Source organism: Chelonoidis abingdonii, chromosome 3 (assembly GCF_003597395.2).
Source record: "Chelonoidis abingdonii isolate Lonesome George chromosome 3, CheloAbing_2.0, whole genome shotgun sequence".
In the NCBI taxonomy this organism is placed as follows: domain Eukaryota; kingdom Metazoa; phylum Chordata; order Testudines; family Testudinidae; genus Chelonoidis; species Chelonoidis abingdonii.
This window is the reverse complement of record NC_133771.1, coordinates 164317461-164461639: the sequence shown is the minus strand read 5'-3', so window position 1 is coordinate 164461639 and position 144179 is coordinate 164317461. Positions and strand designations below refer to the sequence as shown.

General features: G+C 46.2%; 1 protein-coding gene across 5 annotated transcripts; it reads left to right on the top strand.

Annotated features, from left to right (window-relative positions):
• The first annotated feature begins 28808 nt into the window (after nucleotides 1–28808).
• STUM (stum, mechanosensory transduction mediator homolog) lies at nucleotides 28809–114325 on the top strand. Of its 5 annotated transcripts, none has more exons than XM_075064292.1 (3): nucleotides 28809–29297; nucleotides 95946–96125; nucleotides 114239–114325. In XM_075064292.1, exons 1-3 carry the CDS (start codon nucleotides 29099–29101, stop codon nucleotides 114277–114279), a joined length of 420 nt encoding a protein of 139 aa, XP_074920393.1. In that variant the 5' UTR covers nucleotides 28809–29098; the 3' UTR covers nucleotides 114280–114325. The 5 variants fall into 5 exon arrangements, with proteins under 5 accessions (XP_074920393.1, XP_074920391.1, XP_074920394.1 ...); XM_075064290.1 differs by having other exon boundaries at nucleotides 95946–96134; nucleotides 114239–114314; XM_075064293.1 differs by lacking the exon at nucleotides 114239–114325 and adding an exon at nucleotides 114077–114159.
• Nucleotides 114326–144179: the final 29854 nt, after the last annotated feature.

Below are 144179 nucleotides of genomic sequence, written 5' to 3'. Positions count from 1 at the left end.
GGGGGGGGGGGTGGAGGAAGAGACAGGGGATGGTCATATACTAACTTTGGTCCTAAGATAAACATCAGCATGTTGAATAAGAAATCTGATAGCAAGAGAGGGAGAGCTCAGATTTAGGAGAGAGTTTAAGGCTCAAGTCCGAATCAAAGCTAAGGTTTGGGTTTGACGGTGCCAAATGATGTGAGCAAGAATTGAACCCAACCCTCTGAAATTCAAAAAGGAATTGGCTTCAAGGTTCTGGTTTTGGCTCTCCTAACACTTTACATACCATTACTTCTAATGGGAGCACCAGTCACTGAGTCTAGTGAGGTATTACAAGACAACGAGAGAACTTTTCTTCTATTCTACATGTTAATGTGGCAGGAGAAGAAAAAGCTTTGATAACATGGAGAGGAATAAGACCTTCCATTATGAAGATGCTTTAATTCATTGTCAGCCCGGCTGTTGTGAAATAGACGCTCCTCAGCCGCACAGTGCTGCTTTTGTGCCATCATCATTCATAATGTTTCATAATGGCTTAACACAATGCCTTACCAGCTATAAAGATTCACATGGCACATATCCAGAGGCAAGAACATGCTGATTTATTCCAGTTAGAGGAAAGAGGTTAAGCAGAACCTTTTAACTCACATCTCTCATCTGTTTTTTTTCTCCTCAATTTACCTTCGAGATTTCTGTGCTTTGTAAACAGGTGAAGGGGAAAAACAATCTACTTGTTAGACAGAACATTTAACTATGTTACAATTTCTTAGAAAACAGATAATAGATATTGGAAGTGGCTGAAGGTGCTCTGCAAACACGAGCCTCAGTCCATTTTCTAGCAGCCATGTTGGCATCACAAAAGTCACAACTGTAGTAGGAACACTTCACACCTAGGGTGATGGCTGCTACAGAAACTGAGGCACACAGAGATGAAATTATCTGCTCTGGGTCCCACAAGTAACCAGTAAAAAAGCTGGATCAGGCTCAGTTCATTAGAACATGTTCTAGATTGGGATTATGGCACATAGGCAGGACAGTATATGGAGGAAGCTTGCATGGCCATTGCCCATCCTGTACCTGTTCTGTGGTTAAACAGGGGGCTTGTATCACTAGGGCTGTTTATCTGCCAACTTTCACCAGCACTAAATTCACTAAAAATAGTTAATTAAACAAACTCAGAGCACACTAATCAGAGTACAAGGTGCATGATCTCAGCTGGGCCAAGCTCTGTGTTTCTGGGGCCACTTAAAGACAGCAGGTGACTGCAGTGGCTTTTATATTCATTAATGATCTCTACCTATGGTGAAAGTCTCAGTTTGAAGCAATAGGAAAGGATGGGAATCTTTCCCATAGAGAGGCAACCAGTATATTGCACACATGTATTTCCTCAAGAAAGCCTATGATTCCTTTTCTAAAATGCATCCCACAGCTACTAAAATAATTTGTCACTGTGGGATTAAGAAAAACATCTTTTGTAACTGCCTTCAGACTTTTCCCCTGGGACTCTGTTCGCGAGTTAAAGGCTCTTGCGTATGTTAACTTTTCCCTTTCCCTTACTCTCTTTCATGCTTCCTTATCTCACAATGAGGAGTTGTACGCAGTCAGTAGTCAGAGTTGCTGCTAAAAGAGAGAAACCCTGTCCATCATGGTTCCTTCTCCCTCTGCCACCCTCCTAGCCAAATTCCTGGCACTTGTACTTCCAGATCTCACTTGGTTGAGCAGATTATGCGGTTCTGGCATCATCAAATCCAAATTTTAGCTCTGAATCAAACTTTATTCAAAGTCTAATTCAGATATGGATACAAGTGCAGCCATCTTGACAGGGGAAAAGATAGCTCAGTGGTTTGAGCACTGGCCTGCTAAACCCAGGGTTGTGAGTTCTCTCCTTGAGGGGGCCACTTAGGGAGCTGGGGCAAAATCAGTACATGGCCCTGCTAGTGAAGGCAGGGGGCTGGACTCAATGACCTTTCAGGGTCCCTTCTAGTTCTAGGAGATAGGTACATCTCCATTATTCATTCACTGCCTTATGGCTGTTCACTTAGATTGTAAATTCTGTAGGGCAGAGATCTTGTTTTATTCTTGTAGCTAGAGTGCCTGGCACTGTGGCACTACACAAGTAAATAAATAAAGAGAGACAGGAAGAACCAGTAAATGTGGGGGTTTATTTTTCAGTCTAAGGGTGTGTCTACACTGTAATCAGAGGTGTGATTACAGCTTGTTTAGACATATCTGCAGTAGATTTAATCTAGCTAGCATTGCTACAGATTGCAGTGAAGACGCAGTGGCGCTGTAGGAGCCCACCTAGAACTCCAGGTATGTGCTCATGTTCCTAACCCACCCTCACATCTGTGCCCCCATGTCTTGGTTACTATTTTTTGCAGTGCTAGCTTGATTAAAACTAGTGCTGGTATGTCTACCTGAGCTGCAATTACACCTCTGATTGCAATGTAGACAAAGCTTAAATATGTTCCCTATCACACCAGGGGCTGAAGCCCCATGGTTAGGATCATTTAAAAGGGAACTGAACAAATTTCTGAATAATATACTGTAGGCAGGGCTGTCCTTAGGCATAGGCAACATAGGCAGCTGCGTAGGGCACCTGAAAATTTGGGGCACCACTGGGTCTTAATGTCCAACTCTCTTTTCCTATCCCTGTTCTGACACTTCCTGCAAGGCTCCCACAGATGGCTGCTCAGTCCTGCGAGTCTTCCTTGGAGGGAATCTGTAGTTAAAAGTAAAAAACTCCAGCTGGCCAGAACCTATTACGCACAACATTGAAATCGTTAAGAGACTTCAAGGGGGTATAAAGCCATTTAACAGGCATTTGCCAACCCAGGTACTATACTTGACAGGTTTCAGGTGGTGTCCTGTTACGTCTGTACCAGCAAAAACAAGGACGAGTCCTTGTGGCGCCTCAGCAGACTAACAAAATATTTGGGTTAAGTTTTGTGGGCTAGAACTCATTTTATCCAGCGGTCCACGAAAGCTTATGCCCAAATAACTTTGTTATACTGTCAGTTTCTGACTTTACTGACAAAACAGTTGTGCATTAATGTAATTTATCCTAAAAAGAACATGTCAGTCTACAGACATTAGTTAAATAATTTCATTAGTGAGCGGGGGGGGTGGGGACAGGGGGGATGTAATTAAAAAATCACATTTCTAAAAATGCTTCATAAAGTTGTTAGATGCACAATTCATCTTAGCCTTAAATGCCTGGATCTTCAGCATACAGTTTTTTAAAATAAATCTTCAAAGAACCTTGATCTAAAATACACATTTTAATTACTCTAGTTAAAAAAAAGTGCTTCCAAGTCTTCTGCTCCTTTCTGTCACCCTCACTACCTCTCCCCTACTCCCCACTGAGGAGCTTAAAGGGACAACAGTCCTCTCCCTTCCAGATAGGAAACTCTTTGTCCAGCTTTCTTTACTTCTGGTATCCATGAACTAGGGTTTAAAAGACCTCCAGCAAAATCAGTACTTAGTAAGGACATAAATCCTCGTTATAATAAACTTTAGCAACATATTTTTTTAAAGTTGGTGAAATTTCATAGCCATGTCTCTTGTTATGGAGATCACACAAAGTAAATTACTGTTCCCTTTTTCTAAAAGCAATGAACATTGTTATGAACACACTAAACCTCTCTGATTAATTTAAAATGTCTTTGTTTCAGTGAGTTAAATATGTAGTAATCTGGAATGCTGGCTTAAGGTTTGAGTACATTTAAAATATAAATTCAGCTTAGAAATACTGATTAAGAAAATGTAAAACAGAGAAGAGCTGCATCATGTATTCCATTAAATGTAATGTTGTATTCAGCAGGACAGCTGACTCACCCTTACTACGAAGTTTTTGCAAGTAAATCTCTGACAAACTTCAGGGCATATCAAAAAACCTGTGACTGACATTTTTTATTCCCAAATTTTAGTGCTTTTAATTAGGTATTTTCTTCATGTCCATTCTGCATGAGAGAGAGGGTATGGGAGTCTCTGCGGGGAACTGTGACTCTCCGCCACCATGAGGCAGGCCGGGCATCTCATTATCCTTTGCTGTCTTGTCCCTCCTCCCCCTCCCCCACCAGGCTGTGAGCTTGGGCTGCCATCCAGCATAGGGGCACCAGTTTAATAATACTGCGTAGGGCCCCATAAATCCTAAAGACGGCCCTGACTGTAGGAAACAATCCTGTCTTGGCAAAAGGATGGATCGATGTGACTGTAATGGAATGTTAAGCTGTATTATACCATTCAGCCACTAGGTGGCATTAGGTATAAAATACCTTATCTAAGCTAACAGCCATAAGAGGGAGAGCATTAAAGGATCTTATAGAGAACACATCTGGTCAGGGGCGGCTCTAGGCATTTTGCCGCCCCAAGCATGGCAGGCAGGCTGCGTTCGGCGGAGTGCCAGCTGGAGGTCCGCTGGTCCCACGGCTTCAGCGGATCTCCCGCAGCCGTGCCTGCGGGAGGTCCATAAACCGCGGGACCAGCGGACCTCCAGCAGGCATGCCGCCAAAGGCACCCTGCCTGCTGCCCCCGCGGTGCCGGCAGAGCACCCCCCATGGCATGCCTCACCAAGCACACGCTTGGCATGCTCGAGCCTGGAGCCGCCCTTGCACCTGGTGTGTATCTCTCTGAGAAGTATGCTCTGTAGTTAGTCCATATCTGATACAGAAGCTTGACCTGCTAGTAGCAGCCCTGTAACCTACCGTGTACAACATGATAGCAACTTATAAGGTCTTTTCCATCTTTGACTTCAGTGAGTCTGTGATTCGGAGACACAATTGGTTGGAAATGGGACGAGATGCTGGGCGTGCAGATGTAAAAGCCATTTAAAAAAAAAACCACCTACCTCTCTTCCCCCATAAAAATGGATGCCTATGAACAAATACTAGCAAATTATCCCACAGGGATTGAGTAAGGGCTATACTGTCCGAGATCATTTCAGACACTGAGGAAGGCTTTCCTTGCAAGAAACAGAGCTGTTCAGAATATTTCTGATAAAAGATTTGCTGTTGTTGAAAAATAGGATATCAGCAAAATGATTTTTTTGTGAAGAATCAATCTTCAATGAAAATCAGGTTTTTGTTGAAAACCTCCAACTTTTCCCCCTCCCTTATGAAAACCCAAATTGTGTATGTGTGAGAATCCCTACCTGTCCAGCTCCAATGATAAGCCTTGGCACGTGATGACCACTACAATAGTGGGAATGTCACATGGGGAATATTGGTGACCATGTCTGAGTAATTCTCCCTTTTGTGGGAAATCAGCAGAGCCAGAACAGACAAAGGATCTTGGCACAAAACTAGCAGGCCTGGCATGGGCCAAGTATAACATTCATAAAAGTATACCTGGAAAGCAGAGCCTAGAATCTGTTTGTTAGAAGTCCCTGTGATTTGTAGAGGGATGGAATAAGTGATCTATTACTGTGCTGTAGATTTTATTTCAGCCCCATCCCTTTGAGTGGATCAACCCTTCAGGCCTCATATCCATTCCTTTCCACTTCCCTCACCAATTCCATTACACACAGAGGAGTTTAGTCCCACCAAGACCTTGCTGAAATCTTCACCTAGGCTGGTAGGATATAACCAGCTGGTTGAAACCAGATGGACAATAAATCTGTAGGGACAGAGAGGACTTGGGCATGATCTCAGGAAGGGCCAAGGATTATAAAAGAGAAACACAGAGAAAAGGAAATTGCCAGACCTGAGTACAAGTCCTAGAGAATGAGTGAGGCAAATAGCTTGAAGGGCAAGATCAAATGAGTCTAAAATGTGCCCAGAGCATTCTGTGAAGTAACAGAAGTTGCATGAAAGCAGATACTGATGTACTGCAAGTAAGCAGAAGTGAAATAGATTGGAATGCTGATTCTAATAGTAGCTCATCTTAATCCTCAAGAAAGAAAGTGGAGGAATGTGTCAGTGGATATTATGAGATGCAAATTGCAAAGGAAGAATATTACTGTTTCTGCATAAAAGAAGACCCTGGATGTATTTGCAATTCAAACCATGGTTGCATGTCATCTTATTTGTTTTCACAATTTTCTTTTTAAAGAAAAAGATGATTTATTTCATTCACACAACAAGAAAACATCCTTCAAAACAGGTTTAATAATTAAAAAAACACTGGCATCTGTCAGGCTGTGGTTCATTATGCACAGAATACCGCATTTTGGTCATTTGTCACACACTGCTGGCATCATGCACTGGCAGGTTTTAAAGGTCAGAAATATGCCTGAAAGTTAGGGCTGGTCTACACTGAAAACTTATATCAGCATGTCTAAGTCTCTCAGGAATGTGAAAAATCCTCACCTCTGATAAACATAGTTGTGCTAGGTTGATGGATTAACCACAGTGACAGGAGGAACCCCTCCTGTTGCTATGGTGAGTGTCTACACACTTAAAAAGGTACAGCAGCACAGCTGCTGCAATTAAGGTTGCCAACCCTCCAAGATTGTCCTGGAATCTCCAGGAATTAAAGATAAATTAGGGTTTACGTGATGAAACCTCCAGGAATATGTTCAACCAAAATTGGCAACCCTATGCACTGTGGCCTAAAACTCTGTGAGTAAAATAGAGCACCTATGCTGATTTTGCCTTTCCAGGGAGTGGATAAGGGGAACAGACCAAAATGAATTGCTCCACAGATGACAATAATACACTAGAACTGAATCATGGCTGTGCTTTAAAAATGCAGGCCATGTCAGCAATACAACTAGCCCTGCCATGAACTGGCTGAGACGACAAGCAGCCAGAAGAAGTGGGGAGATAATATAATGAATGCACAGGCAACAAATGCTATAAAATAAATACCAGTCTGAGTGAACAGCCCCATCTTACCTTCACAGGGCCTGATCCTAGGAGCTGAGGGAGCTCAGTGCCTCATAGGATTCGGCCCACATAAAGCCTTTTATCCCAGAGCTCTTCATGGATACATGCGGCATCGCTGAAGTGAAGCCACATCTGTGGTGAAGGGCAGGATCCAAACAGCATGTCATATGGCACAACAAGAGGGGTGTTGGTAGGATGCGGGGAATGGAGGAAGGAGCATTTTTGGTCACAGACACAGCAGTACTCTTACAGGAGGTAGTGAATGTCCCCACAGAACCTCAGGTCTTGAAGTCTTGGTGGACAGACATGAAATTGCCTGAGAATCTTTCCAACCTATAGGGGCTTGTCTACACTGGCAATTTATGGTGCTGCAATTTTCTCACTCAGGGGTGTGAACCTCCCCGATCACAGCAAGTTTCAGCATTGTAAAGCACCAGTGTAGACAGTACTCCCAGTGCTGGTAGCTACGCCCTTCGTGGAGGTGGTTTTTTTAGAGTACTGAGAGAGTTCTCTCCCAGCGCTCTGCTGCGACCCCACAAGCCACATTAAAGTGCTGCCAGTGTAGATTAGCCCCTAGATGCATTAAGGACTAAATCTACCATGCTGGAATTTGTATCACAGGAAGACTAGTTATTGCAAAACTAGAAACCACTAGCCCACCTCTCCACTTTTCATGTGGCAGCAGGTAATCTGGGCCTATGGGAAGTGTCACAGTTCAAGACAAAAGGTCCTTTGGCACCTTATAGACCAACAGACGTATTGAAGTATAAGCTTTTGTGGATGAATATGCGTCTGACGAAGTGGGTATTCACCCATGAAAGCTTATGCTCCAATACGTCTGTTAGTCTACAAAGTGCCACAGGACTCTGTCGCTTTTTACAGATCCAGACTAACACGGCTACCCCTCTGATACAGTTCAAGACAACTGCATTTGTATTCTCCCTCTGTAAGGCATTCACTTTTAGGCTTCTGGGTCCAAGCCATAACCTCTCTTGGTTGACCCACATCTCTCTCCCTCCTGACCAGGGTTTCTCCAGGCTGCCCCATACATTGTGAATTCCCCAGTACACCAGACTGCCTAGGCAACCAGCACCTACACTTTGCTTTCTCCTCAGAGTCTATAAACAACGTAATTCCACAGTTAAGTTACCACACAGCTCTTTCTACGCAAGCACATATATTTAAGGTGAAAGCATTACAGAAAAAACATATTAAAAAAAATAAAATCTACACACATGATAAAAAGCTTACCAGAGGTCATCTCAATTCCAGCCTCAGGCTCTGGTAGGTGTTGGTCTTTCCAACCTTTTCCCTAAATATTGGGGGCCTCCTGTTGACAGAAGGTTCTGTCTGTTGGCTGCATCAGAAAGAAGGCCTTGAGTCCATTTAAACTCCAGCTACTTATCCAAAAGTCCTTTTTTCTGTCAGTTGGTCTCTAGTGAATCCAGCCTGAACCAGTGTATGTGAGCCTCTCCAGATGGGAGTAGTTCTCTGGAGGTGTTACAACCTGAGTGAATTTGCCTAATCACCTCCCACTGTTCTTGGTTCCTGGAGGGCTATGGTCACCATACCCCCGGTAATTACATACTACCCCTGGCCCACAATGATACGTAAACTTACCACAGTAAGAACTCCCAAAGATATTGCAGGAAATTGCCATATCTGTCATATGAGGTACTGCAGAAAACATGAAGGGCAGAAGAGGACTGCAAGAAAGACAAAGAAACTGAACATGATTGGAAGGATTATGAGAGAAGCAAGGGTGGAAACTAACCAAAAGAATGAGCAAACAAACAATCTAAATGAAGGAGAAAGGTTCCAGTTACAAAGAGAAAAAGAGTTCATTTGAGGAGATGGGCCCCCAGGAAGGTAAATGGATTAATTATAATATACAAAGAAGAAGCAGACTACTTAGTAAAAAATCATTTGCCTTGTGTTTACAAGGAGGTATGGAGGCCATGCCAAAAACAGCTATACTTTTTCTAAGGGAACAGCAGAAATACTGTCAGTAGTTGAGCTCATGCCAGAAGTAGTGATCAAGAAATTTAGAATGCCACAAAGCTGACACAACATCAGGGCCAGGTGGAATACATTTCAGAAAATCAAGCAATTAACTAAAAAATTACAGCAGATGGTTAAGCAAAGGAACACTGGAGACCAGAAAGACCAAAGTTCACCCAATCCTAACCCTGACAATTGTATATCCCACTTGATCGGAGTAATGACTCTGATCAATGTTTCAGAGGAAGGTAAAACTCTCAATGTTCCTGGCAATACATCTCAGGAAAAACTCTTGACTAAATCTGGTAGTTAGCTGAAACCTGTGCATGTGAGCTAGTCATCATAAAAAAAAAATGAAGAAGAAAAAGAAAGCATCCAATCTCATGTATACTCTGTGGGAACACTGGTATCTGCTGTCCACAATATTGCCTGTTACCTCTTGAAGCCTTGTAAGATGGTTTCTGATGTTATCACAGTGGCAAGAGCAGTTTAAAAACTCCCAAAGGAAACAAGGGAGAAGAGAAGTTAATGGGCTGGAGAGAAGTTAGTGTTATGCCTAGATTTATGAAGGGATCTAAGAAAGAACCAGAAAGCCACAGCTTGACTTCCACAATGAGGGGGCAGATTCATAGAAGAGGCAAGTAAGCACCCCCTCAGGAATTTATGACTTCATTAAGGATAATGAATAGATGGAGAATTATACCTAACAAATCTGATGACAATGGATTTTCCAATTTAATTGGACTTTAGGGAAGCTTTTTCAAACTCACATAGTCTAATATAAAAGGGTATGCCATAAGATAAGCCTGGCAGGAGTCTGAGTATTGCTCAACAGGCTGACAAATGGGTTTGGATATGGGAGAAGGGGAATTGTGAGGATCATAAGTTTAGGGTGAGATTGAGGCTGTCTGTCTCTGGCAGTCAGCTTGAGCAGGGCAGCACGGCCCTTACAAACAGGTCATTGGTGGGAGTTGCAGGAAGAATTCCAGCTGGCTTAGGCTGGATGCCAGTGGGGCAGAGCGAAAGTGTAAGCTGGAGTGAGTGCTTCCATGGTACGAAGTCCAGCACAGATTTCCTGTGAAGAGTCCAGTTCCACATCTCCTCTCACAGCCCACAGGAGATGCTTTTTAGCACAGGAAAAGCCGCTTTGGGCTTGGTTATTTGTTTTAAAAGGGCCAGTGTGCAGTGGTTATAGAGTTCCTGTGCCCCCACAGTTACCAGAGAGGGCCAGGATCTGTTGCAAGCTGAGAGGTTAATAAATGGGGGAACTTCCTGGTTAGGGAATTCTCCAGTTGCTGCTGAAAGCATCACCCTTTGTGTTTGTGTCCTCATGCTACACAGGGAGTAAAGAAGGAGTAAGGGAAAGAAAAGAGACCCCCAGACTACAAGACTGGTGAGTGAGTGGACAAAGCGGAAAATCTGGGAGGAGACCTGTGAAAGCAGCAGCAGGAAGGAGGCGCACAGCCCTGTTTTAGTGCAGCAATGGAGACCACAGTGCAAACAGCTCTGTTAGAGAAGTCTGGTTTTGGCAGTTCAGGCAGCTGAGCGATTCTGGATGGCTTTTGATTTAGCAGCAAATGCACAAGATTAGCGGATAAATGCCCTGATATTTGCAGCTGCTGCTGCTGCTGCTGCTATCATATGTGCCCTACCCCTCACTGATGAGGAAAAGAAAGAATTCTCCAAAGTGAAAGAGACTGCTAATGCCCATTTCATAGTCAGACAGAACACTGTACATAAAAGGGCCAAATTTAATAGGGGATTCCAGGAACAAGAGGAAACAGCTAAGACTTTTATTACTGCAGTTCATAGTCTTGCTGAACATTGCAAATATGAAATGTTAAAAGAAGAACTAATAAGAGACAGGTTAGTTGTTGGTATAAGAGAATTTATTTGTCTAGCTTCAGTTAGACCAGATCTCACCCTAGCAAAAGTAAGAATGCAAGACACCATAAAGAAACAACTGTGCAACTTGCATGCTTGCAGCTTAGGGGAGACCACCTGAAACAATACTGACACAGTGGCAAAGAGAGAAAACACAGTCAAACCAAAAAAACAGTCAGACCAAATTTACAACATGCTAACACTGCACAACTAGAGAGTGGGAGACCAAAGAACCTGAGTTGGAGAGAAGCTTGGAAAAGCTGTGGAAGATGCGGCAAGACACTAAGACACCAAGACAAGCAAAAGAGGCAGAATGTAGGAGATGGCACAAAATCGGACATTTTGCAATAGCATGCCGGTCACTAAGAGCAGTGGAAACACCCCAAGAGGGAGTGTTATCACCTGATGACAATGAGTGCATATTTCTAGGGACTATATCCTCCATAGACCAGAGGCATGGATCTAAATGGTAGGAACCTTAAATTAAAAATTGATACAGGGGCAACAGTAGCTGAAATAGTAAAAAAAGTTTCTAATGGAGTGTTAGACTTGCTCTGGCAGATGTGACCATGTTGCCCTCTACTAACTGGAGGCTGAGCATACAAATCTTACTACCACACCCAATTGACACGCTCCTTTAGCTCAAGGGGGAAAAGGTTCCTGAGTTTTATCCAGACTGAAAACCATCAAGTCCATTGGGCCACAGCACATGAGGCTGTGAAATCATTCCACACATTGCACTATCAGTGACCTGTAGAAGCCACCTTTCAGGCAAGAGCCTTCATCCTTCCTTGGTATCTCTACTAAATGTGCCCATAGAGGTGCCAGTCAAGATGGCTTTATTTGTCATGTGGAGTCCCTGTCCCTAGGAACAGAGATCCAGCAACCTATGTCACCGACATCATTAAAGGGCCGTTGGGCTAGATCCCAGCCAGTAACAGACAATACAGTGAAAAGACTCCATATCCCAGTATGAATCACTTGAGACATCCAGCCCCCCTTGCAGTGTTTAATATTTAGATTTAAGAGTATCCTTGCTGGTAGTACATAATTCTGCAGGATCTACCCTGCTGCTTTGAACACCGTAGAGCATATTCTATCATTATGGATTACAACAGCAGGGACTGAACTGAGACGTTTTAGCTCTTCTGTCTGTGGGTGAAATATGTTTGTAAGTGTTTGCCCTTTTTTTTTTTTAAGATTAGAAAGACATACCAGCAGGTTTCCCAAACTCATCCATTGCTCCTTACTGACAGGGATGAGATGGCTCAGAAGATTGCTAATGCACTACAGGTACTTTTATTGCTGGGCAGCCAGGTGAAATCCAGCCCAGGTTGTTTGTGTTTAAATGTTGTCACCATTTGAGGTCTGATCAGCACCTTATATAAAACTAGCTCGTGGTCTCAGTCCAACAGGCCTTACAAACCTGGAGGCAGTCTCAGCAGAGAGACAGGATTGATTCCTGGTTAACAAATATCCCCCTCATTCCTTAGACCAGTCCCTCCAGATTAGGGGTGGAGCGGCATAAGAGAAGCGGGTGCTGCGGCAGTTCCTGCGATGATAAATAGAGGACTTCAGTCCCCCTACCAGGCATTCAGACTGGCAGCTTCCACCCGCATTACGCATTCACATCTACAGACAAATCAGCCTCTGACTGAATTGTGGTTCAAGCTCAAAAGGAGGGCAGCACATTCTTTTTTCAATTTCCCAGCTTTCTGAGAGGTCTGCTATACAAAACATAACATCTAATCTTGTCTGGAACACGGTATATTGAGCAATAAAAAAGTAATTTGTAAGCAGTAAGAAATTTGGACTGAAACAGTTTCATTTAATGCAGGGTATCAAGGCTCTCTAAGAACGTACCTCACAGCTAGACCTTGGTTCTGTTACTATCCAGCCACCAGGGCTGGATTTAGGAGCAGGCAACACAGATGGCCACCTAGGGTGCCAGGCTTGGAGGGCGCCAAGCTCAGGGTGCTGTTTTTGTTGTTAACGGCAAAAGGAAAAATAGAATGTTTGAAGTAAAATGTTTGAGGTATTCTGTGTATGGATTCATTTTTCACTAACCTCCGAGAATATTCTGGACCTTTGTAGACCTTTCTCTGACTCTGTGCTTCAGATCGTGAAGGCAAAGGTGAGAAAAGCGACCTTTTGAATTAAAGAACTAGTGTTAACGTTCTAAGGCTGTCACCTACTGTAACACTATTTAAACTGGGCCACCCAATGTTGGTGCTCGGTTCAATTTCTTGATGTTATTACATGTCAGTTATTTTTAAATTTAAGAAGTTTCTATAAGCTTAGAGGAAACAATTTTTTACTTGATTAGGTATGACATGAATCAATACTGATTTACAGATCCTAGCATCCAAATTTATTGTCTGATATGACAGGAATAAATCATGTATGCAAATCATGCATCAAAGGCATTAAATGGACTACAAATGCAATAAAAATAAGATATTCAAAAGTTTAAGAAATGGGCAGGGGGCCACCGAAGACACTCCTCAATTGGGGTGTCATTTGGTCTAGGGCTGGCCCTGCAAGCCACAACCTGTAGCTTGGCTCCTTCAGATGTGATCCTGAGAGAAATGGCGCATAGTGTAATTCTGAAAGGTTTCCATCTCACTTCCTAGTCACATCTGCAACCAGGTAGCCAGCAGCTCCTAGTACAAAGACCTTCTTCAGTGGATCACCCTAAATCTACAGAACAGTATTAACAAAACAGTTCAGGACTAGCTCTTGTGAAGAAGTGGATGGCTGAGGGAATTGGTAATGGGACATACAGCCATTTATTTATAAGACACCTGCTTGATTTCAGCCTAAGGAGGTAGCAATTAATAGTTGTGAACCTGTGATGCCATTTTGGTGTCCAACGTGAAATGAGTTTGGGATCTCAGTTTAGTTTGTAGTGGACAGGTGCTTATGTCACAACTGTCAATAGTTGGTTCTCTCACTGGCAAAGAGGCTAAGAATGTAATGGACGAAAGGACTAAATTCCCTTTTCTCCTCTCCACAGCATGGTTACAATACATTGGAAGGGCAAGATGGGGAAGCCTAAACTGGAGTTGCCTCTGTTGTACCTATTCTGTGGATAAATAAGAGTGTCCAGGGTTTCTTCAACCTCACCCCTTTGACCAGCGTTAAATTCCAGCTTTAAAAACAAAACATGATTCTTCAGTCTTGCTACTGCACTATCGCATCTATTCTGTCCTCCCTGGGCGCACACAGTTCCTAGTATGGCTAACGGGGGTTATACATGTTCACTGGGTGAAATTCACCCATGTGCAGAGGACCAGAACAAGATCTGTGCACCACTTAGGTCCCACTTCAGCCTATCAAAAGGGTTTAAGTGACGAACAGGGCCTTGTACTGGCCCTCAGCCCAAGGATGAGTTTCACCCACAGAGAGTACAGAAGAGGCTCAAGACAGAGAAATAAAGCAGCTGTAAAGTGAGAACATGATCGTTTCTAAGGCTTTGTCTTGACTAGGATTTACAACACACCTTTAATCCTTGTCAAAGCAAGTCCTAAAGGTTTGTACACAAAGCTAAGCAGGTGAAGATTTACTTTTGATACTTGCATAGATATATTCTACCAAATATCTCACTTTGTTTTGTAGTGATGACAGCCTAAAAATACTATTAAAATAAGAATTATGCAATTATTATTATTTGTAGTAGTGAAATAATGGTAGATGGTCCCAACGGAGACTGAGCCCCACTGTGCCAAGCACAATACACATGCACAGTACGAGACAATCCCTGGCCTACATAAAGAATTTGCAATCTATGCAGGCAGACAAAAGGTGAGGGGAGAGCAGCAGGACAGAGACATGAAGGGACTTGCCCATGGTGTCACAGTCGTAGAGTGGCTGAGATGGAGTTCCAGCAGGCCAGCATCCTACCCACAAGACCAATCTGCCTATAGACTATTATTTATAGACAGAGTTGATAGTACCACCTGTTATTAAGGTTGTCTGACACATCCCATTATAAGACCCTGTTTTCAGGTGCTCATAACTTTGCCAAACTCTATCTGTTCTGGCTGAAATTTTATGTCAGGTGTCTTCTTCACACTGAGGTTTTTGGAAAATTTCAGCCAGAACAGATCAGCTGTTTCCAAGGACAAGGCTAGGGAAAATGATGATGTGTTGCCATGTTAAAAAATTCTGGTGACCTATTCTTTAAGAAGCTCTAGTGTCACCCCATGTTTTGGGGTGGAACTTGCAATTTTGTGGGGGTGAGGGTGGCCTTTGTGTCAGTGTCATGTGTTTTGCTATCCTTTTGAAAATCTGCCCAAATTTGGCCAAGGTATAAACCTCTGAAAAATTGCAGTACACACATGCTCAGTAGAGATTAGTTAGAGCTTCACAGCTTAATCCCCTGGAGATTCCATCATCAATGGGCGTGCTCCAGCCTGGGTCTGAGCAGGACTTTTCTTTGTACTTGCAGCTCTGGGCTGCTATGAGCTGTGCCAGGTCCAGGCACCTGAAATGCAAGAAGGGAGACGGTCTCTCATGTGCCCTTAAAGCTCATCCTTCTTGGGCCAGGCTGTGTGTAGGAGGAAGCTGCCTGAATCAAATGCAGAGAGGACAAGAGCCAGGCATGGGAGGAAAAATAGCCTGGGACAAGAAGCCAGGGAGGTGGGCCAGAGACTGAACTAGAGGCTGATAGGAAGGAGAGAGGAAAATTGACTGGGGGTTGAGGTTAGGGGAGCCTGGGACTGGCTGGAAAGGGAGAGTAGGAACCAAGGGGTGGTGGGAAAGAAGTTGGGAAAGCAGCAAGACAGATTTGATGGGCAGCTCCTGTAAGAAACAAATGGTTTAGAGAAAGAGAGTCTCAGGACACTTCCAAATATAGCAGCCGCTTTTCCCAAAGAAAAACCCCAACCAAACTATGGTATAAAAAGAACTAAATGATCTAGGAAACAAAGAATTAAATCATATAGCCCCTAGTACCCTGTTATTTTTCATATTTCCAGGTAAATGAATACTTGAGAGGACCTGATAATAGGGTCTGTGATCTCAGAAGGATTCATATCAGCCTTGGCAGAAAGGAGAAGATTGCTTAAAGCAAGTGGCATGAAAAGAGAATACAGGAATGTCAGCTGAGGGGCAAAATGGTTTGTGAAGTGCTCTAATAGGAACACTTCCCTGAATAGTGCAGGAAATTAGAGGGGAGAAGAGGTGGTTAGGGGCAGGGAAGAGGGTGAAAGGGCCTTTCCAACACTGTCAAGGAGAATCTCTAAATCACTCCCTCTACACTCCACTGTCATCCAAGCATCAGATGGCAAAAGTCCTAATGAGGGATGAAGATGTCCAAGGCTACTGGAAAATAAGCAAGTGGCACTGAGAATGACCCGTACTTCAACAGAACCCAGTGATCAGCTGTGCAGACAAGAATCTTTGTGCAAGGCAGTGGCAGCTGCATGTGTCACATACAAAAATCTTTAATCCCAGTGATATTTCCCATGAGCTCTTGAAAGAAGCCAGACATTCTGTGTGATATAGTGATAGTTACACAGGAACTGAGAAGAGATCTGGGTAGGGTGAAATTGCAGACTTTTGTAGCTGGAGTAGAAATGGACCCAACCTGCCGGGTCGCTGAACCTGAGCTTAGAGTAGTTTAGAACTGGATCAAAAGCGGCACTGAATTTTTTTTGACTCAGGCTCATCTCTAATAAAAAGCTGCCTGAAAAGGGAGAACAAAAGGAGTAGAGAACCAGGGTCTTAATCCTGTGGGCAGAGACCGTGCTGGTGTCAGATGGCTCACACTGATAGCATTGTCACAAGCAGTTCTAGTAACAATAGCAGTGAAGCCGCAGCTGCACAGATGGTGGTACAGGCTCGCCCCAGGGAGCTACCCGGGACTCTGGGTACTACTTGAGTAGCTAACCCATGCTGCTGCCTGGCTACCACAGCTTTACTGCTATTGTTCCTCTCAGCTAGCTTTGATTTAGCTAGATCAAAGCTGTTCTGGATCTATCTATACGTGCTGCAATCACATCTCCCAACTGCAGTGTGGACATACCCTTAAAGGCGGCTGCTTGGCAAGCAGGAGCGATGAGTAGACAACATAGGTAAAGATAGGTATCCAGTGCAGGTTATTCTCTCTATTCTGAGTGATTCTTCTCCCTGACACTTATGTAGGTTTCATTAGCTAACTTAACCTCTTTGTTAGTTTGAAACAGTGACAGGTAAATTCTAGAGGGGATCTGTTTGAACATTTAGAGATCAGGCTAAATGCACTAAATCAGTCATTTAGAGTAGCACAGGTTGAAAACAAGTCTCTGAGTATCGCAGTAACCTGAACTTCTGATTCATGAGTAAGTCAGAAAAGCTTTTGAACTAGAGACAGCCTGGGATTTAAGCACTTCTGGACTGTGCATGAGGGAACCAGAATCTGAACCCTGATCTGCACCTGTATTTTACAAAGGGACTCTTAACCTTTTACTAAACCAAAACCCTAGGTCTGAACAGCTCTGGTCTGGGGAGTTTAAAATCTCGAACCTCATCCAAATGTTCTGGCTTGCGCTCATCTCTCATCTCTCATCTCAAACTCTAAACCTCTTGACCTTTAGCTATCACTTAATATGAAGGTGTTCTTCATCTAAAGAATCCTTGACATGTGTAAAATTCTTATAGGAGATGAACTGCCTAAGGCTGGTACTAGAATCTCTGCAAAGTGAAGAAAGGCAGGATGGGCCTGGGAAACCATCACTAGTTCACCTCACATGTTTATAGGATGCAATGTCATTTGGGCAATTAGTTGGGGAATTAGGGTGGCGATTACTGGGATGCTTGTCACTGTGGGTTCATCTTTCAAGGCAAGTGTAGATCACCCCCAATAACTCCAGGGGGGAGCCACAGAGGTTTGTGCTGGGAGAGATTGCTGAGCACTGTCCCTACACATGAACTATTATCTGCATAGTGCTCCACTGTGACACCTGACCTGCCAGCTAGAATAGCATCTCTGATTCTCCATCTGTGGTGCCAAGGTCAGTAGAGACTGAATTCCCTAGCTGTCCTCTCCCATTCACTGCGTGAGGAGTTTTGCTTTGTCTCCCTTGCTCGCTGGGCTTCTGGTCCACATAAGGGGACATAAGAGCCCACAGAGCCTGACAAACAGATGAAGAGGGGATTTGCCACAACCAGAAGCTGTTGTGGGTAAGAGGGAGCAGTGGATACCCAGAGATGGCAGGACCTGTCACAGGTACAGAGGACAGCCAGATGCATAAATGCCGGAGGACCCAATTAAACTTAGGGCCTGCCTTGTGACAACAGCCTAGAACTTCCTTTAACTGCTTAGATATGTGCAGAAAGTGAAGGTGAAGTGATGATTCAAAATAGTACACCTGAGGATTTACCTGGCTGAGAACAGACAGGGGAAATCTGAAGTTTAGTGACACTCGCACCATTCACTCTTAGAACAGAGCTGAACACATCCACAAATGCCACTATTAAATCACATAGGCCAGCTGGAACTGAGGCGGAAACCAGTGTTTTCTGTCATAATGATAGAGACAAACCATGTGACACAAGAGTAGGTTACAAATACAGGGCCAAATCCTGGCTCCACTTGAAACCAATGGAGGTTTTGCTGATAACTTTGGGGAGACCAAGATTTGGTCCAAAAGGCCCAGTTCTGCCAGAAGTTTTTTAGGTACAACTCCCATTGATGTTTATAACACGGACTCCAGGATTTGCCCCTGTATTGAAGTCAGTGGATCAACTCCTATTCTCGGTTGAACCAATGTGAGCTCATGGACATCTGTGGAAAGGCTCTAGTCTTACAATGGGGTGACTGGGTGAGATTCACCCCTGTGCAGACAGCTCACATAAGGCCTAGGCGCCATTTAAGTCAAGTTAACATAGAGTTAAAGTGGTGCTTAGGCCTGAGGCTGGTTCTCTGAACAGGAGTGAATTTCACCCCCAGGAGGCAGGTTTTGGCATAAGGAGAGTTACACTTGTGTAACTCAGGGCAAATTGGGGGCCCTAATCTTAGTTTCTCTGTTGAACAGCCTAATTATCTGACAATACTGTAATGTTTGCGTACTATGAATATAATCCCCTCCGTTGTTGTAATTAATTGACTTTTTATATTAGGAGCAAACTGGACTCCTGGTGCCAAATTCTGCCCTCAGCCACACTGATGTAAATCCAGAGAAACTATTCAAATCCATGGATTCAAATCCAGCAACTCTGGATTTTTGGCAGTGTAATTGAGGGCAGAATGGGGCTGTGGCTGTTTTCCTGGCCGCAGGGGTTTGTTAGTGAGCAGTAACTCTGCTGGGTCCCTTAGTGTCCCTGTTAGTAACATTCTTCTTTTGATTTGTCTTTGGGCCTATTTTTGTATCTCTCCCTTAAAATGTTTGTATAATATGTGAGACTGCTGTGGAAAGAATTCAAGCTCTGTGATGTGGGGGTGTGTATTTTAAAGGGACAGTGCCCTGTTCACTCCAGATTTGCTAAGCAGTTCCTGGTATTAGGACTTGAAACTTGCCTTGACTTAAAAGGCAAAGACAAACTGCGCTACTTTCACTATTAATAATAGTGTAACATCCAGAGCCTTTCATTCTCAAGGATCCCAAAATGCTTCACTGACTACATAGGTACATCTGAACTAGAGCAATTGCTGAGGTGGAAGGCAGCACAGAACACACTGCATGAGGGCGGAAAGGAAAACATTTGGCCAAAAACAATAGGGCAAACACCTGCACTTCAGCTATTAGATCTTTAAAGTCCATCCTGGGCTGAAAGGACCATTTTTTCAATTGAGGTCTCACTGAAAAGGCCCATGCTGTACAATGTATGGGGTTTGGTTTATCTAGCTCAGTGATTCTCAAACTTTTGTACTGGTGACCCCTTTCACATAGCAAGCCTCTGAGTGCGACCCCCCCTTACATATATTAAAAAGTGTTTTTAATTAATAACACCATTATAAATGCTGGAGGCAAAGCGGGGTTTGGGGTGGAGGCTGAAAGCTCTCGACCCCCCATGTAATAACCTTGTGACCCCCTGAGAGGTCCCGACCCCCAGTTTAAGAACCCCTGATCTATCTTCCTTTCTGAGTCTCAAAAGGTTGGGAAAAAGGGAAAAAGCCCAGTTGTCTGAGTAGTGCAAAGCCCTGTAGAAATTCTAGACTCATCATTGCTCCTTGAGAGTCAGGTAATGACTGTAACAATGAATGCCTTCTCCTGCCTTCACTTACCTAGGACACTACAGGCTGCAATAATCTACATGTCAGATGCCTCAAGACATGATTAACGCACATTCCTTGGGTTGTTGATCAAGGTCAACCACAAGCTTCAGCTTGCCACTGGAACGAATGGGACTAGCCACAAAAAGCTCACTGCAATGCCCTGCGCCCTGTGCTGCCTCCCTGTCTACCAGCAGGTCCAGTTCAAATCTTAATCCTTAAAACACTTAATGGACTCAGACCAAGCTACCTTAGGGATTGTTTTTCCATTCAAACCCCTTTGAGACTGCTGTGCTCATCAGAGACACAGAAACAAAGGTATGGTTACAGCTGCAAGTCTCCACATGCTTACGCCCAACATCTCCCTCCCCTGCCCTGCTGCCAACACATACCCCATCCACACATAAAGCCCTCAGACATGTGCCTGTATGTCCTCAGAACATGCGCATGCTGGCTCGTCTCAGAGTAGAGGTACAAGCCTGTGACCCCCTCTAGTGCGTGTCTCCACCCGCTCACTTTGCAGTAGGCCCTACAACTACAGAAGCCTTGTCTCTGGCTCCTGTTGGTCTCATCTCGGGCACAGCACCACTACCAACCCGGCCTTTAACAACTGTCTGCCCTTCAAAAACAGAAGTCACGAAGATCACGGAGAACAGGTATCTGAAGAATGATGCTTGGACTGCTAAGCCATGCCCTCTAGTATAGCTACAATTCTGACCTTCATTTTTGATTGTGTGCCTTCTACAGCACTGCTGTCGTAGAGCTGGGGAGGGCTTAGGGAAGATGTAGTCACAGTCAAGTACAGATCAAGAGATCTACACTGATACAGGGATGTTTGTGCTGCAATGTACAATGGGAGTAATAGTGTAATCTGGGGGCCCGTTTGAAACACGGGCCTATTTCCATCTCCAGTCTGTTTGTGATTACAGTGTAATGATTTTGTGCGTAACGAAACCAAATCTGAGTGCAGTTTCCATGCTGAGAAGATAAAGTGAGTCTTTTATTTATTATTAATTTGAACAAATCTTATAATAAAATGTTTGGTGATTAAAAATCCCACCATTTGTCTGAGTAAGAATGTTCACCCCATTACCCTGGCCAAATTCCAGCTCCAATCATTACACTCTTCTTCGATTCCTGCTGTAGTTTTTCAACTGAATAGTGTGTCCTTCCTCATTTTAAACCCTTCAAGGCAGGGATCTTTTTTCCTAAACATCCATAAAGCACCTACACACTGGTGCTACATGAATAAATAATCTGTTGTATAGTGTTGCTGGGTGCTACTGAAGAAATGATCCGTTCCACTTCAGAAGTGGCTGCATTTCAATGGTGGATAACGTAATTCCTACGGAATCCTTACCGACCTCAAAGGAATATTATGAAATTTAATTAATTTCTGTGTGTAAAGCACTTCAAGACTCTTCAAGGAAATGTTCCATAGAAGCACAAACACATTATTAATAAAATATTTTTAAATTGATCTCTGCTCCTGTTGTTGTATTTTGTCCAGTCACTTTCATGAAACACAATGGCTTACTATTTGCCTATTTTTAGCCTACATAATGTAAACTCACCCTCCCACAAATACCAGAACTGTTAGCAGTTTATCACCTGGTTGAGAAGGTAGAGAATGATACTACAGTATTATTATTAATTACTATTATTATTGATTGAGTTCCAAGAATGCACTTAGCCTAGTATACAACCTAGCTAGACAATCTTCTTGGCCTCAGGATCTTAAAGTGTAAATGTAATCGTATTGCCCAGACATTGGAGAGATGGATAGATTCAAAATCATTTCCTTTAGATCCTTCTAAAAAACAGGTGCATACCTGAGATAGCCTTCTAATCTAGAGCATTTAAAGTCCTGGGGGGGTGTCAAACTCTACTGTGATATGAATAAATAATGTCACCATAATATTCTAGATGCCTAAAGAACGTCAATTACTGTAGTCCACAAAAATGTCGAGATTATCTACTTAATCAAAAGAAATTAGATAAATCTGTAGCTCAAATACACTTCCCGAAGCAAGAGCTAACAAACGTGGTTATAATTTCAGAGTTTACATTGGATGTCTATATTTTGAGGGATTGTTGCCCAAGTATTTGAAAAATAACACCCAAACTTGAAATATACACAGTTATCAGAAAATACACTGTAGGGAACAAACCTGCCCTGCCAATGGGATTACTTAGATTACCTGACAGTCTTCTCCATACCCATTTCTGTGATCCTGATCATATTGTTAAACTGTGTTTACATTAGATGGGATTCCAATTACACATACAAACCACTTAAACTTTGCTGTCATGGTTAAAATTCTTAAGCGCCCTTAAGCTAAATGCAGCTTTGAACCATATAGTGGCACACAGGTTATTCTCTACTGATCATTGCCATAGAAATATAAAATGCGTGTCACGCTTACTCTTTGTACTGTGATTAATGCTGCTGATATTTCCCATGACTTCTTCACTCAAGACTATCTGCAATGATCAGCATTATCATCACTTCCAACAGAAGATACCTTCAAGTTCTATTACCATTTCATCCATCAGAGTGCATACTGAATGGTAATCACCAGTTGTACAACAGGATATTACACCTTATGCTAATGATACAAACTAAGATATGTTTTCAACTCTGTTCCAAACCCAGATTAACTTCTAAGGGGCATATATTTGTTTTTTTCTTTACATTTTCAGAACCACTTTTTTTCTCTAAAGCAACATTTTGCGGGCTTTAACTTTCAACACCAGCTGCACCCTCAAGAACAGCTTTTTTTCTAACATAAAAAGCTATCAGTTTTTGTTATTTTTGTGGTTTTGTGCTGTTTTGCAATGGGTTTTCCCCTCAAAATGATTAAATAAATACCTTTCTGCCCTGCCTTTCTCTTATCCTCATTTGCCAGATGTGCAGTGTCTGAGAGACCGTCTATGTACGTGCAGCATATATGTGAGATTGGGGGAGAGCAGGTGTGACAATGGGCCCGCTTTTCTCGCCAACAGCCATTTCACACCAATGTGGCTCTATTGATTTCACTGGAATTACTCTTGGTTTATGCTAGTAGAAGCTCTCTCGCTCTCTCTCTCTGTGCATATGAGATAGTGAGTTGTATAAGTGTAAGGGTATGTCTACACTACAACCGCATGGCTAGGGTAGTGCAGCTGTGCTGCTGTAGCACCATAGCATAGATGCTTCCTGCACTGAAGAGGGGTTTCCACCAATACACCTCATCCACCTCTCTGAGAGGTGGTAGCTAGGTTGATGGAAGATTTCTTCTATGGACCTAGCCACATCTGGGGATGGTGGTAGTGTAGGTTAGGTTTTCACAGCCCTGAGCAACATAGCTAGGTGGATCTAATTTTTAAGTGTAGACCAGGCCAAAGAGAGCCACATGTAGGTAATGTCAGTGTGTGGATGTCTGTGAGTGTAGCTGGACATGCAGAAGGCTATGCAGATGGGTTTTAGAGAATGTGTGTGTGAGACTGTGAACATGTGGAGACTAATATTTTAAAATATGCCCCTTTTTCCTAGTTAACATGCCCATTTGACTCCCATCAGTGTTGACCAGGATCAACTAACCTGTTTTAACTAATATGATTTTAAACAGTAATTTGTATCAAGCCTACAAAGGGCAAGTCATCTCTGAAAATATGAGCTGGTCCTGCTCAACCGTGGGGTGTGAGCCTAGGCATGTCTACACAGGCAATGCCATATAACTACATCACTTTGGTTTTACCACTCTAAGGCCTTGTCTACACTGGCAAGTTTCCACCCTGTAAAGTAGCTTTGAGCGCTGTAACTCCAGAGGTTTACACACTGCCAAGACACTTAGTGCGCAGAAACTGTGCAGTTGCAGCGCTGTAAAAATACCACCCTGATGAGAAGTGTACAGCTTTCTGCGCTAGGGCTAAAGTGCTGCGGTGTCAGTGTGGACACCCTGGTCCATTACAGCACTACAATTGGCCTCTGGAAGGTGTCCCACAATGCCTGTTCTTGCCTCTTTGGTCATCGGTTTGAACTCTACTGCCCTGCCCTCAGGTGACCAACCATGAGCCCCAGCTCCCTTAAATTCCTTGGGAATTTTGAAAGTCCCCTTTCTGTTTGCTGGCTGATGCATGCAGTGGTCTCAGCACATCTTTCCAAATGACCATGCCTGCTCCATGCACCAGGCAATCCCCTGCTTGAAGCAATGCCAAAATGCTGGACCTCAACAGCATTTGGGAAGAGGCGGTTGTCCAGTCCCAGCTGCGCTCCAGCCGTAGGAATTATTATACCCACAGACAGATTGTACGACACATGATAGAAAGGGGCCATGACCAGGACACATTGAAGTGCAGGATCAGAATGAAGGAGCTGCAGAACACCTACCACAAGGCGCGGAAGGCAAACCGCCGCTCCGGTGCTGCGCCATGAGCTGCTGGTTCTGTAAGGAGTTGGACGCAATACTCGATGGCAACTCTACCTCCACTGCGAAGGCCACTGTGGATACTTTGGCAGCTCGTGTGCCAGTCGAGAGTGGACTGAGCCAAGAGGAGGAAATCTTGGACAAGGATGTAGAAGGGGAGGGGGACCCAGAGGCAGAGGACAGCTCGGAGGTCAGAGATGCATGCAGCCAGGAGCTCTTTTCTACCCTGGAGGAAGCTAGCTAGTTACAGCTGTCGGAGATTGGCAAAGCACAAACAGGAGAGAAGGCCCCTGGCTTTGATTTTAGGGATCGCTGAAGGAAGTTCTTCAGGGCTGGAGGGTTGCAGAAAGCTGGCTTGTGTCTGTATGATGCACGTACTACCACATACCTAGTCTGAGTGGCGGAACAGGGTATTGATTGACTCCCTCACTTCCTGGGAATCTGCCTCAGAGATCTCCAGGAAATTCTTCTGGAGATACTGGGCAATCCGTTGCCACAGGTTCTTTGACAGAGCTGCTTTGTTTCTTACCTCATTAAGGGTAACTTTCCCACCCCACTCTGCTGTAACTGGAGTCGGGGAAGAGGGGACCATTCCTGCACACAGGTGTGCTGCATAAGGACCAGGGCAGAAACTGCAGTCTTGGAGAAGACCCTCCTTTGATTCCCTGCTCACCCTCAGCAGCGAGATATCTTCCATAATGAACATAGCCCATGGAAAACATGGGGATAATAATGATTATAAGCCCCCCCTACAGTACTGGGTCTCCCCAAGAGCCATGTGCCCAGTGTACAGTATGATCCTGGAACACTGATTTCCCCTGCCCCTGCGGTTACTCACCATTTGGGGGGTCTTGTGGTTCATGTGTGCTTGCCTAGGGTCAGCCAGTTAGTGACAGGTGTGTGAATAGTGACTGTGTTTTAAATCACTGAATCAGCGGTCAGCATGTTGCAAACAATACTGCTTCTATAAAATGTTGCAATTTGGCTTCACAGATATGACTTGAGAGCCCAGCCTTCCTCTTTGTTATCGCTGGCTGAACGGCTGCGCAGAATTAGGAAGTGGCCACAAAAAACTAAAGAGGACTTTCTGCATGATGTCATGATGCACTCTGCTGCTGAGAAACAGGAATTAAAGGAGTGGCGGGACAGCGAGAAGAGGGACCAAAAGGAAAATGCAGTGCACCAGAACGAAGCCACGGAGCGGCTCTTAAATGTTATGGAGTGCTAAGCGGACACATTCCAGGCGCTTCTAGCACTGCAAACTGAGCAGCTCCACACCCGCCCTCCCCTGCAGCCACTCTTGCGAAACTCTTTCCCATGCGCCCCCTCAGACACTGCCAACATACTGCTATCAACTTACTGTCTCCAGTCTGTACCCACTGCATTCCACTCCTGCCCCGTCACAGTCCAGCCCTGTGGACTCCCAGTACCCACTGCACTCAACATCTGTCCCTGTGCAGTTTGGCCTTGCTGAACACCCACTGCACTGTACTCCATAGGACAAAGTTGCATATGATACCTGGACATACACAAATCTTTAACTGTACTGGGACCCAACCTCCTCCTGGGACCCTCCCTTCTCTGATCCCCCACAGTGCTGATTTGTTTTGTTGTTGTTGTTTTTTGGTCTCTCTGCTTCGGTTGTTGTTTTTTAATAAAATAATTGCTTTGATTTGAAAGCAATCTTTATTCTACTAATTGAAAGCAAACAGAGCCCGGCAAAGCAACAGGCAATTTTCTTAAACCTTCACAGTGCATTGTTTGCACCAATCACAATCACCTCCTAGCATTATAAGCACTGCACTCCCAAGCATAGCAACAAATATTGGTGGCTTTCAGCTTCAAATTGCTGCCTCAAGGCATCCCTGATCCTTATGGCTCTGCACTGCTCCCCTCTAATAGCCCTGGTCTATGGCAGTTCAAATTCAGCATCCAGCCACTGAGCCTCAGTGGTGCAGCCCTGAGTGAAGCTTTCACCCTTCCCTTCACAAATATTATGGAGCGCGAGGCATGTGGGCTATAAGCATAGACATATTGTCATCAGCCAGATCCAGCTTCCCATAGAGGCAGCACCAGTGGGCCTTTAAATGGCCAAAAGCACACTCAACAGTCATTCTGCACTTGCTCAGCCTGTTGTTGAACTGCTCCTTGCTGCTGTCAAGGTTCCCCATGTATGGTTGCATAAGACACAGCATTAAGGAGTAGCAGCACCATGATGTGTATTTTGACTTCCCCTACGGTGATCTTCTGGTCCAGGAAGAAAGTCCCAGCTTGCAGCTTTCTGAACAGGCCAGTGTTACAAGAGATGAGTGCATCATGTACCTTTCCGGACCAGCCTGCATTAATATCCGTGAAACGCCCATGGTGATCCACAAGCACCTGAAGAACCATAGAGAAATACCCCTTCTGATTAATGTACTCAGTGGCTAGCTGGTCTGGTACCAGAATTAGAACATGCATGCCATCTATCACCCCTCGGCAGTTAGGGAAACCCATTTGTACAAAGCCATCCACCATGTGACGCATGTTGCCCAGAGTCACAGTCTTTTGGAGCAGGCTGCGATTAATGGCCCTGCACACTTCCGTCAACATGAGTCCTACCATCAGCTTTCCCACTGTGAACTGGACTGATTGGTAGCAGTCTGGAGTAATCAGCTTCCACAGTGCAATCACCATGTGCTTCTCCAATGACAGGGCAGCTCTCATTCTCGTGTCCTTGCACTGCATGGCTGGGGCAAGCTCATCACACAGTCATAGGCACCTACTCCGTGGGTTCTCCAGGGCTGGAGCACCCAAGGGGAAAAATTGGTGGGTTCCTCCCCACTCCACCCCATCACCCCAGCTCACCTCTGCTCTGCCTCCTCCCCGTAGCACACCACGTCCCCGCTTCTCCCCCGAGCTCCCAGTGCTTGCTGCCGTGAAACAGCTGTTTCGCAGTGGCAAGCGCTGGGAAGGAGGGGGAATGCAGCATGCCCTGGGAAGAGGCAGGGCCAGGGCGGGGATTTGGGGAAGGAGTCCAATAGGGGCAGAGAGGGGGCGGAGTTATGGTGGGGACTTTATGGAAGTGGTTGGAATGGGGATGGGGCAAGGGTAAGGGGGCAGGGCAGGAGTGAGGGGGTGGGGCAGGGATGGAGTCGGAGCAGGGCCGGGGCGAGCACCCACCGGCACCAGGAAAAGTTGGCGCCTATGCACACAGTCCCATGAATATGGCTTTCCTCATCTGAAAGTTTTGCAGACATTGCTCGTCATCCCAGACATGCATGACGATGCGATCCCACCACTCAGTGCTTGTTTCCTGAGCCCAAAAGCGGAGTTCCACTGTGGTCAGCACCTTTGTAAATGCCAAAAGCAATCTCGTGTTGCAGCTACTACGCATGGTGAGATCAGTGTCAAACTCCTCTTGCCTTTGTAGCTTAAGGAATAACTCCACTGCCACTCCTGATGTGTGAGAGCGAGCAGCATACTGGTCAATGGTTCGGGATCCATTCCTGCAGACCGAAGAGGCAGAGTGCGCAGTGCACAAACCATTGAAAGATGGCGCCAAATGCAGACAGAAGCACAGAGATTGCTTGGATGCGAAGCAATGCATCACGGGTCATTGGGACTGGACCCAGGATGCCCCGTGACCCACTCCACCTTCCCACAACTCTTAGCAGCAGAAGAGGAAGAGATGATCTGTGGGATAGCTACCCAGAGTGCACCTCTCTGAATACCGCTGCAAGTGCCGTAACTGTGAACACGCTATTGTGTAGGCAGCTCACAGTGTGAATACACTACAATGGTTTCCCTTCAGCGCTCTCTGAGCAGAGATGTAACTGCTGGCGAGATAACTCTGCCAGTGTAGACATACCCTAAATCCCTATGCAGGCCTCTATTTCAGAATCAGAGTGCCGTTTCCAGTTTAGTTAATACATTTTAAACATGACCATCTATCCTAGTCTAGAGAGAGAGAAATTGAGAAGTGAGATTAGATGTAGGTGTGTGGAAAAGTGTGTGTGTGAGAGACAATGTGTGTGAGGGGGAGTGTGCGTGAGAGAGAGAGTGCATGTTGGGGAGAGCGTGAGGGAGACTGTGTGTATGAGGAAGTGTGTGTGTTGGGGGAGTGTGTGAGGGAGACTGTGTGTGTGTGAGAGAGTGCGTGTGTAGGGGAGTGTGTGAGGGAGACAACTGTGAGAGTGAGAGTGTGTGTGTGTGTTGGGACAGTGTGTGTGAGCATGTGTGTTGGAGGACTGTATGTGAGAGACTGCGTGTGTGAGAGAGAGTGTGTTGGTGGAGTGTGCGTGTGAGCAACTCTGTGTGTGTGAGAGAGAAGGTGCATGTGTGTGTGAGAGAGGGAGTGTGTTGGTGAAGTGTGTGTGTGAGTGACTGTGTGTGTGTGTGAGAGAGAGAGGTGTGTGTGTGTGTGAGAGAGAGAGGGAGTGTGTTGGTGAAGTGTGTGTGTGAGTGACTGTGTGTGTGTGTGTGAGAGAGAGGTGTGTGTGTGTGTGAGAGAGAGAGGGAGTGTGTTGGTGGAGTGTGTGTGTGTGATTGTGTATGTGTGTGTGAGAGGGAAGGTGGGTGAGAGAGAGAGAGGGTGTGTGGGGGGAGACTGTGTGTGCCTGAGTGAGTGTGGCAGCGCACTGTCACTTTAAGCCGAGCACTCAGGAGCCGGAGCGCTTGTTCAGCACAGCAGCAGCGGCAGCTCCCGCTCCTGAGCCAGACGCACCAGCACAGACAGGCTCCCTGTGCCCCCAACCCAGCTCAGCCGAGACCCGCTCCGGCGCGGCTGCCTCTAGCAGCGGGCGAGCTCCGCGCCAGCCATGGATCCGCTTCCCAAGGAAGGGGAGCCTGCCCCGGCGGCGGCGGGGGCCGGGGAGCCCAGCAGGGGCACTGCCTCCTCCAGCGGGGTGGTGGTGCAAGTCCGGGAGAAGAAGGGACCCCTGCGCGCTGCCATCCCCTACATGCCGTTCCCCGTGGCGGTCATCTGCTTGTTCCTCAACACCTTCGTGCCAGGGCTGGGTAAGGAGCCCCCGAGCTGCCCGGCCGGGGGTGGGGGGTGGGGGGTCACTGCAAGGGCGCTTCTGTGCTTGCAAACCAAGCGTGGCGGGGAGAGACCTCAGGGCTCCTGTGTGCACAGGTGGCACCGTATAGATCTGTCCGGTAGGGGAGCGGGTCTGTCCCGGGCACGGCGGGGTTACGGTATGTAACGGGGGTTACGGTGTGTGGCATGGAGGGGTTCCCTTCCCGGCTCCAAGGGCTCCGGGGTGAGGCCAGGGGATTTGCTGTCAGTGTTATTGCTACTGTAGCGAACCACCTTCCCTTCTAAGCAGGCAATAGCCAGGCTCCGTCCTTGGTTGCCCCCAAGCCTCGGCTCCAGTTTGCTCCCTGCTGCTTGCAGATTTTGCAAGCGGTTCGTTAACCGCACGGTGGGTGCTGAGAGTGGCGTGGCGATGGGGCGATCCCAGCGGAAGGGGTGGTGGTGACGGGCTGGAGGACTGGACCGTACCCCCCCTCCTCAGCCTACATGCTGCTACCGCTACTTTCCTAGGACAGCATGGGAGGGGGGAGGCTGCTAACAACTTTTCCTAGCCCGATCTAACAGAGGAATGAGGAATAGTGCCCCGCCCTCCCTCCTCCTGGGGCAGGCGCTGCCCTCGCTCGGTAACCCCAGTCTGATTTCGCTGAGATCAGATCAGGGCGGCTGATGCCAGGAGGTGACGGGCGAGGCCGCCCCTCTTTAGTCACTTCACACGGCTTCCCCTCTCCAGCTGGCCACCTCTTCGCCCGAAGCAGTGCGGGAGATCGCCCCAGGCTGGGCTGGGGATGGGGCTACTCCGGGCACCTAGTAGCGTGTGTTAATTTGGTAGGGGGTAGGAGTTGTCTAGACCTCCTGGCTCTTAGTGAGGCGCCTGCCTCTCCCTCTTTCTGGGACCCCGCGAAGATCTGCACCTTCGCTGCCCCTGGTGTGTTCCGCCCTTCGGATTGTGCAGCGCTGTAAACCTCTGGCGAGAGAGAGAGGCAGGTCTGGGGCTGAATCCTCGCCCCGCCGCTTGGTCGCGCAATACCCGGCGTCCCTCCGGGATGTGGCAGACAGGGCCCTGCTGAGCGTAGGGAAGGACCAGCTGGCTCCAGAGATGCCAGGCGCCCGCCCTCGATTCCACCCATGCACCAGCGTCTGTGCGGCAGCGATGGCACAAGGTGGTGGGTGTTCGGCGCTGCAAAGGCATTTTGCAGGGGGTGGTGTGCAGTAGGGAAAGACCTAAAAGCACGGAGAATCAAGGAGGTGGGGGAGCCTGAGCTGTGCCCTGGGCTGCTGAGCTCGAAGGGCCTAAATCTCTTCCCCTGGCTTCAAAGGGCTTTGGATCAGGCACCCTGGAGTTTTCACCAACCTGCTGTGCTTTGTAGAGGAAGTGTTTATAGATCAGTCTCCTGAGGTCACTACTTTTGCCCGCAGAAAGTTCTTCTTAAGGGTGTAGAACTAAATATCAATATTTTGTTCTACATTGGGGGCTGGGGACAGCATCAGGGAACCCCCTCCAGCCTTCAGCTCTGGCTGAAATCTTGTCTCCACTGAAGTCAGTTGCAAGACTGCCCTTGTCTTCAATGGGATCAGGATTTCACCTTCTGTTCCTAGTTAGGGAATGTATTTATCCTCTTCTCCTTTCTCTGTACTCTTGTCTGCTTTGCATTGTTCTAAATAATGACACACACAAGCCAGTGGCTTCCCCCATCCTTTTTAAGAAGTGGCACAAAAATGAACTGTTGCTTTTTTTAATACTCAGAACTGTCTTCTGAAAAATCAGTTTGTTTGAACAAGTGACATTCAGCTGTGTCTCACTTCCTGCAGCTCTGATCACAGAGACAGCCTAGACACAGGAAACAGGCGAATGTCATTTTACTCACAGCAGAATTTTCCACCTGCTAGAATGAAAGCATATTTTTTCTTCATCTGTTAAAACAGGAATTAATAGCATCCACTGTACTACATCTTATATTTCATTTATTTTAAAAAAAATAATGATGGAAATGCCAAAATATGAATGTTTACAGAAGCCAGGAAATGATGCCAAGACTGAGATGGCGTCCTTCTGGTTCTCCCTACCCTGTGCTCACTCTGTGGGGTTTACAGCTGAAGCTGCGGCTGCACAGAGACCCAGCAATCCAGTAATTATTCTTATCATAAAGCTCTCAGGAATGTCTACCCCTTTGGACCAGTTAGCGTGCCCTTTAGGCAGGGATTTTCCACAGACTGTTTGGAAGCTGTGCAGTCTAGTGGTTAGAGCAGAGGACTGGCACTAGGACTCCTGGGTTCTAATATCCTAGCTCGGATAGTGACTACACTAAGTGACCATGGTCAAGCCACTGAGGTCAACATTTCTGGAAACTTCCATTAATTTTGTTGGCCTCCATTTTTAGGTGCTCTCTTTGAGGCGCACTGAAATGCAATAGGCACCAATCAATGATGTCCAATGGATATCTTTGAATATCAGACGTCTGATTACTCTAGTAGTAGGACAGTCCCCAGCTGAGACTGCTCTTGAAAATGTTAGCTTTAACCCTAGTTTCCTCATTGGTACAATGGGGATATGTGCCTACTGCAGTGCAGAGCCATATAGATGCCTGAGCCTTAGCAGTACAAGGATTCAAGGAATGCAAGGCCAAAGCACAGTTTAACAACAACAAAAAGCAAACAAAAATTAGGAACAACCGGTACATCAGAACTCCCATTCTGGGCTGTAGAATCCTTACTACCGTTCCTGCTGGTCTTTCCTTCATCAGAGCCTTCTCTCTGGAGATTATTTTATATCCTAGAAAGACTTCCCACCTTGCCCTGCTCTGAAAGGGATAGCACCTTGCCACACCTATTTTGCAGGTGTGTTTGTATGGTTTAATGCATGGATAATGACTGAGTTCCTGTGATGAAGGTAGTTACGTAAGTGCAACGCCATATACAAACTAATGTCTTTACAATGTACGCAATGTTTTAAAAAATCCAGGGATCTATTTCAAAGGAAAATATTAATTTTTTTAAAAGTTTTGTTATATAATTATGACACTGGGGTACATGCTTCCATATTACACCCTTCAGGTATGTTATGTTAGTGTTCCTTGTACTCAGCCCCCCTAGAACATAGATGAATGGACCATGTACAAATACTCCAGTTGAGTGCCTCAGTATCTTTATCACGTGACCCTTTATCATGTAGAGTTTTCTCCATGTCCCCCCCGCAATATTTTGAAAACCAAAGTTTTTTTCTATCTTTCTATCCAGGGCCGGTGCAACCATTTAGGCAAACTAGGTGGCCACCTAGGGCGCCTAGTGGTTGGGGGCGCCTAAAAGTCCCCTCAGGCAAGGAGGTGGAGTGGAGGTGAGCTGCGGGGGGGGGCGTGCGGGGAGGGCTACCCGCAGTAATGGGGGGGGCACATAGGGGAACAGCTCCTCACCCCAGCTTACCTCCACTCTGCCTCCTCCGCTGAACATGCAGCCCAGCTCTAAGTCTCCTCCAATCAGCGCCGCAAGCCTGGGCGGGGAGGAGGATTAGAGCAGTGCCGGCGTGCTCAGTGGAGGAGGCGGAGCCGAGGTGAGCTGGGGTGGGCTACCCAGGCAGGGTTAGCTGCTGTGGGGGGACAGGGGGAGTCTCCCTGGGTGAGGTTAGTTGCTGTGGGGGGATGGGAGGGAGAGGGGTTAGCTGTCGCGGTAGCGGGATAGCTGCTGCAATGAGGCTTTCTGGGTGGGGGGCTGAGTTAGCTGCTGGGGGGGCGGGGTTAGCTGGGTGGGAGGTGCAAGGTGGAAGTTTCGCCTAGGGTGCGAAACTTCCTTGCACCTGCCCTGTTTCCATCACAGGAGAAAATACCCCCCTACACACACCCCTTTGTAGAATTATAAGAATATCTGGCAAAGGAGAGGCGGTCAGTACCCTTTCCCCTCTTTATCTGACATTATTTGGGGACTATTACAAGCTACTCAGAACCCTAAAAATTGCCTCATCATTTTCCCTGAGCCACCATGGGAGGCCATAGGGGAGCTGTCTTTATGGATCTCTTACATTCTTTGTACAGGGTTTTCTCCCTGACCAAACTCTGCAGAAAGCCCTCTGTAGTTCATCAGTGCCATTCTCTGCAGAAGATATTCCCTCCCTTCTAAGGCCTGAGGCTTCTACCTTCACAATACTTCCAGTCTTTGCCAGGCTGGGAGCTTTAGGCTTGGACTTAGATCTCCGCATCTGTGCATATTGTATTACCATCAGATCACTAGCCCAACCCAAAGTCCTTTTTTCTTAAGATCCCTAGATTATTCAGACCCCTCTTCACATTGATTTCAATGGGACTTTGTGGCTGGACCACTTTCCACTCTGATTTTCAGTTGTAAAAGCAATAGCAAAGAAAAAATACCAGCCTTCTATGTCTGTGCATGGAGTTCTGAGAAGGGGTTGACTCACTGCTAGTGACTTCTTCTGGCTAGGCTTGGCATAGCAGCTGTCTCCTCATCAGGTACCTTCTGTGGACAGTTGCTCCTGGCCTGTGAATCTGTCTCTTCCTGTGAATTGGTCCTTCACCCAGGTCACTTCAAAGTCTCTCCCATTCGAGGGTAATCAGTGAACAAAAACAAGGAATTGAGTTCACAGGTAAAAGGGATTGATTCCCTCCCAATGTCCATTAGCATCTGGCCCTCCCTTTTCTGAGGAGGCAACACCAGTCAACTGTCAGCTGGGGAGCACCTGCCATCAGTCAGCCCTCTCTTCAGTAGCTGAGCATTGAGGATTTGCTCTCCTCCTTGGTCTGCCATCAGCTGAGCTGGGGCTTTTCCTCTGAAGTGTCTCCCTTCATTCCCGTTGTTTGTCACAGCTGCAGCAGATTGGAACCACCTGAGCCCTCTTTAGCTCATTAAGCCCACGTTGTGCTGTGTGGGGTTTGTATAGCCCATCGCAGGTTCCTGTTGACTTTGGTCAGAATAATACATTTGCATCTGAGGCAGGATTTTGGCTCTAAATTTGACTTATTAAAACACAGTCTGTCCTGTGATGAAGCTGGTAATATCCTACACATTTCAATGGCAATTTACCCGGGGGGCATAAGGTTACTATAACAGCCAATATGAATGTAACTCTTGACTGTCCTGGCCAAATCCTGGTAATATGTCTCAGGCTACACATGATGTGAAGCCGTAGGTGCCTAAATGCTGCAAGGGACATCCAGTACAAGAGATCTCACCATCTCATCCCAATATAACATCCTAAGCCATCGCTACCTTCTGTTGCGTGTTTGTTACTGCTTCCTCTTTAAGTGTTTCCTCACTACTAGTGTTGCCATTTTGTCTCTTGCCCAGGTACTCATCAGACTTAGGGCCAGCCACCTCCTTTATCCCTCAAGCCATATATCTTGTGTGCATGGTGCATTTCCAATCATGTGTGCTTGCTTCATGGTGGGCTTCCATTTGGGATGCTGGCTTATTGAGTATGCAATCTTAATATCTTCCCGTTGTTATCCAACAGACCTTGCACTTTGGTCCCATTGATCCACGTGGAGACTGTTGTTTTGGTGGGTCCTTTTGTCCATCAGGGGGCATTCTCTTCAGATGTGTCCCAGTAGCCCACATGAGAAACCCTGTAGTGCTTGAGCCTATTGTCTCATCTGGCTGGCTTCACTTCAGGCTGGGTTAGTTTCTTAGTCCCAGATTGTTCCTTCCCCCTAGTTCAGGGGGTTCCCCTGAGGCCATAAAGTTTTCTCATCAACTGCACGGTCTCTGATAGAGACCCTGGGTGGTATCTCAGTATCAACCAGGGGGGCAATATTTGTATGAACTGTTCAACCAGTTCTGACTCAGCCACTTGGGCTGCAGCCTGCTCATCTGGCCATAACCATCAGCAAGAACTTTCCTTCTGTTTTTGGGCCAACTCCCGCCCCTGCCCACCCCCACCCCGGGCTCCCATTTGCATCCAGAAGTGGCAGCAGTGCATTTCTTTTCAGCTATTGAGAAAGTTCAGGATAGCAGCCAAAGCCTGTGTCAAACCCTCAGTAGGCTGCCTAGGCTGGCCCAGTCAGGTAGGGGCCCAGCACAAGGGCTCAATGTTCTGAAGGCCATTGGGAGGCCACTGCCACTCACTCAGAAATGGTCCAGAAAGCCTCAGGGAGTCGCCAGGTCCCATCTTAGTCAGCTTCATTGGTACTGGTGGGAGCACAGGTCCCAGGCTGCCACCCTGGCTGCCAGACTCCAGCTGCCCTGACAGGCTGCAGCCCTGTCAGTAGTTGTAGCAAGTTTGGTTGCAGATCCTTCTGCTGGTTGCCATCTCACCTAGCAGTTGCTGCTGTTGGGTTGTCTGAAGCTGTTATTGAGTGGCCCACTGTTGTACCAGTTGATGCAGAAACTGCCGTGGCTGCCTGTTGTCGCTGGTTCTCCGTCAGCCATTTGCATCCCTGCTCTGGATCAGTGCTGCTTGGATTATCTGTCTCTTCTGTGCATGGGTTTCCCAGCTCCCGCTAATTGACTCTTGTGTCAGGGTTGGGAAGCGTTCGCCTGCATTCACTGCCATTTATAGCAGGCTATGCCTCTCTACTGCCCCCTTGGGGAGAGAGTGGGCACTGCGCCTGTCAGATCTCTTTTGCCAGAGATTGGGGGACGAGGGGGAAGAAGCGGGGAGTTAAAGTTGTCCACACCAAAAGTCAGTGTGATTCCTCAGGCCACAAAAAGCAGAGTCCTAGGCCCATGGGAAGCCAATGAAAAGAAAAGAATCAGCTCTTCTCCTTTCTGAGAGGGCCAGGGCCGCCCAGGCTCATGAGCTGTTTTGCTGGTTAGCATCCCCTGCTTCCAGGGGCCATGGAGCTCTGAGTTACAGTCCCACTCCCCGCAGGGTGTCACACTATGCTGACATCCTCTTCTTTAAGGACCTGCCCATTTCCAGGCTTGACAAGTCTGCCAGGTGCGCTGGGTTGAGGCTGATTATGGGCAGAGGAGCTCTTTAACCCTTTCATGACTGGGCTAGGGATGTGCCCCACCACAACACATACTAAACCAAACTTGATTACCTTAGATTGTGAAATCTGAGAATTTTTAAACATCTAATTTACTTTTCACTGTTAATGCTAGTTGCTCCGTTTTGGGCAATGAAAATAGGTTAGTCACTTCCACTTGCTTTGCCATAACTTCGGGCCAAATATGACCTGCACGAGTCCCTTTATATCATCACATTGTATGCTGGCCTGGCAGAACACGGGGTACTTACCTTCCTACACTGCTTGGATGCATCTGCGATATTTAGACATAAAAGCTTGTGGAGGTGCTGGGTCAGAATTTTCAATCTGCCTTAGCTGCATCTCTCCTTGCTCTGCTTTTCTGACAATACAAGGCACAATCAGAGAAATAATGGTGGTGTCACAAGTTCAGGTCAGAAAAGGGGAAGATACAGGCTGAGAGAAAGAAAAGGGAGAGCCAGAGTCCAGGCACAAGACTGAGCATCAGAAGATCTGGCTTCTGTTCCTGGCTCAGCTTCTGAGTGACCTTGGACAAGTCACGTCTCATCCCCATGCCTCAGTTTCCCCATCTGTAAGTGGGGGTAATGAAACTACTCTGCTATGTAAAGTGCTTTGAGATCTACTGATGAAAAATATTATCTAAGAACTAGGCATTATTTCTAGCTCTGTTACAGGCACTTTGAAGTCTATGGGAGTTAGCTGTATCCTGCAGTAAGAACTTCAAGAAGAGAGGCTGTTTTTAAGCCTCAGTACTAAATCCTTCTCTGGCCAGCCCTGAGAGTGGCAGTCAGAGGAGCCAGAGATGGTCCTTAGGGGCATCTTCTGCTCCACAGATCCTGTAGATGCTAGAACTAGGGATGCAGAGAGAGCTGCTGCACTCTCTGGCTTGAAGTGGTTTCCGTCATATACATGGTTTACAGTTTGGTTCAATGGCTCTCAGCACCCCCACTATACAAGTTGTTCCAGCACCCCTGACAGATCCTGCTGGATTTCACAGTGCGAGCCACCAGCTAGCATGTGCTGCAGATGGCAGCTGAGATGAGGGGCTGGCCATACCCCTTTGCTGGCAGATTATGTTCCCTTGGAGCTGCCATGTGCCAGCCAGCGTGGGAGTGGATATGGCTCTCTAGCATTCCCCCTGAGCCAATACACTGAAGTCATGCCCCCCTCCCTACACATTTCTCCTCCACTAACGCACATGGTGCTGTGGGGGATGTTGGAGGAAATATGAAAAGTGAGTGAAATGATCTGAAAGTGAGAGAGATTCTCTGGTATGAAAACCCCCTTTCAGAAGGGGATGGACGTTTGGACCATGTCCTGTATTGTTCAGACTTGGCGGTTTTAAAGAGAGCATCTTTGTGCATTAACTGAAGGAAATAGCTTAAAATAATGTGAGGACAAGATGGGGGAGCCACCACCAGGTAACCCCTGAAGATCCAAGTTGAAGGATGTGTGGTCCCTGGCCTCCCACAGGTATGCAGAGAGGCAGGGAATGATTCTCATCCCACTGAATGTTTTTCTTTAGTGCTGTGCAATTCTTGTTTATCCTGAATGTTTCCATTCTTGATCACAACTCTTCTCTTCTTCTCCATCTGTTTATTCAGTTTACAGTCTCCTTGTTGAAGTGTAAGGGCCGGATCCTTAGCTGGTATAAATTCGTGTAGTACCATTGACTTGAATGGAGCTACATCTATTTATTCAAATGGACGATCTGCCTAAGGGCTCTAATTACAATTCTGTGACAGAGGGCCTCGTTGAGTTCTCTATGCAAAACATCACCTGCAACAGTCAGAAGAATGAAATCTGCATGATGATATCAATATCCTATTTATTTCTGCTGTCATATTAATTAAATGGCTGTCTCAAGACAAAGTCTCCTCCCTTTGTTGCCAATACTAGGTTGACCAGAGAGCAAGTATGAAAAATTAGGACCAAGGGTGGGGTGGGGTTACTAGGTTCCTATATAAGACAAAGCCCCTAATATTGAGATGTTTGGTCACCCCATTACCAACAGCACCTCAGTTTATTAAATCAAAGAATTTTAAAACTGTCTCATTGTCACATCTAGTATCTGGCAAATAATACAAAAAGAAAAAAGGACTTTTCCAACCTCTGTGCACTAAACCCAGGAATTCATTGTGGTATTTTTTATTTTTTGTCCACAAATGTGGAAATGAGTGATTTTGTTTGGTTTGTTTGCAAGCAAGTTTGTGGAAAGCAAACACCTGTGCACATTTGGGTTCATGTGAAGGTTCACAGTGGAGCTCTCAGTACAGAACTCTGGCTGAATTTGCACTGTCAAAACAGAAGACGACCTGTAATTCGTCATTGGTGCCCCAGTGGTGGAAGCTGTAGTATAGCTGGAGCTCAGGGTTAGGTAACACAGTGACAGTAGTAAGAACACCTGAGTCTCGTATACACTACAGCTTCCACCATTGCAGGTCCCAGTTTTGCCAGTGTAGAGAAGGCCTTTGATTTCTCTCCTGTTTACAAAAGTTTCAGTCAAATCAGAAAGAATACCATGTGTCTAAGGGCTTGTCTACACTTACTGGGGGATTGATGAGCGGCAATTGATGCATCGGTGGTTGATTCAGTGAGTCTAGTGAAGACCTGCTAAATCGACCACAGATCGCTCTCCCGGCAACTCCTGTACTCCACTGGATTGAGATGCATAAGGGAAGTCGACGGAGAGCATCTCCAGTGTCGGCTCCAGGCACCAGCGCTCCAAGCGCATGCCTGGGGCAGCAAGCCGTGGGGGGCACCCTGCCAGTCCCTGCGAGGGTCCAGTAAGGCTGCCTTCAGCGGCTTGCCTGTGGGAAGTCCGCCGGTCCCGTGGATTCGGTGGCAATTCAGCGACGGGTACACTGAAGCCGCGGGACCGGCAGACCGCGCACAGGCAAGCCGCCGAAGCCGTGGGACTGGGGACCTCCCACAGGCAAGCCGCCAAAGGCAGCCTGTTTGCCGTGCTTAGAGCGGCATAAAAGCTAGAGCTGCCTCTGAGCATCTCCTGTCGACATCGTGTAGTGTGGACCCTGCGGTAAGTAGATCTAAGCTACATTGACTTGAGTTACGCTATTCATGTAACTCAAATTGCATAGCTGAGATTGATTGTTCCCTGTTGTGTAGACAAAACCTTAGGTTTCTGACTGCAAATAATAACTGGTCGAAGATTTGGTCAAATGGGTCTGGAATATGTTCGTAGTGTGAAGAGTTTGGATGATGTGGAATAACAAGCAAACTCATAAAATCAATGTCTGTTCAGATAATTTGTGTACAGAAGAAAGAGCAACATTCATCCAATAAATGATTTGTTACAGAGTCCTTCTGGCTCCAGCCATGTCTCAGGTCAGAAAGGGCTGAAGTTTTAGATGTGCTGTGCACTAGATGGAATTCACCTCTCCTTGATAGCCACCTCCATCCATCTCTCCCCATGTCTAAGGAACATCTCAAAACTGTTTTCCACCCCATTGTTGTATTTCATTGTGGCCACTGCTGACCCAATACTTATTACCTTCCTCTTCTCCACTTTTTATGCACTGGACCCCTTTAGTTGGGTTTATCTGTTTGGCTTTAAGAGAGTATGAATTTATTGTTACAATACTCCAAGCATTTGAACAAGGACAGGCATGGCTGTGCTTTATAAATACAATTCTCAGCTCTCTGGGACAGGGACATGGCGGTCTATGTATGCTGCCTAGCTGAAGGAAGTCCTGATCCTGATTGGGATCATGTAACAGGGTGAGACTCACCACCACAGTGCCTCCTGCTAGCCGTGCTGGAAATTAGCTCTTGGTTGCTGGTGTGCCTTCCTCTAGTGATGTCTCACTGCCATCACTTCTGCTACACCTCTAAGACACACATCGTCCCCCGGCATCCTCTTCTGGGCACAGCCCTCCAGCTGTGCCTCGCTCTCTCCCTGTTCCAGGGGAAACTAGCTGTCTCTAGTTCATCCACTTGCCGCTGTGGCCTACTGCAGCCTTCAGTCAAGCCCCTCACCTCAAGGGGTAAACTATAGTCTGAATACTGGCCACCCCCTCTGTGGCAAGTGGGGGGAAAAGAGGAGGGCTGGGCCATTGACCCAGGGCTGCCCACATGCTGCCACTCCACTAACTCCCACCACCTATTTCCTGGGCCTCTTCCCCATAGCCCTAGCATCTTCACAGCCCTTTGTACCAGGGGCCTCAGTCTGGCAGTCCTCAGACTGAAGCTCCCTACTGCTCCCCTGACCAACACAGCTCTATCTAAGGTACACCTCTAAGGCAACCAGCCCTTCTCCTTTGCACACCAGAGACAAACTCGCTTTGCTCTGCTGAGCAGCCCTTCTTATATGTCCCTCCCTGGCCCTGATTGGCTGCTCCAACAAGCCTTCTTCTGATTGGCTCTCTACAAGCCCTCCTCCCATTGGTTGGGTTTTGTGCTGCCTCCTTGAAGGCTGCTTTAACCTTCCATTTGCCTGTGTGGGGTGGTTGCCGAGCACAGGGGACTACCACAATACAAATAATAATATTTGTATTTATGTTGTTTGTTTATTTTTTCACTTCATTCAACTTAACCAGTGAAAGTAGTCTGGTCAGTTTTATTCTTGATTTTAGTGACTCTGTAGTCAGTTTCATTTTCAGGCTGTCATGCACTAGCCCAGTGCCACAGTATTTGGGGTGCAGCCACTCCAGGCCAGATTTACACCTGGGGCACCCCAAGTGCAAGGGTTCGGACCACCTTCAGTGGCTCACAGCCCCGCCCTCCCCCACTGCTTATGCCGGCCGGGAGCTGCGAGGTGCCCCCACTGCCCACGATGGCTTGGAGCACCCCTGCACAGCCCCACTACAACTTCTCAGTGGCTTCCACAGATCTCCTACTGGCCAGAGCCACCCGCAACCCCCCAAACACTGCCCAGCACCCCCCTCTTACTGCCCAGACCCCCGCCACAAAGCCCTCCAGAGACCCACTCTCCCAAACCCTGTCCCTCTGCCACACTCACGAGCCCCACTGGGAGGTGGTGACTCTGTCCACTGGACTGAGTGAGGAGCACTCCAGCATGGCTGCGTGGGGCTGTCTCCCCCTCAGCCAGCCCTGGCCCTGCCCCCGATGGAACCAAGAGTAGCAAAATTTGAATGTTTAGGCGCCCCTTGAATGCCAGCGCCTCTTGGCATGTGCCTACTGTGTCTAATGGTCAGTCTGGCCCTGCAGCCACTGAAGGGCCAGGTTAAATCCAAACAACCCCTCCTCCTATTTTCAACAAAATGGGAAAAGACAAAAACAAGTGAATAAAAGCACGTCTGTTCTCTGCTGTTGTCTATACAATGTCATAGGTGTACATTGCACTTAACAAACAACCAAGAAGACAGAGTTCGCTGAGCATCTCTTGCAATCCAATTCATTCCCTAATGTAATTTAGACAGATACTTTAGGAAGATTAAAGGTGAAGGTGGGAGCAGACAGCAGGAAGAGATTGGTGATATATGACTACATGAATAAAGTGAATTTAAAGGACGCTATTCCAGTCACAAGGTATGATATGAAGGAAAGCACAAAGTCAAGTGTGGGAGGAGAAAGGAGCATGCAGGAGAGAGGACTGGACCTGAGGGAGCTTCATCAGTGGCGTAGCCAGGTTCTAAATGCAGGGGCAGCAAACATAAAAAAGGCGCCCCCCCCTTGGCTCCTCCTCTGGTCACGCCCCCCTTGACTCCTCCAGTGCCCCCCACCCCGCTGGCTCCTCCGGCCACGCCATGTCCCCCCCACCCTTGGTTCCTCTGGCCATGCTGCAGCCATGCTGCGCCCATTCTCGGATGGGCTCGGTCCAGGAGGTAGCTAGGCCAACCTGTTTCAAACCTACCCCAGGCCTTGCTCTTGAGCATTACCACTCGGCCTGCTATCTGCTCCTCACCGCATGCTATGCTGTGCTCAACTCGCAGCTCCAGCAGCACTACCACGGCTGGCTAACATATATTATTCACTGTAATTCTCCTCCCTGTTGGCCAGGTTAGCCCCTGTGTTTCCCTCATTCAGACTGGGGGCTCTCTGCGGCAGGACACCTTGGTGAGGGCCCTGCATAACCTCCCGTCCGGTATTCATCGCACAGTGCAGGCAGGTGAAGCGTGAATGGGTCACGGTAGATGTAGCCCGGTGGCAGGAACGCGGGACAGGTCCCCCTGCAAAGCGCACCACGAGCTGACAACAGACGCATCTCCCAGTCCCTGCCATTATTCGCCACTCTCCGATGGGCTCTCCCGGGGTGCCACCGACCCCTCCACACGTTCACAGGCGGGGCTCAGCCTGCTTCATGCCCGGGAAGCGCCCTTCAGCCTGAGGCGCTCCGAACTGTGCAGGCCTGACTGAGTCCCCCTCCACTCACTTTAAATGCTGCGCCACAGCCTCTAACGGCCTGACACGTGCTGCCGCTGCCACCTCGCCTTCCTCCACCCGGCTGCCGTGTTGTAAGAGGTATGGGTTGGCCCCAACTGTGCCTGAGCTCCGGATGGTGTCACCATGTTCCCCTTCCCCTGCTGTACATGCACCTCAGTGTCCCCACTGCCGCCTTCCCTCCCAACTCGTGTGCCACCGCGAGTCCTCTGAGCCTCTCCTCTGTCCCTGCGCAGTGAAGCTGAAGTGCTTCCACTGGACAGGACGGGATGGGACGGGAGGGTAGTGGCCCGATCAGGATCAAACCAGCATGGGGCAGCCACAGTGATGGAGGAGAGAAGGTGCCGGAGCCAGTAGGAAGGTTGGGAGGGAGGGGACCTTAGAGCAGCCCCCTAGGGAAAGGAGCAGATCCCCACCCTCCAGTGCAGGAGCCCTGCTCTGGTACTGAGGCCAGGCCCCCTGCGGGCAGTGCTGCTCAGGGGGCACTTTGCACCCCACCGCCCAGAGAGCTGGAGCAGCAGCACCTGTGCCTGGGCAGTGGCAGCACGTCCTCCCGTCCCTCACTTTCTCTTCCGCACTCTGAGTTGGACACCCTGCTGCAGCCCCTCCACGCTGCGAAGCCGCTGGCACTCTGCCTAGTGCCGGAATGTTGTGGGCTGCCACCACAGCAGCTTCCCCCCTCCCGCTGCCAAGCTGGGCCGTGCCACGCGGGGACCCAGAGCTCCGGCAGTTGCCTGCCAGACACACCACTCATTGGCTCGCCTACTGCTGACCTCACCGGAATCGCTCACGCCCACCGCCGGCCTCGCCTAGGGATTCTTTATTATAGGGGTGCCTGCTGGCGCCATGGTAAACCCTAACTAAGGCGCTGCTTTTGAAAAATGCGTTGAGAGGAAGCGGCTGCTTCCTCTGCACCCCGCTAACTATGCTGCTGGTCAGTCAGTCTGTAAATAAACCAACTCCCCTCGCTGACGTAGCTAGGCTGGCAAAATACCCCATGCAGACGCAGCTGGGCCAACAGAAGAGTGCTTCGAATAGCCAATGTCATTTGGGAAGGTGGTGTTACTATGCCAACAAGGAGTTTTTCTTTTGGCATAAGTTGTGTCTACATTAGGGGCTTCTGTGCTATAGCTGTACTGGCATATCTATACCAGGAAAGGCCCTGTAGTATAGGCAAAGCCTGAGATCTGTACAGTTAAAGTGGTACAAACCTCTTAGTGTGGACTAGATATAAGGTGCTTTTTTACTGCTTTAGCTATTCTTATATAGGAGGGGAATAAGCTATACCAGTATAAGGAATCTTTACACTGCTATAACTGCATCCACACTAGGGGTTATAGCAGTACAACTATTTCAGTAAAAAGAAATCACACTTAACTAAAATAGTTATACTGGTACAAAATCTGTCTGTAGACCAGGACAAACACCTATGGAAATGCTAATTTAGACATATCATGAAGATTTGTAGAGTCCAAGGCCAGAAGGGACCCTTGTGATCAGCTTCTCTGACCTCCTGTACATCATGGGCCATAGAACTTCCCCAAAAGAATTCCTAGAATAGAGCTTTTAGAAAAACATCCCATCTTGGTTTAAAAATTGCCAGTGATAGAGTCCATCATGACCCTTCGGAAGTTGTTCCCATGATTAATTACTCTTACTATTAAAAAATATGCACCTTATTTCCGGTCTTAATTTGTCTAGCTTCATTTTCCAGCTGTTGAATCATGTTATACCTTTCTCTGCTAGACTGAAGAGTCCGTTATCAAATATTTTTTCTCCATATAGGTACTTACAGACTGTAACCAAGTCACCCCTTTCTCTTTGGTAAGCTAAATAGATTGAGCTCCTTGAGTCTATAACTATAAGGCATGTTTTCTAATCCTCTAATTATTCTCATGACTTTTCTCTGAACCCTCTCCAATTTATCAACATCCCTCTGAATTACGGACACCAGACCTGGACACAATATTCCAGTAGCAGTTGCTCCAGTGCCAATTACAGAAGTAAAATAACCTCTCTACTGCTATTCAGGATGCTCCTGTTTATGCATCCAAGGATTACATTAGCTCTTTTGGCCAAAGTGTCACACTGGGAGTTCATATTCAGCTGATTATCCACCACAACCCTCAAATCTTTTTCAGAGTCACTGCTTCCCAGGATAGAGTCCCCCATCCATTAAAGTATGGCCTATGTTCTTGGTTTCTAGATGTGTACATTTATATTTATCTGTATTAAAATGCATATTGTTTGCTTGCGCTCAGCTTCCCAAGCAGTCCAAATTGTGCTGTATCAGTGACTTGTTCATTATTTACCACTCCCCCCAATCTTTGTGTCATTTGCAAATTTTATCAGTGATGATTTAATGTTTTCTTCCAGGCCATTGATAAAAATGTTAAATAGCATAGGGCCAAGAACCGATTCCTACGGGACCCCACTGGAAATACACCTGCACGATGATGATTTCCCATTTACAATTACATTTTGAGAGCTATCAGTCAGTCAGCTTTTAACCTATTTAATGTGTGCCATGTTAATTGTATATGTTCTAGTTTTTTAATCAAAATGTGCAGTACCAAGTCAAATGTCTTACAGAAGTCTAAGTGTATTACATCAACACTATTACCTTTATCAACTAAACTTGTAATCTCATCAAAAAGACATCAAGTTAATTTCACAGGATTTATTTTCTATAAACCCATGTTGATTGGCATTAATTTTACTCCCCTACTTTAATTCTTCATAAATCAAATCTCAAATCAGCCACTCCATTATCTTGCCTAGGATTAATGTCAGATTGACAGGTCTATAAATACTTGGGTCATCCCATTTACCCTTTTTAAATATTGGCACAACCTTCAGTTTCTTCCACTCTTATGGAACTTCCTCAGTGTTCTAAGATTTATTGAAAATCAGCATTAACAGTGCAGCAAATTCCTCAGACTGCTCTTTTAAAACTCTTGGGTACAAGTTATGTGACCTGCTGATTTAAAATGTCTGATTTTAGTAGCTTCTGTTTACATACTCCTGAGATACTAATGGAATGGAAAGAATGCATCATTGAATGATATCATCATCTTTTCCTCCAAATACAGAACAGAGATATTTATTGAATGTGTCTTCTTTTTCTGCATTATTATTGATATTTCTACCATTTCCATCACGTAATGGACCAATACCAGTGCTAGGATTCTTTCTGTTCCTAATATACTTTTAAAAAAAGTTTCTCCAAAGCCACAAATATTTGTTATTTACTCTAGGCTGAGCTTTTAGCAAACCACAAACATTATGTATGTCTATGCTGGAGTTCCTAGTAGGGTAATTAACACAAGTTCATTGGCAAGCAATAAGCTTGGGTTACACCATGACCAAATGTCTAGCAAAGGCAACGCCTAAATGGCCAAATTGATTTTACTGAAAATTTATAAAAGAAAACAAATCTAAACAAACAAAGTATTGTTTTGCTGTAACCCTGGAGCCAAGTACATTTTCAGAACAGTGTTATAACCCCCTGAGAAACTGGGTTTTTAAATGGAGATTCACAAAGTCATAGAGACACCAGGATTAAACACTGTTATAAATGTACCAGTTTAAAAAACAGAATAATCTCACTGAGTATGAATCATAATATTATTTGTGTGACAATATTTTACCTGGTGAGAAACTAATAACCCCTAAAGTGTTCTGAATAATGATCACCCTAAAACTGAGCTCTGCTTTTCTAATTAAAAAACAAAACAAAACGATCCACCAATATCAGCAGGCAAAATCTCCAGTTTAGATGATTTCTTTATTGTGTAGCTAGGAAAACATTTTTTTAAATCTGTTTTTAAATATATTCATAGAAGAATGGATTTTGGATTTCATAATGGGTTTTGTTAATTTGCTATTTTTAAAATACTGGTGAGACCTTTGCTGTTGCCATGACAATTTCATTTCCATAAACATGATTGTGTGTGTGAGTGCATATTCAACATTTTAGTTAGTATGCAGTATTGGAAAAAGTAGGTGGCAACTTGGCACGAGAACATAGGAATTTACCTTTCCAAATCACACCAGTGGCCCCTCTAGTCCAGTGTCCGGTCACTGACAGTTTCCAGTACCAGATGCTTCAGAGTAAGATGCAAATAACCCTGTAATGGACAATTACATAGCTTGCCGAATAAGGGATGTTCTTTCCTATGACTGGTTAATTTGGGTGCTGGAATCATGAGGGTTTAGATCTCCGTGTCTAATGTAACGGTAGAAATTTGCATTATCCATGTAACTGACTAGCCCTTTTCTGAATCTCAAGTAAAGGCTGAAAAATTGATTCTAAAAATCCCAGTTACAAATTCTGTCAGAAAGCAAAAATGGACCCCAAATGGTTGCATACCTACAAAGCAGTCAGAAGAACGGCACCTGTGAACTACTGACTACCCTCAACTCCCATTGCCTTATAATCCTCTCTGTGGCTTCTGTCATGGCTTTGGGATAGGACATGGAATCATAGGACTGGAAGAGACCTCAAGAGGTCATTAAGTACTGTCCCCTGCATGGTGGAGCCAGTGGTGTAATGATTATGAGACTCCATTGGCCACCTAGTCATGTGTCTGTGAGGGAAGCCTATAGTATTCCAAGTTTCCCCATGCCATGCCTGGGTAGGTTACAACTCTCTCTGAAGCCCTGTGTAGTGCAAGCCCTGATACTGGTCTCATTTATGCCAGATTTCTTCTCCAGTTATTTAATGTGAATGATGGCTCATTGGCTTTGCTGTAGGAAGACTACTCAGTGAAGTAAGGATTTTCAGGATGGGGCTTTACATTAGCTCTCACATTCCAAACAAGTCTGAAAACACCGCCAGTTCCGCCCATATAAATGGCAATGATTGTATATGTTTTTATTATGTGTATTTGGAATAAATGGAGTGAAGGCATTTCTGAGCTCTGAGTTTGACAAACAAACTATGATTAATGTCTGAGGAGGTAAAAGGGGATTGAGAGAGAGATATTCAGAGTAACTAATATTTTGCTCTCGGTATTGGAAAGACATCAGTTTTTTTTCTCCTGCTGACAGTTCTTTATGGTTACAGAGGCTATTGCTTGTGTGACTGAAAGGGACAAGAAGCCTCTAGGAGACATTTGTGTCGTAGAAAAGAGCAACCAGATAGCGGGGTCCATGGATAGTGACTGGTGTGAGCACAATCCCTTTTCCTTGTTTTTATTTTAAAACATTAAGTGATAGTGATCATTTGCTTACCTAATTTGGCTGTCAATTACATCCAGATGTCCCACTGAAGCCAATGGGATGGCATGGATGTAACTGAGCAGAATGTGTCCCATTGACTCTTAGGGTATGTCTGTCCTACAAGCGCTACAGTGACATAGCTGTAGTTAGACACTCACTACACAGACAGAAGGGTTTTTCTGTCGCTGAAGTAAGTCCACCTCTGACGTTTTGGGATCACCCAGACCAGTAAGAGGTTCTGTCACCACTTGCCCTGTGACCTTGGGTTCCTTCATGCTGTGGTTCAGAGCCCTGACACCAGTAGCCTGCCCACAAGTACAAGGTCTCACCCTGGCTTCCACCAACCCAGTTACTCCTTGCAGGGTGACCCCATCAGCACTTCCAGTCCCAAGTCTCTCCAAATCCATCTACCCCGAGCTCTTAACTACCAGACACTCAGACTTTTCTCCTCTGGTTCATCACCCCCAAAGATGTAAAACCAGTCACCCAGACACCACTTCCTTTGGCACACTCAGTCCACAGTTTGCACAGGAGAGACCTGCTTGGGGTAAAAAATAAACAAAAACGTATTTAAATAGAAGGGTATATCTACACTACGGGATTATTCCGATTTTACATAAACCGGTTTTTTAAAACAGATTGTATAAAGTCGAGTGCACTCGGCCACACTAAGCACATTAATTCGGTGGTGTGCGTCCAGGTACTGAGGCTAGCATCAATTTCCAGAGTGTTGTATTGTGGGTAGCTATCCCATAGTTCCCGCGGTCTCCCCCGCCCATTGGAATTCTGGGTTGAGATCACAATGCATGATGGATCAAAAACAGTGTCGCGGGTGATTCTGGGTAAATGTCGTCACTCAATACTTCCTCCATGAAAGCAACGGCAGACAATCATTTCGTGCCCTTTTTTTTTTGGATTGCCCTAGCATGGTAACCATGGAGTCTGTTTAGCCTTTTTTCACTGTCACTGTATGTGTACTGGATGCTGCTGACAGATGCGGTACTGCAGTGCTACACAGCAGCATTCATTTGCCTTTGCAAGGTAGCAGAGACAGTTACCAGCTCTATTGCACCATCTGCTGCTTTGGAAATTGGCGATGATGATTACCAGTCATATTGTACATCTTGCTGCTTTGGGGTGCTCTGGACTGCCGCACTGAGCGGTGAGCGCGGGATAGGGGACAAATCGGAAGTATTTATTGTTTTGTCTAAAAGTCAGTCCTGCTAGATTGGGCTTGATAGGCCAGAGAGCACAGTCGCTCGGGTCGTCCCGATGATTATTGCGAATGATGGCTGCATGCCATTCTAGGGGGGCGCCCTGCAACATCTACCCGTTGCTTCCTCCCACCACTAATGGGATACGTGGTGGTTACCCCATTTGTGTGATGAAGTATAAGAATGCGGGAAGAAAGAAAACGGACTGGTATTCAGTAGTCTTAATGAGGGGGCGCCTCCAGCTGCTTATGATTTCAGGCGACATCTCCATTACTCAATTAATGGTTGGGGGGGGGAGGAGCAAGCTGCCCACTGCTATAGTGAGGCCAGAATCTCCATTACAATAGGTGGAGGTGGGAGAGGAGCAAGCTCCGTGCTATGATAGTCCAGAATCTCCTTAGACATGGAAGGCGGGGCTGGGGAGAGGAGCTGAGCCTCCTAGCTGCTATGATGAGGACGTACCGCCCATATGCACCCATCTGCCAGGACTGCGATCTCAGGACACAAGCTTCACAGACGGTTGATCGAGGAGTCACTCCCTTTTTGCCAGCAGGCCCGGCGACCTCAAGAGGCCAGCCCAGAGATCATGAGGTGTGACTGAGGAGGCGTCAGTCATTTTGTACATACCGTGTGCCCTAAGGGGGAGGGAGGAGAGGAGAGGATGCTGCTGTTTCGCTTGCAGCACCCCGTTCTACCAGCGATCAGTGACATATGTAATGCATTGAAAGAGGCAGAACAATATTTCCCTTTTCTTTGCGGGGGGGGGGGGACTACTATTGTGAACTTATTCCCTGAACCACTGACACAGTTTTGGCTATCCTTCAGGCTGGGAAGGCTCAGCAGAATGCATTACTTTTCAGAGACTGCAGGAACTGTGGTAGCTCGAGTCCTCAGTCTCCCTTCTCCTCATGAGCATCCATTTGTTCTTTGCTTTCCGTTACGCTTGTCACACGCATGTGTGTTGGTCCCTGCTGGGGCCTCTGTCTTCATAGCTGGAGATTTTTTCACATGTTGGCATTGCGTCTTCTGGAAGCCCTGATAGACAGATTTGTCCCTTACAGTGATCGATCAGTTCTCCCACACGTCATGCTGAGCTCTTTTTGGATTTGGGCTGCATGGCCACCGTACTATCGCTCTCCACGCTGGGCAGCAGGAATGAAATTCCAAGTTTTGGAGGCTTTCTCTGTTACCTGCCCGTGCATCGATTCAGTTGATTTCCAGAGCGGTCAATGGTGCACTGTGGGTACTGCCGAGGTCATACGTAATGCGGCCACACTACCCTAATTGACATGCAATACCGATTTCAGCGCTACTCCCCCATCGGGAGGAGTACAGGATCGGGTTAAGAGGCCTTTATATCGATTTAAGGCTTCGTTGTGTGCGGTGCGGGTTTATCGGTTTTCATTGCGTTAATCAGTAAACACGTAGGTGTAGACCGGCCGAAAAACACAGATTTAGATGAATAAGAGACCAAGCAACATATACAAGCTACATAGAAATCAGTAAAGATGCAGCCTGAGGTTTGCATTTCAATTAGTCGCTTCCCTTTTCTAATACAGTACCTATTGCTGCGGACCAGGTTTCCCAATGCCCCTGCCATAGTAGGGACCTAGTTCAAAGCAGCACCTGCCAGTCACTGTCCTAAGGGTAAGTTACTACTACAATTGACGTAGTTACATCTTACAGCTACTGCAGTAATTGGTCACTTTTGTATGTCAGACTACACTCCTTGTGGTGACGGCGGTGCGTCCTCCCCAAGTGCTCACACCAATTAACTGTCAGTGTGGGCATTGTGGAATGGCTTTGAAAGGCAGACAGTCATGTAAGCACCACGTGTCTATCTAGTGACTCTGCGTTGATTCCTACTTAAGCAAACGGCTACACCTCTCACGGAGGTGGGTTATTAATCGGTTAGTGAGGAGTTACATCGGTGAGAGCTACATTTAGTGTAGACACTCAGAGTAAGGTCGACATAAGTGTCGCTTTACATAGACCTAACTCTATGCGTAGACCAGGCTCAGTTCTAAATGAGACCTCATTTCAGTTCTTTTTAAGGATTTTTCCTTTCTCCCGCCCTCCCTTTTCAGACTACATGAGTTCATGGCTTATTCGACGGGGAATTCCAGTAGTTCAGTGTTTTTCCATTACTTCACGTGGTCACCATATTTTTCCTGGGCTGGCGTGTATATGCTGGAGATGGTTGCGGCGGCATAATGCTCCTGCCCAGCTGGTGAGATGGTAGCTGAGATGCTGAGCACAATATGAGCACAGTTTTATATACCACAATAGTAGATTTCATGCATAATTGTCTACTGCGTATGACCATCAAGTTCAGAACTTACAAACTTCAGAAATTACTTATAAATTCTTATTAGACATAATACTTCCTTGCATCAGTTGGTTTAATTGCTTATTGGAGGGTGGCGCGCGTGTTTAACCTGCTGTTTCCCTCAGTGAGTCTGGACATCTTGTCACACCACTCTCTGAGAGGCGGGTAGCTAGATCACAGAAGATTGTTGTCAACTAGCTGATCTACAGAAGGTGTAGGTCGGCCTAATACATCTCCCAAAGGTGTGACTTTTTTATCCCCAGCAATGTGCTAGGTCAACCTAAGTTTTGGGGTAGACCAGGCCTTAGTGAGTGGACATTTCGACGCGTGAACTGATGTTAGACAAACTTCAGGTACTCTGAAGTGGCTCATCTTCGTACACCTTAGGGTAGCTCCTCAGCGCGTGCAAATGAGCGAGGCCCATTGAACAGTGGCTTTTACGTCCTCTTTGCACTGCTGTAAGTAGCGTTCAAAGTGCGGGCAGAGAGCAAGCCTTTGTGTGATGAGAGGAAGGGTTCTCGTGGGTGTGTCCACACGAAACAAACACGCGGCCTGGCTTGAGCTCAGGTTGTGGGGCTTGAAGCTGCAGTGTAGTCGTTTGGGCTGGGCTAGAGCCTGGGTCTAGACCCTGTGCGGTGGACTGAGAGAGTTCCCTTGTGCTATACATGTAATGGAGTGGCTGCTTTACCCGGGATGCTCCCCATGAGTCCCCTCATGCACAATATTTTAATCCTGAACTTGTCACTTGCTCTTTTATACATTGGCATCCGGTTGAGGAGGTGACAGGCATTTTCCTTATTCTAATTGACTAGGCTTATCAGTCCCTTGCACCTGTGCAGTTACACCAGGTAAAGTGGGGTTAGAGGCTCTTTCAGAACTGGCAGTTCTCACCACGAGAGCCGCTGGTGGGTGCAAAAGTTCAGGGTAAAACTGATTCAGCCTTAGGACTGGATTCTGGCACTTCTGCTCACTTGGGTCTGACTTCTTTCTCCACTGGTGAGATCCGGGATAGCTTCACTGATTATGGGTTACACCATTGTAAAAATAGAGAGAGAATCAGGCCACAGAGTTGTACTTCATGAGCAGCCCATGGAATAAATGGCTTTGCTCATATGATTAATCTACTACCGTGAGAAGGTTGCAGGATGGGGCCCAGATGGCCACTAACATTACGAGTAGAGTAGCCTGGTTATTTGCACTAAGTATGGCACGTCACTCGAGATTATTGGTGTTTGCCAATGAGCAACACCCGATTAAAATCCCAGCATTATGCTCACAAGTGTACTGTTCTTGGGAGAAACAGTTTAATTTTAATTATTATTGGTGCTTCACTGTGTCTAGTCATGTTTCGTGTATAGTTTGTAAAAATAATGAAGTCTTTAAGGCAGACTTTATTCAGTGGACTGCTATGAAATTTTGCTAAGAGTGGCAGAGACTGGCATATACTGTGGTTGAGTGTAGCAGGCAAGATGTCAGCAAGTGTTTGGTGTATTTATTTTTGTTACGGTAGAATTAAGGCCCCAACCAGAGCGAGGCTCTCATGTTGTCAGGATGCTGTACCAACACTGTACTGAAAGACATCCCTGGATCCAAACTGGCTTACATCATAATGAACAGACGACAACGTTGACTTTCTGCTTAATCCATCACGGATCCATTGAGATTACCGGTTGCTGTTCATTCCTCTGGGGATCTGCATTGGCCATGTCAGAGAAGGCTTAGGGCTAGATGGGCCTTTGGTCTGACCCGTCTATAGGCGTATTGTTTGCGTTATGAGTTTACTCTCTTCAAAGGAGCTGTTCATGCCTTCCTCTATCCCCCCCTACATACCTTCTGATGAGATCCAACATCTCTTCTTGGGTTGGCCTTTCTTTTTCTTTCAGTCTGATCTTTTGACTCTTACTCTTTAGTTGTCAAGACTGCGCTTACATGGCTTTTACAGGTGCTTTCTCTGAGCCTGCTCCTCATTCTTTCATTTATGGTGGTATTTTCGAGTGCCCTAACATCACATTCTCCATGTCTTGCTTACCGCCACTCATACATCTTACCGTACGCATTCTCGTGGAACAGTCTTTGCTTATGTTTCCTCTTTGTTGGTCAACTCATGCACCGATCCATATAAATGGTGGCCACTGCTTTGACTTTCCTTTTTATCACTGGTATTTTTCCTGTACACACCACTTCACTTCATCTCTCTCTTCTCTCATTTGAGCCAGGCATTAGTCTTCTTTAGCTCTAATTTTGTCGCATTTCCCAGATTCTGGAATTAGATACTTTTCACAAAGCTTAGTGGTGTGCCATAGTCTAGGCACGCTACTTGGTGTGGCTAGGCCTCCCATGGCTCTCTATATTTCACACATAGCTGGAATGAGAGCTGACGGTGTGGAGATGTCACACCCTTGGTGGGGATGAGTTCTCAGGAGGTATGTTACTGCAGACGTGGAGTGATTTTGCTTGGGAAGATGTAATGTGCAGCTCTGCTTGAGTTCATGTGCTCAATACGCAGCATGGCCGCAGTGCATGCAGGTGGTGGTTTGGGCTGTCACCCAATATGTCCTAGGATCTCAACGAGTTGTCCATGGGCATATCGTGAGCTCGCAGCCGGCCACTGTGGCACCCTATTATATTTAGCATGCTAGTTTGAGCACAGTTAGCACATGTCTGTGTATCCGGGCTGACGCTACCTTAGGTGTGTCTACACCAGGAGTCAGGAGGAGTGATGCAGCAAGTGTAGACATAGCTGAGCTAGCTTTGATCTATCTAGATCAAGCCTTGTAAAATAAAATCTATAATAAAACAACACAATACTTAAGTTGAAAGACAAATATTTTTGTGTTGTCTGTTTAACGCAGATTTAAGGCAAGTTGGACTTGTTTTTAGCCAGTGCTCATCATAGCACGCGAGCCTGTTCATGTTGCGTGAAAAGTGCCCACTAGAAATGCAGTATAAGGACTAGAAACAGCCAAATTTGGGCAATGTTTCTGAACATGTAGGGCATTTCATCATTAGTTACAAAAGCACTGGGCAGTGGTCAGGTATCTGTAAGATTCTGATCCGCAAATAGACATGGGAAGAACTTGCTTTCACCAGACTTTGCTTAAAGGGAAGAATGGTGGAAGTTTTTTAAAAAGATAAGTTCGTTTTTCGCTGTTCTCTCTTCTCCCTTCCACAGTGACTCCTATTTACGTCGGGCTGTTAAGAGTCACTACACTGGATCAACCATAGTCCAGTCTGTCGTGTCATGCCAGTGGTAGATGCGTTAAGGAGGTACAGAAACCTGTAGTAGGATGACAGTTGTACATACCAGCAGGCCTGTGCAACCATTAGGCCACCTGGCGGTCCCTAGGGAGTCGGATTTGGGGGCACTTTTCTTCAGCAGTGACGCGGTGGGCCGACCTTTGGCGCCCGGTCGCCGCTGGCATTCACGGCAGAGGGAGCTGGGGCAGGGAGCGCGGGAGGGCCACTGCGCAGTAATGGCGCGGCGGCGGGTGGCTGCAGGGGAACTCCCGCCCCAGCTTACCGCCGCAAGCCTGGGAGCGGGGAAGTGAAGGCCTGGTGTACTTGGGAGAGGATGCGGCGTGAGCTGCTTCATGTAGTGTGCTGCGGCACCGATCAGACTTAGGTGCCGCAGCCTGGAGGCAGGAGAGTGAAGCGAACAGTGTGCTCGGGGTGCTTGTGCACACGCGGGTTGAGCTGCGGGCGGGGGGTGCCTCCGGGCAAAGATGGTGAGCTGCCCCGGGTGGTGTGGGCGCAAGGTGGGGTTTCGCCTAGGGTGCGAACATCTTGCCCGGCCCTGATACACGCCCTGGTGGAATTTCTTTTACGTAGGTATTTTGGTTCTTATGCACTGAACCTGGTTCATATGTATCGTTAGATTCAGTCAAATGCGTGACCTGTTCTATGTTATTATAACATACACTAATATTGTGTAATACGTTAAATGCCATTGCTTTTCTATCTTATTGGTTCCACTCTTGTTCTATAATTAGAGAAGAAAATTGGACTGCATTCTAGAGTGTTATTAATTTAGTATGTCTAACCTTTCATATTTTTATTCTTCTACTAAACACCATCATAATCTTTTATAATCTGTCCATAGGGCATCTAGTCTGAAGAGTCCTTCTTGTTTCTACCCTCATTGTCTCCTCCGGACCAAGTTTGGTTTCTGTCCCTTGTGGAGATGGGGTGACAATACAACGTATTGCAGAGGAGGCGCATGATTTCGATAACACTTCTAACTCTCTTCTTCTATTTTACAATGCAGTAGATCTTGTTAGCCTTATATGGCAGGAGGAGTGTTTCCCCTCAAGAGACATGTTAGCCAGAGACAACAAGGGAGAAGAGACATCGCGCAGTGAGGAGAGAAAGGGTCACAAGGATGGACAGGGAATGTGCAGGAAAGCTAGGGAGTGGTGTGGGTCAAGAGCTTGCAGGACTTTTCCCCTGCTGATGTGTTTTATGACAGTTGGCGTGCTGGATTCAACAGCGCAGCAGTCGCAATTGCTGCTTAGCAGGTAGCCGAAGTACTGGCGGTCCTTCGAAACACAAATACGTTGTTTGCTAGTAGATTGGGGTCAGACTCAAGACTGCCTGTGTGAGTTGTATTAGAACGTGCAACTCCAGGTTGGATGGGGCGGACTTGCATAAAGGAGTGTGCTGTGCAAGGAGGGCTTTGTTGTGGAAGCATTGTCTGTTCTTGAATATGGGTCTTTCAGGAAGGTTGTTGGATGATTGGCTAATCCTTCAATAACGACTAGCCATGTCTTGTGGGTGTGGAGTTATCTCTCTGGAGCGCTACTCCCCCCATCGGGGAGGAGTACAGAAATCGGTTTTAAGAGCCCTTTATATCGATATAAAAGGCTTCGTTGTGTGGACAGGTGCAGGGTTAAATCGGTTTAATGCTGCTAAATTCAGTATAAACACGTAGTGTAGACCAGGCCGAAAAAACACAGATTTAAAGATGAAATAATGAGACAAAGCAAACATATACAAGCTACATAGAAAATCAGTAAAAAGATGCAGCCTGAGGCTTTGCATTTTCAAATTAGATACCTTCCCTTTTCTAATACAAGTTACCTATTGCCTCGGACCAGTTTCCCAACATGCCCCCTGCCATAGAAGGGACCTAAAGTTTCACAGACAGCACCTGCCCAGTCACTGTCCCTAAGGGTAAGTCTACACTACACAATTGACGTAAGTTACATCTTACAGCTACTGCAGTAATTGAGTCACTTTTGTATGTCCAGACTACACTCCTTGTGTGAACGGTGTGCGTCCTCCCCACAAGTGCTCACACCAAATTAAACTGTCAGTGTGGGGCATTGTGGAATGGCTTCTGAAAGGCAGCAACAGTCAATGTAAGCAACACAGTGTCTATAGTGACTCTGCGTTGATCTAACTATGTCAACCAAAGCGCTACACCTCTCACGGAGGTGGAGTTATTAAGTCGGTGTAGTGAGAGAGTTACATCGGTGAGAGCTACATTTTAGTGTAGACACTTACAGAGTAAGGTCGACATAAGTGTAAGCTGCTTTACATAGACCTAACTCTATAGCGTAGACCAGGCCTCAGTTTCTAAATGAAGACCTCAATTTCAAGCTTCCTTTTTAAAGGGATTTTTTCCTCTTCTCCCGCCCTCCCCTTTTCAGACTACAATGAGTCATGGCTATTCAGACGGGGAAATTCCCAGTAGTCTCAGTGTTTTTCCATTAACTTCAGTGGTCCACCATTATTCTTTCCTGGGCTGGACAGTGGATAATTGCTTGGAGACTGGTTGCGGGGCATAACTGCTCACTGCCCAGCTGTGAGATGTAGCTGAATGCTGAAGCACAAATTATGAGCACAGTTTTATATACACACAAATAGATAAATTCATGACCATAATCTGTCTACATCTCGTAATGACCATCAAGTTCAGAACATTACAAACCTTCAGAAAAGACATTACTCATAATACTTTTATAGAACAATAATACTTCCTGCAATCAGTTGGTTTAATTGCTTATTGGAGGGTGGGGCGCGGTGTTAAACCTGCTGTTCTCTCCTCAGTGAGTCTGGACCATTTGTCACACCACTCTCTGAGAGGCGGTAGCTAGATCAACAGAAGAATTGTTGTCAACCTAGCTGCATCTACAGAAGGGGGTTAGGTCGGCCTAACTACATCTCACAAAGTGTGACATTTTTTATCCCCCCAAGCAATGTAGCTAGGTCAACCTAAGTTTTGGGGGTAGACCAGGCCTTAGTGAAGTGGACATTCAGCTGCTGTGGAACTGATGTTTTAGACAAACTTCAGGTACTCTGAAGTGGCCTCATTCGTACACCTCAAGGGGTAGCTCCTCAGCCGGTGCAAATGAGCAGAGCCCCATTGAACAGTGGCATTTTACGTCCTCTTTGCACTGCTGTAAGTAGCCGTTCAAAGTGCAGGGCAATGATGAAGCAAGCCCTTTGTGTGATGAGAAGGAAGGGATTCTGTGGGTGTGTCCACACGCAAACAAAACACCCGCGGCTGGCTTGAGCTCAGGTTGTGGGGCTATGAAACTGCAGTGTAGTCGTTTGGGCTGGGCTAGAGCCTGGGTTCTAGGACCCTGTGAGGGGTGACTGAGAAGAGAATTTGACCCTTGTGGCATATACATGTAATGGAGGTCGGCTGCTTTACACCAGCGGATGATCTGCCCATGAGGTCCACTCACTCACAATATTTTAAATCCACTGAAGACATTGTCACTGCTCTTTTAATACATTGGCATCCAGGTAATGAGGCAGGTGACCAGGCCCATAGAATTCCTTACTTCTAATTGCACTAAGGGCTTAATCCAGCATCCCTTGCACCTGTGCAGTAATTTACACCAGAGTAAAGTGGGTGTAAGATGGCATCTTTCAGAACTGACAGTGTTCTACACCCAGAGAGCACGGCTGTGGCTGTGCAAAGTTCAGGGCAATACTGAATCAAGCCCTTAGGACTGGATTCTGCAACTTCTGCTCACCTTGGGTCTGACTCTCTTCTCACACTGGTGGAAATCAGGGATAGCTTCACTGATATCAATGGAGTTACACCATTGTAAAAACAGAGAGAGAAAATCAGGCCCACAGAGTTGTACTTACATGAGCAGCCCCATGGAAATAAATGGCTTTGCTCATATGATTAAATACTACTCACAGTGAGAAAAGGTTGCAGGATGGGGCCCCCAGGTGGCACACCAAACAATAGAGTAGAGTAGACCCTGGTTATTTGCACTAAGTATGACTACGAAATCCACTGAGAATTATTGTGTTTTCCAAATGAGCAAACAACCACGATTAAAAATCCCAGCATAATGCCTCACAAAGTGTACTGTTCTTTGAGAAACACAGTTTAGTTTTAATTATTTATGGTGCTTCACTGTGTACTAGTCAATGTTTGGTAGTATAGTTTGTAAAAATAATGAAGTCTTAATAAAAGGAGACCTTACTTCAGTGACTGCTATGAAATTTTTGCTAAGAAGTGAGCAGAGACTGGCAATTACTGTGTTTGAAGTGTAGAGCAGGCAGATTAGCAAGGTTTGGCTGTATTATTATTTTTGTTACGGTAGAAATTAAAGGCCCCAACCAAGATCAGGGCTCCATTGTGTCAGGTGCTGTACAAACACATACTGAAAGACAATCCCTGCATCCAAACTGCTGACAATCTAAATAGACAAGACCGACAAAAGTTGGCTTTCTTGCATTAATCCCATCAAACGGATCACTTGATGATTACCGGTTCTGTTCATTCCCTCTGGGGCATCTGGCATTGGCCACTGTCAGAAGATAGGATACTGGGCTAGATGGACCTTTGGTCTGACCCAGTATGGCCGTTATGTTCTGCGTTATGAGTACTCTCTCCTCAAAGTGAGCTGTTCAATGCCATTTCCTCTATCACACCACAACCTAACATACCTTCCCTGATGAGATCCCAACACTTCTTCTTGGGTTGGCCTTTCTTTTTTCTTTCAGTCTTGATCTTTTTGACTCTTACTCTCTTAGTTGTCAAGACTGCGCTTTACATGACCTTTTTACAGGCTTTACATCTGAGCCTGCACTCCCTCATTCTTTCATTTATGGGTGGTATTTTGAGCATGTCCCTAACATACACATTCCTCACATGTCTTGCTTACACGCCACTCATACATCTTAACCGTCGCATTTCTGTGGAACAGTCATTTGCTTATGTTTCCTCTTTGTTGGTCAACACTCAGCACCATACATTAAAACTGGATGGACCACTGCTTTATAGACTTTCCTTTTTAATCTTACTGGTATTTTCCTGTCACACACCACATCACTTCTCTCTCTCTCTCTCTCCATTTGAGCCAGGCATTTATTCTTCTAGCTCTAATTTTGTCCTGCATTTCCCCAGATTCTGGAATCTAGATACTTTACACAAAGCCTTAGTGTGTGCCCATCAGATGCTAGGCACCTACTTGGTGTGGCTAGGCCATCCCATGGCTACACTCTATATTTAACACACTAGCTGGATGAGAGCTAGAGTGGGTATGTCACCCCTTTGAGCTGGGGATGAGATTCTCAGCTCAAGGTATGTCTACACTGCAGCTGGGAGGTGATTTCCTGCTTGGGAAGATGTACATGTGCCAGCTCTGCTTGAGTTCATGTGCTCAATACAGCAGCATGGCCGCAGTAGCATGGGTGGTGGTTTGGGCTAGTCACCCAAATATGTACCTAGGATCTCAACGGGATTGTACTCATGGGGCTATCGTGAGCTGCCAGCCAGGCCACTGTGGCCACCCTATTATATTTAGCATGCTAGTTTGAGCACAGTTAGCACATGTATGTGTATCCGAGCTGACAGCATACCCTTAGGGTGTGTCTACACCGGAGTCAGGAGGAGTGATTGCAGCAAGTGTAGACATAGCTGAGCTAGCTTTGATCTATCTAGATCAAGCCTAGTAAAAATAAATCTATAATAAAAACACACACAATACAATTAAGTGAAAAGACAAATATTTTCCTGTGTTGTCTGTTTAAACGCAGAGTTTTAAAGGCACAGTTGGGACTTGTTTCTTAGCAACAGTGCTCATCTAAGCCACGCGAGCCCTGTCATGTTGTGAAAAGATGCCCACTAGAAAAATGCAGTATAAAAGGACTAGAAACAGCCAAATTTGGGCAATGTCTTCCTGAACATGTAGGAGCATTTCATCAATGTTACAAAGCCTTCAGGCAGTGGTCAAGGTCATTCTGATAAAGATTCTGATCACAGCAAATAGACATGGGAAAGAACTTGCTTTCACCTGACTTGCTTTAAAGGGAAGAATGGTGGAAGTATTTTTTAAAAAAAGTAATAGGTTTTTCAGCTCAGATCCTCTCCTCCCTTCCACAGTAACTTCATATTTTACATCAGGGCTGTAAGAGTCACTACACTGGATCAAACCCATAGTCCATCTAGTCCAGTGTCCTATCCAGTGGTAGATGCGTTAGAGGAAGGTACAAGAAACCCTGTAATGAACAGTTGTACAATAACCAGCAGGGCCTGTGCAACCATTTAGGCCACCTAGGCGGTCGCCTAGGGAGCTCGGATTTGGGGGGCACCATTTTCTTCAGCAGTGACCGCGGTGGCCGGACCTTTGGCCGCCCCGGTCGCCGCTGGCATTCAGGCAGAGGGAGCTGGGGCAGGGGAGCGCGGGGAGGGCCACCTGCAGCAAGTAAGGGGGCGGGGCGGGTGGCATGCAGGGGAACTCCCCGCCCCAGCTTACCCCGCCGCAAGCCTGGGAGGCGGGAGAAGTGAAGCAGCCCTGGTGTACTTGGGGAGGAGGTGGGGCAGGGGTGAGCTGCTTCACTTCTCCTGCCTCCCAGGCTTGCGGCACCGATCAGCTTAGGTGCCGCAAGCCTGGGAGGCAGGAGAAGTGAAGCAGCAACAGCGTGCTCGGGGTGCTTGTGCACACAGCAGGGTTGAGCTGGGGCGGGGGGGGTGCCTCAGGGCAAAGAGTGGTGAGCTGCCACGGGGTGGTGTGGGGCGCAAGGTGGAAGTTTCGCCTAGGGTGCGAAACATCCTTGCACCGGCCCTGATAACCAGCCCATGGTGGAAATTTATTTCTAACGTAGGTAATTATTGGTTCACTTATGCACTGAAACCTGAGTTCATATCGCTTATCAGTTAGTTCAATGGTGAATGTTCTTGTTATTCATACACACTAAGTATTGTGTAATAACGTTAAATGCATTGCCTGTTCATCTTATTGGTTGCCCTCTTGTTCTTATAATTATGAGAAAGAATAAATTGGACTGACCATCTCTAGAGTGTTCATTAATTTATATCGATCTAACCTTTCATATTATTTATCTCTTCTCTAAACTAAACCATCCTAATCTTTTTAATCATGCCTCACATAAAAGCCTTTCCATGCCTCTGATGATCATCATTGTCCTTCTCTGGACCATTTGTGTTTCTGCTACACCCTTTTGGAAATGGGGTGACCATACCAAACAGTATTCAAGAGGAGGGCATGCCACTGATTTCGATAACACATTCTAATCTCTTCCCTATTTCTAATGCCATGTAGATCTTGTTAGCCTTATATGGCAGAAAGGAGCCTGTTTCCCCTCCAAAGCACCTGTTAGCCAAGAGGAAACAAAAACAAGGGAGAAAGAGCCATCGCGGACACAGCTGGGAGAGAAAGGGAGTCACCAAGGAATGGGAAGGGACATGTGCCAGCAGAAGCAATAGGGGAGTGGGCTGGGTCAAGAAGCACTTGCAGACTTTTCCCCTGCTGATGTGTTTTTATGACAGTTGTGCGTGCCTGGATTACACAAGCAGCAGCAGCTCCATATGCTGCTTCAGCTGGAGCAAAGTATATGGCGGCCCTTCAGCAACACAAATTCTGCATTGTGCATGGTAGATTGGGGATAAGCATCCAAAGACTGCCTGTGTCTGGCTGTATTAGAACAGCTGCAGACCTCCAAGGTATGATGGGGGGAACTTGCATTAAAAGGAGTGTGCTGCTGACAGGAGAGGGCTTTGTACGTGTAGACATTAGTCTGTTCTTGAAAACTGGTCCCTTCTCAGGAAAGGTTGTTGGGAATGAAAGGTGGCTAATCCTTCAAATAAAGCACTAAGACAGTGTGGGCTATTTTCATTTTCTTCCTCTGACATCAAGCCCCAAGGTAGTGTCACTACCTTGTAACACCATGGCCATTATCTTTTGAGTTCAGGATTGAGGTGTCCCTTACTAGCTGTTGAGGGAGCGTAGTCTAGCAGAAAAATGAGGGGATTGGGAGGCAGAACTTGTATGTTCCAGTCTCACCTCTGCTCTTGGCTTGCTGTGCAACCTTGGACAACTCACTTAACTGCTGTAAGCTTTCTGTGAGTTTACCCATCTGTATGAGGATAACAATCCTATGCTACCTTAGATGGGATTATGAGGCTCAACTGTTTAACACTTACCAGGTGCTTAGAGGTCCTTGGATGAAAGTGCAAAGCATCATTGCTATGAAGTGTTAGAAGCAATTACATCTTTCTGCTTAATTCAGCAGAATAAGAGGAGCCTTCTACAACCAACAGGGGCTTTCCCAGATATGGCTTACACCTTGTGTGATTGACAGTTCATCGCAAACATGCCCTAGAGCTCACATGGTGGAGAATGGCAGACATCAATAGTTAGCTGCTGAGGACAGGTTTCTGATTTGGTAACCGATCTTGGCATACTTGGCAGATCACGTAAGTAACACCACAAAGCAGTTTGTAAAGCTTAAGGAATTTCCCCTCTAGTGGTAAGGATAGAGCAACAAGTTACAATTAATTTAGTCCTATAAATAGAGCTGGTCAGAAACGTAGTTTCATCGGGAAATGCAGATTCATTGGCCCAAAATGTTTAGCTGAATCTATTGCAGATTTGACAAAACATTTGCCAATCCACAGCTCTGTGGCAGGGAATATGTCAGTCCCTTGAGCCCTGGCTAGAGCCAGATCTCTCAGGGCTGGTTGGGTCCCTACTGTAAGGCTAGGTCTACACTAGGGGGGAGTCGACCTAAGATACGCAACTTCAGCTATGCGACTAGCATAGCTGAAGTCAGCATATCTTAGGTCGATTTACCTGGCCATGAGGATGGCGGCGAGTTGACCGTTGCCGCTCCCCCATTGACTCTGCTTCCGTTTCTCGCCACAGTGGAGTTCCGGAGTCGATGGCAGAGCGATAGGGGATCGATTTTATCGCGTCTACACTAGACTCGATAAATCGATCCCCAATAGATCGATCACTACCCGCTGATCCAGCGGGTAGTGTAGACATGTGCTAAGGCTCCAGAACAGATCCTCCAGGCGGACTACCCCAGACATGGGGACCCCAGGGCTTCTGGTACAATGCAGCCCCTGAACCAACCCCCCTGCCCAAAGACACCAATTATTTGCTCAGCTGTACCTACAAACTCTCATCCTGATTGTTATGAAGAGTTAAAGAATTCCTGGAACTGACAAGGCAGATGGGGTAATATCTGGATCACCCATCTTGTCTGTCTAATATCCTGGGACCAACATGGCTACCACACTTGAAGTAACAAGACTGATGGTAAACTTCACTTCTCTCTCACTATTTGAGTTGCAGCCCATCTGTCATGTGTACAGGGTCTATTTAGACTGCAAACTTGGGGCCAAGGATCTTGTTTGCTTGCTTGCCTTGAGGCCTGACTGTAAAGGGTCTAGCGTAATTGCTGGTGCAAAGAAGACCTAATACTAATGGTAACAGTTTAGGTCACAGTGACCAGCTGGGCAAATGTGGCCTTCAGAGTTCTACAATTTGTAGATCTTTAATAGAGAGGAGACTACTGGCGTCAGCATGTAGGCTCCATTTTCATCACAGCAGAAGGCCTTGAGGAGCAGGGTGGTTTAAACCAGGAACTCCTGAATTTCAGTCTAGCTTTGACACTGGCTCCCAGTGGGGCCTTTGGCAAATCACTTAATCTCCCTGCCTCAGTTTCCCCAGAGGTAAACCAAAGGATAATGCAGACCTACCTGTGAAGTGTGTACGAAATACCAAAGATGAAAAGTGCCACTTTCAGTCAGACTGCTTAGCTGAGTTAGGAGAGAAGCAGCAGTGTGTTCAAATCAGAACAAAACAGGAGGATATGTGCAGAGTTATTTGCATATGTTAAAAAAAAACCCATGAATTATAAATAGTTTTGAGCCAGACATTTGAGAAATCTGAGCGCTGGGTTGGTAATGTCTCCTTGGGAAGAAATTTGGCTTGGTTGCTAATATTCTGCAATAACTGGAAAATAAGACACTTTGGAAAAAGGAGTTTTGTATGGGGGGGATGGAATCTGAAATTTTGTGAATTCATTTGGATCACAATTGTGATATGGGGTTGTACCCATCTAACACCATTTGTCTTGCAGCTAACAATGTTGATACTTCGCACCTAAATAGTACTATACAGACATTATGGACATTGTCACTTCTCCTACATATTTGTACAGCCAGAGATGTATTAGGGGGCACAGAGCGTGTAAGCAGTGCTGGGACATGGTAGGGAAGGAAGAGAAGTTCAGGTAGTGATGACTGGGGGTGTTATGTCTGCATTATGCAGGAATCATGCCTACAAGGCACTAGAGAAAGCATACACAAAAATGCCAACTTTAAACATGTTAGCAGTGCCCTTGCAATGCTCCAACCCACCCGCTGATAGTCTTTGGAGAGTGGAGTGCCATCAGCCGTCCCTGGAGTAATTGCTTGCAGGGAATGTAACACTAAGAAATTATTTCTATCTTCATTGATCTGCCTTAGTGCAATACGTGTTCTGGCTATTGTGAAAAGTGTTGCTCATGCTGCCTGCTGTTTCTCTCCATTTCTTATCCCCCTCCCCCTCTCTCTGTCAGGAGATCAATAAAGGCAGTCAGGGCCAAGGGTCAGAGCAGGGACAAACCGGAGACTAGAAGTAGCCAAGCAGTTCGTAGTCATGTCCAGGCCAGGGTCAATACCTAGGGTCAGAGTCCAAGTCAAGCCATGAATTCAAGAGCAAGAAACAGTCATGGCGGCTATAGGAGATCCACACCATTGCCTGGACACTTCCTGGAATGCCCCTTGGGTTTATACAGGGCAGGGAGCCAGTCACATGCTATGAGCCTACTATCTGTCAACCACTTGAGGCAGAACTTCCCATCATCTATGTTCACAGTGGGTCAAGGGAAGTGGAGCACAGGGTAGTTATAACTACTGCTAGGTGGCAGGATGGAGCTGTCAGCTACCTAAAAGCTTCCCCAAGCCTGGGTTCTAGACCCGTGGGGCCTTGCATGCTTAGTTAGCCACACAGAAGAGAGCTTGTTCCATGTGACTAGCCAGCTCTGTATGGACTTCCAGAAAGTTGCCAACAAATCAGTTGGGGAAACTTATGCTTGAGGGCTTGTTACAGTCTTTGTATCAACCATGTTTCAAAGGTCTCTGCATTGTTCTGGTTCCAAAAATACTGCCAAAAGATCACATGGCATCTATGGAGTCCAGTACAGCATCTCATATCTGCCTGCTTGTCAAGGGGACCTTAAACAAATGGCAATTTCTGGTCATCTATCACAGTGATTCTCAATTTTTCAAAACTACTATACCCCTTTCAGGAGTATGATTTGTCTTGAGTACTTCCAGAATCACCTCACTAGAAAACTACTTCCAAGCAAAATCAGACATAAATACAAAAGTCTCACAGCACACTATTACTGAAACATTGCTCACTTTCTCATTTTTACCATATAACTATCAAATAAATCCATTGGAATATAAGTTTTGTACTTACATTTCACTGTGATACTGAGCCTGTTTTTCACTTGTGAGCCTTGTCTGAAGCCCAAGCCCTGCTGCCCAGGGTTGAAGCCCAAGCCCTGTTGCCTGGGGCTGAAGCATGTAACTTAGCTTCATGGGGGGGCCCCTATGGCATGGGGCTCCGGGCAACTATCCTGCTTGCCACCTCCTAATGCCAGCCCTGCATTTGTGACCCATGTAAACCTGTCCCATGATCATCCTTGGGGCTGCAAGCCCCAGGCAGAGAAACACTGATCTAGATGAATTGAGTACCCCCTGAAAGAGCTCTGAGTATCCTCAGGGGTCCACGTACCCCTGGCTGATAACCACTGATCTATCAAACAAGATACAAACAACATCAGCTGTGATAGTTGTAGCAACTGGTAGAATACTCTAAACCTTGAGTTCGACACATCCAGACCTAGGTCCTCCACTGAGGCTGAAGAAAACATAGTGTAATTTAGAAAGGAGGACACAAAGGTGGCTTTAAGTCACGTTTTTGCTCCCCTGAACCTGAATTTAGTGCATTCTGCCACAGTTCCAGTTGGGCTCTCCCTGCCAGCAACCCACCAGATTTCCACTCACTCTAGCTCCCCCTTCCCTTGGGAGATGTAGGCAGCATTCCTCCTCCTCTCCTCCGCCCACCTCATCCAGCTCCTGCAGCAGCTTCCCTTGTCTTATGCTGGTAAAAAATTGCCAAAGAGAGAGAGCAACAAGAGCAACTTCTGCCCTTTATAATCTTCTCATCCCTCCATAAGGAGACTTCCTGGTGTCAACCTCAACAGGGGACCATACAGTCCTACCTGGTGATTTTGTTGTTGGTGACCTTACCTTGCTAAAGCTAGTTCTCCTAGTTGGCAGCCAGTCTCTTGTTAAGAGTGATTACATTTCAATGGGAGAGCCCTTAAGTCAGCTACTCTCTTTTGTTCGCCCTTTGCCACCCAACCTTGGAATTCCAGTCTAATGTGAAGGCAAATGGACAATGGAGAATGTAAAGTGCTGCATATTGAAAATGGAGCATGCCACTTGGTAAAGATACACACAGAGAGTTCAGAATCTCACATGGAGTTCATAAATAGTACAGACCAATTCCCCAAATCATCCCAGGGCCACACTGGAGGTGGCTGGAGCACCTTAAGACTTCAAGTAGATCCAAAGTTTCTAGCCATGCCTAAGTTCTGCCAGCCCCAACCTACTTTTGCCAGTTACAGGAAGAGTGGTGGAATAAGAGCTGCCAAGGCATCTGCGCATCCTCATGATCAGCCTGCTCTGGGGTGATCTCTCATTAACCAGTTACTCTAGCTTTAGGGCTGCTTTTCACCACCACTGCTCCAAAAAGCAACCACAGCCTAGCCCATGATTCAAATCCTCCTAGCATCAGTGCAGCTCTTCATTCATCCAAGGCAGAGATTTTGCATAGGTTATTAGGCAAGGGTAGTTTGGATGAGACCGTACATTCTGAAATTGGCTGCATGTGGTCATTAAAGATCCTATGGTGCTTTTCATAAGAGCAAGTGTTTGCTCCATCATTCTTGGCTCTAAAGTGCCCATCCCTCACTACTGAGATATGTGCCAATTTGCTGCTGTCTACTCCAGCAGAAAACGATGCATTTCAGGGTAGCAGGGGCAGCTCCAGGCCCCAACACGCCAAGCGCATGCTTGGGGCGGCAAGCCACTGGGGGCACTCTACCAGTCGCTGCGAGGGCGGCAGGGAGGCTGCCTTCGGCGGCTTGCCTGCAGAGGGTCCGCTGGTGCCGCACCTTCGGCGGATGAAGCCGCGGGACCAGTGGACCCTCCTCAGGCAAGCTGCCAAAGGCAGCCTGCCTGCTGTGCTTGGGGCAGCAAAATGCCTAGACCCGCCCCTGCAGGGCAGTATATCTACAGTACTGTATATGGCTATATAGTGGCTATGATATTCTCTCCTGTTGAAGTTCTTACATTGTGCTCATTACTGTGATGGTCAGTGCAAGTTATGTATGGTTTTTCCCACATGGCCATGCATGTCTCAGTGTCTGGTTGATCCTGTTCTAACGTCTCAGAGGAAAGAGAAGTATGTGGCACGGCCCTGGTACTCTGGTATCTCTGGATTTCACTTGGTACCAACAGACTTTATCTATAGAACATTATGATAATAAAAATGAAGGTAATTTTTTTATGACTGCATCTTGTTAAGCAAATGTTCTTTTGAAGACAAGCTTCTGCAATCAGACTGTTCCAGATAGCAGTCAGCTAAAAATACTTGCTTATTTTTTCGTAGCATGCACAATAAAAAATGGCAAAATGGCTCCATCTCATGTGGCAGAGAGAGCTGTTTTTGAATGATATTGAACTAAGAAAATTCTTTTTTTGTAAAAACCTGATGAGAGAAAAATGCCACATTCTTACCTTTAAAGAGAAAGAAAGAAAAAGGAATTGTTTTAGCTAGAAATGTGGGGCTATTTAATGTTTATATGTAGGCTATAATGGCTACATAATTATGCCATAGACACCTATATGAGTTAAAATAGCAAAGTAGGGATCCTGCATAGGAAGATAATACTGATATACTGTAACATACCAATGGTCTGTCTAGCTCCGTCGCCTGCCTTGGAGAGCACACTTTACCTGATACTTCAGAAGAAAGTGTCAATTCTCCACAGTTTGTGTCACTGGTTAACAGTACAATGGTAGAGGGAAATTTCCTCCTGACCTTAGTTCATGCATGAGAATGTCAAGTCTTTGTCATTTTATTTCAGCTTGTTAGAACTGCAGGTGCTTTTCTTATTCATACAGATTTCTAATCCATTGCTTGGTCTTACATTTCCATGACAGCAAGTTGCCTGACACTGCCTGTCTGTGGGCTACCCAAACAATCTCTTCAGGGCTCTGCCAGATCTTTTTTGCCCTGCAGGCTAACAGGAGATGCACCCAGCCTCCAGTCTTTCTGGAAGCACCCCCCTGTAATATCCAGCCTCTCTCACTGGACATTCATAGAAATTACCAGGAGTGCTGTCCCACAGGGAACAGTGCACATGCAGCTTGGTAGTCCAATTCAGGATCAGGTTCTTTATAAGATCACAGCACTGAAATTTAGGTGTATTGGAAATAATCATAAGTGTATCAAAGATAAAGGTTTAAGAGATTGCAAGTAAGGATAATAATGGAAACGAAATGGTTGCGTGTAAAACAAAAGTGTAACACTCTTCTTATAGACTAAATTTCACTTCAACAGGCCAACCATCTGTCTGACAGCAGTCTGATCTCACCCAGAGCTCTCTTGCACCATTTCCAACCAGGACAAGTTGGGATTCCGTTCTCACGAATGTAATCACTGATTGCTTCTTCAGGTGCAGGATAACAGGGTGCTGTCCTTGTCCCCCAGTTACAGTCCAACCAACTTTTGAAGTGCACCCTCAAGACAAAGCTCTCCCCCCCTTGCTGTTCTTCTCTTCCTGTTAAAGCTCATCTGTATTTAGCTCAGACTAGTGATTGCGAAGGAGACATTAACTGACATTTCATCAGATAGATGGCTAAACATCTCTGGTCTGGCAGGAGACCAGTTTTTCACCCCTGCTGGAGAGTAACACCTTGACACACACTATGAGGCCCTATTTTCAGCACATAGACACAACTCCTCAAATATCATCTGTATGAAGCCGCACCCACTCGCAGCAATGGTCAGAATCAGTTTGAGATAAACTTTTATTGGATACCTTACATTATATTCTTGATGGATAAATAGTATGAAAGTGGTATGTTAGGTGTAGTGAGTTTGTCAGGCCTGACCCTGAGTAGTGAACCCTTTGCCAGCTGGCACCAATGGGCTTCTGAGTTACAGCATGGGCTAAAGGAGAGGAAGGCTTAACAAAATTAATCTGTCCAATTGTGGGCGTGGGTGACAGGGAAAATGGTGGTGTTGTCACCAGTGAGGGAAAACGGGGGAAGTGGCTTGGAAGGGAAGATAAGAAGTTTGATTTTGTCCACATTTAGTTTTACACAAGAAAAGGACATCCAAGAGGAGATGGCAGAGAGACAGTGTGAGAACTGGGGCAGGGCAGAAGGAGACAAGCCAGGGATAAAGAAGTAGATTTGTGAGTCAGCAGCACAGAGACAGCAGTTGAAACTTCGAGTGGCTAAGATTGGCCAGAGATAGACTGTAAAGTGAGAAGAGAATGGGGCCAAAGACACATCCTTGGGGTACCCCCTCACCCACCACAGGGTACATCTACAGTTCAAGCTGGAGGTGTAATTTCCAGTTTGAGGAGATATACCCATGCCAGTTCTGATTGAGCTAGTACACTAAAAATAGAAGTGTGGCCATGAGAGGCAGGAGGGGCCAGTTGCCCTGGATACAATCCCTTCTGAGACACTGGGTATGTACTCGAGGCAGCTAGCCCCTCCTGCCGCTTGTGCCAATACAGCTCGATCAGAGTTAGCATGGGTATGTCTCCTTGATTGCTCCCAGCTCCAATGTACCCGCAGTGAGAGAGGAGAGGAGAGGATGATGACCCACTGAAAGAGATACTGAAGAGACTGGAAGAGAAACAGGAGAGGACAGTATCCCCACAGCCCGCTTATGGAGAGAGAGAGAGAGGATGACTGACAGTGTCAAAAGCAGCTGAGAGGTCCAGGAGGCTGAAGATAGAGTAGAGGCCCTGAGATGTGGCCAGGAAGAGGGCTTTAAAGACGTTACCAATAGCAGTTTCAGCAGAGTACAGAGGGCAGAAGCCAGATTTGAAGAGAACTATGGTGGCGTTGGAGGAGAGGAATTTGAAGTAATGACTGTGGTCAGGCCACTCAATGAGTTTAGAGATGAGGGGGCGGAGGTAGATTGGGAGGTGGGCTGGAGAAGCAGGTAAAGTTAGAGGACTCTGTTCAAGTCAGTAGATTTACACCAGGGAATATATATATATATTGGTATGAGTGTGTGCAAATTCTGCCCTCCGTTCCACCTGTGCAACCCCAATGGACTGTAAGTGGGTGCAGCTTCTCTGAAGCCATGTCAGAATTTGGCCGCTGGATTCTAATGCAGCTGCAACATTTGGTAACTGTGAGCCCATTATTTTCTTAGCAGTGCTACAGAAATCAGCACAAATATATGTCATCCAAATTGCCACAGCCTTTCTGCACAGATTGGTCCTGGAGGGCTGCAGAATTGCCAAGGCCCATGGTTCTGATTGTTATAGCGTGACAACAACACCAGCCAGTATAGTGAGCTGAATCCATCCCTGATGTAATGTCTCAGAAATCAATGATGTTACACCAAAATTACTTTGGGGCCCCTTATGAATTTGTTATTATGAATCCTCTTTAAGAGCTAGCCAATCCTAGTAAATCTCACAGACACATACTCATGTCAGTCCTGCTCAGGATTATGTTTGTATTTGATTTGTCTGCCACACACTGAGAAGTAGAACTCCAATCTGACATTGTTTGTTGTGGTCTGCAAACATAGTTCCTTTGACTCATCTTCCTGGTGTTTGCGCTGCTGAATTGCTGCCAAGGTCCTCTGGTGGGTCAAATTCATCCTTGGTGTTACTCCACTGCAGTCAGTGGATTTATGTCAGGGACGAATGTAGGTCCAGTAGAATTCTTTTGGCGGTAGAAATAGAACAATAGAAAAATCGCATAAAGGACGCCCCCCCCCTGAGTTGAAAACTTGCCCTTTCAGCTAGAGCGTCCCTATATACCAGGCCATAAAGATATTGCAGTTGGCTAGGAGATACTCCCCCAGGCCTCACACTGTCCCCTTCACAGAGATTTTGGACTGTGCCATAGCCTGCAGCAGGCCCTAAGTGGTCCTTGTGAGGCACAGCAGAAACTCTGTCCACACGATAGTTTAAAGGGACGCTGTCAGGGACAGTGGGCCCAAAATGTAGGTGTTGAAAAAATGACAAACTCCAATATTATTAGAAGCTCTTTGGGGCAGGGACAGTCATTTTGTTCTGTGTTAGTACAGTGCCTAACACAATGGGGTCCTGTTCCATGGGGCTCCTAGGCGCTACTGGAAAACAAACAACCACGAAATAATAATGAACTAAATCTAATCAAAACACTGGCTTTTTAGTTTGTTTCCCTTTGTAGCAGTGATTCTCAACCAGGGGCACATGCACTGCTGGGGGTACGCAGAGGTCTTCCAGCGGTACATCAACCCATCTAGATATTTGCCTAGTTTTACAGCAGGCTATATAAAAAGCACTAGCTAAGTCAGTACAAACTAAGATTACATACAGACAATGACTTGTTTATACTGATCTATATACTATACACTGAAACGTAAGTACAATATTTATATTTCAATTGATTTATCTTATAATTATATGGTAAAAGTGAGAAAGTCAGCAATGTTTCAATAATAGTGAGCTGTGGCGCTTTTGTATTCTTATGTCCAATTTTGTAAGCAAGTCGTTTTTAAGTGAGGTGAAACTTGGGGTACGCAAGACAAATCAAACTCCTCAAAGGGTTACAGTAGACTGGAAAGGTTGAGCACCACTGCTTTGTAGTGTTGGAAACCCAAACACAATAGCACTTTCCAAGACTATAGAACCAGAAAGAGAAACTGACCAGGTACAGGCTATAAACCAGTCCTCTTTCCCAAGCTAAGGCAACTACAAAAAAGTAAATGCAATCTATCCTTTTCTGCTTAGGTGGTTGCACTCTGCCTGTCCCTGTGGTATCTGCCATGCCAGTGTCAATGCTGATTTTCAGACTGTTTTCTTTTAATAATCTAGAGATGATCTTATACCCAGGAGAGGAAATTTATACAAATGTGAGACTTTTATTGTCCCTTTAATATTAAGGCCAGTATTTCCAGTACTCTTCCAGTAGAGATTTAAACTATTTCAATCCACCCCCAAAGCCCAATTTATGCTTTTATAATTCTCAGATAAAATAAAGAACCACAGATAGTATGAAATCCTGATAACTTCTGGTTTACCTTTTTATAGCACGTTCCCTAGTACACCTCTACCCTGATATAATGCGACCCGATATAGCAGGAATTCGGATATAACACAGCAAAGTAGTGCTCCAGGGGGCAGAGCTGCGCACTCTGGTGGATCAAAGCAAGTTTGATATAACGTGGTTTCACCTATAATGCAATAAGATATTTTGGCTCCCAAGGACAGCGTTATATCAAGGTAGAGGTGAACTTCACAATCCTGCATGTCTCTCTGATCTAATCTTTAAAGCAAGGCATTCTTGAATCTTTGCATAATAGAGTTGTTATTCTTCTTGCTACACACAGAATGTATGTGATGCTAGGAATATAGTTCTTTTATATATATATATATATACACATAGGCATATACATTCACACCTACAAAGACACACACCAATATATAAATATGTATATTATACACTCACATGCATTTAAATATCTATCTATACATGGTCAAAACATGTGACACCCAAAACAAGGGTAGATGAAATACAATTTCCTGTAAATTGGAAACCCAAGAATTCCCAGAGGCAGTGGTGGGTGTGGGACATGCAGATAAATGATTCTGGTTTGGCCCATCTCTAGTAAGTACAACAGATACATCTCACGTGCACATACCTTTCACAGCTCTGCCCTGATCAGGTCTCAATGCAATTACAGCTGTATGAAAGAGTAAAAAGGGATGAGATGATGCCTAAAGAATCTTAACAGGGTTCGAACGACCCATATGCTGAATGTGGGGTGATGCAGAGCTATTTCTCTGACTCACCTTGGCAGCTAAACGAGGTGGGTTCCTTCAGCCTCTATTTGGAGATATAAATGGCTGAGTTGCTCTTTGGGGAAGAAAATTTTGACTTAGGTAAGCTTTTTTACATGGGAAAGCACAGTCCTGCTTTAAGGCTTTGCTACCAAAGGCAAACCCCAGGAAGTGAGGAGAGTGCTTGGACAACAGTGTGTGTGTGGTAGTAGTGGTGAGGAATGTTGTGGGACTCTGTCTTTACATAGTTACATTTCACAAGTTATTGGGCATGTGGTTTTTTGTGAAAGTATTTCCCATTCAGACATTAATTCCTAGGAGAGTAACTGGACCCATATGTTCAGGTATCAGACAACTGAATATGGCTTGGCTCCACATCCATGAGTGGCTTGTGTTCAAAGGCAGTCCATGACATGGCGGCACAAGAACGTTGCGCGGTAGAAAGAAGCTGAATTTTGATGTCGATCATGCCAGGCAGAGTGTATTTTACTTCGTTTTTTATACACAGGGACAAGGGAATAAGAGAAGGGAAGGCAAACTCCCCATAGAGATTACACAGGCTGATCTTTATCAGCAGTTTATTTTTCAGTATGTAAAACACAGATGCTTCCAAAGGTTTGGGAGTCCCTATTAGGTTTCCCATTAATCAACCTCTATTTATATCAGCTAAAGCCCAGAAGAGACTGGCTGGAATTCCTGAAATATCACAGGATATTTACTAACTGCCTGGTAGCGCTGGTACAGTTCTTCAGCCTTCATATTCTCTGCATTTTGTTAGCCCTAATAGGAAACCTTCTGTTCAGAACACTGTGTGCGTTATCTGTAGCTGGGTGTATATTGCCTGTCTTATTCCTAAAATGGGCTCTCTTATCTAGTTTGGTACAGTATCTGCTGTGCACATAGATAGTGAAATTCATCTCATCTCCATAAAGCCGGAGCTTTGGCTTTGTCAGAGAGTGATCAGTGTATGAAATAATAACAGCCCTTGTCATTCTACATCCCCCGTGCACACAGAGTTCCTAGGTTGCAGAATCTCTGCAGCCTGGACCCCACTGATCTAGAGTCTCTAAGTATTTATAAAGTGCCCATTCAATGTGGTATCAAGGCACAGGCATCACGGTACCACCTTCAGCCTTTCACCACACCTCCCCTGTATGCTGGACTGTTTGGGGCTACCATAAAGCACCTCTCTATTGCATGTAGAGAGGATGTAGTTATACCTCTGCACTCGTGATCCTCCCACTATCCTTGCCTGAGAAGCCAAATTGCAGGGCATATGTTGTGTGTAGAGCCTTGCATTGAATTTCACCTATCACGGTTCTAAAACAGATAGGTTGAAAAAGGATCTAGCCAATCAGACCCATCTTGACTGCAGTCTGAATTCATAGGGACTCTTCTCTTCCTCACTCCATGCTATTCCTTTCTAGAAATGATCCTGGTTTGAGAGTCATCATTCAAAGGGTGCTAGTGTTTGCTCTGACTCCTGGGCAGTTATCTAGATGCCTCTGATTAAAGGTAGGACTGGTTATACCCCAGAAACCTTTCCCTATTTTTCCTGAACAGGACAATTGGCTTGTTTTCCTTACAGGTTTTAAGTGGCTACTATGTTTAATTCTTGTGGCCATTCATCCATCCGAGCCACTGAAGAGCATGATAGCCAGATTCGTGGAGTAAGTCACCTTATCCTAAACTGAGAATCACTCTGAATATTGTACATGTCATCAAAATAAGTGACTTTGCTGATAGCAGCACGAGGTCATCCACAGAAACAAGAACATGGAGTTTGTGACAGTTCTCTTCTGTATAAAGAGAGGGATGGTCATTATTTGTATTACTGTAGCACCACTGAGATCATTCTCCATTAAGGAATTGTACAGACACATAGTTAAGAGACAGTCCCCTACCCCAAAGCATTTACAAAAAACAAACAAAGGAAGTTTTATTATCTTTGTTCTATTGATGGGGAACTGAGGGACAGAGAGAATAAAATGATCATATAACAACTCTGCAGTAGAGCTGGGAACTGAAGCCAGATTTCCCAAATCACAGTCCAGTGGCTTTATCGCAAGGCCACCCTGCTTTGCCTCACACTGTAATTCTTTAAATGTTGTGCTATGGCTCCTTTTAATTCCATGTTTCAAAAATGCTGGTTTCATGTAAAAAATTTTATCCTGATTGTGTAAAGAATTATTTCTGCCTTCATAAGAAACTGTTCTTTGCCCACCATCGGTGTAGATTACCAATACTCGTGGGAGCTGGTTACACATATGGCTCCAGAACCCAAAAGTGCATGATCAGCTTTGTGTTGTGTTCCTATTGTGCTGGGGCACTTACTCAATTACAGATACAGACCAGAATAACCTGAGTGTATCCAGTCTAGTTGCTACATGTCCCCATCTAACTTTTTAATAAAGTTGATTCTGTCTCGTGTCTCTGTAGCCCTGAATTAATGTAATTTGTCTCCGTGGTAAAAGGACTCTAGGGCATCTCAGTAAACCCAGATTCAAACCACCACACATTGAGGAGTGAATCTAGGAAGTATTTCATCTGTTCCTCCATAAGTGAAGAAATGTTATTAGGTAGTTTAAAAGGGCCAGATTAGATTAACAAGTCAGTTGGAGATAATGGCTGAAGAGACCGAGCAAGAAGCATATAGGATCTGACAGGGTCCTAGTTACAGGCCTTAATCCTTGGCTACTGTTGGACTGCACATAGAGCATAGGTGTGGGTGGCTGTAACAGGCTGCTGACTCACCGCCATGGAGTCTCCTGCTGGTTACCTCGGGAATTAGCTCTCCAGCTTCAGAGCACCTCCTACTGGCCAGTGTCTCTCCTGCCTCAGGCCCCATATTCCTCCTGGACCCCAGTGCCCTTTACTGTGGGGTTCTGCCCAGACCAGTATCCCCACACTCTGGGTCTCCCCTCCCAGGGGAACCCCCTGTCTCATGCCCACCTTGCCTCAGTGGCTACTGCCAGTCATCATCTAGCCCCCTTTCACTGGGGCAAAGTGCAGTCTGTCATGACCACTCATCATTGGCAAAGGGGTTGGACTAGCTGCCTCTGCCTATCCCCGTGCTGCACCTCTGCAGCCCCAGTACCTCCTTAGGCCTTTAACAAGACCTCAGCCTGGGGAGTTGCCAGGCTGGAGATCCCCAGCTCCCCTTGCCTGTGCTGTGCTGTGCTGTGCTGTGCGTACCCCATGCTCCCTAAGAGCTAGGTCCTTCCCACTCCAAGGCTGGAGTGAAACTGACCCAATTCCTCCCTTAGCCCTTATATCAGGGCCAGCTGTGGCCTGATTGGGTGTCACCACAGCTGTGTCCACTTCCCCAATCAGCCTACCTTTTTCCCTAGGAGCAGGGTAACTGCCCCACTACAGTGGCTTAAATCCTCACTAATCTCCTGTTGCGTTTTTGGCTGCACTTCTCCCCTCACCTCCTTCTCTACGCACTCCCTATCCGTGGCCCCACGAAGTCCCGGGACCTCCTGGTCAACCTCCTCCTAGCCCTGGCTAAAAAAGCCATCTACACGACCAGGGAGAGGAGGTTGGCCGATGGAGACTCCGGTGACTGTGGGGCTTGTTTCCGGTCCTTGGTCCGTTCACGTATCCGGGCAGAGTTCCTCTGGGCAGCGTCCACTGGCTCCCTTGACGCCTTCGAGGAGTGGGCGCTGTCTGGGGTTCTCTGCTCGGTGTCCCCGTCAGGCTCCCTTCTTATGATCCTCTGACCTCATTCCCGTCCCTGTTCTTTTATTAGTTGTCCCCCGTAATCAGTGGGCTTCTGTGGTCCTGTGGGTCCTTCCCTTAGGCTGGGGGGGATCCTTTAGCAGTGGGCGGGCTTTGCCCGCCCACTTCCCAGGAACCCAATAGATACAGTGGCTTAAAGGTCAATAGTATACTCCCTTGCTTCTGCTGCTGCTGCTGCTGCTGCTGCTGCTGAGTGTGCAGGTCTGATCTCCTTGTGCTGAATTTGAGCAACCTGAGGGCTGCTGTAACTTATACCGGCTGCTAATGGTCCCAAAGAGCTGAAACCACAGCTGGGGACTGATGTGGAACATGGGCATGCTAACCATGCCCCTTTTCCTCTGGCCACACCCTCTTTTCCCTACCATGCTAGCAGCAGATAGAGGGAGTGGTGCAAGAACCTCCTGGCCTGCTTGACACCAGTGGATGAGCCCCTTTTCATTGAGTGGTTCTCTCAACACACTGGTTTTAGGGCCAGAATGAGTGGCCAGAGCATTGCAAAGCACCACGTTGACTTTTAGGGCTACCCTACACTAGCACATTTTGCTGGTTTAACTATACCAGTATCATTAAACTAGTAACACCCTTCTAGTGTGGATTCAGGTAAAAGTGCATATTATACCTGTATAGCTTATGCTAGGTCAGGGACTGGCATAAACTATGTCAGTACAAGGCACAGATAAACCAGTATAACTGCATCCACACAAGAGCTTATGCTGGTATATCTATATTAATTTAAAAAATATCACACACTACTGACCAACATAGAATACCTCTTCTCGGCCAGGTCTACACTACAGCCATCTGCTGGCTGGCATGGCTGTGTCAGTCAGGGGGGTGAAGAGGTGTGATCTCTGACTTACAGCTGTGTGGGCAAAAGCTGTTAGGGTGGATGCAGCTATTCCATCAAAGCTGCGCTTTTGCCATTACAGCTTGTCTCACATGGAGAAGGGCAGAGCCTGACATAAGCTATTCCAGCAAAAGTGTTGAGTTTTGCTGGTATAAACTGCACCCACACGAGGAGTGTAGTGTACCCGTCTACCTATATTGGCAATGTGCTGCTAGTGTAGCCATAGATCACCCTAAGTCCTGCCATTTCCCAACAAATGGAACGCTTGTATGGCTGCCTGTATCAGCCAGGAATAAAACAAGAAGTGATGGGTGCTGTGCATCAGCTAGTATGCCACTGTAATATTTATTACAAATTATTAATCATTATTGCATTTTAGTGTACCGTTGCATTGCACTTTGTCTATAGCTCATATTTCTAGGCCATCCCCATGGTTTCTAGGTGTCATCGCCGATTAAATCATGTATAAACAAGCCTTCAGAAGAAAGTCAATTTTCCTGTCTAGTTACAAGCAGTTGTCCATGCCTATTTTATTCCAAGGGCACATTGACTGGGCTATTCTGTAACATGGCTGTTAAGGGAATCTCTGACCAAAGGAAACAGTCTTCATCTGATCTGAAGATTGCAAGATTTGGACTCAGCATTGTCTTGAAATTTACAGATTGCAACACAAAACTTAATACACAAATGGCTGGCTGTTCCAAAAACTAGCCCAAGACTATACAGACCCGTATGGCCTTCCCATTCTATTCAAGCACCAATCACTGACCATGGGTATCAGATTATTTATTCATTGGAGGCTGAAGATGCGAGATTAAAAAAAATCAGAGAATTAATGAGTTTCATCCCAGCTTTGACTTGCTTGGACCCTGAATCTGCATCTTCTGCATGGTGACAGAATGCAATGCTCCACCATAGGATTTTTATGTAAACTGTGACAGAGTTCGGTCACAGAGACCCCCCTGGGACTGTCACCTGATGTGCTGAAATTATCTCTGAGCCTGTTTTCCCTGTCATCTTGGGACTCCAGAACCCTGTCTTATTGAGCAGACATGCAAGCCTGATGCAACACAGACCCAGGGTCTGAACCACATCCCCAAAGCTACAGGCTTTAACTGAAAACTACTCAGAAGGTACTGCTCTCTCTAGCAACCAGACACCGAGCCCCCAATGGGATCCAAACCCCAAATAAATCTGTTTTACTCTGTATAAGACTAATACAGGGTAAACTCATAAATTGTCTGCCCTCTATAACATTGATAGAGAGATATGCACAGCTGTTTGCTCCCCCAGGAATTTATCACTTACTCTGGGTTCAACAATAAACAAAAGTGATTTTATAAAGACTAAAAAGTAAGATTTAAGTGGTTCCAAGTAATAACAGACAGAACAAAGTAAGTCTCCGAGTAAAATAAAACAAAACATGCAAGTCTAAGCCTAATACATTAAAAAATTGAATACAGGTAAATCTCACCCTCGGAGATGTTCCAATAAGCTTCATTCACAGACTAGACTCCTTCTTAGTCTGGGCCTAATCCTTTCCCCGGTACAGTTCTTGTTAGTTCCAGCTCAGGTGGTAACTAGGGGATTTCTCATGACTGCAGCCCCCTTTGTTCTGTTCCACCCCCTTATATATATTTGGCACAAGGTGGGAATCCTTTGTCTTTCTCTGGGTTCCCACCCTTCCTCCTAAATGGAAAAGCACCAGGTTTAAGATGGATTCCAGTATCATGTAACATGTTCACTTGTCCTGTGAGACTTCATTACTCACTGGCTGGAACCCCAAGTAAACAGAGCCATTTACAACCAATTGTCCTAGTTGATGGGAGCCATCAAGAGTTTAAGTCACCATTAATGGCCCACACTTTGCATAGTTACAATAGGACTTCAGAGTAATGCTTCATATTTCTAGCTTCAGATACAAGAATGATACACTAATACAAATAGGATGACCACACTCAGTAGATTATAAGCTTTGTAATGATACCTTACAAGAGACCTTTTGCATAAAGCATATTCCAGTTACATTATATTCACATTTCAAGCCTATTTTCATAAAGCATATGGAGTGCAACGTCACATAAAAGGAGCCAATCTTCACCTTAAGAGCATAAGAACACAATTGTCAGGAGATGGAGCCCCAGGAGAATGAAAGGATAATGAGGAAGGGAATGGATATAAAAACCTGAATAGGCTAGAATAGAACAGCTGGAGCATGAGGGGCAATGAAGGCCATGAAGCAGGAGGGGATGTGGTTATAGGGTACAGTTATAGGGCACAGAGGAAAAAATGAGAAAGTGCTAATTTAACTGGCATGTCAAGGCAAGTCCATAGTGCCTGAAAATCCTTACCACCTGATGGTTGTGTTTGGTGGTCTGTTCGGTTGTCTTAGTCCAGTTCCTACTGGCAGGTGTCCATACCACAAAAACCAAGACCACAATCCCCACCCTTGCTGGTTATCTCAGCAGGTCAGGTTTTTTACTGGTTAAAATAAAGGTCTGGGACTCCTGGGTTCTATCCCTGCATCTGCCACTGATGCACTGTGTGGCACTGGACCAGTCACGTAACCTCTCTATCTCATCTCCTTGCTGTATACTACCATCATTGACCTCTGACCCCAAGCTGCAAACTATGAAATGCCCATAAGCAGATGTGGTGAGGTGCCCAAGATACAAAGGGGGAAAGGAGAGAGCTACACATGTAGTTACATGTTTTCCCCACCACTTCGTGCCCTTCCAGGTATTTTGCACAGAAAACAGCCAAAGTTGCCAATTTAAGCCCTCCACAGGTATTAACTCTGCTTATTAATGCAGAGGCTATTGTTTCAACCTCCCCATTAGGAAAATCACCACTTATCATAGTTAATGAATTTGGGAATCCTCTTGGTCAGAGGACAAGGCCATATGAAAACAAGGGATGGTTTTTGTTAGATTTTCTGTTTTAGGAAATTCTCAGCGGCTTACTAGCCCAATCCTGCAAAATGGCAAGCATTTTCAGGTCCCACAGATTGTAACTGGAGTTGAAGCCAGTCAGCTTCTTGCTGGAAAAGGGCCAAATAGCAATGTTATACTTTCTCAGAAGTACTTGCAGCTTAGAGAACCTGTTCTGTGAGGGGGATTATGGAGCCAGGACTTCTGAGTTCTAGTCACAACTTTGCCATTCACTGACTGTGCAACAGTTGGCAAGATACTTACCCTCTCTGGTCCCTCAAGTTCCACATCTGTAATATGTGGATAGTGACCCTCCCCTGGCTTACAGAGGTATCATGAGCTGGGCTGGATTTCCAATTAGGCACAGTAGGCACATGCCTAAGGGAACCGGCATTCTAGGGGCACCTTATCTCTCTAAAACTGTGTGCAACATGAAGATTGGCTGTAGGCGGGGGGGGAGGGGGGGCGCTGAAGATGCTATGCCAAGGGGCATGCAAAGTGTAAATCCAGCCCTGATTGTGAGACTTGATTCACTAATGACTGCAAAGTGATTTGAATGAAAGACCGTAGAGACTGGCACAGGGATAATTATTATTAATGGGGCATCAGCACAATCTCAGGGCATAAATGTGAATAGATAGCAATTGCTATTTGTATGCCTGGGTTGAACTGATCATCAATGTAGAGTTGGGAAAGAATTTCACCCTGTTGGGATGTACCTGGGGTGGGCGGGGTTATTATTCCGTAAAACTGAGTGAGGATCATCCCTTAGGATCAAGAGAGTTTATCCCAACTGGTCAGTTTCTTGTGATTGTAGGTTTCAAGCACTGATTGGCAGGTCCCAGTCTTTCCCGTTTCCGACTATTCCTAAGTTCCTTTGTAATATTTTTTTTTCCTTTCAAGGGGTTAAAACTTCACCCAAGAATATCACTGTGGTCCAAAATGTTGCCTAAAAAATCTCAGTGCTGGGAATATGTTTTTATTTAACACTATTTAGAAGAGAAAAAGTCGTCAGGCTATTGAGCAAGTGTCACGACAACTGCAAAATCAGCAGCACTAGGCCCCAGTCCTCCAATGAGATTGGCATGGGCCGACCTGTATGCAAATACAAGCATCCCACAGGACTGCAGATAGGTCTGCCCATGCCGATCCCATTGCAGGACTGGGGCCTTAAGCTGCAATTCAACAAAGTGCTCAAACACTTTCTTAACTTTAAGTATGAAGTCAATGGAATTTAACCACGTGCTGAAAGGCTGTGCTGAAATGGGGCCTTAGGTGGATTCCTAACTCTGAAAATTATTAGGAAACATTGGCAGGAGAACATGCTGTACTGTGGTCTAACTATTTATCAGTAGTTGTTGATTTTTTGTTTTCCGGTTGTTGCTTTTTATGTACAAAACATAGCAGGATTACAGGATAGAAATAATGCTACTGGATCTGTGGGTAACTGGGGCTTCAATAAATCACTTTACTTTCACACAAACCTGTACAACCTGAAATTTTTGCTGTCTATATTTTCACAGATTTGAAAGTGTCAGTGAAAATCACTTTATAGTCAAAACTTTGACCTTCATAGCAAACATTTTGAAATTTACAGCAAAACTTGAACTTTTCAAAATTAACTAACAGTTTTTTCCATGGAACAAAAATAATCCCAACTTCCTGTGTGTGGGGACAGCACTAAGTACTGTGTGGGTGCTACCAGAAAGCAAATTAATAATAATGCAGGCCAGGCTGAACGCATGAAACAAACCAAACTATAATGTAAACAATTGTAGCTCTTTATCTGAGCTCTAATGACATATTTGGAGCTGTTCCAATCTACCTTGACTCAGTAAATTATGTGTTTTGTAAACATCTTTTAAAGACATTTTAAATTTAATGGGGCAACTAACAAGATAATTCAATATCAAAAGCTGCTTCTTAAAGAGACATTGAAGCTGGGACAAACCCAAACAAGATGGGAGACAAAAAGTGCAAATCCGACTCTTCAGCTTTCACGCATCAAGCTGTTGTATATTTTTGTTCACGGTGAGTCAAGAAGGATTGGACAGAGTCAGACTTCACATAAAATTTCCTTGGTTTGCTTTGCTTCTGCCATAATCTTGTAATGTTATTTTAAACATAGCTGTTTTCATGGCAGACAAAAAAAAACGAGAGATGCACTGAGTGGCAATGGCTGGATTCCATCACATTTGCTTATCATTTTTCCTCTAGTCTTTTCCATCTCCTCTTCCTATCCCCATTACTCCCATTTGTGTCACCTGGATCCTGTGTGCATTCCCGCCTACTGGGATGAGCTTTGAAATCTATGGTAGTTAGTAATTGGTCTCATTGCTGCAGGTGTCCATCAGTATTGCTCACTGATTTTTTTCTTCATTCCACCCCAAAGACATGGTTTTGTCTGACACGTTGAAGGTCATCATGCTTAGTGATCGACGTTGACCCATGGATCTGCAATTTCAAATTCCCCACTCTAAAATATGTTCTTTGGGACTGAATAAACCTTTGTTTACTGAGCCGTCTCTCTTTCTCTTCATCTGTTCTAGCCACTTATGCATCCTAGCCTGTTTTCACCTTAGATGGGAGGAGAGTGAGTAGGCCTTGTAAGATTAGCAAGAAGGATAATGAAGCTTGCATAACTATCCAATAAAACTTGATCTGAAAAGGGAAGCTTGTCAGGATATTGGGTTTAGGAGACCAGTTCTTCAAGAAGATAGGCACCTAATTGCACAGATTGAGTCTCACTATAATTCTAGCATTTAGGTTAACTGAGTAATTAAGTGCTGCATGTTGCATTTTATTGACCTATATATCTCCTTATAGGTGTAATCCTACAGTTTGCCAAGTAATGTTTTGCCTTATTTCTAAAGCAAAGAAAATAACTGGATCATTAACTGATTTGTTCTTTCATTTGAATACAGCTAGAAGAGGGGTGGGCAAACTACAGCCCACGGGCCAGATCCGGCCCGCCAGCTGTTTTAATCTGGCCCTTGAGCTCCCACTAGGGAGCAGAGTCTGGGGCTTGACCCACTCCAGCTCTCCTGCCGGGGAGCAGGGTCTGGGGCTGCTCCACACAGCTCCCATAAGTAGCAGCTTGTCCCCCCTCCAGCTCCTACACGTAGGGGCAGCCAGGGGGCACCATTCTGCATGCTGTCCCTGCCCCATGTGCAACCCCCGCAGCTCCCATTGGTTGGTAACTGTGACCAATGGGAGCTGCAGGGGCATTGCCTGTGGATGGGGCAGCACGCAGCAGAGCCGCCTGGCTGCACCTCCACGTAGGAGCTGGAGGGGGGACAAGCTGCTGCTTTTGGGAGCCTCTTGAGGCAAGTGCTACCCAGAGCCTGCATCCCTAAGCCACACATACACCCCTGCGCCCCAACCCCTTGTCCCAGCCCTGATCCCCCTCATGCCCTCTGAACCCCTCAGTTTCAATCCAGAGCATCCTCCTGCACCCCAAACCCCTCATCCCCAGCCCAGAGCCCCCTCCCACACCCTGAACTCTTCATTTCTGGCCCCACCCTGGAGTCTGCACCCCCAGCCAGAGTTCTCGGCTTGTCCCGAACCCAACCCCAACTGTGTGAGCATTCATGGCCCGCCATACAATTTTTATACCCAGATGTGGCTGTCAGGCCAAAAAGGTTGCCCATCCTGAGCTAGAAACTGATCACCTGCTCATTTGAGACAGGCCAGTTCTGCACTATAAACTTTACCTGGTATAGCAATATTGACTAAGGGTGTGATTTAAAAAGAAATTTTTCTACTGGCAGTAGCCGTAGTGTAGATGCAGTTGTACCAGCATAAAAGTGCTTTTGCTGATATACATTATTCCATTTGAAGAATCTGTATAAGCTATACTGGCAAAAGCACTATTTTGCATAGGACAGTTTACTGGTATAGCTATACCAGCAAACCTTTTCTAGTATAGATTAGGCCCTCGTTAGAGCCAGAATCACAGCAGCTGAAGATGGAAGGGACACATTCGTTCTATTCTTCTGGCCAATGAAGCTCTGTCCCTAACAATATATTCTCAAGGGCTTTAACTAGTGTCTGCCATCTCAAGCAAAGATAAACTTGCTTTGAGAAACTATTCCAAAGTATAAGGCATCTCGTGCTCAGGAGATGTTCCCAAATCATCAACCTGAATTTTATTATTTTGCAATTTCATTCCGTAACTTGCAAGCAGTGCCCCGTGGATGGCGCTCTGTTTACTTGAAAGGTGGAAAAATCCAAGGCAGGAGCAACGAAATGTTTAGACAGTTAACAGACATTCTTCTTGTTTGGCTAAGCATTTCCGTAGTTATTTTTATCACTCCTCATACTGTAGAGTGTGTCAACCACCATCTTGACTGACTCTGGGGATTGAATTGAGGATGTCCAAAGCCAAAAACACAAGTCTCTACAGCTACACCTAAAGAGCCAAGTCCTGTAGCAGACTCATATCCTCTGTGGATCACGCCCAGAGGGGATGCATAACACACACTGACTAGCAGATTTCAGGTACACATGTACACTCGCACACACCTGGAATAAAAGCAATCCTCACACACATTTTCTCCCTCTTTTTTGCTATCACATGCTCTGATCAGGGCTTGGGTTCACTACACATCTCCACAATACAGCCACAAAATACTACGTCAGCACACCCACACATACCCGCCAATATTGTCCAACACAACAATTGAGCATCATTTTCATGGAAATGCAGCTCTACACTCTGCAACAATTCCAGGCCAATTAATTCTGCTGCCCTGCCCTCCCACAATCTAATTTTACCTCCCACCACCAACTGAGTCCCCCGCCTTCCTCCTACACAGGCCCTTTTATTGCTTCTGCCACTGTCTCCCTTTGCCCTGGGCTCTTTCATCACTGCCTCCCCTTGCTCTCCCTGCCCATGAAGTGGTTTTGTTTTCTCTGCTGGGGATGGGGAAGGGGATCCTCAGCCAGCTTCAAGCCCTGCCGTCTGCCCCAATTTCGGGCTATGGGGGCTGTATCAGGAGCGTCGTCCAGTTTTGTGGGAGGGGGAACTGGTGTCCACCAACAGAATTGCAGAGCCAGCAGGGAGGGCTGTTCCCCAGCTGGCTTGCAGCTCTAGTGCTTCAGATCTTGGGTCTGTCTACATAGCAACTAGACACTCCTGGCTGGCCCATACCAGCCAGCTCAGGCTCACGGGGCTTGGGCTGCAGGCTGTATCACTGCTGTATAGACTTCCAGGTTTGGGCTGGGGCCCAGGCTCTGGGTCCTATCCACCGAGCCCAGAAGTCTACACAGCAATGAAATAGCGCCTCAGCCTGAGCTCTGCGAGCTTAAATCAGCTAGCATGGGCCAGCCACCAGTTCTTCTTTACTGTATAGACATAGCCCTTGTGTTTGCATGGGAGAGGGAGCATGAGCACTGGCTGTCCACATGTCCAGAGACTAGTTGTCCATCACCACATGTAGCAGCTTTGATTGCCTGCTCTTCCCCATTCCCCTGCCTCCTAAGGCAGACAATCAGATGGGGATTTCCTTGTTGATGAGGGTTTTTCCCCGGCAGACCTATAGCTAATTTAAAAACCCTGTATATGGGTTGGCTAGGGCACCCAAAGCCCCTACAGTTACTGTGCATCCAGCTCCTCACACCATTATCCTTATCCCCTGGCTGTCACGCCTGCTTTGACCAGTCTCCCCCACTCCTCTCTCAGGCTAGGAACCAGAAGGTTATGTTGGGTGGGAAGGCTGGGAGTGTGGGAAGACCAGCGTACAGCTGGCAATGGAGAGAATGAGCCAGCAGTTTGAAGCCATCAGCATGTTTGGGGTGGAGTGGAGGGCTGCATCTTGGATGGTCATCAGGGAAGAACATGATGACTTGTTTGGTAGAGGAGAGGAGAAAGGGAGCAGGAACAGGGAAGGAGAGGATTTGGCAGACTGGCTTAGTCTACACAGCAAGCAGCAGCTTGTCCTAGAGCCAAGGCTGACATCCTCAGGCTTGCAGGGCTCAGGCTACTTCTCTAAAAATAGCTGTGTGGCTGTTCTGGCTCAGGCTGGAGCTCGGGGTCTGAGGCCGAAGTGGGTAAGCTTCAAACCTCGAGCTCCAGCCTGGGCAGGAACATCTACACAGCTATTTTTAATGCCATAGCCCGAACTCCACAAGCCCGAGACTATCGATCCAGGCTCAGAGCTTCGCTGCCACAGGCTGCTGCTGGCTGTGTAGCTGTACCCGTAAAGTCCCCTCAGGATGAATATACCGTACTCCCCGCCAGGTTCAAAGGGTCAAACTGCTGAAACTGAAGCCTTCCCAAATTTGCTTGTATAATAAGAAATTGTCTGATTCTGTTGATAGCAAAAGCAAATGCAGCTTCCCAAAGGCTGTTTCCCATTTCCCCTGCAGTCTCTCTTTCCTTGCTTGCCTATTACCAGTTGTGGTGCGTACTTCCTACTGACACGTCTGGTACAAACAGAGTCATGGTAGTGTCACAGACTTCCTGCATCTGCCCATCTCTCCTGCATCTGTGTCCCTCAGCTGCTGTAGAGAGGCAAAATTCTACCCCAATCCACCCTGTGGTTTCTTCCCACCACCCCAGGGCTTAGTTCCTGAGAGCTCCAACCAGATTCCAAGCTGAGGCCGTAGGGGGTAAAACAAACACACCCAATCAGCACCTGTGATGATCATTCAGGGGGTTGTGATAGGCCTTGACGAGCTGAAGTGCCATAATCATTAGGCAGAGCTGACAAATTATTTGACACAGTCTGTCTTTATTTTTGGCAATTTGTCTACACAGAGATCACAACATGTATTCACTATTCCATATTATTACAAAATATTTGAAGCAGATAATTCTTGGATGCTTAGTTCTTTCCTGAGAAACTTGTTGCGAATATTCACAGTCTGTGTTGTATTGCCTAATGCAAATTTTTCTTGGTACAGTAGGGCCCTTGATTTGGCAATCCCCTTAGGCAACTGAGGGCTCAGTTCTGTTACCCTTCGGCTTGATCTACACTACATACTTCAGTATAACTAGTCACTCAGAGTGTGAAAAATCCACACCCCTGAGGGACATAGTTATACCAACCTAAACCCCTGCCCCCGTGTAGACAGTGCTATGTTGGCAGGAGAGTGGAGGAGAGGGGAGTTATTAAGCCGACAGAATATCTTCACCTGACACAGTACAGCAGCATAAATTTGTATATTTGTAGTGTAGATCTGCCCTTAGACACATTGAGCAATACTTTAATCCTACAGTAGTCCCATCGACTTCAATGGAACTGCCCGTGAGGTGTAAAAGAACCATGAGAGTCGCACAAAGGTTTGTGGGAGTCCAGAGCAAAATCTAAAATGGAGCCCCCCCCCCCCACCCTTCAAAAAAAATTACCCCTGAGGGGAAGCGAGGGAAGGAAGTTGGAGAGCAAGCCCGCCCCGCACTCATCCCCCCATGGTGGCTCCTGTCCTGCAGGACTGGGCCTAGCTCTCCACTCTGAGCATTGCAACCTGGCATGTAGGGTTGCAGAACTCAAGTTTGGCCCAGCTGCCTCTCCATCATGACAGAGGAGCTGTCAGGCCAAATTTCAGTTAATGGCACTGTGACCCCTGCATGTCAGTCTCAAACCCGTATGGTTTGGGGGGCCCTCTCACAGGGGCTGGGGGGGGCAAAATGCCCTTTTGTCCCCCCACCTTTGGGCAGCCCTCCATGAAACTACTATTGGAGTAAAGACTTGTCTAAGTGAACACTCAATATGTGGCAAGCTGGGGTGTAAACCCCTGCACTAGCCTGCTGTACTAAGTGTGCATGTGGGCCCTGCTGATGTGCACTAAAAGTTCCTTAGGGTGCATTGATATATAGTGCTTTGAAATGGGACTAGATCAACGTGCACCATAGGAACTGCTAGTGCATGTTAGCAGGGTCCACATGGGCAGTTACTGCATGGCAGGCTAGCGCAGGTTAGATTCATGCCATAGCTTTCCAGGAGCTAAATGTCAATGAAAATAATACTCAGTGCAAGAAAAGGAACCAGGATCATGCTCCACATATGTATTTGTATTTAGATTAACCTCAGTATTTGCCATTTTGAAGGTATTTCTTATATTACCTATAGGGAAGTACAAGGAAATACTGCAGATATTCAAAGAAGTCCATCTGTTTACATTAGGTTAAGATTGCAGGGTTTTCAGGAACATCAATGTATATTCAATTGTAATTTTAGCATCTTACATCGTGTTACATAGTGCCGACTCCATGGGTGCCCACGGGGAAAAAATAGTGGGTACTCCACACCCACTGGTAGCCAAGCTACCCCCTCTCTGCCTCCTTCTCCCCCAACAGTGCACCGCATCTCCGCTCCTCACCCTCCCTCCCAGTGCTTCCCACCACCCTGCCGCCTAACAGCTGTTAGGCGGTGCTTATGACTTTTCTTGGGGGAGGGGGAAGAGTGGGGATGCGGCACGCTCAGGGGAGCAGGTGAAGAAGAGGCAGGGCTGGGGTGGGGACTTGGGGGAAGAGGGTGGAATGGGGGTGGGAAGAGTGGGGACTTTGGAGAAGGGGTGGAATGTGGGCAGGGTGAGGATGGTGCAGGGGCAGGGGCAGGGGAGGCGGGGGGTTGAGCACCCATCAGGAAGAGGAGAAGTCGGCACCTATGTCATGTTGGTTAGTTACATCAGTCCTCCAATCAGGGAACAGAAAAAAAATCACATGACCAACTTAACTAACCAGCACAGTGCAAGTTGCAAATTTTACAATCAAATACACAACCTGAAATTCTCATTTGAGCCAGTATCTGAGTTTGTGAATCACACTTGGTGGGTATTTACCCTAAGGAAGCTTACATGTTCAAGGAAATGCAAACACTCAAAGGTCCCAGGCATGGTCAAGTTAATTTGCTTCAGAATTAAAATAAATATTCACTGGTGATTTCCCCACCCAACTATTCACTCAACTCTATTAGACTTCTCACTGGAGTTTGTAGTTGCAGATTGAGTATCACTGGGAAGTCTAGCGTTACCATATTTCAGGTTCCCAAAAAGAGGACACTGCCAGAGGGGGGAGGCATGAGAGGGGAAGCTGGGGGAAGGGGAGGAGCAGGAAGGGAAGCTGGAGGGGGTGTGGCTCCAGCTATCATCTTGTCATCCAGGAGGTCAGACTAGATGATCACAATGGCCCCTTCTGGCTGTACGATCTATGAATCTCTGTATACTAGTTTATAAACAAATTCTCTCTCTAGGCGTGGGCAAGTCAAACTTCTCTGTGTGCTGCCCCATCTTGTGAATGGGAACAAACATGCTTCTGTACGGTACCGGGGTGTTTGGGAAGATTAATTAGCTAATGCAGGACAGCATTCTGCCAGTATGAAGTGTTGAATAAAAACATCATTGGCAGGGACTGTACAATAGAACCCCGAGTATTGAGAATTATTTTTCATTTACAAACTATTTTGTAAGCTTGAAGAATCAGGTGGGGGAGAGAGGATGGAGGGTTATTTTAAATGTAGACTTAGCATACTGACATCCATCCATCCTCTAAGCTATCCCTGATCCAAGTCTGATCTCAGGGTCTCCTAATCCAGCTTTACAAGGTTTGGGGAATATTCCAACTCCATTTCTTGTCTTTCTAAACATACGGTACAGGGAACAGTAGGGAAAGTACAGAGGGAGACATCAGGCTATTTCCTCCAGACTGATAGCAAAGCAACTGTGTCAGAGCAGGTTGCCTATGATAACAAGCAAGGGTGAAGCTGTTGCAATACCCAGAGGGATTAAAATAATTAACCCCTATCCTCTTTCCCACCCAGCCAACCAACCATTGGCTCAGGCATCTGTGCCAGAAAACAATCTGCCTTATCCCACCTCACCGATTACACACAGTCAGGTGGCACCAGAGTGGTTCATGTTACTTGTCCTTGCCTCCCAAAGGAGGATCCCCCTCCCCATCCTCTGCTAGTTAGAGAGACAAGGTGGGTGAGGTAATATCTTTTAGTGGACCAACTTCTGTTGGTGAGAGAGACAGGCTTTCGAGCTTACACAGAGCTCTTCTTCAGGTTCCTAGCTGTAAACTGCATTTTTTCCCCATCGGTAAAGAGAAAGGTGACTGTAAAATGACAGTTCATTCGGGGGGTGCAGGGTTGCAGCAACTCAGCTGCCTCTCAAAGGGCTTTTAAAAGGCCTTTCCACCATGGAGATTTTTTAAAAAATCATAGCTAGATTCCTACCTTTTCATCTCCCTGTCCTCTGCCTCAGACTCCTCTCACATTAATTCAGCTTTCTTGGCATACTACTGTAATTACACTCCCTGCCTGACCTCCAGCCTCTGGCAAAAAGCCCTCAAGATGAATAAAACAAGTCCAGATAATCAGTAGCAGTCATAGGCAATTGCATGGGCACCAACATGCATGCAAACATCTGATCTGAATGTGCAAAGCATGTGCACATTAGATATAGATCTAACTGGCAAAAACAGTGTAGCTGATATGCATAGAGGCAATGTAGCTGATACGTGCATGTACATCTGACATTTGAGTGCATGTACGTTTGCACACGTCTCTTTGTCCCATTGTGGGTTGCCAGTGAGGACTCACCTTGGGATCCCAAAAGCTGGTGGCAGCGGTGGAGCAGCCTCTAGACAGGAACACACAGCACAAGCTGAACAGTGGGTAATATATATTCACAACTACATCTCCCCACCTTTAAACTCTGGGAAGACCTGGAAGATTTGCCTGTCCTCCCCACTTCTCTGCTAGACTCCTCCTCAGATCCCTCTCTGCCAGGTACATGTCATACTGCCCCCCAGGAAGAGAACACATAGCTAATAGATTTTAGAGTGGTAGCCGTGTTAGTCTGTATCAGCAAAAACAACGAGGAGTCCTTGTGGCACCTCAGAGACTAACAAATTTGTTTGGGCATAAGCCTTCACGGGCTAGAATGAAGTGGGTTCTAGCCCACAAAAGCTTATGCCCAAATACAATTGTTAGTCTCTAAGGTGCCACAAGGACTCCTCGTTGTTATGGCTAATAGAGGAAGTACTGTTTCCAAAGAACAGCATAGGCACAGTTTCTGTTTACCAGGAAACTGAGATGAGGCTTTGGGTGTCCTGGGCTGACAACAGTTTTCCCAGCCTGTGTACCTGGCACTGAAAGTGCATTTTGTCGTAGTGGCAGCAATGAAGGGGTTAACTACACAGATGGAACTTCAGGCTTCAGCAACTCCAAATGTAAAACCCTGGATATCGGAGCCTGAGCAGTAGGAGGCTAAAACCCTGAGGGGATTTCTCACATGGGGGAAGAACTCCCATCTCCCCTCCCCACAATGTTTCAATGCGGGGCTGCCTCCCACTGCTTCAGCAGTTCCCACCTACTCCATTTCTCTATGTTGCCTCTTAACTGCTTCTCTGCTCCCATCTTCAAGCTGCTGCAAAGGAAATGAGGTGGGAGTATGAAATAAGTTCAAGGCAGCAGCAAGAAGAGAAGTGGGGGCTTTACGAGCTCAGGAAGCATTTGAAGGCAACTGGAGTTGGAGCTTGCCAAAGTTTTTGACATTAAAAATAGGCTGTAACATCTCTCCTTCAGCCTTCATCGGGTTTTTAGTTGTCTGGCAGTCCGCTCTCCTTTGCCCCATCTCCCCACAGCTCACAGAATCAAAGACATCAGAAATGGATGAGATCATCAGTCCATCTCCGTCAGTGGAGCATTGGAGAACATCATCCCAGAAGACCTGGCGCTCTCTTTAGCGGGAGACCTACTCCCTTTTCTGGAGCAGAGCCCACAGCCAAACAAAGCATTGGTGCATGTAGCCACTCTCATATGTGTAAAGTTGCTCACATGCTTCTGTGCTTTGCGGGATTGGAGCCATACTGCATAGACAGAGCATAGAGATAACTGGACAGGTTTATACAGGACTCTTTGGGCATGTCTACACTGCAATTTAAAACCCGTGGCTGGCTTGTGCCAGCTGACTCGGGCTTGTGGAGCTAAGGGGCTATTTAATTGCGGTATAGAGATTCAGACTCCTGCTGGAACCCCGGGTTCTAGCATTCTGTGAGGTGGGAGGGTCCCTGCAGCCTGAGACCACAATTAAACAGCCCCTTAGCCCGAGCCTCAGGAGCCAGAGTCAGCTGGCACAGACCAGCCATGGGTGTCTAACTGCACCCTTTATGGCCAAACATTCATCAAAGAAATAGGTTTAGGAGGGAGTCATTTCTGTCACCGCTTGTCTATTCTTTACTCTTTGTCTTTCTGTTGTTGGTATTTTGAGGTGTGTCTTGTGTGAGATACAGTACACAACAACATTTGGATTCAAGAAAGCACTGTAGACAACAGGGCCGGCTCTACAGTTCTTGCCGTTCCAAGCAGCGCACCGAATTGCTGCCGTGGACAGTAGGGGCAGTCCCTGTGCCCTTAGGACGGCAGGCGCGTTTCCGCGGCGGTGGCAATTCAGCAGCAGCTTCTATGTTTAGCTGAAGCCGCCGCGGACAGCTAAACATAGAAGCTGCCACTGAAACACGTCTGCCACCCTAAGGGCACACGGACTGCCCGCGCCCTCCGTGGCAGCAATTCGGCGCGCTGCTTGGGGGCAAAACAACAGGGGTTGCCGCTCCTTTCAGATTGCCGCCCCAAGCACCAGCTTGGAATGCTGGTGCCTGGAGCCGGCCCTGGTAGACAATTCCATCATGACAGCATGTGTTGATATACACACTAGGATGAGTAGTTGAGTCTTCAGGCCAGCAACTCATTACCTATGGGGTCAGGAAGGTATTTTTTCACATCTGTCAAGAATGTTGCATAATTAGTCAGGCAAATTATAGGGGAGGTTAGTCTTTCTCTGAAGCAATTGGGATTGGCTACCAACAGAAGCAGGATACTGGACTTGATCCACCGATGGTCTCATTCAATATGGAAAAGTCAATAAAAACCTTCCTAACAGTGGGATCAGTCAGATTGTAGACTAGTCTCCTATAGGAAGTTGTGGAAGCTTCATTCTTGCAGACATTTAACATTAGACAAAACACTAGAAAATGTATTGTAGGGAACCCCTTTGTATTAGCAGAGAGATGGATGATATGACCTAGTGGGTCTTTTCCAGCTCTAACTTCCATAAGTCCATGAAACTCTACATCTGTATTGCATTATTAAGCAATTTTAAGAGTTTGCAAGTTTCATAAATTTGGCTGGTTTCAAACAAGGGCTGTGATGCCAACCCAGGAAAGCACAAAGCTGCATGGTGAATGGGCCAACCCAATACCCCGAGAGAACCTGCATCAATACAGAAATACAACCTTCTCTGACTGCACACCCCTAGCTGTCATCTGCCACCCCACAGTGGAACCCATATGGGGTATCATCAAACAACTGCAACCCATACTTTATGGGGATCCCATCAGAAAGAAATCTTTCCCAAATCTCTTATTCTGGCCTTCAAACAACCCACCACCCTCTCCAAGTTTAGCATCAAAAGCAAGCTCCCCACAGACCAGGACCCACCAACTCAAAGCAGCACCAGACCCTGCTAGAACAATAGATGTAAAACCTGCAGACAGCTCTCCACTGCTACAATGATCAACACCTCCCACAACACAGCTTTCAAGAGCCATGAGTCCTACACATGTCTATCATAGAATCATAGAATATCAGGGTTGGAAGGGACCTCAGGAGGTCATCTAGTGTACCGCATCCAATGCTCTTAATGCTCCAATAGCAATTCTCAGGGTGAAACGAGACTGTCACTACACTCTCAAATGAACTCACACAGGAAAATGATAAAAGACAAAAACACCCTATCACCTATGGGGGAACACTTATCACAAAGTGATCACTCTACATCTGACCTCTCAGTCCTCATCCTCATCCTGCATGACATGTTCAAAAGACACGTGCAAAAGACAAGCCTGGAAGCTTAAATTCATAACTTTGCTAGTCTGTGTGTTGAGGGGTGAGGAGATCTCAGCCCAACAAGCCCTAAATAGAGAGGTAGACTTGCTTATTAAAACATGCAGCAATGTGTCCCTACAATGTCCAATACTGCCATAAAAGAGAGGTTGGAGTTTTAAATTTAGTGGCACTTGGTTATTGCTAAGTTATTATTAAAGGATGATTATTCCATGCACCTCTGTGGCACTCATCACTATGTTGTCTGGCCACTAAATGCAGCCTTGAGGTGATGCTGTATATAGTTTTTCTGGGACAGATTCTGGGGAAGTGAGGCCAGGGCACAGTGAGAGGAGGCTGCCTGCCTTGCCAAACACCAATCAGATGAAGAGGGCTGTGGCGGCCGGTTTCTTGACAATCCAGTGCAGGCTGTACTCTGGATGCCCCAAGCCCAGGGTATGCCCAGCAACTGGACTGTGTCCTCTAGAGAGCTGGCTGATCTCTAAAATCAAGGTCCAGCCTCAGTTTGATCGAGCTTTTGTTTCTCGGAAGGAATCAGCACCTCTTGAGATGTCTGGGCAAATACTGTGATGCATTTTGTGAACAGTTTTATGCTTTTAGCATTTCTATAGCGGCAGCAATAAAAAGAGGGATGCTGTGAACACCTGATCTAAAACAAGAGTTTGATGTGGGGGTCTGGAAGGAGCTTCGCTGTTTTTTGGGGAGGCCCTAACATCCCGGCTCCTGCTGTTTCTATGTCAGGCTCTCCACTGAGTCTTTATTGTTGCTGTTTCCACAGGGACATTCGTGTCTGCCTTCACTGTGCTATGCGGAGCCCGGACTGACCTTCCCGACAGGCACATGTGCTGCGTCTTCTGGCTGAACATCGCCGCGGCGTTGATTCAGATTCTGACGGCTATTGTGATGGTTGGCTGGATCATGAGTATATTCTGGGGGATGGACATGGTCATTCTTGCTAGTAAGTACAGTGCAATCATTGTCTCCACCCCCACATTGTTAGGGCTCAGCTAGCATCCTGGGACCCAGCCCTGGAAATGAGGAAAGTGGGAACAGTACCAGGCAGCTTTCATTAAATGGGGACATTCACACTGAAACAGAGGGAAAAGAGACATAAAGAGAGGATCTGCCCCAGCACTATGGGGAGGCTACTGGTGGCATTTGCCTGATTTATTCCCATGATATCAAGCTGTGCTCCCAGCCCCAGAAGTAGCTGAATGTTTCTGTTAGATGCTTAACAAAGTTCATCTTTCAATTGGCATTGTTATGCTTCAGCGTGAACAGTGTTGCACTCAACAGGAGTAGCCACCACTTCCCCAAGTGATTGTTCCATAGTCTCTCTGCAGACTCAAGTGAACAGCATGGTGTTGATTCACACTGGAAAGATTTTTTCCCCTCACAACCATTAAGACCAGGAATGTGCATTTCCATTTTAGAATGAAAGCTGTAGAAATCAATGGGGCACCAAAGAAGTGCTGGCTCAGAATACTGCCCCCTTCTGGTTCAGCCCAACCCCTGCTTTACAGGGCCCCATTTCCTAATGTTGCATCAATCAGTATTTGAATAAACACTCTTGCCCTCAGCAGTCCCACGGCATCCTGCCGTTTAACCATACTCCAGCTAACTGAGGTGAACCCAAATTTAGTTAGACTCTCTGGGGTTGTACTTTTAGACTACATCTACACTATACACTACGGGTCTGAGTCTCCTGCTTGTGTACACATAAAATTAGCTGTCATGAAGCTGGCATGAGTATAAACAGCAGTGTAGCTGCAGTAGCATGGGTAGTGGCAGTGAAGGCACTGCTGAGCCATGTGGAGGAGTACATACCCATCACAGGGTTGTACTCTGCATGGCTCAACTGTGCTCATAGTGTAGACAAAGCCTCAGATGCCCTTAATCTCCTCACTCTCTGAGTGGCTGGCTCCCCACTTCCTCATAAATCCCATTTATCCAAAGGTTTCTTAGGATCTCATTCAATTTGTAGGCAAATGGGATTATCAATGCATCTTAAAGTTTTCTCCAATGTAAAAGTCCCCTTTCGAAACCTTGAAACACCAAGAGTATGTCTACACTGCGAAATTAGGTCAATTTAATAGAAGTCGATTTTTTAGAAATGAATTTGATATAGTCGATTGTGTGTGTCCCCACTAAGTGCATTAAGTTGGCGGAGTGTGTCCACAGTACCAAGGCTAGTGTAGACTTTCAAAGCATTGCACTGTGGTAGCTATCCCACAGTTCCCTCAGTCTCCGCTGCACACTGGAATTCTGGGTTGAGCTCCCAATGCCTGATGGGGCAAAAACATTGTTGCAGGTGGTTCTGGGTACATGTCATCAGGCCCCCATCCCTCCCTTCCTCCCTCCATGAAAGCAACGTCAAAAAATCATTTCTTGCCTTTTTTCCTGGGTTACCCATGCAGACGACATACCACAGCAAGCACGGAGCCCACTCAGTTCACTGTCACCGTATGTCTCCTGGGTGCTGCTGCAGACGCGGTACTGCCATGTTACACAGCAGCATCCCCTTGCCTTGCCTTGCAGATGGTGCAATACGACCGCCAGCTGTCATCGTCCTGTGGGTACTCCTGGCTGGCTTTGGTAAGGTCAGTTGGGGGCACCTGGTCAAAAATGAGAATGACTCCAGGTCATTCTCTTCTTTAAGTTTCGTCTAATGGAGATTCAGTCCTGCCTGGAATATCATGCCAGCAGGAGGCTTCTGCCTCAGGCTGCTCTCCCAGTCAGCAGCACCGTGCGGTCGCACCTACCCTAGCCTACCCCTTGCTCCCATGGCTCATGAAGCCTGGACAGGCTGAGAAAGTGCAGAATGGTGGTAGAATGTGCCTTTGGACATTTAAAAGCTTGCTGGTGCAGTTTGCTGACTCAGTTAGTCCTCAGCAAAACCAATATTCCCATCATTATTACTGCTTGCTGTGTGCTCCACAATATCTGTGAGAGTAAGGGGGAGACGTTTATGGCAGGGTGGGAGGTTGAGGCAAATCAACTGGCTGATGACTACGCTCTGCCAGACACTAGGGTGGTTAGAAGAGCACAGCAGGGCACGCTGCACATCAGAGAAGATTTGAAAACCAGTTTCATGACTGGCCAGGCTACGGTGTGAAAGTTCTGTTTGTTTCTCCTTGATGAAAACCTGCTCCCTTGGTTCACTCTACTTCCCTGTAGCCAATGGCCCTCCCCTCCCCACTTTGATCTCCACTTGCAGAGGCAATAAAGTCATTGTTGTTTCAAATTCATGCATTCTTTATTAATTCGTCACACAAATGGGGCGATAACTGATAAGGTAGACCGGGAGGGAAGTACAGGGGAGGGGTAGTTGTAGGGGAACTGCCTAGAATAGCATGCAGCTAATCATAGAAGCAGCATGTCTGGGGCTTTGATCCGGAGCGGCCATTTGCCTCTCCGGTTCTTTGGTAGGCTTGCCTGAGCTCCTTACGTTTCACACAGCACTGCTGAGGGTCCCTGTTATAACCTCTATCCTTCATGCCTTTGGAGATTTTTTCAAATATTCTGGCATTTTGTCTTTTGGAATGGAGTTTGGATAGCACGGATTCATCTCCCCATACAGTGATCAGATGCAGTACCTCCCGTTCGGTCCATGCTGGAGCTCGTTGGTGTTCTGGGACTCTATGGTCACCACACTGGCCAAACAGGAAATGAAATTCAAAAGTTCGTGGGGCTTTTCATGTCTACCTCGCCAGTGCATCTGGATTGAGAGTGCTGTCCAGAGCAGTCACAATGGAGCACTCTGGGATAGCTCCTGGAGGCCAATACTGTCGAATTGCATCCACACGACCCCAAATTCGACCCAGCAGGGTCGATTTCAGCGCGAATCCTCTCATCGGGGAGGAGTACAGAAATCGATTTTAAGAGCCCTTTAAAGCTGACAAGAATGGCTTCCTCATGTGGACAGGTGCAGGGTTAAATAGATCTAACGCTGCTAAACTTGACCTAAACTTGTAGTGTAGACCAGGGCCAAGAAAGACCTCAGTCTTAGGGAAGAAAGAGACAAATGCATCTCTAACAGGCCTGGTCTACACTACAAAGTTAGGTCGACATAAGTGCATGCGTCTACCCTGAAACCTGTCTCCGGCCGATCTAAGTGTCACTTTACAGCGACACAGTCAAACCACCTCCCTGAACAGCATGGAGCCATGGTCAGGCTACTGAGGTCAGTGCGGTGCAAGTACAGACACTGTATGACCTGTGCCAACCTGAATAGTCTTCCAGCAGCTCTTCCATAATGCCCCATGCCCTGCAGCACTGATCACTCTGGTGACCATTGTAACCTCTGCTGCCTAGGGGAACAGAGACTGGAAGCATCCCCCTTTAAAGTCCTCTGCATGTTTTTGAAATGCTTTTTCTACATCGTCCACCTTTGTAAGCACACCAAGTAGTTCACCCTTGTGTGCAACTCCCCAACCGATCGTGCTGGCTCCATGTGCTAAACTTGCTCTTGCCAGGAGCAGGCAGGAGGTATTGGATCTCCTGGGTCTGTGAGGAGAAGAGGCTGTGCAAGCACAGCTACGGACCAGGTAGGAACATGGATATCTATGAACAGGGGATGCAGGAAAAGGGGTATGACAGGGATCAGCAGCAGTGCTGTGTGCAAGCAAAAGAACTTGGCTAGGCATACCACAAGGCCAGGAAGGTCAACAATAGATCTGATAGTGCCCCATAGATCTACTGCTTTTACAACAAGCAGCATGTCAGACTTGGCGGAGACCCCACCCAGCAGACTACTGAGGATTCCTGGGTGGCTACATTCCCTCTAAGCTGTGCAGTTACATGGCCGCGCAGCAGGCTATCAAGGGACTTGCAGGCATGCAGGAGGGAGAGGCACCTCTCCCCCAGCCCAAGCCCTGGAGCTGCCCTGGCTGGGGAGAAGCACCTCTCCCTCAGCCCAAGCCCTGGAGCTGCCCTGGCTGGGGAGAGGCGCCTCTCTCCCCGCACCGGGCTGCTGCGGCGGGAGAGGGCTGGGAGGAGTCCTCTCTCCCCACCACAGCCCCGGGGCAGCCTGTACCTCAAACCCCTCATCCCCAGCCCCACCCCAGAGCCTGCACTCCCAGCTGATGCCCTCACCCCCCTAGACCCCAACCCTCTGTCCCAGACCTAAGTACCTTACTGCATCGCAAACACCTCATCTCCAGCCCCATTTCTGGAGAATAAAATTATCTTTATTCATTGACAGTGCATACTGCAGAATACACAGCAACGCTCAAAGAGAACAATACTTGTGAATGTACAGCAAGTACCATGTAATTCAAAGCATCATGAAAACACTGAGTCCTCTTTATAAATGCACAGCAAATCTTAGCAGCACCCAAAGGCCCAGAGAACATGCCAGCAGAGAACACTACTGTGGCTGACTGTTAAAATGCTCTTTCAAAGCCTCCCTCAACTGCATAGCTCCCCGTTGGGTTCTTATAATGGCCCCTGGCTGCTCAAAGGGCCACAGGCAGCTGCTCATCCTCCACCCTGGCGGCAGCTTGTCCCTCTTTGCCTCATAGATATTACGCAAGACACAACAGAACGCTATAACCATTGGGCTGTCGTTCTTAATGAGCTCCTGTCTAAGTGAATAAACACTGCAGGCTACCAAAAGCACATTCAACTGTCATTGTGCACTTGCTGAGCGGCGAGTTGAATCTTTCCTTTGTGCTGTCAAGTGGCTTTTGTACACCTTCATGAGCCAGGGGCAGGGTGGGTTCCCCAGAATCACTATAGGCATTTCAATATTGTCAGTGGTAATCCACTGGTCAGGAAAGAATGACCATGGTTGGAGCTTTCTGAACAGTCCAGTTTTCTTAAAGATGTGAGCATCACGCACCTTTCCAGCCCACATTGCTTGAGGAGAAGCATCTCTGGTGATCCACCAATTCTTGCATAACCATAGAAAAGTAGCCCTTTCTGTTGATGAACTCTGTGGCCAGGTGGGCTGGTGCCAAAATAGAGGTATGTGCCTGGTGCCAAAATAGAGGTATGTGCCTGGTGCCATCTACTGTCCCGCAACAGTTCAGGAACCCCATTGCAGAAAATCCATCCATTATGTCCTGCTCATTGATGAAACTCATGGTCCTGCATAGTTGGATATGATTAATGGTCCTACATTAATCATGATGATGGCCACCACGGTGGATTTTCCAGCTTCAAAATGAAAATGATTTCTCACTGATTGGCAGCAATCCAACACTGCAAGATTCTGGAGTTCAATGGCCGCTTGCTTCTTCAACATCAGGGCAGCTCTCATTGTAGTGTCCCTGCTCTGGAGGGCTAGGGCAAGCTTGGCCCAGATCTAGAAAAGTGGCCTTTCACGTCTGAAAGTTCTGCAGCCATTGCTCGTCGTCCCAAACCTGCATTATAGTGCATTCCCCCCAGTCAGTGTTCATTTCTCAGGCCCAGAAGTGGTGTTCCACCATCAGCAGCTGCTCCATTAATGCCACCAACAACCTTTTATTGTTTTTTGCTATGTCCCTAGAAGAAATCATGTCCTCTGTTGCTGTGTACTTACTGTAGGGCTGCAAATACAGGAGAATCATGCATCCTGTACTTGCAGTGTTCATGAGAATAGTGCAGAGCTCTACAGGCTCCATCCAAGATGGTGGACTCCAAAAACTGCTGGATGGGTTTGCAGGATTTTTTTTAAAAAGGCACAAAAATGATGGGATATGTATGGCATTATGGGTTGAAGGAAGTTGAATGCTGGGAACTTGACCTCTACCTCCCAGAGATCCGTGGCTGAGTCATTTCTACTGTGAAAACTTCCCAAAAGGTATTGCACCAGATGGTAGTGCATGGCAGACTGGGTTACCTACCAGTGATGCACTGCACTTTGCCTTGACGCAAGCACTCCTGGTGAGTTGGCACTGTGCCGACGCAAGAAGCAAATTATGCATGTGCCCAAGTGATATACAAACTTTGGCAGCTGCATGCTGATTTCACTTGTGTTGACCAAAGTTTGTAGGGTAACCAAAGCCCAAAGAAAACAAATTAGAACATCCAGTTTGCTAACCTTGTATTGTCTCCTTAGCTTCAACCTAGGCTATAACCTGACCTGCTAAAAATCAAGCTAAAGGTGTTAAACTATGTCTAATACTGGTGCTAAGTGGAGTTTTCTATCAAGTTAAACTAGCTCATTTGAACCAACTTCATCAAAAAAGCACATTTTCCCATATTCTAGGATCTAGGCAAGGCCCAGCTATCCCTCTCTCATTTATTGTAGCTATACCAGCCTAACCCCTGGGGTAGATACAGCTCGGTCAATGGAAGAATGCCTCTGTCAACCTAGTTACTGCTGTTCAGGGAGGTGGAGTTCCAATAGTGATGGAAAAACCCCTTCCATTGCTGTAAGACGCATCTGCACTGTGGGGCGATTATGGTATAGCTGCACCACTGCATCTATAGAGTTATAACCCCGTAGTGAAGATGAGCCCCGAGTCCCATTGGTGAGTGAATAATGCAATGCCAATCATCTGGGCAGCAGGCAGAGAGGCTGGGTCTGCAGAGGCTATGAGTAATTTTCTAGCCTTGTTGCTAGGAAGGAAGGTGCAGCTGGGAAGTATCTGTCACAAGTGTCTCCTGTTGCCAGTGTAGTTCCCTCTGATGAATTTGAAAGCTGGCAGAAACCATCTCCAAGAGCAACACACATCTGCCAAGCAGAAGGAGGCAGGTGATTAAGTTCAGGCCAAGAGGTGCCGGAACATAACAGCAGGATTTAGCGAGTACTGCTCTGTTTGTTCTGCAGAGGGTGGGTGAGAGATGTCAAAAGCACATTTTATTCTCCAAGGAAACATACGTGATAACAACTAGTGACAATCTGGCAGCTGGAGCTTGGGTTAGCTTCTGACTTGGCATCATCTCACAAGAATGGCCCTCCCCCCACTGAGCGGGCATAAGGACCTATAGATGTGCCATTATATGGATCATGGTGGGTTTTGGGGGGAGGGGGCAAAGGCATCAGAAAGCGCATCATATCTAAGGGTAAAGGGGCCAGCAATGAAAAAAGGGGCCAGACAGAAGAAGAGTCCTAGGTCCTTGTTTTGGGCCACCATTTTGCTTTTGGTTTTTGTGTGTATTTAGTGAGGGACTAGTGCCAGTCTTATTGGCTAGATGCAGGTGTGGGGCACTGTGTGCTGAAAAAGGCTTCGGCCACCTATTGGTAGCTTTGTAGTTGTGGTTGTATCCTGAACTGTGACTCTTCCTGCTGCTCTGGGCCTGAGTAGAGCTGGGCACATTTTTTCAGAACAAATAGTTTATTGGTCAAAAAACCGCAGCTTTGGCTGACCCACCCCCATTTCACACGTTCGACATTAATTTGCCAAATAGTTCTGGCCATACATTTTTTTCCAGGCTACGCTTACAAAATGGCTGGAAGAGGAGGTAGTGCCCAGCTTGTAGCCAGGTGGTTTAAGCCATCACCCATGATGTGGGAAACCCAGGTTCAGAGCAAGGACTGAAACACAGCTCTCCCCATCCTAGGGGAGCACCCGAATCCCCTGCCTATAGACTATTCTAAGGTGGGGCCTTCTCAATCTCTCCCATTGTAGCTGTTCCACTCTGTATAAATATTCATTGGAGTCAGGGCTGGCTCCAGATACCAGTGCAGCAAGCAGGTGCTTGGAGCGGACAACAGAAAGGGGTGGCATGTCCAGGTCTTCGGCGGCAATTCAGCTGCAGGTTCCTCGGTCCCTCTCTGAGGGAAGGACCTGCTGCCAAATTGCCACTGAAGAATGAAGCAGTGGCAGCAGAGCTGCTGCTGAAGTGCCGCCAATCACGGCTTTTTTTAAAAAAAAATTGTTTGTTTGTTTGCCTGCCACGTGGGGTGGCAAAAACGCTGGAGCTGGCCCTGATTGGAGTGAGGACAGGGACTTCAATCTGGCTCTTCTTCCCACCCCCTGTCATCGGTGAGTGCTCAGACTATAGAGTCATTCTCTCTCTGGCCCAAATTCTGCTCCTATATTTTAGACCAAGCAGGATAGGTTCAACAGGAGAGATTGAGGAAGGCACATCACAGATTAGCCTATAGGCTGCTGATTAGGGTACTCACCTGCCCAGGGAGAGCTGCACCAGAGAGGGGATTCCAACTTGGATCTCGCATATCCTATTTGAGTGTCCTAACCACACCACTGCGCAAAACATTATAAGGAGGGCAGTGACAGCCCTACCTCCTCTGGCCATTTTGTGAATTTCCCCCTTTAAAGATGCCCAGAAACAAAACATTTTGAATCAAACACCACGTTGCGTTCAACCCAAAATAGACTTTTGGGACTCATCAAAACTCTTTGAAATTTTTAGATTTGGTTTAACTCTAACCACATTTTTTGTGCCAATGTTTCTGAATGGCCAATGAACTGAAAAATCAGTTATTCACCCAGATCTACTTCTGAGCCACCGTATAGCCAATGTACCTGATCAGTGACTCTCAAATTCCAGCTCTGGACCCCACTACAGCTCTACTAAACTCAATTACTAGGAAGTGGTCTGGTGAGTTATTGACCACAGCAGTCCCAGTCTCAGTCGAGGGACGGATTAGGCAGTTTATGCTTACAGCTGACCCTGGGAAGGAGCCAGAAGAGCAGCTGCCTTTCTCATATGAGAGTTTTGTACTTAGAGAAGAGACACCAGCATCTCATTTTAGATACCTGCAAAGATTCCTCAAGAACCCTGAGGATGTGGGTGAAACTATAAATCCTGTTTGTAAACTCCTAGAGAAGCTTAGGTTAAGGTAACTTTGCAAAGTCTCTTGCTGTAAGAGCCTGGAAGATGCTAACATTCTATATGGGAATTGCAAGCTGGCCTCATTAGCTACCAAACAGGTATCATCTCTAACCAACCATATATGGCTTTTGAAACCGCCTCCTGTTTCATTTGGGGCCTGAAAGCAAAAAGAGCTCGCTGGCAGTAGAGCTGGGGGACTCGTCACCAGAGTGCCTCCTTGTGGCCAGATGTGGCAGAGTAGCTCTCTCCTGATCTAATGCTCCCTGCTGCCAATCACTCTGGCACTGCCATGATCTCTCTTCCTGTAATTCAGCCCTCTGGCCAGGGCACAATTTAGTTCACACCTTCAAGGGTAACAGAATGTCCAGCAAATAAAAGATCCAAACATCTTCACCCAAAGGTCTTTGGCCCCAACTGCAGACCTTTTGGTCATTACACCCTCACAGAGCTCTTTGTTGGTCCTTATCCCTTTCTCAGGAGTTTCACACCACCTTCTCTGCTGGTTGGGGAACCTAGGCCCTCCCTCTGCACCAGGCATCAGTCTAGGGACCCTATAACCAGCAGCCAAGGGCTGCTCCATCCTAATCCTTGTTGCTGTTTCCCGGGGCTTCTTTCTACCCAGCCTTTCTCAGGCCTTCTCCCCCTCAACTTCTCTAAAGTCAACCTTGTTTCAGGGGCGGGACTCTCAGGCGCCCCCCCTCCCAGAATCCCCTAACAAAGTCCCAACATAGAAGTATAAACAAAAACCCACTTCCTCCCTCCTTGGGCTTGACTATACATCCCTCTCAACTAGACACATCCCTTGCCATGGAAGTCCAGTTCCTGCCCTTTTGTCAGGGCTTCCCACCAGAGCCAGCTCCTCTCCAATGCCTCTTCTGTGTCACCTGTGGCCATTTGCCAGCCTCTTGCATTTAGGCAAGGATCCCAGGACTTCCTCTCCCCCTTGGCCTCCCTAATCTCTAATCCCAGAGAATAACTGCTAACTCTCCTTCGGCAGCCCCCTTGTGCTCTAAAGCTTCCTGACTTTCTGATCACCACCCAACCGCTCCCCAGCTGCTAGCTGCTGAGCAGTGTTTAGAGACTAAAGTCTCTGTGAATCTTTGATTGCATCCGTGTGGAGGCTGCAAAGATCTACAGTGAAAGGATGCTCATTTTTAGTTACCTGACCAATCAGACAGATGTTTTTGTGCAAGTTCCCCCTCCACTCCCACATAAATCAGTCCTTGGGGTATGTTCCCACCATCCCAAATGTTAGCCAAATGAGTGTCAGATAGTTTGAACAAAATTGCCCTTTTTAGAAGCTCACCCATTTGCTTTAGCAGTGTCTCATTGTAAAAAAATTACACTAACTGTTGAAAGCAATCTACAAAATAATCAATACAATATCTAGGTAGTGAGGATAGAAGAAGTAAGGGACCGCCTGGCTCAGGAGACTGGTAATGGTCTGTGGGGGGAGCCTTTCACCTCTAGGTTGAATCCTACTTGAGACTGTTTACCATCTGACCGTCATTGTATGTGAAATGAGCTGGGGTTAGGTCTCAGCCCAAGTCTAGTGGACAAGTTGTCTGCAGCAGTAAGGCTCTCCACGTAAGTAGTCTCAACAGAAAATGACAGATCCTGGATAATAAGCTCCCCAAGAACTGCCAGAGTTGCCTGTTCAGATCACAGATGAAGCATTTTCTGGAGAAGGTTGCCCTCCTGCTGATGGTGCTTTACCTGTCTGAGCCTTTGGCCCACAGCGTTGTCAATCTAGCGCCTCTCAACAGCACTGAATTCACATTAAAAATAATATCCTGCTCTCTGATGTACCAGAGACTCTGCCCATAAAAGCCACTTAAATTATGTCAGAGCTAAAGAGTCAATTCACACCTTTTCCCCTTTAAATAAGCCAGCTGATATAGACAAAATGTTGAGTATGGTTTTTAAAGAGTCCCTAGCTCAGCCTCTTGTTTTCTACTTACAATGTGTGTGTCTGTGCCCACAAATCACTGCAGGCATAATTACTCTGGTTTGAAGGAACACTTGGTTTTCATGGGCTACAGCAGACTCTCACAGTCACATCTCAGGTTTATAGGTGTTATGATGCTGGCTGTCAAGTCTTCATTACCAGCTAGTAATAAGAAATGACCTGTAATCATGCCATCCACTTGTCACTCGTTTGCTAACTGCAGTGCTCAGAACCTGCTAGCAGCACAGAATAATAACATGCCTACTGTACTTTTAGATTGTAGGAGACTTTAGAAAGGCATATCCAGCGTTCTTTTCTTCATGCTGCAGCTGCCAAGTGTTGCTAAAACACACAATCAAAACAAAGCCAGAATCACTTATCTGACTGAGAAAGCCTTCCTGGGATGAAAGACATTTTGAGGAGACAGTGATTGCTTACCTCTATTTACCTTTTTTTAAACCCCTAAAGCTGCACTTCACCTCTGCCAGAGAAAAGTATGTAAAAGTAGCTTTTTCTGCTCTTTCAGACCCAATACTGATCTACTTTGTAATAGGATAAAAATCGGAAAGCATTTTACAAACATTAATTATAACCAACCATTGCAACACTTGAGGGAACAGTAAGCATTATCCCCATTTCATAAACAGGGAAACTGAGACACAGAGTGGCTGCTGTGACTTATCCATGGGCACAAATCAAATCAGTAGCAAAACTAGCAAAGAACCCAGGAGTTTTGTTTTCCAGTCCCCTACTCTAACAAATAGGATACACCTCTTCCTCTGCGATAATGTCCTGCTTCCTAAATACCCCAATCTCAACAGTTCCCCTTCTCCAACACACATGAAATGGCTACATTGCTAATGTAGGTTTTGTCAGATAATCATTTTGATCATGAAGTGTCAAAGTTTGTTATTGGCCTAGGTCCAGTTACGTAAAAGCAAGTAGGGATTTCCCCGTCACAAAATGAAATCAGCTTCTTGAAATTGAAGGATATTAATAAAGAAAGCCTGTGTGTGAATGTTTAATTGTAGTGGAGCTGTTCTCTGTTTACTACGTAGCCTCAATTTACTTATTCTTTTCTAGTTCTTTATATGCTTCGGATGTTACCTGTATTGTTATATTTTTCCCTTCTCTCTTTCTTTTATGCTTCCTTTGTCTCCGTTTGTTCGTCTTCAAAGTTTCACAAGGTAAGTTTTTCTTCTAATTCTTCTCTTAACTTCCAGTGGCTAAAATCCTGTTTTACCTACTCCAGCAAATTTCCACTGAAGTCAATGAATGTTTGCCCCAGTTAGAGACCTTTGGATTCAGTTCAGCACATTTTACTCATTTTCAGCCAAAATCTGACCTTGCACGTGTGTGCAGACAGCTCCCAGTCACCTGAGTAGGAGATCTCTACAGGCACAGCCAAGAGAGAGTTTGTCCCTGTGTATGTTTTCATAGGCCCAGTCTATACACAAAGCTGTCTCCGTTTACTTAAAGGTGTAGTATTAAACTGATTTAGTTAAACTGGTGCAATTTTGTGTGTGACTCAATTTAATCCTAAAAGCTCTTGACACTAGAAACTTGTAGCACTTTAACTATACTGGTATGGTGAAGGGGTACAATCTTCCTAGTGTGGATGCCGATATATTGGTATAAAGGTGCTTTATAATAGGATTGCTAGTTCTTTATGGGAAGGGGAATAGCTATATCAGGGGTCAGCAACCTTTGGCACGCGGCTCACCAGGGTAAGCCCCCTGGCGGGCCAGGCTGGTTTGTTTACCTGCTACGTCCGCAGGTTCGGCCGACTGCAGCTCCCATTGGCTGTGGTTCACCACTCATGGCCAATGGGGGCTGCAGGAAGCTGTGGCCAGCATGTCCCTCGGCCCGCACCGCTTCCCGCGGCCCCCATTGGCCAGGAGCAGCGGACTGCAGCCAGTGGGAGCCACGATCAGCTGAACCTGTGGATGCAGCAGGTAAACAAACCAGCCCAGCCCGCTGGGGGCTTACTCTGGCAAACCATGTGCCAAAGGTTGCCGACCCCTGAGCTATATCAATAAACGGCACCTTTATATAGGTATAACTGCATCCACACTAGGTCAATGCTGAAAATTTGTATATTGGCATAGCTATGTCAGGCAGGGGTGTGAAAAAAAGAAGAGAGGTTTTATTAACCTAGCTCACTGCATTCAGAGAAGTGGTGTTCCTGCACTGATAGAAAAAACCCTGGCTGTATGTACACTACTGGGCTATGGCAACATAGCTATACCACTATAGTCTCCAGAATGCAAATCTGGGTTTTTACCGGTATAACTACTTCCTTAAAAAAAAATCACACCTGTAAGCAAATAATTATACTATTAAAGCTTTTAAGGGTAGACCAGGCCTTATATTGGTTTACCTTGCACCTGTAAATTTAGAAGTGTGAGCTAAACTGATATAATCAAGAGTATCCACACAGGAGTTTGTACTAGTCTAACTAAATTAGTTTTTAAACCGCTTTAAATTAAATCAGTGCAATTTCTGTGCATAGAGAGGCCCTTCATTTTTAGGATTTTTTGTCATTTAATCTTGCCTTCAAACCTAATTCCCATGTTCTAGTTAAGAAATGCAGAGGAAACCTTCCTTATTTACTTTGAAAGTGCTGTTTGGAAAAGCAGAATGTTCTATAACATGTAGAACAAAACTGAAAATTGACATAGAAATAGTAAGAGCAGGGCTGGCTCCAGGTACCAGCCCAGCAGCTGCTTGGGGCGGCATGTCTGGGTATTCGGCGGCAATTCACGGTGGGTCCCTCACTCCCTCTTGAAGCGAAGGACCAGCCGCCAAATTGCCGCCAAAGACTGAAGTGGCAGCGGTAGAACTGCGGATTAGGATCGCGGCATTTTTTTTTCTTCTTTTCTTACTGCTGCTTGGGGCGGCAAAAACTCTGGCCCTGAGTAAGAGTGCTAATCTCTTTTCTTTGCACCCCTTTTTTACCTCAGGCCCCAAGATTTGCACCTGGATCTGAATTTTTCTGATGTGCAGGGATGTTCCTATCTTGGGTTTAGTTTTTTTAAATCTCTATCTCTGGCTATTACTTGTTTTAAAAGTCCCTCAAAGATACAGACTGGGACACTTTCCAGAGTTTTCATTCAGCATTTGTATTCAAAGGGTTTTACAAACAACGATGTAAAGAAAATGAAAGAGTGGAAAGCTGTTTCAGGATTTAAATATTCCCCTGCAATGTTGGGCATTTGAAAATTGCTTGAGATTCAAGAAGTGATATTGACCAGTCTAGTTTCACTGTCCACACAGGGGGGAGAAGGAAACTGCATTTTTAATTATTTCATTTTATACATTTCCATTGCTACTGACGACAGAGATAAGGACAATTATTTTCCTAAATAGATGAGCTCCACATTGATGCCATTATAATAACCATTGGCTCTATTGGGAAAAGTCAGGTGGTAATTCTGGTAAAGACTTTGTGACCACCTGGATAAAGTTAAAAGAACTAATGCCATCATGGTCACGTGCCATCATGACAAACAGGTGGAGAGAGGTTTTCCTGCCCCTCTGCCCTGACCATAGCCATCTGGAGAGTAGTCACAGGGAATGGAGTTCTACCTGCAGCTGTGCCCCAAATAGACCCCCAGCTCAACCACCAGGTGTGGAAAAACAGCTACAAAGGTCCAAGTTCATGAGCACGTGTCAATGGCATCATCCAGGAAGGCAAATTCTGTGTTCCCAGAGGAATGAGACACAGGAACCCACAGCACCATCTGGGAAGGCAGTTCTTGTGTTCCCAGGAGAAAGATGGAAGAGAAGACGAGAAGCAGGGAAGAATAGGGGATTGGGTCCCAGCTCTTGGAGTGTCTAAAGCTGGGTACTGAAGTCCCCTGGTTGGACTCCTGCATTTCTATAGACCACAGGGAAAAGCCACTAGTCCGTTGCTTCCTTGATGATGACATAAGCAAACAGTGACTGGTTACCTGTATCGGATTAGGGTGGGCAAGGCCAGGGACATAATGAGAGAAGCCTTTCCTGCTCCTCTGTCTTATATTAGAATCTAGAAGCCACGCAGTGCAATTGATTTCTTCACTGCAACTCCTTGCACTTTTACAAACCCATCAGCACAGCTGTGCCCTGATTAGAATGCATGAGATTCAGATGTGCTAGTTCAGCAAGACCACAGAAACATGGATGTCGAGGAAGGGAGCATGAAGGGATGAGCTCGCTGCGGGGGGGGCCTGAGATTTGTGTTCCAGTTCTGGCCTATTAGCCCATAACTTACACCTCATCTTAACCTCTAGTGGATGTTTGTCCCTATCACCAGAGCACCCTACAATCTGGGACTTCTGGGTAGCTCTATGAGAGAGGGCCATGCCTGGAAAAAGCCAGGGGTATTTCAGCTAAGCCTGGAAGAGCAGCTGTCTAAGGGAGTTTGCACAGCTCCTGTCTGGTTCTTGTTAGCAGGCTCTAGTGAGCACTAGATTCATACAAGTTTAAATAAAAGAACATGCAAGCTTTCCTTTAGCATCTCAGATGAAAGTATCACAGAAGTTATTAAGCCAGCCAGCAGTGTCTGAAAATTGCAGCTACTGAAATGCCTTGGGAGTAATAGGGGAATGTTTTCATTCCCCCTAACTCTGTTCTCCTCCTGAAAAATAATATACATGCATCCAATACGGTAAGCAGAAAAGTTCACATTTCCAGGACGAGGTGTGCGGAGCACAGAACACCACTGAATTTTGTCCCCATAGGCTCATCCATTACTACCCCTGCCCTATATGCACTTCTGCAATCTCCCCAGGATCTCTCAAGGCAGACCTGCCGCTGCACACACTACAGTTACTAACAGCAGGTGCAGTTAGACAGAGAGCCGGCAGTGGGGAGGACCAGAAAAGCCAGTCAGCCGCCAGAAGAAATATTGCCTCCAGGAAGTTGTGTGCCCTATGACACCCAGTGCACATGCCTCCAGACTGAGTAGGACAGCCAGACCTAGGGTGATGCTTGTCACCACAGGGAAAACCTGCCAAAAGAATTGCTGGGTTAAAACTAGCGCTGTGGAAGTCCTTTATTGTGAAAAAAGGGGAAAGACCTGTTTTCATTTTTGATGGAGGCCCTCGGCTTCCCTTCCGGAGATTCACAGACCATTCAGTAAGCTGCTTGGAGCCAAATTTCAACCAAGACCTGGGCGAATTTATGGCTTTGGGTGGAAATCAGTCAAAATGGGGCTATTTTGGTTAAGCTTTGCTGGGGGCTATAGGATGGGTTTGATCCCCAGTTTCAAAGCAAGGCTCATGGCAACATGAACCCACATGCACTGCCCTGGGGAAAATGTTTGGGAGCCCCCTGTGAACCAGAAGGGCTGAGACTGCCATTAGGAAATCTGTGTTAGATACACGGGGACCCTGTAGGCCAGTGTGGCTGCTGTTACAAGGGCATGTTGTGAGGGGCGGGGCATGCAGCAGGCAGCCAGAATGTTAACATTTGCACTCCCTGAGTGCAATGGCACATGGGAAAGGCCAGGGCAGCATAGACACCCTGTTATTACTGTGCTGTGCTAGCTCCTACAGGCCCCCATCAGGACCCCGCTGCGCTAGGTGCTGTACACACAGCTAACAAAAGACAGCCCCTCCCCCCAAAAGCATACGCTCTACATTTATGATGAGGCAAGAGGTGGATACAAGAAACAGACGGGGGAACAGTGAGATGGTTACAGTCAGAAAAATAAGCTGCAGTCCCAGCACTCCACTTGCCCAGTTTGCTGTCAAGTGTTTGTGGGCATCACATCAGAGATGAGTTTTAAGGGGAGATCTGAAAGATAATAAAACCCATCCCAAAGGGGAGCCTGGCAGAGCAGGATGTTATACCAATAAAAAACTAGCAGGATTTTATTAAAGGGGACAAGACATTTGTCACATTTATTGTAAATACCATAATAAAATAAAAGATAACAGCAAACAACGTTGTTTAGCTACTTATTCCTATATATCCATTCACACAATCATTCATACAAGTTCTGGATAGATATTATAGTTACCAGCCTAAAGTTGCTTGTGACAGAATACTGGCCAGGTACCCTGTACACAAGAGTGGAGCCGAGTCCGGGTCAGGTGCACCTGATGCTCCTGGAGGCTGGCAGCAGAACCATAGACTCAAAGTCCTCAGTCTTCAGAGTCCAGCTTTATAGGGATTTTCCCCTATGTTAGTTCATGGGAGTTGCTTCATTCTGCTGTTGTTAAATTAATCAGCAGGTGGCTGGCTCCATGTTGGCAGCAGAATGTTACCCAAAGTCTCTTATCTCACCCTTCTTTTTTACAGGCTTTTAGTTTGGATTCAAAGTCTATAGGTCTTGCTGTGTCACGCTGCCTTTGGGTTTGGATTGATCACCCGTCAATTGCAGGCGTGACTTTCAGCCTTGAACCTGGCTTTGATCTTCCTTCTGTTGTTCTTTTGTCCTTTTCTTTTTAGGGTGGATGCTTTTTACTTTGTTTCACTGTTGTCTAGGTCTTCAGCCGTTGGTAGTTGAATTTCACCTTATCAGGACAGGCTGGGGCTGGAGGTTGATTTTATCATCCATACATGCCTCATTCACACATCTAAACTAACTAATAAGATTACAGCAGGGTTTGCAAAAATGAAGGTTGGAGGAAGCTTTTACAAGATGGAGTGAGTGTTTTAAAATGGGGTTTGAATTACAATATGGCAAGTGTAGTGAATGGTGAACAGAAGTTACGTTAATAAAGTGAACAATTAAAAACAATTTCATTTATCAGTTCTACAAGGATGGGGGCATTGCCAGTTCTCCTCACCCTGTCTGCCCCCTAGCACTCTGAGGCCAGCCCAAAGGGAGGGAGCTGCAGCCATTGCTCCCCAGTGTACTTTTCACAATGCCCTAAGAGGCACTCTGAATGGGCCAGCTCTGCGTCCTGCAAACCATGCCTGTCAGCCTGCCCCAATGCACATGTGGCTGCAAAAGCTATAACCCAGGCCCAATTTCCTGTCAGAACTGCACATCAGAAAGGGCAATGACTAATCTGCCCCAAAATGGGCTAAGTCAACAATGATGACCTCAAAACCAACTCCCCCCCTTGCACGGGGGAAAGAAGTGACAGAGAAAATTCTCTCTCTCCCCCTTCTCAGCTGACCAGTGGGGTGGGTCCTGTTAAACGTGACCCATTGCTGATTGCTTGTTTGCAGCTCACCAAGGCTGCGAACCACAAACCCACATTTTAATCATGTTCCCTTCCCACCCACCCCCACAGGCTACAAGGAACAGGGGATTCCACAGCAGCTGTAATGGCTGGGACAAGGGTGTTCCAAGGAACGTGGCGAGAGGTTGTGTTTGGCAGCTGTGGGCAGAAGGACCTTTCCATTTTCACTTTTCTTTTCTCTTGTTTTTTAAACCAATCTGTGCGTCTGTTCAGCGGAGCGGAGGTGCAGAGCAGCAGATGGAGACCTTCACTGATCCCTGTTAGAACCAGCAATGAGGCAAACATGACGTGGGTTAGGACTGGCACAGCCAGCACGTCGTGATGGGCGGCCAATCCCGAAGAGGGAGGAAAACATTGGTTGAATGAGATGCTACTGTGGAAGATGGGCACTTCGACCGGCAGTGAGAAGAGTGGGGATGCTGCTTTCTCCAGCCGCTGGGTGTGAAGAAGCTGGAGACAATTGCCCTTCTTGTAGTTCACCATTAAAGGATCAAGATGAACATCAAGATGAAGGATATATTTATAGATATATGTCCAATATGTAAAAGCCAAAGCTGAGTGGTACCTTGTTTCCTGAGAGTCCTTTCTTGACTGTTTTGTGATAACAGGGGCTCAGCTCAGTCTCTCCTACTGTGTGTGTTTATGATGCTCACTGAACCTCTATCGTTGCAGATGCTCTGACGTTTTGCTTGTGGCTGCTCTAAATCATACTTTACTGGTGACCCAGGCTGTGAATATGCCCTACCTGCTTCTACCTGCTGAAAGAAGAGAAAAGACTGGACCTGCCACGAGCCAGCAACAAACTGGTTCTTAGAAAGAACTGGGACGCTGTGGTGTGACGTGTGCTTTGTGTGGGGGGTGGGTGGGGTGAGGTTTTGTGCTGTCTAATGCTAATGGTTTAAACTGCTATTTACTGAGACTAAAATGCCCATGAAAGAGACTTGTGGATAAATAGCACCATAATGTGGAAGTTAATATACTTACCATGTGTGTTTTGTTGCCCATGTTGCATGCTATAGTGGTCTCGGTCCTCTTCCCAGTGGACAAGTGCCCATATTTCAAAGACCACTGCAACAGATGGCACTAACTGGACACCATGTTAGCAGTCTTAGCCACAAGGCCAAGGATGTACCGGGGCACGGAAAATTAACTACCCTTTCAAGCCTAGAGTGGTGGTCCCTCCAGGTCAGGGTTGAGCCATACTGATATTGTGAAGCACTGCCACTGGCTAACCTTCAAATAGATGCAGCATAAAGAAAGGGCTTAAGTCTCCAGGCCCCTCCATCCAGCACACCGGAATGAAATTCATGTGAAGACTGATGGCCTGATGTTCAGAGGGGCTGTGGGTGCTCAGCACTTCGGAATATCAGCCCCTTAGGGCATTGCGAACAATGGACAGAACCATGTTTGCCAGTCACTTTCCATCCATGAGAAGATGATGAGAGGAGCAATTCAGGAACAAAATTATACTGCCATTGCCACCCTTTGGGAACTATCCTTTCACCAAACTAGTTAAAAATTCCCATAGCCTTAATCGAGATGCATCAAAACAGAGACATGTCCAAGTGCAAGACTGCTCAGTAACTCTCTCTCTCTCATACACATCCCTCTTTGTTTCAGAGGTAAGAGAACCAGTGGGAGAGGGGCTAGGGCATAAAATCCCACCTCCACGTAGCTTTCTATCCAGATCTCCCATTCCCTATTTGATTTTGGATCATGCTGTCATTTTTCAGAGCCAACGGATCTGTTCACTTAGAATGACCTTTATTCTCATTTATAGAGAACAAAGAACAAAAGTAAAGTCTCTATGATGGAGCACTAGTGACAGATGTGGGCCTCCTCTATAAAAGTCTGCACTGGACTGAACACAAAAATGGCTGCCTGGCTCTGCAGAGAGCCAAGTCCTTTCAGATTTAAAGTGGTAGTGCTCAGAAAACCAAGAAATAAGAGTTACATTGTTAGATACACCACAGCTCAGCCCCTCTCTCCAGACTGAGATGAGGCCTGCATTTTGTAGACCTGTATGTAAATAACTACCACAGGTAGCATGGGAGGGACAGTAACCTAATTTCAACACTATTGTCACTACAAAGCAGGTAGCTCAGACTGTCTCTAATCTCAAATGTTCTTCTCCCAGCTGTAACTGGGCAGCTTGTCTTCATTGAAGGCTGTGTTCATTTTTCTTCTAAGAAGCCAGGATTTCCTTCCTCCCCCTACATCACCCTCACATCCTCCTGCTCCTGTCAGGGTTTCACCAGTGCATTTCATTCATCTTTTTCTGGATTTCAGAAATAACTAAGACAGCTCCTCAGTGCATCCGTCAGAAAGCTGTCAGAAAGGGAGACACCCGTCTACTCTCTGCACTTCTCTCTACTCAGAAAAAATAACTTCTCCCACAGTCATGGATCAGGCATAATTTAAGGCAGGGGTCGGCAGCCTTTCAGAAGTGGTGTGCCAAGTCTTCATTTATTCACTCTAACTTAGGGTTTTGCGTGCCAGTAATACATTTTAACGTTTTTAGAAGGTCTCTTTCTATAAGTCTAGAGTATATAACTAAACTATTGTTGTATGTAAAGTAAATAAGGTTTTTAAAATGTTTAAGAGGCTTTATTTAAAATTAAATAAAATGCAGAGCCCCCAGTCCGGTGGCCAGGACCAGGGCAATGTGAGTGCCACTGAAAATCAGCTTGTGTGCCGCCTTTGACACCCGTGCCATAGGTTGCCTGCCCCTGATTTAAGGTCCTGCTCCCACTGACTTCAACAGAAGATGGAGACAGATTATTATTTTTTTAGTACCAATCAAAATAATTCAGGCTTACCCATCATCTATATCAAAACCTTCCTGTTCCACCGAGCTGATCTAACTCTCCTTCAGTCCACTTTCTCAGGGTAGGTCTAGACTGCATTCTAAAACCCACAGCAGCCAGTCTCAGAGCCTGGGTCTACACACTCATGTTCACGCTACAGCACTAAAAACAGCTGTGTAGACATTCGGGCTCAGGCTGGAGCTTAAGATCTGAAGCCCATTTCGCTCCCAGCCTGAGCTGCAATGTCTATACTGCTGTTCTTAGTGCCACAGCATAAGCCCAAGTCATAGACTTTAAGGCCAGAAGGAAGCATTATGATCATCTAGTCTGACCTACACATCACAGTCCACAGAACCTCTACCCATCCACTCCTGTAATAGGCTCATAACCTCTGGCTGAGTCACGGAAGTCCTCAAATCTTGATTTAAAGACTTCAAGTTACAGAGCATGCCCCATTTACTCTCATTCAAACCAGCAAGTGACCCACGCTGCAGAGGAAGGTGACCCCCCTCCCTGATTCCTTCACAACTCCAAATATAGCAATCAGTTTGACCCACCAACCAGTCACCTGGGAAAGAATTCTCTCTAGTAACTCAGAGCCCTCCCCACCTAGTGTCCCATTTCCAGCCACTGGAGATATTTGTTGCTAGCATTCACAGATGGGCCATATGCCATTGTAGGTAACCTCCTCATACCGCCCCTTCTCTAAACATATGAAGCCCACTCTTGAAACAAGTTAGGTTTCGTTGTCCCCAGTGCTCCCCTTGGAAGGCTGTTTCAGCATTTCACTCCTTTGATGGTTAGTAACCTTTGCTTAATTTCAAGCCTAAATTTATTGATAGCCAGTTTATATCTGTTTGTTCTTGTACCAACATTGGCCCTTAACTTAAATAACTGCTTTCTCTCCCTAGTATTTATCCCTCTGGTGTATTTATAGAAAGCAATTATATCTCTCCTCAGCCTTTGTTTTGTTAGGCTAAACAAGCCAAGCTCCTTAAGTCTTCTCTTATAAGGCAGGTTCTCCATTCCTCTGATCATCCTAGGAGCCTTTCTCTGTGCTTGTTCCAGTCTGAATTCATCTTTCTTAAACATGGGAGACCAGGATTACACACAGTATTCCAGATGAGGCCTCAGGAGTGCCTTGTGCAATACCTCGCCTAGATCTGGGCTCTGAGACTTTCTGCAGTGGGCTTTAAAACACAGTGTAGACGTACTCAGAGACCAGGCATGGGAAAATAGATCAGCATTTCAGTCCACAAACTACCCTGATGGGCCATAGGTTGAGGATCTGTCAGGCATGGAAAGGAAGGAGAGTGAGTTCAAGAGTCCAGGAACCTTCACTGAAATTTTCTAAGTCTCTTCCATTTAAACCTGGGGGCTGTTAGCTCAAGTACTTTAGCTGATCTCAACTGCCTTGATATCACACATGGAGATTGCAAGGAGACTATCTACCAGGAAACAAATCCTTAATACAAACAATGGATTTTATGTAGTTATATATTTATTAGGCCCAATTTTTGCTGGGCTGATATATTTTAGGCACACGCAGACTTTACCTGATGTGTAAGTACCAAGCTAGGAAGATCTCTAACCAGCCAACATGCTCACACAAATGCAGGGTTTACTTGTGAAAATGTTAAATGTTCAGCTGAAAATGTGTCTACATCACATGGGGAAGCGGGACGCAGCATTTGATTAATTTGGGAGGGTGGACAAGCCTGTTTCGTCTGGTTCTTCAGGCAAAACCAGCACAAATTCAGAAAAAGGAGTAGTACTGGGGACAGATCACTCAGGATAAGATCAAACAGCACTGCACTGGCAGAAGATCAATCAGATTAGCTTTTCTTGCCATAACAGAGCTGCTTGAGCTAGCCCTTCATGTGGGCTGGCTGAATGCTAACAATAACACTATTTGCCTGTAGATCTCAGAACACCTAATGAGTGTAGGCATCATCTCCAATTTACCAATGAGATACTGAGGCACGGGGAAGTCAAATGACTGACCAAGATTATACAGCAAGCCCAGGGCCTTGGCCTGATGCCCTATGCATTGGACCACACTGCTAAGCTAAACACCTAGCATTTTATATCCTTTATTAAAGATAAATAAATATCCTTTATTAAAATGTGGCTGTTGTGCATGGCTAGAATTTGCCTCTCAGCTCTACACTGTAGAGAAGAGCTCTGCAGAGTGGAGCAGAAAGGAAAGTTTTGCTCTTAAAATTTTGGAGGAAGGTAGATTTAAAAAACAAAACACAAACCCTGGAGAGGTTTTATTTTGTTTTTTCAATCACACAGACAGCAGCAAAGTGGGTTTGTTTGAGTGATAGGTGCCAGTTTTTGCTTATCCTTAACACGCTGCTAGGAGTGATTAACAAAGAAAACTGCTATCGTCATTATGCAATACTCAGGGTACGTCTACACTGCACGATTATTTCGAATTAGCTTAAACCGATATTACAAAACAGATCTAATAAAATCGGTTTAGCGCGTCCACAGTGGGATCCGAAATCGATTTGTTTTGGTCCATGGTCCAAAGCTACTCATCAGATTTCAGGAGGCGTGCACTGGGGTATCTGTTCTCCTCAAGCTATCGCCATAGTATCCCCACTTCCGTGTGAGGAGCACAGTGCCTGAATGGGCAAAAACACTTGGCCCCGGGTCGTGCTGGGTTAAAGCCTCAACCCCTCCCTTTGGAAGGCAGCAGACAACCCTTTGGCGCCTTTTTCGCCGGAGTTGCATTGAGCAAACGCCTAGCTAGCAGCAATCTTCCTTTTTTTTTTTCACGTGGTGTGGGGGAAATAAACTGAGGAGCGTTCCCATGAACACGCAGAACTGTTTTTTGAACTACAGACATTGGGAGTCTGCAGCCAGATATGCAAAATAATTTTCAGAGACTGCTGTGGACGTGGGAAATTCCGAGTTCCTCAGTACCCCTCCCTCCCTTCATGAGCGTCCCATTTGAGTCCTGCTTCCCGTTCGCTTGTCACAGCAGCGCGTGTGTATCCTGGAGTTTTTTTCAACGCTTATGGCATTTCGTGTTCTCTGTAACGGAGCTGGATACAACAGATTTGTTCTCCCATAGCATGCGATCAACCTACGTACTCTCCCGTAGCGGTCTATTGCTGGAGCTCTTTTCGATTTCAAACTGCAATCGCCAGCCGTGCGATCAGAGCTCCACGCTGGGCAAGCTAGGAAATGTAATCTCAAAAGTTCGCGGCTTTTCCTGTTTACCTGCCCGCTGCATCCGAGTTCAGATTGTGTCCAGAGCGTCAGTGCTGCACTCTGGGATGCCGCCCGGAGGCCAATAACTCGATTCCGTCCACATGAACCAAATCCGAGTTTTATCCACTATGATTTAGCGCTACTTTCTCTCGTTTGGGAGGGATCCGAAATCGATTTAAGGAGCCGTATTACCAATATTAATGACGACGTCGTGTGAACGGATACAGCGTTAAATCAGTATATCGGCCATTAAACCGATTTAAAGTCGCAGTGTAGACCTGGCCTCAGAGGCAGAGAAATGGTTACTTCCCTTTGCCCCTTAGAAAGTTCCACAACAGCAGCATGTTTAAAAATCAAGGCCCAGTTAATCATTGGCGAATTACACTGGAAATGTTACCAAAGTATCATGTGAATCCCCTGCATTAATGCCAAGTGATAAAAGCATCAGGATTACGATTACTACAGGAATTACCCACAGGAATTCTCCTCAGAATTTAAGTCTTTCTGGTAATTTATACCAACTAGAATACATTACTGCATGGTGGCTCGTTATTCACTGATCAATATTATAATAGTACTTTGCACTTCTTAGCTTCTTCAGTCTCACAGAACTCTACACATATTTAAGAATTAAGCTTCAAAACATCCTGCAAGACAAGTGTAGCAGTGTGGATTTAGGGCTTGTCTTCACATACAGCGCTGCAGCTGCACCAGTGTAATACTTTAGCGAAGACATTGCTATGCTGAGGTAGTTAATCCACCTCCTCGAGAGGTGGTATCTATGTCCGCAGGAGAAGCTCTCCTGTTGACATAGCACTGTCTAAATGGAGAGGGGGAGGGAAGAGGGGAGAGAAATGTAACTATTTCACTCAGGAGTGTGGATTTTTCACACCCCTGAACAATGCCGTTATACTGATATAGGTGTGAAGTGTCGACTTGGCCTTAGTCCTCACCTACTGTGCTATAGAATATGATCCCCCTTTTATAGCTGGGAAAACTGAGGCCTTGACCTCACCACGGTCAGAGAGTGAGTCTGTGGTGCACCCAAGAACAACTCCACTGTCATGTGCTCTGGTCACTGGGAATAGATCTTGGTCTGGGTACCTAGCATCATTGCAACTAGTGGTTGGCCCAATTCAAAGGGTCAGTGATTCAGCTGAGGTGAGGGATGTAACTTAGAGCCCTCTGGTTGTCAAGAGTTTGACTAGCTCAGAGATGAGGCAATAGTACAAACCCTCCAGATGCTGCTCTTACCTTTGGAGTCTGAATGTTTGCATGCTTGCTTTGGAAATCAGTATGGAAAACCTCAGTGTTGTAAACAGACCAGTGCTGCCACAGGACACTAAATTGTCCACAGACATGTCTCCTGTGACACCAGGTACCAGACTCTAGATCCAGCCAACAGATGCCTCTGGCACAGCTGTTGGGTCTGACATGCTGGAGTTCAGGACACCTCAGAAAGTCTCTTCGTACCAAAAGGTGAGAAAGGATTTAGCGGCTTGTCTGCGTTGCTGAGGTTTTGCGGGTCTCTTTTTTGTCTAACGTTCGGTGTTTTCCATCTGTGCATTCTAGCAAGGACAGGAAAATGGGATTAATCAGGGGATAGTTGCTATGGAAATGCTGAACTCAGAGGGGCTGCCTTGTATTTTCTGAGACTGCAGCTTTTTAATTATGCCTGTGTCTTGGCTGCTTTTATTGCGTTAGTGATGTTGGCATAGACAGCATCATGCATTGCATAAGCAGGCTACAGGATGTATAATTTACATGCAAGTTCTGAACTATTTAAGATGAGGCGACGCTGAGCCCTGCTTGTGACACACAAAAGGCAATTTTTTTTTGCCTAGCACCTTAGATTTGCTTAATCAGTTTTAACTAATGATAGATCATTCCAGCTGGTGCCGTTTATTGTTGATGCTATTGATTCTCAGTGGCGACTAGAGAACAAGCACAGAATTGGATTTTCCTCAAAGTACCACCTTTCAAATAAATAATCGCCTCATTCCTATCTAATTGCTCTGGCTAAAAAGTGAGTCGGTCTTATTTTGGAGACACTAAAACCTGAAAGAATGCACCCAAGATAGGAGTTAGGACACCCAGAGTTCTGCCACTGATTAATTATGTGGCCTTGGAACAATTGCTTCACTTCTCTGTCTCATTGTCTCCCTCAGCTGTAAAGTGGGGCTAATACCTCATCGAGCACTTGTGAAGACTGACTAGGTAGGGCCAAATCCTGCTTTCAATTATACAGCTCCAATTCCCATTGCACCATTAACCCTCCAGAGCTGAACTTTCCCAAAGTTGAGATCTGAGGTTTTAGTATGGGCCACTATATGGGGCAGGGCCAGCCATGAAGTTTGGGTCTGGATCCAGATGTCCCAATGTTTAGAGTGGAGGGTTCTAGTCATTCCCATCTCCCTCCCGCTCCCCACAAAAAAACACTGAGAAGAATGAGCCTAACAAAGTAGCTGCACAATTCTCCCTTAAATCTAGAAGCAGGATCTGAATGATCCCCAGTAGCCTTCCTGTCCTGTCCAGCTAATTGCAGCATTGTGAATTTCCTATTCAAGCTGAGGTAGGGACTAAGCTGCATGTTCTGCCATATAAACAAAGGTCTTCATAATCACAGCACTATCCCTTCAACTCCCTTCTGAACTGGGCTTCTTTGGTTTGTAATTGATATTTGCAAGGCTTTCAGTGCCCCCTGAGAGACCAGCAGTGACAACCTTCCCTTCCAGCATAGGATTATTAGAACAAGGAGAAACGCTGCTTCCTAAGAGTGTGAGCAAGGAACAGAGCCTAGCAGAACCAACCCTACCGTATGTAGTTCATTGGAAAGAGCTGAAAACCACTCCCTTTGTGGATAGCACTCAAAATCCTCCCTTAGGGCAGAAGACCACTGGACCCCACAATTTCTAAGCATTAGGCTTTCATCAAAGTTCCAACATTGCTCATAAACAGAGAGAATTTCAAATACTTACAGAAGGGAAGCTAGTGTCAACTCACAAATGAAAGCTAAATATTGATCCTAGATTCAATTCCTGTAATGAAAAGAGTCATACAGGGAAAACTCTTATAGAAGTGCTCAGTTGGAGGGTGGTTTTTTTCCTCCACATGAGTGGAGAGGGTGTTTTTTTGTTTGTTTGTTTGTTTTGGGGGGTGGGGAGCTTTTATGCCTCCTTCTGAAAAAACTGCAGCAGAGGAAGGCTGCCTCCCCCAACGTTCCAGCAGGCAATGTGGGTTTGATCATTTGCCTTCTTGTCAGTGGGAGAAACACAAATGCTTCATTGCACTAACTCCTGCCACACCGTGTTACTCAGGTTACCTGCAAAATGCCCAGCTCCTTGTGAGAAAAACTAGGAAACAGGAACCTCAGTCACATTTTTAGTGCTTCCACCAAAACTCTGCCAAATATTTCCTAATTCTATAGTCTGAGTGAAGAAAATTCCAAAAGCCTATGACTTTGTCTGCTGTTGATCTCTGTATAATCCAGCTGTTTATCTGATCTACATTTCTAATGTGCACAGCGCCAGGGTATATAGATGTCATTTTCCCCTTTATAAATATGAATGTGTTTGTGATAAAAATTTTACAAGGGGGACAGCATTTGTATCTTCTGCATCACCATTTGCTTGAAGGCATGAGACTGCACCAAAATGTTGCCTGTTGATATTTCTTAACATAAAAACAAGGGCTTTCAAAGGAGCTTTATTGCAATGGTTTCTTGGTATTTGTAACTCTAGTTTCTTTTTGCCTATCCCAATGGTCCTGTCTACAAGGGATCAGAGTGCCACTGTTGCCCACCTCCCATTCAGTAATGAATGCTTGGACCAGACATGGATACAGTGGTGTTCCAGATTGCCATCTCAAGGTATTCTCACATCTGAATGGGAGGTGGCAGCCACTAATATAAGAACTCAGTGGATCTGGACATCTGGCAAATTAGTCCATTTGCCTGAAAAGGTTGAGAAGCACTGTTCGAGCACACAGGAAAATGAGATCAATGGTTATAAGTGTAGGATCCCTCTGTCCGTGCTACATCCTGGACTTTCTTTAAAAAAATGCATGCGCCTTAAGTTTGTGAAAGGAGATGCACAACTGATTAAAAAGCCCTCTAGGTGCTGATGTAAATTGTCCCTGTGCTCATCTCTCTCCGCTGCATGAAGCACGCAAGATCTTTTGGGAGAACTTCTGTTTTAAAGCACTGCAAAGATCACATGTATGTAAGCTGGAGAACCACAAACCAGTCAAAAAAGCTAGGTTTTACCCCCACTCCATTTCCACCATATTTATTTGGGGCATTGCAGATGCATATCAAAATACACAGTGCCACTCCATTGTAGTTATACAGAATATCATAGCAAATGACAGTGAGGGTAGAAGTCAGGACCTTCTGTGCCACAAACACAAGTCTTTTCCCATTTGAGCCAAAAGAACACATCTGTTGGATGTACAGCAGCAATAAGAGCTTACAGACACTTAGGATCCCAGCCACTAGAAGACATAACCTTAAGACTCAAATAGGTGAGACATTCCATCCTGGAGAAAACAGTACTTTCTATTATTGACAATATTTCAGTAAACTTGTACATCCAACTTTTCTTCACAGTCAAGCAGACACCTATACATGTCCAGGTAATCTGCAATTCATTGTCCAAATTAGGACCACAGTATGTGTTATGTCCCCTCATGTGCAACTGATCTGATGTGAAATCAGATTGTACCCACAAGTCAGTTTTAAATGATTTCTAATGACCTCCACGGTACACCTAGGACCCATACCTTTTCCTCTTGATCATATGTATTTATTGCTAGGGCTAAGCTAGGATTAACTGATCGGTATTCCTGTGCATCAGTGAACAAGCCAAAGGAAAACTATATTTCCTGTTTCCTTTTCAGGATGAAAGAATAAAATGTTGGGGGGGAAATCTACAGTAAAGACAAACAAATAACTATTAGGAAGGTCTCCACACAGATTCAAATTGTGCTTTCATTTACACTGGTAATTCACTGAACCAAATTCTTCTCTCAGCTACAAGGATGCTATTCTCAGTTGATTGGGAATAGTATGCTTGCAACTCAGAGAAGAATTTGGTCCATTGACTTCACTGGAGTTGTTCTGGAATTACACTAATATAACTAGCTGCAGAACATGGCCTATAGTGGGCCTCCTGAAAGGTTAGCAAGAGCTCCCGAAGTGAATGCCTTCAGCAAGTATTTATACAAGTGCTGCAACCCTACATGGGAGAGGGTAAAATTCTTTGCTACCAAATAAAAGTTGGATGCTGCTCAAGGAGCATCAGGAAATATTCTTTTAATCTGCTGTCTCATGTGTTACATCCCAAAAGGCAATGGCTGTGTATGTCTGGTTTCCCCTCCCTATAACCCCCAGGAAGCTAAGAGGTTTGCAATGCAATGGTTAGTCTTGATTTTAATTCATATATATATATGCACTCTTTATATATAAAGAGTCCAAACTGATTGCATAGAGTGCCAAACAGTTTGAAAAAAATTGTATTCCTATTTATCTCACAAAGTATGTTACTGTGACTTGCTGTGTTTTGATACTGTGGATTTTTTTAGTTAAATATATTCTCTTGCTGTTCAGTTTGAATGGAGTGGAAGAGATTCTCTCTATACAGCCTCGAGACACTGTATTCTTATTGGGTTGAAGTTAACATGAGCCCTTCTCTTCCTACCCACCAGTTATATACATGGTAGCTCTGAGTAAACATAAGCACACACCCATGATGTCTGAAAGGAGACTGGGGACATGGCCCAGCGTTCTCAGGCATTAATGAAATGAGGCCATTGAGCGAATGCAGACTTGAATGCTGGGTGGCCAAACTGCCACACAGGGATATTTTTGCTGTTTCCCTCCCATCTAACATAACCTGAGTCCACAACCTAGAAATCAAAGATTGAGAAAGACCCATTAGCTTACCTGGTCCATCCCCCTGATAAAGGCAGAATTGTTCCCTATAATGCTTTCATTGTTGATTTGTCCAGCTTTGAAATAACTCCAGCAATGGGGCTCCCTTCCCTTGGGAGATCAGTCCACAGTCTTACTGAGCCATCTCATTTGTAGGAAGATTTTTCTACTAGCCAACCTAAGTTTATAATTGCTCAGCAAACAGAGACAGGTAGGGGGCTGTTTGATTGGTGATTGTCACAGTTTAATGAATCTGTATATAGGGAATGTTCAGCTATCAGAGTTGTCCATAACAACTCCTTATCAAAGATCCCTGTCCACAGTAATGTCCATATTAACATACAGTGTTTATTAGGCATGCTCCAGAGAGGCAGCAAGGAATTCACCTTCCATTAAAGGAAAATCCACTAGGGAGCCTAAATAGGTTGACATGGTCCCTTCATACATAATTCACCTTTTGATCTGTGAAACTGATTTTCATGGTCATGTACAAAGAGTCGTGTCTTTGGGCCTAGTTCGCAACTTGCTTGCATCTTGCACGGTCACTTACACAGGGCAAAGTGGATGTAAAATGCAGATTTGGTACCACCTGGTGTTCCTTTTGCACAAGTATAAATGACTACACAGGCTGCAAGGCAGTGGAGAATCAGGGCCTCCATGACTAAATATAGACATGGAAGATGGAAAGAGCCGAGGTCCACCAATGCCTTGCACTTGCACAGAAAAAACAGTCAGATGTGATCCCCTGTTTATAGTAATGAATTATCCTTATTCATTGCATAGAGGAAAGGGAGTAAAAACCTAGAAGATATATTGGCAGGGATCTAAGACCTAGCAAATGTTTTGGCTCTTAAATAGCCACACATGATGTCTCTTGGCTGCCAGTTCTCATGTGGTTGTTTAGATGGCCTTGAGCCTGCTCATAACTTTGGCTGTCTCTTGCCCTTGGGTATAGGTGCCATGTGACCATAGGTTTAAACAAGCTGCTTGCATAACAACAAAGGTACTCCCTTTGCAAGAAGTATCCCCACCTCCTAGCCCCGATTCCTGCATGTGAGCAGGAATTGCTACCGTTCAGTGTATCATCCCATACCCCCACGCCAAAACTTACGGAAAGGTCTTTCCCGACAGTGTTGCTGCATCACTTCCAGTTGCTTGGAGTGCTGTTGTGAATCGATGAGTCTCTTCTGGCAGTTTTGCATTTCTCCAAGGGCTTAGGTTTCTCATCACAGAAACGATTCCTGTATGTGTGATGGGAAAGAGCTTGCGACTGACACACACACTTTCATATACAATATCCCATTCAACAATACTACGTTAAAAGAATGCTAGGGGGGCAAATAAAGCACTCAGAGTTGCCCCTGCAACCTTAACTCAGCCCCCTTGTGTGTATGCATTATGATAACCTTTTTAATCACACTATCCTGTATTATTTTTCCCAAAGAAACCCTGCCCTGTTTGGTTTGCAGAATCACTGGTGCTCGGGAACAAGGCAGATAGTTGATAACTCCTTTTGTCCTCATTGGTGAATGTGTGGTCCCATGCCTCATGCTTTTACTGCACACCTGTGCAGAGAATGAGGCAAGTGTGATATGCACACCAAACTCATTCACACTGTACTATAGAACTGGGGCAGTGAACAAGGCAGGCAGCTTTGAAACCTCAACCAATTTGCTACACAATTTACTTCAGAGCCCTGCCTGATTCCACAATCACCTCAACTGATCAAAGATCACAACCAGGGGTGGCAAGTTATATGGGCCCAGTGTGCCTGGGCTACAGCAAATTCAGGGCCCAGGGACCTGGCTTCACCAATGTTCAGAGTCAGGTCTCTCCCCCAGCCCCTCCTGCTGCCCAGTGCACCTCCCCCAGAGCATCCCCGGGCCCCACCTGCCACCCCCATGAGCCTCCCCCAGAATGTTCCTGCCTGCCCTGGGCAATGGGTGTCTGCCCTGCTGCTCCACGCTGTGCTCCCTTGTTGGAGCGGCGCTGGAGGCAGGCTGAGGTGGCTCCTGTGCCACCACCTGCAGAGGGAGGAAGAGAGGAGGTGCAGACACGATGGCAGCCCTCCCTCCCCCGGCATCCACCACAGGGGAAGCGAAGGGGCTTCCTGGACCTGAGAGGGGCCCGGCCCCTAGGAGCACATCCAGTGACGGTGCCAGGTGAGTGTGCTGGTGGAGGGGAAAAGGGGGCTCCTCTCCCAGAGCTCGCTGTTACCATGGGGGAGTGGGCGGGGGGGCGGGAACTGTGGAGTCCTCCTCTCTGACCCCAGGGCAGCCTGCCTGCATCCCACCCCAGCCCCACTCCACCCCAGAGCCTGCATGCCCAGCCAGAGCTCTCAGTCCCCCGCACCCCACCCTCTGCCCCAGCCCTGAGCCCCTCCCACACTCCAAATCCCTTGGCCCCACCCCATTAATTTTGTTATGTGCACCAATATGCAGGTGTGGAGGGGTGGACTTGGACCCATTCTGGGCACCACCAAATATTATACAAACATGCCACCCCAGTCACAACCATCTACTCATCAGACCTGAAGTGCCATATTTCACTTCATTGATCCCTCATCCACATTCAATAAATCTTGAGACATCCTCTATTCAACAGAGATTTCCACACCTTTAAAGCACATGCATCATCAAGGGCACATTGATGGAGTTTTAGTTTTTTTATTTAGCATAATCCAGTATGCACGTGTGAAATACTACATTTAAACCATGATAACTACATCAAATCTAATCTAGTTTTCACTGGATCAGTGAAAGGCATTTATGCTATAGGGCACAAATTAGGCTCTGATTTATGGGATGTTAGAAAGAAACTTTCCTTGCAGGCAGGCAATTCCGTAACAGTCTCCTGCATGGTTTCTTGCACCTTCCTCTAACACAGCTGGTACTGGCCACCAGGGCCAGCCTTAGGGGAAATGGCACCCTGGGTGCTTGTATTTTGGCATCCCTGGTCCTCACAGAAACCCCTGGCTCCCCACCCCTCCATCATCCCAGACTCTGCTGTCCCCCCCCCAGTGCTTAATTTGTATTGAAATTAAGCACTGACTGGGCAGCCAGAGAGTAGCAGCTGCAGGCAGGGCACCCAGCTCTGAAGGCAACACTGCCGCCAGCAGCAACACAGAAGTAAGGCTGGCATAATATATGGTTTATTGCCACCCTTATTTCTGCACTACTGCTGGTGGCACTGCTGCCTTAGGAGCTGAGCGCCCGGCCAGCCGCCACCGCTTTCCGACAGCCCAGCTCTGTAGGCAAAAAAACTGAGAACTGCTAAGTTACAAGAAATTTGTTCACAATGTGTCACGTCATGTGATTTGGGCAAAAAACATTTCAGCCTCAAAAGGCTATACAGAACCACAGATCTTTCTGTACATCATCAAAGATGCCATTTCCTAGAGCTAGTCTCTTATATCTGCTCTATTCGACTAGTTTAATACAATGCCACGAGAAAGGATCATTTATAGATCTGCTTTCCTTCTTGCTGGTCTGTTATTGCAGAGTTAATATTTTAAAACAAAGAGGATAAAGACTTATTTTACCTGTTTTGTTTTTGAATTTGTAACTTTAAAAGTAGGATGTAAGTACAGTAACTCCTCGCTTAATGTTTTAGTTATGTTACTGAAAAATGAGACTGTAAGCAGACCGATATGTGACAGGGTCAGGCCAGATGGCTACAGGAGCGTGTTAGAAGGCAGTTATATTAGTCCCAGATTAAGTAGATCCCTTTTCCCTGGGTAAGGTAACAAGGGCAGTTTCAGAACAAGCAGGAACTTACTGGAACCAACTAAGGCAAGCAGGCTAATTAGGACACCTGGAGCCAATTAAGAAGAAATTGCTAGAATCAGTTAGGACAGGCTGGCTAATCAGGGCACCTGAGTTAAAAAGGACCTCACCTCAGTTTTTACTGTGCATATGAGGAGCTGGGAGCAAGAGGCACTAGGAGGTGAGAGTGAGAAGACATATTGCTGGAAGACAGGAGTACAAGCATTATCAAACCAGGAGAAAGGTTCTGTGGTGAGGATAAAGAAGGTATTGGGAGAAGGCCGTGGGGAAGTAGCCCAGGGATTTGTAGCCTTTGTGCAGCTGTACCAGGAGGCACTCTAGATAGCTTCAGTCCACAGGGCCCTGGGCTGGAACCCAGAGTAGAGGGTAGGCCCGAGTTTCCCCCAAACCTCCCAACTCCTAATCAGACACAGGAGGAATTGACCTGGACTGTAAGAGGAAAGTCTCTGGGCTCTTTCCTGACCCACATGATGAATCTCTGAGGCAAGCAAATCTGCCAATAAACGCAGGACCCACCAACGTAGAGGAGGAACTTTGTCACAGATGTTAAGTGAATCCAATTTCCCCATAAGAATTAATGTAAATGAGGGGGTTAGGTTTCAGGGAAAAAAATTTCACCAGACAAAACTATATATTATATAGATATATACACAGTACATGTTTTAAACAAACAGTTTAATACTGTTCACAGCTATGATGATTGTGAAGCTTGGTTGAGGTGGTGAAGTTAGAGGGTGGAAGAGGGAGGGATATTTCCCAGGGAATGCCTTACTGCTAGATAGACTGTTAAATGCCCATCAGGGATGGTCTAGACAGTACTTGGTCCTGCCAAGAGGGCAAGGGACAGTACTTGATGACCTCTCGTGGTCCCTTCCAGTCCTAGAATCTATGAATCTATGCTAAATAATGAACTAGCACTTGGCTGAGCCCTCAAGGGTTAACACATTGTTGTTAATGTAGCCTCTCACACAAGGCAGCATGAACATGAGGGAAGGGAGACAGCATAGCAGACAGAGACAGACACACACCTTGTGTGTGGGAGAGAGAGATGCACACTGCCCCTTTAAGTAAGCTGACTCTCTCTTAAGTGCATTGTCTTTTTAAGTGGATCAGAAAGTTGAGACATCAGCTGCTGCCCCAAGCTCTCTCTGTCTCTCTCAGTCCGTGTCCCCTCCCTGGTCTTTATGGAGAAGGGGTAAGTGGGGTGCAGGGGGACACCCTGACATTAGCCCTCCTCCAACCCCCCCCACAGCAAGCAGGAGTCTCTGGGAGCAGCTCCAAGGCAGAGGGCAGGAGCAGCATATGGCAGTGGGGGGGAGGGACAGCTGAACTGCCAATTGCTGCTGGGTGGCTGCAGCACAGGGAACTTAGGGGAGCAGGGAGCTGATGGGGGGGCTACCGGTCCACCCTGGTTACAAGCCCCCACCAGCTAGCTGCAACGGGCTGCTCTCCCTGCAAACAGTGGACAAAGCAGGCGGCTGCCAAATGAAGTTGGAAGGGAGCATTGCACAACTTTAAACGAGCATGTTCCCTAATTGATCAACAACGAAAATGTTAACCGGGACAACTTTAAGTGAGGAGTTACTGTAATCTAAAACAGAAGCACACTCTTTCACAAATTCCAGTAAAATAGGATGGACGCTGCTTCATCTACTACAGGAATTTCCACTGTCTACAGCTGTGGAATTGGAATCTCAAGAAATTAAGGCTTAAAAAACATATTCACAATAACCAGTCAAACAGAACACACAGCACTTGCTTTGCCAGGGTTCTGCTGTTATAATTGTATAACTTAGCAACCACAGAGCAATTTCTCTGTTGGCTAAAAAATAAAAAGCAGTAATAAAATATACAAACAAGTACAAAACCCATAGCATAAGTGGTATAAATTGTGAACTTGGACATACACTGTCTGCTGTTAAACAATGTTTACAAAAATAATAACTTGATTAGGCTAATCAGTATTGCAAAAATAGATGTCAGTGCTTATTCTGAAGAAATTATATTTATTAGGAATTAATTTGTAGGGAAATTCCTCCTATGCAAACCCATGCATTCTAGCTTTAACGACATTACACATCTTCAATGTCTGTGTGAGAATCAGCAAGAAAACATGTTCTCTCTCACAACACATGCTATAAATAGCCAACAGGAGTCTGCCATATGTGATTGTTACTTCAGGATACAAAGACTGTATGGCAGAACATAGAATCATTCTTTATGCCTCGTGACAGCAACAAAACATTACAATGTTTGCAGACAAATCAACACAAATATAGTGCTGCTCCAAAACTCTCAACTGCTAAACTACAGCAGGAGCTGGGGACAGATTCTGCAACTTTCATGAGTTTAATGGGATTAAGCGTATGTGTAAGGACTCCTGGCAGAGTAAAGGTTTCAGGATCAAATCTTTTGCTCCTGCTGATAGATTGCTGCATGCTCCCAAGAATAAAATAAGGGAAAGAGAAAACCCAGGCAGACAGAGGGGAAGATGGACCCATCTTGTGCCAGTGCAGAGAAGCTGAGAGACAATAGTCACTGATAAAATTGAATGTGATTTCAGGCATCAAATCTGAGAAATGTCTGAAATTATTTGTAAAATATACAATAACAATACTCCCCTAACCCCTGCATTCCCCTTCTGTGTCCCCTTCCTCCTTAAGTCCTCCTAGGCCCAAGTGGGGGAACAGAGGAATGTTTGGAGGGGAAGGGGGCGAGCAGAAATGCCAGGTGCTCTGAGTCACCACTCACACTCCCACCCCAAACGATCCTCCATGGGGAGGAAGCAGGGAGAAATCTGGGTGCTCCTGCACGCGTCGCCTCTGTGAGTGCTCCCCCTCAAACTCTGCTCATGTGCAGCACTCGTGTGTGTATATCTGTGCTGCACATGGCATTCCCCCGACCACGTCACCCACCCCTAAGGCCAGCCCTGCTGGCTACAGCCAGAGACAGGTACGGTTGTGATTCAGACCTGTGGTCCATCTATTGTCCTAGGACCTAGGGACTAAGTGTCAGATTTTAAAAAGGTATTTAAGGCCCCAAGGATGCAGATAGCTGCTATCTGGATTTTCAAAAGCATTTAGCATCTTCAGGAGCTAATTACCTTTAAAAAGCTGGCCCCAAGTGCCTGCCAAGTTTTCTGTTTATATTATCCCAACGTGTTAGAGCTGTTAATACAAAACACGGCCACGGCAGAAATTATTTTTCACTCCTTATGTGCTTAAAGATGGTTGAACTATTTTTGGTAAAACTTTCTGAAAAAGCTCATTCCCTGACTGACAGAAAGTGTGTCAAAGTTCAGGCCAAAAAGGTGAAACTTTGAAAAAGTTGTAAGCCACAAAGTGACCCTTCACAATGAAACACATAAGCAACTTTAACAATAGGCATTGCTCAAGTGTCTTTGTTACAGAGCTACATGTGTACATGCACATACTTGCATAGCATTTCTTGGCGAGCTCTGAGTTGGTGAGTTTTTGTAACATGAATGTTTCAATACCTTTCGCTTTGCCTTCCCCGCATTTATATGTAACAAGCATTAATGTCACATTTTGGCTGGGGCAGCGGTTTGTGGCAGTTTTCTGAGCCTTCTATAGGGTGTCTGATGTGGGTTATTTGAAAAAAAAAATCTATTCCTTTGAAAGTGCCTCATCTTGAGCTCACCTGTAGCTTCTCTTCCGCCTACTTGTCAATGTTCTCAGGCAAAACTATCCAGGTGATTAGAAATTTGCATACATTTGGAATTAGAGCAGTTGCTGATGGGGCTTGCTGCTCAGCCCAGCGAGAGTGGAGGGAGAGTACTGTGCTCTAGTTCTGATTTGTGTGAATAAGGTGGGTCATTGTAGGGGGTCCTGGCCTTCTCCTCTAGGGCAATAGCCTTCCTATCTCCATCCATCTCCTTCCAAACTTTTGCTTCATGTTATTAAAAAGGGGGGGCATGGAAAAAGTGGCCTGGGTAAAGCAATAAAGGGAAAATCTGGATAGGGAGGAAAGAGGGGATTTGGAGGGAGTGGCAACTGGATTTTAGAGCATTTCCTTTCTCCCCCCCCCCACCCCTTCTTTGCTCCAGAGTCAAATTCTTATCCCACCACCAAACACACTGATGACACACCACCCCCTATGAAAAGGACCACACAGATCTTCTCCTCAATTACTGGCACCCTCTCCCCATACAGAGTCCCTCCCACCAGTCATTACTGGTTCCCCCAGAAACACAGATTCTCTGTCTCCATCAATACTAGTGTCCCTCCCACATACCCATATTAACTAAAAGGAGAGAGATCAGTGTGTATCTCCCACTCTGTTAATCCTGGGGTCACTCCCACTCAGATACCCTCACTCCATTCCCCCATTAATACTGGAGTCCCAGTCATACACAGACCACACAAGTTGTGGGGGGTCTCCAACTCCATTAAAAAAATAAAGGCCACCTTCAGATTCTGCTTCAGCTCTCTGAGCTTCAGGTTCCTCTCCAGTTGCTCCTTTCCCTGACTTCCATCTTGGTTCTGTCTGAGGCCATGGAGGGTGGTGGCTCAGAAGAACATAAGAATGGCCGTACTGGGCCAGACTAAGGGTCTATCTAGCCCAGTATCTAGTCTTCTGGCAGTGGCCAATGTCACATACTTCAGAGGGAATGAACAGAACAGGTAATCCCCAAGTGATCCATCCCCAGCTCTTCACTCCCACTCTGAGGTCATCCTGGACTTTCTTACATGCAGCACTGAGAGCTGGAGAGCAGAGAACAAGACAGAGCACTCCCGGAGTGCTCCCATCCCAGCCCTTTACCAAGGAAAGGGAGCTCTGCCTCCTCCATGAGCTGAAGGAGCAAGGTATCTCTCAGCTCAGGCAGCAGCTCTGATTGGCAGTTTTTCCCAGGAGATAGGGAGAGGAGAAGGCATTCCTACCCCTTACGCCTAGAGGAGACTCTGGAGATCCCATAGAGTCTCCTCTAGGCGTAGGGGTGCTGTTTGTAATGCCAGGGGTGACTCAGACTTGCCTGCAGGACTGGCTGTTTCCCCCATTTTAGTCCATGACTGTTTCCATGCTGAGTTCTTGGTTCCTCAGCTGCTGGGTTGTTTCCTCTCAAATTGTCATTGATTGTATTTATTTGCCACGTTCCCCCACAGCGCAGGAAGTTGCTGGTGAGAGGTGGCATGTGACTCTGGCACAGGCTGGGAATTCAGGAACTTCCTGCTATGAGATCCAGAGCAGGTCCCTTCTGAAGAGCAGGTTGGGTGCTGCGGGCAGGTAGTTGGGGTGAGGGAGGCTAGCTCAACTGTCTGGTGGACATGCTCTTCAAACACATTGGGGGGAGGGGCTAGGAGAGGATGGGAACATAGAGTGGGCTCATTTCACAGAAGGAGAGAGCTGTCCTAGTGTGGGCCACGGGTGAGAAGGATTTGGGGGTGGTGGGGATGTAGAAGTTTGCTCACCCTTGATACCTCCCAGTAATTTAGTGAGGATATTTATATTCATCCTTAAGGTCCTACAAGATAAGACAGGAATCCTGCAAGTGAGGCTGAAAGATTCAAGATAGCCTCATCTCAGCAGTGAGTCAGAGGGAGAGCAGCAGCCAGCACTGTGACATGCATCTGCTTGCTGCCCACCAGCCACCTGCTTGCATGGACTCAGCTGGGAGGAAGATCAAGCACTCACAAGGGGGAAGAAGACTCTCCCAGCTGTGGTCTCTAAGAGTCCATGGAAGTAACACATTATCTGGCATGCTCTGGAGTTTTTTGATGGTGCAGACCCCATTTAATCAGCCCTTACAAGCAGCACTGGAATGCAGACTCTTCAAAGAATGTTGTGGATTGCTGGTCATCAAGACAAGGCTCCAGTGTGAAGACCAACAGAGGCTCCAAGACCCCATAGAGTGGGCTGCTTAGGAAAAGGCTCCTTGGGCAGCAAGTCTGATACTCTTCTTCACTAAGAAAACTAACGGAGGAGAGGGAGGTGCAGACTTTAGGAAACCCCAAGTGTCCCTATAAGACAGGATCAATTCCAGCAAGCAGGTCAGAAAGTCAGATTGCCCCACTCCCTGTGAGAATGGGCTGGGGCAGGCCAGGGAGCCTGCGCAGCCCAGGAGCCAATTAGAAAAGGGCTTGTTGTGAGCCAATCGGGGCCCAGATTGTAGACAGCCAATCAGGGCCAGGCTCACCCATATATAAAGGCTGCCCACAGCAGGAGCAGTGAGTCTGTCCCAGGCCTTTGAAGGGAGAAGGTTAGTCTCCAAGGGGAAGACTAGCACCGTGGACAGCGCAGCGCAGCGCAGGGCAGGCTCAGGGAGGTTAGAAAGCTCTAGCCTCTAGCCGCCAGGCTGCAGGCCTTGAGGGAAAGGGCCTAGTGGGTGCAAGGGGCGGTAGGGGAAGCGGTCTAGGGAAACAGACTGAGGAGGACAAGGAGGAGGACAGCGAGGCTGACACCAGAGGGTCCCTGGGCCGGGACCCAGAGTAGATGGCGGGCCTGGGTCCCCTTCCTCCTTGTGGTACATCCAGTCACTGGCCATTACAGACCACGCCAGATCCCTGCCAAGAGGGATTAGACTCTGAGGGTGCGTGGTTGCACATGAAGGCTTGACTGGAGGACTGCTGACAATCGATTCCCCGGAAGGGGGTGCAGATAGACTAAGGGGCACTGCCAGAGGGCAGTGGCCTTGCAGAGGACGCCGCTGAACAGGGAGCAACGCGGGTCCAGAGACACCACCAGAGGGGGCGCTCCACTGGAAGCGAGCTAATTCCCAGGAGTCACCTGCAGGAGGTGCCAGGTGGTGAGTCCCAACCCGTTTACACCCACTTGGATCAAAGTGTTTAGTGGAAAGTATGGTGTGACCTTGCAATGCTGTAAGTGAAATCAAATCCCACATTAGACAGAAGCCCCAGAACACAAGTTAACCTCCAACAAAACCCAAAGTGCCCAATTCAGAGCTAGTGTAAGTGAACGCACTTTCACTAGAACAGTCCTCTAGCTCTCTACTGCTTTAGGAGAGTTTTCTGTTCTTTGATTCCTATAGATTGTTCACTCCACAAAGTGCTTTTGCCCAGGTCTTGCACAGGGATTCAGTAATTTCCCCTTAGTATCTAAAGTGCTTTGGGATCAAACTTGATATATTGATATTATTGTACTTTTAAAACATCCCTACGGAAACACAACAGAATTCATTGCAAAGTATAGGAATGGTTATCCTGAAAGAGATTTTTTAATGTAGTACCAGTTGATTATTTCCCCCTGAAGTCATAACATGTAGATGATATGCCAACACTAAAATCTAAAGATGGTGGTGAAGTTGATAGAATATAATATATATATTCTATATCTATGACACACACATGCAACCTGTCAGTTTCACCTGTGTGCCTTTGAAAAAATTGTATGCAAAATTATTTGAAGAAAAAAAGAACCACTTTAACATGAAATTAGCTTGCAAGGCCATACTTAACTTGATGATTGTTCTCTATCTGTAATGCACCTGCATCCCTCCTTGATGGGAGGAGGTTCTCATTATCCTACAGACTACATCACATGTAACAGGGTCAGTCACCTCCCAAACACCCCCTCATGGCCTAGGGTGGCAGTGCAGCACCCTGCCTCACTTTCCCCTTCCCTCGGGCTCCTTAATAACTCCACAAAGGAGTGTGTCCAATAACAACACCCCTTCTTACAGTCTGGTTTAACAACATAAAATAAAGTCTCGTCTCACACTTGTCACAGCCCTTCCTCCCTGGGGTGTCTCCATCTTCAAGCTAGGCACAATTTTTCAGCCCTCTCCAGGCTCTGGTCAGCCTCTCCCCTCAGCCCACCCTGAGTTCCTTCAAACACCCCTTGCTCTATTCTGAGTACCCACTCTTAGGCCTTCCTATCTGTAGTCTTTCCCTGCTCCTTATCTCTGCAGGAACTCCTGGGCCTTTCTTACCTGGTAATTCCTCACACACACACTTATTGTGTCCAAGTGGGTCTCTGCGTCTAAACCCTTCTACCAAGCTATCATAAGCATAAATTCCAATTCTGAACCTTAGCATCCAAAATGTGGGTGCCTAGCATAAATCCTCTAAGCTTAATTACCAGCTTAGATCTGATAGCGCTGCCACCAGCCAGATTTCCAGTCTCAGGTGCCCTCTGGTCTCCCCAAACCTTCCCTGGGGGACCCCAAGACTCAGATGCCCTGAGTCTACAACAAAGGGAAATAACCCCCTCCCCTTGTCTCCTCTTTATTTCCTCCCAGGCTTCCCCTCCCTGGATGGCCCTGGACGATCACCCTATTTCAATTCCTTGAAATGCAAAACAGAGAGATCCAGTTTCTTTCACCCTCAGTCAGAGTCCCTGCAAAGGTAAGCTTTGCAACTCTGACACAAAGAGATTTCCCCCTCCCAGTCTTTCCCTGAGAGAGACCGTAATCCTGGCACAGAGATTCCTATCCCCCTGAGCCTCAACTAGAAAAGAAAATCCAACAAGTTTTAAAAAGAAAGCTTTATATAAAAAGAAAGAAAAAGACATAAAAATGGTCTCTGTATCAAGGTTGACAATATACAGGGTCAATTGCTTAAAAGAAAAATGAATAAACAGCCTTATTCAAAAAGATATCCAATTTAAAACATTCCAGCAAACTACACACATGTAAAAAAAAAAAAAACAATAGAAGCTTACTGTCTTTCTACCTTTGTACTTACAACTTGGAAACAGAAGATTACAGAAGCTTGAAGAGAGAAAGTTCACTCTCAGAGCCGAGAGCAACAGAACAGAGAGTCAGACAAAAGACACACACCCAAAAATTCCCTCCCTGAGCTTTGAAAAATCCGGTTTCCTGATTGGTCCTCTGGTCAGGTGTGTGGTTCCCTTTGTTAACCCTTTAAAGGTAAAAGAAACATTAACCCTTAGCTATCTGTTGAACTCCTGGGCCTTTCTTACCTGGTAATTCCCCCCCACACACCTATTGTGTCCAAGTGGGTCTCTGCGTCTAAACCCTTCTACCAAGCCAAACATCTCATGCTCTCTGCAGCCTCTGCTACAACTTCCTCTCCCAGTTCCCCAAAAGAGACCAGCTGCCCACTATCTGTCCCCCTTGCAAGGCTATTCATGAGGCACAGTTGTGCTAGACCAGCTGCCTCTTAAAGGGTCCAATCCACCCTGTGACACTGGGGGAATGAAATGATATAAATGAGGGTTTGAGGGGAGCATATAGATCCCCTGGCACTGGGTTAGCAGAAGCCAGCAGCTTCTGTAAGTCTCTCTAGACCAAAGAACCAGTTTATGGCAGAAATAATCACCTTCTAGCATACCAGAACCCTTCATTTTAATTTTAAAATGTTGACACCTGCAAAAAAGAAAGTGCCTCACTCCAGGTCGCCCAATGAGGCATGAAGAGTATCCGTGGATATTTTTGCAGATAAAATCTGCTGGTTCACCTTGTTGGCATTTGAGGCCATTTTCTTTATGTATTCACCAGCACTCGGGGTGTGCACATTTTTATTTGCAAGAATAGTCAGGGAAAACAAAAGCATCCTGCACGTGTGCAAGAATGAATGCCTGCGAGAGTACATGTGCTAGAAGCACTCATACCTAGCCCTAGGAGGTGGAGACAGAGAATGTTTCCCCCATCCTGGAAAGCTTTTTGAGATTTCAAATATCCTGCATCAGGACAACCGTTCAACCCTTTCAAAGTTTCTTCTGAAAAAAACAGAGAGGAGACCTATCCCAGAATAGCCCACAGCTCAGTAGCTGGAGCACTCACCTGAAATGTGGGAGATACAGGTTCAAGTCTCTGCTATGAATCAGGTAGAGTAGGGACTGAACCTGGGGTTTCTCACCTTCTAGGTGATTGGTCTAGCACAGAACTATTGGCTACTCTTTTTCGCTTATGCTCTGACTTTGATCAGAAATTCCATCCCAGACCTGAGATCCCTTTCTCAATGACAGTTTCATCAAAAATGGTATGTTACCACCAAAAGCTTTGCTTTCACTGAATAAGCATTTCTGAGAAAAAAAGCTTTGTCAAAAAATCCCTGACCAGTTCTACTCACATCTCTGTTGTGCACAGTGGATTCACACAGTTACCAATTCTCATGGATATTTTGTAAACAGAAGGGATTCCCAACTATTTCTAAATCTGAAGTTATCCAGTCAGGGAACAGAACTATTGCTGTGTGACTGCAGTAATCAATCATCTGGCTCAGATAACAAATAGCCAATGACCAAGTGACCATTGTTTCAAGCAATGTTCAGTTAAAACTCATTCATGCTAATAATCCACCAAACAATTATGAACATTGAACAAACTTGTACAAATCACAATCTGTTTGTGGACAATTTTCTAACAAAAAATTAGCTGTAATGATGAATGTATCAAGTTCTGCTTTGTACCTTGTCATCTGCTTCTTGTGTGATTTCATAGTTAAACTACCTGTTTACTGACAAAAACAACTGTCTACTTCTGTTAGCCCTGCCGAGCCAACGTATCTCTAGAGGAATGAGCTGGATTCTATTCTCATCTGCAAAATGGCCGGCTAAGTTCTGATTGCAGAGCTCTATTAGTTGTGGTAATGCAGAAGTAGAAAAATACATGGCTTGATTTTCAGATCCCAGGCTGTGTGTTTGCAGAACTGGAAATTAGAAAAATCATCATTTGACACAAACTGAGAAAAATTGATGCAGAAGCCATTTAATAAACATGGGACATCTTAATGGTTTTCTAAGATGGCTGCCTTTTGCAATTTGGTTTTCATGTTCCACACTCCCCAGCTTGAAGGACACACAAAATTCCAACCTTAGTTCAAAGAGGAAAACACAAGGGACAACCCTAGGATGGGTGGGTCATCATCAGGATTTGAACCCAAGATCTTCAGCAGAGACTTCTACCATGTGAGTTAAAGGAGTAACTCCATTATCGGAGAGCAGAGGTAGACTGTTATCCTCTAAGATGATAGCTACAGTGGAGTTGGAAGTTGTAATTTCCTGCTTGAGTAGACTTATCCACAGTAGCTCTGATCAAGCTGGCTTACTGAAAATAGAAGCGTAGTTGCAGCTGCATGAGAGGCTAACTGCCAAAATCTGTGCCTAGGGTTTCAGACAGGATTGTACTTGTGCTGCTGTAGCCACACTTCTATTGTTAGCTTGTGAGAGCTAGTGCAGGTACGTCCCCTGAAGCTGGAATTTACACCTTCTAGCTGTAGTGCAGACATATCCTTTGTGAACCAGCCACTAGATGAGAGGGACATCATACATGCTGTGCAAGTGTGCTACAGAAGCATAGACTTTCCCATGGGCAACAAAACAGTGATTCATAAATTGGTCAAACTAGCACTGTGTCGTGATGTTGCACTGCTAAATAAGAACCTTGCAGTTTTTTGTCTCACATTCTTAGTGTCCTAAAGGTGTCAGTTGTTAATGTTTCCTTCCCCAAATCCAGCGAATTGACCCTTGATCAACAGGGACGTTTAAAAACAGAGAGCCCAACCCTGCAAGCTCCTCCTCCTGTGGAAGACTCTAGGAGCTCAGCACACTGAGTGCTTGGAGGATGAGGCCCCAGGGGCAGCTCCAGGCCCCAGCACGCCAAGCGCGTGCTTGGGGTGGCATGCCGTGGGGGGCGCTCTGCCGGTTGCCAGGAGGGCTTGGGGCAACAAAACGTCTAGAGCAGCGCCTGTGAGGCCCACGTGGTATGGATGAATTATGATGTACCTAAGTCACAGCAGTTGCCAGAATACCCGGGGCAGTGAGGGAAGAGATGCATTTACATTCTAAATAAGCTGTTGTGCAAAAGTTATGAGCTGAGTTTATAGACCTAGTGCTGGCATTACAGTCACTGCGCACAGCCTGGCCTCATAATGGGGAATTTCAGCTCCAACCATTTAGTACTTGAGGTGGTTATTGTTTATTGAAATGGAACGGTTGTCAGTTCAAATTACATTTATGGAGCACTGCCTGGTTTTATTGTGTTATTAATTTCCCTCCGCTGCAGTCACATACACAGAAATTCCAGGGCCTGCCTCTCTTTCACTGCCAGCTGGTCTTTATTTATTGTTTCAACTTTTAAAAAAAAAAAATTGATTTTACTTTTCATCAAGACAAAGAGTTGAGCCACTAGCCACCTTTTGAGTGAGGACGTATGCACCAGTCTCGTACGAAAGGCACGTCTCAGAGCAAGGAGCTCTAGGCAGGGGCAGCTCTACGTATTTTGCTGCCCAAAACACAGCAGTCAGGTGGATTTCGGTGGCGTGCCTGCGGGAGGTCCGCCGGTCCCATGCCTTGGCTTACCTGCCGCTGAATTGTTGCCAAAGCCACGGGACTGGCAGATCTCCTGCAGGCATGCCGCCGAAGGCAGCCTGACTGCCACCCCCACGACTTGCCACCCCAGGCACGCACTTGGTGCGTTGGTGCCTGGAGCCGCCCCTGCCTCTAGGTTACTTTTTTATGTGTATTACAACAGCATCTAAAGTCTCTGTCTGTGATCAGGGGCCCAGGAAGCTAGATGTGGTACAAACACAGAGCAGGTGACAGCCTTTTTGCCAAAGAATCTAAACAGACAAGGCAGACAGGGGAAGTGATATTATAGCCCCATTTTACAGGAACTGAGATGCAGAGACTTGTCCAAGCTCCCATGGGAAATGTGGGCTGTGGCAGAGCTATGAATTGGACCCAGTGGTCCTGAGTCCCAGTTTAGTGCCCTAACCACAGATTCCCTATGCATACATGTGCATGGTCCTCTTCACCTCACCACAGGGCATTGTGTACTGCAGAGGCTTCTGCTAGGCCTTCGTTGATTTTATTTTTAGTCCCTTTGTGACCCAGTTCCTTATTTTAACTTTCCTTTCTGCTGAGTCAGGCATCTCTACTTCCTCAGTGACCAACACCAGACCAGGTTCTTTATCCCGAGATGCAGAACAGTGATCCCAACCACTTGGGGTCATTAAAGATGACCCCATGGCATTTTTGCAACAGTAGGAGAGTTAGCTCATGTATCCTTATGGGCGATAATATTCTGCCTACCTGAATTCCCTCTGCACGTTCCCTAGGATGGGGCATTCTTCTTCATTCTCTCTCCTAAACTGCTGTAGTTCATTGTTAAATAATGCCGTGTTTCTTCCCACAGATGGCTATGTAACCTCAGTGGCAGAGTGGATGTATCTCCCTCCTCTCAGAGCTGGTCTACTAGGAAATATTTTAACAACCTATTACTGTAGCCTTCATCACTGCAGCCCAAATGCTGCTGGCAGCCTATGGGCAGAGCCATCACATCTCCATTTTGTGAAGATTAAAATGGCTGTAAGTTAATAGGGGCCTCTGCCCCCAGTCTAGACTGCAGGACCCGTCCATTGGCATTTTCTTTGTGCTGCATGAGGAGCTAATGCTCATTTTTCTCCTGTTTCCTTGGCAGTCAAAACACGACTCCCGCAAGCACTGGTGGACTAAGAGAGGAATTGGCCCTCAGCAAAGAAAGCCCCTAGCTTTGGAAAAGCAGGTTTGGAATAGTCTGGACCTCCCCCGCCCCTGGCTTTGACAGAAATAGAACCTAAGTTCTCTGGAAGACACCAGGCAGCCTTCTTCTCATCCCTTGGGACTGAGGCCGAATGCATGCCACACATTTAGTCTTAAACCATCTGTAATCGCAATCGTGACACTACAATGGGGGTATGTTCCTTTTATTGTGCTTATTCCTAGCATGGCCCTGTGCCAGGAAACTTGAAGAAAATTGAATTAAAAGTTCTGCATTCCTGGCCCCTACCAAGACCTTTTCTATTCCTTCCCCCCCGAAAGGAAAATGTTTGCTGTATGCAAAGAACCTCCCTTCTGTCTAATTTTAGAAACAGAGCATGTTTGTCCTGGCTTCCAGCTGTCTCGTACTCAGTAAGTCTCACATAGGCAGGCCCTGTGAAAGTTCCAAACTTGCTGGCTTTCTTTCCCTCTCCCCTTTTGAAACCCAGTACGAGAAGTTTAGTTAAAAAAAACATCTCATGGGAGCTTTATGTGAAAGGGCATTTGATTATTAGCAATTTAAAACTGGTTGCATATTTATAAAGAAATTTTATCTTGGCTCCAGCTCCACTAAACTGAAATTAAATTCTGTTTTGTTGTGTTAGCTTTTAAATAGCTGCAATGTGAGTTTTAATAATACTAAGACCATGAACACTCCTAACTGGTATGAATTGGAGAAAATGGATGCTCCATCTACAGTATCTGTCTAAAACAACGAGGAGTCCTTGTGGCACCTTAGAGACTAGCAAATTTATTTGGGCATAAGCTTTCATGGGCTAGAACCCACTTCATCAGATGCATGGAGTGGAAAATACAGTAGCAGGTATAAATACACAGCACATGAAAAGATGGGTGTTACCTTACCAAGTGGGAGATCAGTCTAATGAGACAATTCAATTAACAGTAGGATACCAAAGGAGGAAAAATCACTTTTGTAGTGGGAATGAGTG

What these genes read in the sequence shown, in the direction of transcription:
- STUM (XM_075064289.1), top strand. Translation starts at nt 29,099, where the DNA reads ATGGATCCGCTTCCCAAGGAAGGGGAGCCTGCCCCGGCGGCGGCGGGG. An exon ending in CACCTTCGTGCCAGGGCTGG is followed by an intron (nt 29,298 to 95,945) that starts GTAAGGAGCCCC and finishes CTGTTTCCACAG; the next exon opens with GGACATTCGTGTCTGCCTTC.